This window comes from Neofelis nebulosa, chromosome 2, assembly GCF_028018385.1.
Source record: "Neofelis nebulosa isolate mNeoNeb1 chromosome 2, mNeoNeb1.pri, whole genome shotgun sequence".
In the NCBI taxonomy this organism is placed as follows: domain Eukaryota; kingdom Metazoa; phylum Chordata; class Mammalia; order Carnivora; family Felidae; genus Neofelis; species Neofelis nebulosa.
In genome coordinates, this window is record NC_080783.1 from 71,166,866 (window position 1) to 71,311,044 (window position 144,179).

A 144,179-nucleotide genomic window follows, 5' to 3' on the forward strand; every position below is an offset into this window, starting at 1 on the left:
AAATGTTAGGGGTAAAGAAGAACACAGAAATACCAATAAGAGACAAAAATATTAAGTTGGCCCTTCACAAACACACACAAAAAAAGATAATAAAGTGAATGTCGAGAGATGAAGGGATTATAGAAGTATACAGGGGAAAAAAACACAAAATCTTAAAAAACAATGTGGGAGAGGTTAAATAGAAAGACATATCGTATCTGATGTTTGCCCTGAAAATTATACAATTGCTTTTGGGGAAAGCATAAAAATTCTGACCTGAAATAAACAAACTGATGAATCAGGCATAGATTTTATAAAGATTCAGGTTCAGTGTGGTAGCGTGAGAAAAAAAAAAAAAGAGGAGGTTAAAAAAAAGTTGTTGGCAAGAGAGTCAACAAGGGCAAAATGAGTGTCAGAAAGACAGCAGAGTTGGAGGAGGAAAGAACAAATTTGTTGAGGAGGAAGTCAGTATGTTTCTTTGACTTTCTCCACAGGAACAAAGCAGAATGTGAGCATAAATTAAGAGAGTGAATCCCAAAGGTGAGTGAGCTCTAAGGATTATTTAGAACACAGTCAATTTTTTAAAAAATATATAGCAAATTAAGACAGAGGTAGAAAAAAAAGATTTTATTGGAACAAAATATATAGCATTCAGTGGTAAATAAACCGTGAAAGGAATAAGTCCTCATTATAGCTTCTCAAAAGAAGGTACTGAATAGTAAACATTGCTATTATTTGGTAAAATTATATCCAAAATCATAAACTTTAAATTAAAAAACATATCAATTTATAAAAGTACTAACCACCTTTGAAACATTTTTAATTGGAAATAATGGTTTGGTCTTTAGTAAATTTCCACTTGAGCAAAAGCTATTCAAAATAGAAACCACTATGATAACTGAAAAGTTCTCATAAAATATCATTGTTGATTGCAGATGGCCTACACTGAATCTACATAACATGTATGCATATTTTATTAACTGAAGTTGAAGGATGTTAAAGTTTAAAAACATAAATGTGGTAGTTCAATATTGTAAACACAAAGATGAAACTATTAAGAAAGTTATAATTCCACAAAGTAGTCTATAATTCAACTGTATTACAAAACGGGAGAGATGATTTTGCTAATTCATGTTTTAGATACAATCAAAGAAACTCTTCCAATGCAGAGGAAGGAAAACACCCCCCAGACTAAAGAGAATAACCTTTTGTTGATAGAAGAGAGCAAATGTTTGAATGTTCATGGGTGTGCATATCACTATTCTATTCAAAGAGGAGGTTTCAAACACACACACAATTTAAGCACATGTGTCTGTAATGGTCGTGACTTCTATCGACTTTCAAAGGCAGACTTACTTGTGCCCACAAATGGCAGCCCAGCAGGCAGTGACATCAGACCTAGAAATGATGTGGCCTGTAGAGTATGCAGTGAAGTGCAGTGCTCCACTTGTTTGCAATGGTTTTATTTTTCGACTAGTTTTTATCACACTTGGCATGAACAAGGGAACATGTGCTTTGCTAAATTTGAACTTTTAAGATGAAACTGAATTAACTGAGAACCAAAAAATTGCTTCTGAATTATCCTAAGATTGAAAAATGCCTTCCCTTTCATACTAGGAATGACAAAATAAAAGACAAATACATCTTGAAAGTTGAAATGTGAGCTAGGAAGATACTGTGGTTTGAGAACAACACTGTTGACTTTCTCTTTTTTTAGGAACCTGAAATAAGATTGTAATGAAAAGGCTTTTTCCCATCCAGTACACTTTTGCTAACGTGAAGATAGGAACTAAACTGAAACCTAAATAAATCTAATATAAGCACTAACCCTAATATAAGCAAGATTTGTTTTATTTTTCAACCAGAAAGTTTAATTAATGTGCCATTTCTTAAAACTTAGTATTATCACATACATATGATAAAACATATATATAACCAATATATAAGAAATCAGTATAACCCTTGCCCTAAAACTTAATCTTATATTCTTTTTTTTTCCTGCTAGTATTAGAACAAAGTAACTGTATTGTCTAAAATGACCAGAGACATAACCGTGGAGATGCTCACCCCTCCTAAATTCCCTCTTCCTCCTCATAAAAGATATGCCAAGACACCCAAGTATAAATGCTTTGTATATAAAATGAGTGCCATCATGCAGATATTTTTAAAGAGTTGAAATCCAAAATAATGTTAATATAAAATTCAAGTTATAAATCACAAGATATGTTTTAAGGAATCTAGTGATAAGTAATAGGTCAAACAACCTGAAAGAATCAGCTTGTGGTACAAGCTTCATTGCATTAATAATGTCACAGTTAGTATGTTTATTAAATTAAATATTACCAGCAAGGGTCTTCTAAATGCCATGTGCCTAACACTAGATTACATATTTATTTCAGAGTTAGCATAGTAAGAGGGGGAGCTATCACTAGAAGGTCTATTAAGCCATGGGTTTTTTTTCATTGCTTTAATGGAACTATTCAAATCAAATTTTTCACGCCATGCCTTGAACACTGCTGCAAACCATACTGTGGGTGTAAAATACATGCAAGGCGGATATAATCAGCTCAGATGCGACCAGTGACTTGTACACCATCAAGTTTACTTTATTGTGAAAGCAGTGGGGTTTTCTTTCAAGTGAATATATTTTTAAATATGTTGCAACCTGACTTAACAACCTGAAGACGGGAACCAGAAAGGCCCACAAATCTCAAGGCAACTGAATTAAACCAAGTACAATGCAATGCCTGAAATCTTGTCTAGTTTGTCTCGGTCTTCCCTGTGAGACTCTTATCTTGTTCTGGCAAAAGAAAATCTGATTGTCCAAACGTAAATCTTGCACTCATATTGTAACTTAAATAAATCATGTAGACTCATCTTGCTTAAAAAGCCTCAGCTGACCTTTTAAAAGCCTGATTTTAGTGATTCACACTAAAATTTTATTCTTTCAAATATTAAAATTAGCCAAGTAATTGCCCACATAGCAGAGCAAAGTAAATATTTTTTACATTGAATTCTTATCACTGGTCGTTAAAGATGCTGACTTTTGTGGCACCTGGCTGACTCAGTCCATGGAGCATTAGACTCTTGATCTCAGGGTTGTGAGTTTGAGCCCCAGGTTGGGTGCAGAGATTCCTTGAAAATAAAATCTTAAAAAAATAAAAAAAGATGCTGACTTCCTCATAAGTAACTTTGTCTAAAAATAATAATAGTTGCTTTTCCTTTGGAGGACCTATTTTGGTTTGTTTTCACACAGGTTCTACTTTTTTCCTATCCCCATGGCCAAAATGCCTACATGATAAAGTAACTAATATACACACACAAAAAAAGTGCTGCACCCGAGCACAGGCCGAACGTTTTATAAAATCAGTTACGAACACAAACACGCTGCCCAAATATTGCTATAGAGCGTTTTAAGTTCTCCAGGAATATAAATGGCCTCTATGCAACAAGGCTTTTGTTCCTAGCCTGCACCCACAACAGAAGGTAGAACATCCTTGAACGCCTCAGTGCTAAAAAGATAAATACTTCGCCAAAACGGTGGGTCAGAGAGTTTTAGCGGTAGGATTTGTAAGAAAATGTAACTGCAGGAGGTAAGAGGGTTCAGAAAGTTCTCTATAGCCCCTAAATTACTACATTTTAAGAGCTCGGGTGACGTCAGTCCTAAAGACACAGAAACAACCTGGCTTTGGAAACAAACTATCAGTCAGCTTCTGCTAGGCCTAAAAAGGCTGTCCGCCCTAGATCCCAGTCGTTCGCCTGGCGTGGCCGTCGAGGAGCTACAAGCTGGAAAGGGCACCCTCCGACGCAGCCAAGGTTTCGGCCTGGCTCGAACGGACTCCCGAGAGCACAGAGCGAGCCTCCTGGGCTCCGGGCCTGCAGCTGGGCCCGGGTTGCCAGCCTGGACCTCCGCCCCGAATCCCTGTCTGGACTGGGACAGGACAGCCAGGGTGCAGCCTCCGGCCCGCAGACGAAGCAGGGAAGCCTCGGCCCAGGCTCAGCGTCGGGGAGCAGGCCTCCCGCACGGCCTCACTCGGCCGAGCTCCTGCAGACGCCCGCCCGCACCGGCCTGGGCTCGAGGGCGCCCGCCCGGACGGCGCTAGGCCCGGGCCAAGCGCAGCCTCGCCCGCCGAAGCAGCACGCACCGGCCGCCCGCGGCCGCAGCGCGTTCTGGCCACGCCTCTCGTCTACTCTGACCCGCGGCGTCCGCCACGAGAGGTACCAACCGAGGGCACAGCTCCCTTGGCTAGAGCGGCGCCCGCAGGCGACCGCACTCGGCCCCGAGCGGGAGGTTGCAAGTGAGTTAAGATGGCGCGGAATGTGAGTGGCGGGAAGGCGTGAGCCAGAATGCAGTGCTCGCCGCACGCTCGCCTTTTTTCTTCCTGCCTCTTTTAGAAAAGACACCGTTGAAAACACACTTTTAAAAACTGAGGATATCTGCAGGTTGCGGGGAGGATTCCGTCCTCGCCTGACCCCTACCCTCACGGAGAAAAGGCAACTCGAAATCTAACCCGGGACGCGAACTTTGGTTGCTACAGGCCCTCCCAAATCCAAACTCTGATTTCCTTGGAACAGCAGCAGCTTCTCAGACACAGCGACGGTGTCCCTTCACTAGACACCCAAGACACTGAAAGCCAGTAAAACTGATCATGCTTGAAAGGGACCCGAAAGCACACTGCCTCGGAGAGGAGCGCGGAACTGCAAATTTACCTCACGCTGACTCAGTCCACACAGCAGATGGTGGAGATGGTGGCAGAGCTGCAAGGGAAACGACCTCCCCAGTTTTTTGAAGCACTTCCTAATAGCAGCTAAAGTGCGTCTTTCGGTACAAGGCACTACGTTCCTGTGAAATCTATCCTCGGCTGCTGAGAGCTTCGTTTCCACACATGACAGCAGCTCCTTTGCTCGCCGTGACTGTGGCCCGAGGGCGGCGGGGCCGAGCGCGGCCCCCGCACCCCGCGCCCTCGGGACCTTGACCGCTTGTGCGCCTCCTCCCCGGCGGCATTGGGCGGCCGGGTCACAGGAGCGCAGACCCAGTGGGGTGTTACAAGAGTACACTGCTCAACTTCTCTGGCTACACAGGCACCGTGTTTTGTACTTTTGGTCCTCTCGTTCAGGTCTTAGGTGTGGGAAGGGTGAAAGAAACACAAAGGAAAATCAGCCATCTCCTCTCGGTGTGGCAGACAAAACTCCGCGGAACGCCGTCTAGTGGCGAAATTGCCCAGGGACAACAAATCGGGTTTGCTCCCCCCTCTCAATTTTCATTTTAATTGGAACTTTGAAGCCCCTTTGCATCTCTCAAATTGCAAAGGGGTTACGGGACAATCTCTAGGTGGTGGTACGTTTAGTCCCATAACCTGAGACTGACCCAGACTAAGCAAGAATGTTGAACCATTTTCAACCTCTTTCCTGGATCTCCTTTCTCTGGAGACAAAAGTACAAAAATCGCTCCTGCACGAAATAAAGTCAGCGCTCTGCGGACTCCTTGATTAAGACGCAGCGGACCTCCCGCCCCTCCCCGCCCCCCACACGCTGGGATATCCACATTTCTGCATTCGTTCTCAAGGGATAGGGATCTGGCTTGGGTAGGGCTGGCCCAGGAATTCCACTGTAGAAGAGATGGAGTGGTAACCGTCCAGATACCTCCCAAAGCAAGTTTTAAAGTCAGTGCCTGAATACCGACCGTTCCGAGTTTGTTCAATGAGTCCTTACCCCGCTCCAGCCCCGCCCAATCCCCCCGAAACAATCCACTCAAGAAATGTAGGCCATTCTGTGTTTGCATTTACAGATTCGCCACCCATCTCCAAGGCCTCGTATTTAAAGATCGGGATTTTCGACATCTGCCTAAAGCTGTGGTCAACAGCCTATTTTGACATGCATTTCAATCACACCCTACTCTTGCCCAAAGCCTCCCGCCTGTGAAATTGAAAGAAATTTTCTTAACTCCTTATTTAAGACCCTCCTTTTCCTGCTCGCATTATTTCCTACTTCAGAGAAAATCAGATAGCTATGATGAGGAACTGCCTACGTTTTCCTGGGGAAAAAAAAAAAAGTGCAACAAAGTGAAACTTGACTCATAGGGAACTAAGTACTTTGTAAGTAAGAAGGAAAAAGTAATTACTGGTACTGCTATAAAACAAATTTAAGTGGGAAATGGGAGGTGATTCCCATTAAACAGACTGCCCCATCCTGGAGTGGGAACAGGCTATTCTTCCTTAACCCTTAAAAGTAATCACCTATAATAAATTATTTTCAAACTGTAAACTGCTTTCAAACACCATAGCGTTTTACCAGATTTATTTACTTGTTATACACAGACGATACAAACGAGCAAAAAACAAAACGTTTCTCAATGGAGTGTGTACTTGTATAAATTATTCAGTTCACAGACAAAACGAAACAAATATAAAAATCACAACATTAGATTTACAGAAGAGCCAAAATATACACACGTTTAGACCCTGAATTCCTATTAGGAAAAATCCCCCCATGGACTGGAATCTAGATTGAATATTGTGTATGATGCATATTTCACATTAATTTTAAAATACAAAAAAAAGTATAGGTTTGCTACACAACATTAGAAATCCTACTAATCTATTTCCAGGGGGATTAATGCTCCTTATCAAATATAACAAGACTTAAGAGGGGAAAAAACCAGTCTTACTTGCATTAATGCTAGTGTTTTCCCAAGGAAGTCAAATTTCAGCTGTTTCTAGGTGGCAGGGAAATCATTTTCAAAACTAAAATGCAGTAAAATATACAACTCACACAATTTATCTTCACTAGACTACACTATAGTTACCAACAATTCAGTCATCTATATCATTAGTAGATATTCATTACAAAGATTTACAGCATATAAAGGTGGAGGGGGGGACTGAAAAGATATTCAGAAACAGTTTGTCAGCATATTTGGCACCTGCACAGACCAGTAATGGATTTGGCACTTTGGGGAAAAACAAATAAGGCAAAATAATATTGCTGATGTCGAGCTATTCTATTTAGGAGGGGGGGTGGGGTGGGGAGTGGGGAGGGACATACAACTCCAGTTAACTTTGCTTTGCAGGCATCATGCCACTTAATCGACTTGCCTATGAACAAGACACCTATCCTTTACAGGTGTTTGGTCGGATTCTCCTTAGCTATGTGTGTGCATTAGAGCACAGAGCAATTATTTCATGCAACGGATTGAGGAAAAGTGAGAAGCCCATCATTATCTATCAAGTATTTCACGTTTCCAGAGCCTCTTAGAATATTGTTAATTATCTCACAAGAAAAAATTTTAAAGTGGAGGGGGGGTGGAGAAAATGGCAAAGAAAGGAAAAGAAACGAATGAAAAGGTTAAGCGTGAACTGGTTTTGTGCCTTGACGATGAAAATAAAAACTAGCCATTCGTTACAGTAAATTAACACTATATACAGTCATTTTCACAGGCTTTGTTCCACTAAAATTATTAACATCCCTACCATCCATCCATCCATCCACTCGGGGATAAGAAAGGACGCGCTGGGTGGGTCCGGGTTCTAGAGTCAACATCCTACGGTTAATGGGGAGGCCGAGACTTGGAGGGTCGGAATCGCTGCTGCCTGACAGGACTGCCCAGGTCTCCTAAAGGTGAAGAGTTTCATTACAAGAAAGAGAAGGAGAGGGTGAGAAAAAGACGAGAGGGAGGAGGCTTGTTAGGAGTGTAACTTCACAGAAGAAGAGTTAGGAGGAAAACCAAAAGGTTTACAGCAAAGTTGAAGGTCGGTGTGCTAACTGCAGAAACTGCTGTGCAAAAAAAGGTTAAAATCGCACTCGGAGACCTGTACTTATTCGTCGCAGACGGTATTCGAGGGCCAAGTGAAATGAGGGGGTGCGCGAGGTGGGGCGTGGGGAGGAGGAGCTGGGGAGAGCTGCGAGGGGCTGGCTGGGGGTGGGAGGCGGGAGGGGGCCGGGCCGCGGCGGGGCGCGGGGCCGGGAGGGCAGGGCCGGCCTAGCTGTGCGAGTAGAAGCCGTAGTAGCCGCCTATGTCCTTGGCGCAGTTCTTCTCGCAGTCCCGCTGGGCCAGCACCTCGCTCTTGAGCGGCGACGAGCTCTCGGACACCGGCGTGTCGGCGGGTGAGATCCGCCTCCGCTTGGCCTGCTCGTAAATCCCCGAGTCGCTCGAGTCGATGGACTTGATGGAGGAGGGCGTCTCGATCCAGCTGGAGTCGGACAGGTCCTTGGGCTTGGCGTCCTCGGCGGCGCCGGGTGGCAGCGGCGAGCGCTCGGCGGCCAGGCCCTCGGCCTCCTCGCCCAAATAGGGGTTGGCGCCCGCCATGCGGGCGGCGGCCGCGGCGCTGTTGGGCCAGCAGGGCAGCACCGAGCCCGACTTGGCGCCGCAGTACTGCGGGGGGCTGCGCGCGCCCCAGCCGGACGGGTCGGCGTAGTAGCCGAGAGGACGGCCGGTGCAGCCCGCCGCCTGCAGCGGCAGCGCTTTCACGCCCGCGGCCGCGTACGAGAGCAGCGTAGCCGCGTTGCCCGCGAAGTCCGTGGCTGTGTCGTAGGCCGAAGCGGCGAAGTCCAGCCGGTTGTTGGCCGGTGTCACAAACCAGCGCTGCGGCGACGGCGCGCCCGGGTCCTCGGCCTGCTGCGGCGACAGCAGCCCGTTGGTGTGCGGCACACTGCGGTCCGTGCCCGGCCCGGGGCCCGCGCCCGCACCGGGGTGGAAGCGGGCCTTGGCGTAGTTGCTCACGAACTGGTCCTGCAGGAAAGAACCGGCCATAGCGTAGCGGGCCCCGGGCACAATCTGCGAGCGCGGGGAGTCGTTGGGCGAGGGGGTCAGGCGGTCCATGTCGCAGCCAGTGTAGATCCTGCGAGGGAAGGAGAGAGAGAGAGAACCGAGGGGTGGCCGAGAGGTCCCCTCGGGAGGCAGAAGGGAAGGTCGCCTCCACTTGTGGCCCACCCCCACACTGTCCGTCTGTAACTTGCCGTCCAGGATGGAGAGAGACGAAAGGTCACAGACCTGCGTCCTCCCCAAAACAAAATAAATCGTGAAATTGTAGAGGGATCAATGTACTTATACAGGAACCTAAGCAAAATGCAGACCAAGAGGAAGTCTTCCCTCTCCCTCGCTCTCTCTCACCGACTGCACGGGGGATCAGAGAGCAGAGCACAGCAGGGGATACTCATCCCACTTCTCCAATGTATTTATAAACATGAGGGCAGATTCGCCCAGGGACTACGGTGTTACTTGCCCTGTGGGCCTTTCCTGTGTAGCGAGAGTTACTGCGCAAAATTTCTAAACAAGATATCCATTTCTTCACTCTTTTAAGAACACTTTCTTCCATTTGACACACACTCGGGCTGTCCAGGTAGTAATCATGGAAGCCTGGCCTTCACCAGTCTTCTGAGACTTGAAGACTTGCTGCTGGAAGCCTCTACTGTACTTGCTGTCCATTGTTTCCCCCAGGTGATCCTTTACCCCCCACCTCTACCAACACTAACAAGAATTACTACTTAGAGACAAAGTCATCAATCAATACAATTCTTTTACAGAGAAAAGGTGCACTTTTTTTTTTTTAAGTAAGCTCTACACCCAAGGTAGGTCTTGAACTCAGGACCCTGAGATCAAGAGTCACATGCTCTACTGACTGAGCCAGCCAGGAGCTCCAAGAAAACGTGTTTTTTACTCTGATCTCTCCCTAGCTTTTGACCTTTATTGGTAACAAACAAACAAACAAACAACAACAACAACAAAACCACAACAACAAAAAACACCAAAAAACACCTAAGGGGCAAACTCTTAACAGTGGTTACCGACCTCCTCTAAACAATCTCCCACTAATAATAGCTAACCGTTACACAACTTGACTATGTGCCAGGCACCATTATCTAGGACTGTACAGATAGTAATTTAGTTGACCATCACAACAATCCTCCCAGTTAGGTAGCATTATTATCCCACTTTACAGATGAGAAAACTGAGGCAAAGGGAAGTTAAATAATTGCCCACAGACAGAAAGTGTGTTCCTGGGTATCACCTTAGGTAAAATAATGAAAGATTCACTGTAGGCCCTGGGCCTAGAAAATCCCATTAGAATTGAGGGAGAACCAGAGATTGGATCAAGACTGGTAGAAGTGTTTTCTCCTACACATAGACACATGTCTCCCTTTCTATTTAGCTCACACATAAATGTTTTAATCTTTGATCAACACGCTGTTTTGAGAGAGAGCCTCAGTTTTGTCAGACCTTAATCCCTTGGGGAGGAGATTCCCTGGTGAGTGGCCAAGCAATCCTCTAGTCCCCCCTGAACCCTCATTGCTCTCCCTGTTTCTCCAAAAGTGAGCCATGTCCAAAAATTAAACATAAAAGGGGAAAGGGTGGGTGTCATAAGCCATTCTGCTCTCCCCTACCCCCCAAAAACCTGTCCGTTTGTATAGATGAAGACATTTTTATGAAAAATACACAGTTTAAGAATCAAAAGGAAGTGACTTTTCCAACAGAAGTCAGCCAGAGGAGGGCAGATGAGGGTAATGTTGCTGCTGCTCAAGTCCATTCTGCTCGCTCTACAAAATTTCCCTCCTGAAATTTAATCCCAGTTTCAAATAAGAGAAGCAGAGGGAGGCAGGAAGGGAACGTAACCAGCAAGGTGCAAATATCTTCTGTTTACCACCACAATATTTTAAGAAGAAAAAAGCAGCCTGCAAAAGATACAGTTTAGATGCCCATCCAGGTCCCAACCCACATGGGATTACCGAACTGATTTGTGCAAAATAAAATGCTTTGGAACAGATGTTCACAACAGAATTAAAAGCTCAAAATCTACAAGACCCCCTAGTACAGAGACCAATATCTCTGGTCTCCTGGGCCACACACTTTCCACAGTGCCGGGTCCACATTTTTAGGTTGTGAGGACTAGAGTAGCTGAGTTTTTATTCTAGGGAATCATCTTGACAAGGCTTGCTTCCTCAGAACTACTTTTGGGGGAGGCACATGACAGATATAGACAGAAATATCAATGACTCTCCTTTCAATTTGTTATAAAAATACCAGGAGGGAAGTTTGCAATCTACCTGGAGATGGAATAGAAGCAGCCACTTGTCTAATTCTCCACAAATTTCATCTATTGCTGGTCAAAGAGAACTTCAAGTTTGTAGCTCTATCCCAGGCACTTAATGCAAGCCATGAAATTCAAAATTTATGTACCCCTCTCTTTTGTGGCCAGAAAAAAGTGGGGGATTCCTATAATCCAGATTTAGATTTTGATATATATATATATTTTTTTCTATATAACAGTATTTGAACTCTTGGGCACTGTATCTGAACTCTGAGCAAGAATGCAAGAACAAACCCAGAAAGCACTAAGTTTACATCTACGGTTGCCCCCAGAGAACAGCATTTTGATAGAAAAGAAATGGAGATAGGTAAGGGAAGCCTGGAGAAAAGGGTACCAACACATTTAATTAAAACACGCCTAGATGCAAAGGATAAAAGGAAATATTTTTCTTTTGAAGCTTATAAATAACATACAGCAACAGCACCTGGGTCCTTCCCAAAGCCTTAAATAACTGCAACAGTGGCTCTGCTCATGACCTTGCCTATGGTGGGTGCACATTTTTATTCAGTCCATAGTAAACTTGCACAGGAAAAGCTATTACACAAAACTTGAAAACGGGTAAATAAAAGCCACATATGCCAAGGAGACTGTAACAACTGCCAGAGCCACATGCACTTTCCGGCAGAATCGGGCGGTTTCAGACACAGACAATCTGAGCTGAGCACCTGCAGCGCCACATACAGCTCGTGCACCCGGGAACCAGGGCAGCTCCCCCAGCCAGCCAGCCCCAGAGGCCCGCCACCAACTTTGTAACCCATAAGAAAGACAGAAATAAGTGGAGGAAATCTTTGACCAAAACTACAGAAGTACCAAGCCAGAAGGTCAGCAGAGAGAAGGGGAGCCCATGAAAAGGAAAGGGAAAACCTTAAAGACACCTTGTCTTCACACACTCCAGCTTCCAAAAGCCTTGTACACGACCATCCACCTTCGACCTAAAGCCCAATTCCACAACTACTTGAGAAGGAAGGTGCAAGATTACTTACGTGTCATAATTATCCCGAAATCCTTTTGCAAAGGGGTTGTGATCTATTTTCAATTGTGTAATCTGGATAAGACAAAAAAAAAAAAAAGATGAATAAGATCTCACCTTCTATACAGGTGGATTAGGTGTTTGCAAATAAATCACCACTTTTTTTTACAGGGGCTTAAGGCCTGCAATTTCATTAAGTAGCCAGGTTTCCCTAACCAAAGATTTCGAGGGAATGAATGGAAAGGAGAAAAGAGAGAGCATCATGAAAGTTATGAGGAACATGTTTAAGTTAATGATGCCTAACACTAAAGCTTTGCTTTCAACTAGCTCTCCTATGTGTTCTAAGTCACTTCAAATGCACATTTTAAAAATGCTCGTTATAAAAAGACAAAAATCTTTAAGGGGCACTTGAATTCATCACCAAACGTTGCCTATTTTAAACATTTCACCACATTTTTAAAAGTTGGTCATTTCTAATTCATAACCCCAAGAACTCCCTGCTGCATCTTAAAACCAGCTTTAAATTAAAATAAATGCATATTTTCATTTCTGATACTTTCATTTAAGTTTAAAAAAAAAAAAACCCACCATCACTCCTAGCAGTGAAATCAACAGAAGTAAAATAACTTTTCCTGAACTTACAAATTCTGAAGTTCAAGTGCTAAAAAAAAACTCATTCCAAGGCTTCCGGGAATTTGATTTATTGTACTTTCCAGATATGTGAATGTGTCTGTTCTTTTGCTCCCCCCAAAAGTGATGTTTTTATTTCGGATACTTTAATTTTTTGTTTAAGATAATGCCAAAGCTTGCCAAGAATAAAATGCAGGGGAAAGTCTGCTTGTTTCCTAAAGGCAAGAAGGACTCGAAAGGAAAAGCGAGAAGGGGAGGAAGGAAGGAAGGAAGGAAGGAAGGAAGGAAGGAAGGAAGGAAGGAAGGAAGGAAGGAAGGAGATTTAAACCTGTTCTAGTTTGAGAACTGACTTAAAATTCCCAAGAGAAGAGGCCCTAGAAATCCTGGGCCCCTCAAAGGTGGCCCGTGTGGCCCGCGACGGAGACGAACAAGAAGCGTTTTCCCACGGGCAAGGGATTCAGGGAAGGCGCCCGGCAGGCCCCTAGCCCTCCGCCCTAAAGGCGCCGCGGAGCCAGCTGTTGCTGCTGTTAGCGCGAGCGGGGCACCGCCGGGGACGCGGGCCGCTGCCGGGGGAAGCGGGAGCCGCCCGCCGTGCGCCCAGCCCCCAGGCCTGCTTACATCGGTGTTCTGGTAGGCGGTGACAGCGATGAACTGAGTCTCGGGAAAAGTGAACGTCTGCACGCGGCCGGGCTGGCTGGTGTCCTCCGTGCCGTCCTCGTTCACTTCCACCACATGCAGGCGGGGCTGGTACTTATGCAAGGACTGTAAAACCACCATCTGTCCGGCGGAGAGAAAAGGGAGCGCGGGGCGGCGCGTTAGCGCGGTCAACGTGCGCGGGGCTGGGGCCGCGGGCCGCGCGGGGTCTGGCTGGAGCCCGCCGCCCCGGCTACCTGACCGCCGGACTCCCCTGGCTGGTGACTGGCTGGCTGGGGCAAGACCAGCCCTCGTTCCTCCCGGAGCCTAGAGCACCGGAGCACGGGAGGAAAACCGAACCCGACTGCCTGATCCTCGGGTCCTCCCGATCCGCCTAGCCCTCCTTTTAGGAGGAACAAAGATTTTTGCAACAAGCAGGTCCTGTGGGGGTTCCTTCTCAAAATCAATCAAGTATTTGGACAGTACTAGGGAAGGCCGGGAACTCGGGAATTGGGCAGAGGGCAAGAGCAACTTTATAGGAGGATAGAAATAGAATTTTTAAAAAGGCTTTTTAATGAAGCAAAGAAACATATGCCCAGTTTCTCATGCTGATTTAAACTAATGGACTGAATGTTAGTGAGGGACATGTGTGGGAGAGAAGGAAAGAGAAAGAGAGAGAGAGAGAGAGAGAGAGAGGAGTGTTTGAGCCACTGACCTGCCCATTGTTGTTTGAAGCTCCTTTGTTGTTTGTAAGTTTTAATTTTCCAAAAGAGATTTCTTGGCGCATCCAATGAGCCCCCGTGTTGGGGGAATCCGGATGCATATATACCCGATTTCCTAGAGAAAGAAATACGTTGTTTACATATGCCCGGGGCACTGCCCAGTCCCAACTCCTCACCACGTAGGACGTGCACACACACACACACACACACACACACACACACACACACCTTATACCACAGTGAGGCCCATTAGCTGGGGTTTTTTTTTAGGCCTCGCTTTCTCCTTATTAACTGGAGATGATTAAAATAGTTTTTGCATAATCCTCCCCCTTCTCGCTGCTCAGTCTGTCCCCCTATCCCCCTCGTTTCCTTTTAGAAGTCATTGGCCGATCGTTTTAAAAGTCTCTCGAGCCAGTCCACAAAGGCTTTAATTAATCATTCTCACCTAAATAAGTGTCAGGAAAATGTGTTAATTGGAAGGACTTGCCTTGCACATTGGTGTCCGCTTTGCCGCAAGGAACCCATTTGCCTCCTTGAAACCTCCAGTGATTGGGATCCGCCAAAATCACATCCACAAAAATATTGTAATGAGCCGTGGGATCGAGACCAGAAATGTTAAAACTTAAAAAAGGAAACATGCGCCTATTTAAATTAAGGGGGGGGGGGGGAGAAAACAAGAGAAAAAAAAAACATAAATGTTAAAGATTAAATGCAAGAAGCGCGGCGCCAGATAGCAAAGCAAAACTTGTTCTCCCAGCGTCGATGAGCGAATGTTTGCTGGGTTAGAGAAGGGGCGGTGGGGGAGGAAAACAAGTGGGGCTGAAGTCGGGGAGACCCGCGGGCGAGCTGGCGTGGGGAGTCGGCAGGTGTCACTGCCCAGGTGGAGAGTGAGGTTGGCGACCCGCAACTCTCTACCTGTCCTCGGTTCCGGCCGTTATTGCGTCCCTCCGATTTCCCAGCCGCAGGCCGGGACTCTCCCTCTCTTTCTCCTTTCTCCCGCCCCTGACTGGCTCTCAGACCACCTCTCTAGCGCGGGAATCCCCTTACCAACCTCACCGCGGCGGTTATACCTTTCACCTTCCCTTTTTCCAAAACCAGCCAACTCCAGGGCGCACCAGAGCGCCTTCCACTCCGCTCCCGACCCCAAATCATCGCTACCGGTGCGGTCACAACCCGGCGCACTTGCCCCCCGGGCCGTGCCCGGAACAGCGACTGCCAAGAATGTAGCATTACCTTCCTTGTTTGGTGATGATCATCTCCGTTTGGTGGCGGTGAAATTTCAGCCAGAGGGGCCTGTTGCACAGGTACACCTGAGCTTTGCCGGGTACCAGTCCGGGCTGTGTGGAAGAGAACTGGTAGAAAGGGGCTCCTTGGTAGGAGTGGCTGTACTGCTGTGGGTAGGGGTAGCCGGCCGCGGGGTAGCCCTGCGGTGAGGAGTTGGACAGGAGGCTGTTGTAGGCTCCGTTGGTGATGACCGGGTGGTGGGCCATGTAGCGGCTGGGGCTGCCGATGGAGAAGGCGGGGTGCGCCGGTCCGTGCTGGCCGGGGTACGGGAACATGGCACTGGGAGCAGTGGCCGCAGACTGTGGCTGGCTGGACTGAGAGAGGAGGTAGCGATCTGCAGCAGAGCCATCGAAACTGTGACGAAGCTCAGAGACCCCGTCCAAGACAGGAGAGAGTTTACTTCTCTGGACGTCCCCTGGTGAGTCCTTGGAGTCAGGAAAATTGTCTGTATCTGACTGATTCGTCATCCCCCTGGTAATTTTTTTCAAAGGTGAACTTCTCTCCAGGTTGTCAGTGGTCGAGATAATGGGATGATCGTGCAAGACAAGCTCAGATCCGCCTGAATGTGGGTAGCTGCTGCTCACATTGAGAAATTTCTTGGAGAGCATGATAGAAGGAGAAAGGCAGTGCTCCAGCTGCATAGCTCTAGAACCTGAACACTCGCCCTCCTGTCCCTGGTTTTTAAAGTCCTATTTATCATAAACTAGAAATCCACAGACCCCCTCACTAGACAGAAAGCACTTCAACCAGCAAATGCTTCTCAAAGGTTTGATTTACTTTTTTTTTTTCCCTGGGAGAAGAGATTGGCCAATTGACACTATGCAGCAATCAGAAAAGGCTCACTTTTGATCTTGCTGCTTGTGCAGCCGATGAAACGGCTCCTGCCATTGGTTAACTGCTGACAGTAATTTAATTAGATAGACATTAATTAGGATAATCACCTGGCTCCTGGTCGCGACGATCATGGCAAATTGAAGGGGATGATTTTATTGTTGGCTTGGGGGGTGGGGAATGTGTGTTGGCTTTACGTGAGCACTGTTGTGTCACCTTTAAGCTTTGTGACCACTGCTTTAGGAAGATTCAAAGATGTGCAATTTACTAAACATTTTCCTACCTTCCCCCCCCCCCCTCCCTCCTTTCAGCTGAGGGGCGGAGGAGGGAATTCGATGATGCTAGGAGACTTTTCGGATCTGAATGAGCCAAATATTCAGTTGAATGTAACGATTTCAAGTGCAAAGTATACAAAGCGCGAGCCGGTGGCCTCTTCTCGCCCTGTAAAAGTTCCAGAGTCTGTCTTTTCCAGTTAATACAGAAGCACATAACACCTGAGCCAGTCCTTTGTGAGAAGGTCCTGCGTGTCCTCGACGAACCGCCCCCCCTCCCGCACACCTTTTTAACTACATACATAAATAAATAAATCACTGCCGCTGAGAGCCACAGCGATGAAAGTGAGGGGGAGGGGGAGAAGTGGGGGCGAAAAGCAGCCACTCACCCACCCATCCACCCACCTCGGGAAGGTTCGGTTTCTTGCTCGAGCACAGAAACAGTGACAATCTATGATCACCTTTTTAAGTTTTGAAATAATCATAAGCTGTCGGGCTGAAGTGCCTTAATGTATTTGCAGTGATGTTTACGAGGTCTTTACTAAATATTTTATCAGCGAGCTTGGTTGCAGATTATCTGAAGAGCATCTAACTGGGGGCAGGCGCCATGCACGCGCGTCCCACTGCACTTCCTTCTCTCTGAGGTACTGGCTTGGCGACAAGGTTCAAAAGCCTCGCCAGGAACAGAGAGGGCCGAGTCCTCGCGCAAATGGGTTCGCTGGAAGCGCTGATCTGGGGAGACAGAGTGGAAGTGGTGTCAACGCAGTGATCGATGCTGAAAACTGGTCGTGTGTGTGTGTGTGTGTGTGTGCGTGTGCGTGTGCGTGTGTGTGTGTGTGTGTGTGCAATGTTTATATAATCTGAAGGGGAGAGGGAAAAAAGAAACATGCCAGTAAGTTTAAAATGAGGAAGAACTTACGGAGGAATAGAGAAAATAACCAATTTAAAAGGATGTTGGCACGAATGAATAGCACGAGGCCCAAAGCGACCCTGGGATGTCGGAAGAAATCTCCCAGCACTGGCTCTCCAGAGGAACCCAGCCCTGCGCCCGGACCAGAGGGCCAAGAGCAGCAGCGGCTTTACCCGGCCCAAGTTGCTTCCCGTGGCCCGACACCCGCCAGCCTGCCCTCCTGAGGCTTTCCACGGGGCGCGGAGCCGCGCCGGAAGAAGGAGGAGGCGCGCGGCGGGAGCTGAGCTCGGCCCCGCGGGCTGGCGGACGGGCGGGCGGGCCCCGCGCCGAGCACCTCTAGGGCTGGCAGCCTGAGCGGCCATCCCCGAGCCCGGCGGCCCACCCGGCTCTGGTGCATTGTCTAACGTCCCCGAGCGGCCTGAGCGTAGGCTGCCCAGCTCCCCGGCGGCCCCGAGGGGGAGCCGCCGCCCGGGAGACGCAGGGGAGCGTGGGGAGAGCCGCGCGTGGCGCGGACGCCGGGGGCGCACACTCTTCCAGTGCCGGAGGCACGGCCCCGGCACCTCCGACCCGTGCAGCCGAAGTCTTCGAGAAGCGCGTCAGCCCTCCTCGGGCCTCGGCACTTCCCTGATGGAGAGCGGCGCTGAGGACACTGGGTGGGTCCCGGGCTTGGGCAGAGAGGGGTTAACCAGACCCGACTTCCGCCTAGGCGGGCGCGATTTTAGAGCGCTGCCTCGGTGGGCCAAGCGGTCAGCGCGGAGCCCAGCCCGAGCCCCCGAGGCGGGCTGGGCGCCTTGGCTGCAGAGGGCACCAGCTGTGGCCTCCAGCAGGGCGCCGCGAGCAAGGCCCAGGGCGGACGGCCCTGGGCTGGACAAGTTGATGACCAGATGTCCCAGACTCAAGCCGAGACAGCTTTCTGATAGAAAAATACAGCCAGACCCGTTTTTTTTGTTTTTTTTGTTTTCCTTTCGGAAGCAAATCTCAGCTCCTGGCCATGAAGCTTCATAAACAAGCAGGGCCTTGGTGTTGAGGCATCGGGTTGCGGGGGAGGAGACAGTGGCTATGACACTTTTTGACACTTGGTTTTTCTGCCCTTCCCTTTACCTTCCACCACCATTTCTCCCCGAGGTTTTTGCCCAATTTTGGTTACTCTGGTTTTTCTCATTTCTTCGATCATTAACTTCTTTGTTCCCGAGCGCCTCTCTGTCCACTGCTTCCAAGATTACCTCCCTCCTTTTTCAGTGGGGTACAAAGCCTTAAGTATGTAGCAAAAAGACGAGACTGCACCTGGGCTCCTTTCGAGACTCATTCCTTTTGGGCTCATTCCCGGCACCCTGACTTGGCTTTTTCTTTTTTAAAGAATGGAGAATGATGAAATGTTAAAGTATAGAAGAGGGATAGAAAAGGGATAAATTCCTCAGTTTTTTTAAGGAACTGGAATAGGAGATTAATGTGCATTCTGACTTTATCAGTACTAAATTCAGTGATTCCTCACTACAGGCTATGCCTTGAACTTACATATGTTCAAAAAGGAAAACTCTAGACTTTCTTCAAAATCAGCACACCTGCTCTTGAGCCATACTTGTGTGCACCAAGTATGTGCAGACTTGAAAGTGCATACGAACCATGCCAGGATTCTTGATTCAGGTCTGTATATATAATGTATATTCTGTATATATAATGAGCTCCCAGAAGACCCAGGGGCTCCTGGTCCAGGAAAATCACTGAATTGTTGAGGCTGGAGCTTCCAATGTCCCCATGTCAGTCTGAGAGGAAAACAGGGACAGCTCAATGCTAGAGGCAAGCAGTTTGGGTTCTTGTGCTGCTTTAACACTGCATAATAGATGGGTAAAGATGCTCACATAAGCACACACACACACACCTTGAGGCTGTGATTAAATAAGTCGTTTCAATGCCTAACTGGACCTGAGCCACCAGGCTGCTGCTGAAATAGCTGCACATTCCAGGACAAAAGTGTTCATTGAGACTCAGGGCATCCTCATTTCAATCCATTTCAAATCTCCAAAGAAAATGCAGGGTTTTGCTAGGAGGGATCTGATAAGGTTTTGAATTTGGGAATGTCTCTAACATGAACCAAGTAGGAGAAAGTGGTACTGGCCGTGGGAAGTCCAAGGTGAGGTGATCAAATGAGAGCAAAAGGCAGGCACTGTGTAAACCTTCTCAGGAGACATTTTCAGGAGAGTAAAATGAAAAACAAACAAAAAACTATTTTCAAATGGAATGTTGAGAATAGCCCTTGAATTATTGAGGCCTTCTTCTAGGGGCATACATACTGTATGAAAAAAAAAAATCCTGACTAGCTCTAATGAACAGTCTCTGCGAAACAAATCATAGATAGAACCCTATTTATGTAAAGGGAAAAACCATGTATCCAAAAAGTCTGCACACAAGATTAAATTAGGCAAAAGGAAAACTTCTGCTAACTTCCACTTATATTTTAATTATAAATGGTTAGCTGTTGTAATTTCAACAATTAAATTATTAATACATGTTACATGTCCTACATAAAACATACTATATGTAAAAGAAAAAGCCACAGGACAAGCAAATGCTCAGAATACCTCTTATTCCACCAAAAAAGTCTATGAAACACAGTGGGAATTTAAGCCATTTCTACTTTTAGTTTCTGGTAACTGTTCATTAGGCAACCAATAAGAGCCTAGAATTGTTCAAGTAGGACAGTAATGTGGTCTACCACGTCATTCCTACCACTTCTAGTAGAGGTTAAGTCTAAATTCCAAGCCCCCAAGTAAAACCCTCTTTTTAATGAAGCCTCAGAAACAAACATTTTTACCATATTTTCATAAAGGGTACAGACAAGAATGAAATCTGTCTCCATATGTTTTCCCATACTCTTTGGTGTACCCAGTATGGTGCTGTGCCATGAGGATTAATGGGGCAGTTATTTATGTAAATTAGGTTAGAAACAGGTTGAGGGGTAAGGTCATCTATAAAACCTGCCATTAGTCAAATTTTTGTCTTTATCAGAAAACTGAGTATTTTTAATTTGGAAAAGATGAGAGAAAGCAGAATTATTTATGTGTTCATATTAAACTCACGTTATGGTGACTTTTCTCATTTTGCTTTCAAGATTATATACCTTCTATTGCTGTCTTAGCTAAAAGTCTAATGGGAGTCGCAGCCGGCCACTCCCAGATAATCTCAACACTGTTGGTAGAATGTGCTCTTTAAGAAAATGAAAAAGTCTAAATTAACACTGTCACCTTTTTCTTCTTAAATGTACTCCTCTGGAACCCTGAAAAGTATAATACATTAAGAAACTGAATATACAATATTAATTTGTGACAGATACTTCAAATAAAATATGTCAACATTTTTTTCTGGGTTACTCACTAATGGGGCAGCAACTCCTTAATGGCAATCATTTTACATTTGTCAAGTTTTGTTATCACATTGATGTTTTATGTATTATAAGATCTTAAATTGCAAAGAGAAACATATCTTTGTGTGAGATTTCTAGAGCACTGTCAAATGTTACTCTGTCAATTCCACCCAGTGCCAAAAAACCTCAGGAGACATAGATTGTAAATGTATTTTATTTTGTAAGCAACAATCAAAATATATTTGTGTTACTGTTTTCTTCAAATATTAAATGGGATCTTAACAAAATTTGTCCACTTTGATGTATTCTTATACAACTTTGGAATCTGCAAAGACCCTGACTAAAGAAACAGAAGTAATTGCACAACTGAGACTGAAGGTGTTACAGTGCTGCAAATGATGCCAGATGTCTTACATTGAACCAAACACACCTTCAGAGGTCCCTTGATTTTGAGCATTAGGAACAATAGAGGAATATACGCTGAAAAGTATCACTAATAGCCTTTTGCATTGTTTTATTTAAATACGACAGTATCCAACATAGCTGCTAAACACTGGACGATATTTGAAGTCATAAGTACATCCACATGTTCCTCCAAATGACGTTTGGGGTCCTAAATAAAAAAAAAAATGGGGAAAGAAAAAGAAAAAAGAACGATGTTACTGATAGAACAGTTACTTAAAGTAGCTGATGAAACTGGTAAAGAAAGCCAAACCTAAATTTATATATATATGTACAATTTAACTTTCCTAATATATCACTACATTCTTAGGATTTCTAAATTAATTAAAAAATTAAGTACCTGATAAAATAATAAAATTTACCACGAAAGACTGATTTACACAATCAATGCTATGACTCTGTACCAGAAATTACAAAGAGTAACAAGGAATTCTATAAAGCTGCAGCATCTGATTTTTTAAAAAACAAAGTTTAAGCATTTATATGTGTGCATAAGCCCAAGTATGTGTGCGTATTTTGTGTCTTTCATATTTATTGACTGAGTGGGCTCTTTACTCAAAGCAGACATACCAATAGGTAAGAGTTGAATGTGAATTCTCATTACTTCCTCTGTAATTTTAATTTAAATTTAATTCATGTATAATTTTTAGTATTTCAGGAAAGGTGCTTTAAATGATTCAGGAAATATTCTTGGATCAAAAGTCAATGTTAGTTTAAACATTTAAATACAATTTGGATCAATTCTACATTGTTAAGAATATATATTTTATACACTTATTTTGAAAAAAAAACTATCATAGTAAAGTATATAGGTATAGTCTTTTAACTGAAACCTAATTAAATCCATATATAAAATGTCTTCGTTAAAAATGAGGCTTAAAATAACATTATAATAAATGAAGTCAAATTAAAATGCTTAATTTATATTCATGTCTAAGGCTGAGCTGAATGAAATCTATCAGCTAAATATGAAAGCTTTAAAATAATATATATGTGTGTGTGTATATACATATATATATATATTGCACACATTAAAAAAACTCAATTAAAGCATTATTTTCGTTTGGGTATTGCTAAAATACCCAAGACTCCTAACTTTAAACAAATGTTCATCACTGGAATTATTTCTTGGCTGTTCTTTCCTAAATTACAATTTCAATATATGCTTGATTTCCTTGAACAACCCAGGGATGCAACATGATACAAATAATTTTAAGTAACTAGACCACATATTAAATTTTCTTTATTTCAGAAATACACCTTAGGACATTTTAGTGAAAGTGACTTTTTGAAAGCCCGGGAGGAGAAAAAGATAGTGATCTGATTCCATTCTAGACAGGTTTGCTTTTGCCATGCGATAGGTTAAACCAGTGAAATACTGTATTTTGAAAAATGATTCTGATCATTATTCAACTTTGCCCATTACATATTTTTCAGCTTTGCCTTTAATTTAGACCTTTTACTTGTTGCTGTTACCACAATCTACATCGTAGCTTCAGATTCATTTAGTCAAAAAATCCTAAATTCTCTAAAGTGTAAGGCTCCAAGCTGGTGATCTAATAATAAATATGAGACTACAATAAATAGTGGGAAAAGACAACGAGAGTAACTGTATCACACAGGATGAGAGATTAAGATGAACTATACTTCATTTTGTTTTGGGAGAGTTCTTGTTTTTAAATTATAATATTCAGACTGCAGTTGAGATTTAATTTCCCTGATTATGATATTTAAGTCAGACCTTTGCCCCTCCTGCTTTGTTGGAGTAACTGGTTTTGTAGTGAATTGGTAACACACTTCCCTCAGTTATCTACATTACTTCTTGTGGCAGCTGGGTGATTCTTAGAGATTTCCCATCCAAGAATGGTCCTGGCCCAAACCTACATAGCTTGTGAGATGTGATGGGATCAGAGCATATGGTAGGATGGCTGAAAGCAAAGACAGCTTAGTGTCTTGCATCTGAAATATCAAGATTCTGCCAACATCAGCAATATGATAACCATGTTCCATGAAATGAAAAAAAATGTAATCAACATTCTTTAAAAAACAGTTTAATTAATCTGTAGATTCTTTTAATTGGTTGGTGTGTTCCCCCAACCCTCAGAAACTAGGAACTAAAATATAGATTTCATCTTGGAAAAGTGAAAGAGCAAATACTTAAAACCCTTCTTCACTCACTATACTCCATTGGGGCTCTAAGCCTTCTCAGGAACATTACCTACATATTGAAGCCTAGAAATTGACAAACTGTATCACTTAAAAAACGGTTACATATGAAATAAATCTACCATTCTATTATTCACTGATGATGTTATTTCCAGTAAAAATAATACTTGAAAAATTAATATAACTCAGGACCTAAGTTTCCTAATTTATTTCTAGTAAATTATTTTCACTAAAGATAGTATCTCACAGGTATATTTGTGACTTCACTATATATGGCAAAGAGAATTTGACATCAAGTAATTCAGTGACCTTTAAAATTAGCATCGTATTTACATGACAGAAGAAAAATGTAGAGTGAACAGACAGGAAAAAAAATCATGCAGGCCCTAAAACAGTTTTAACTCTACAAGAGCATGTTATTATGCGACTGCATAACCTATTACGGTATACCTCACCTGCTTGCCAACATTCTTTATTGCCAGCTGTTCAGGTGTCATCTTATCTTCTTCTTCTACAGCCTGTGAACGAAACACAAAGGACAGAGTTTCAAATTCTAAATTTACTTTTCCCACTGTAGAATATTCAAAGACAATGGTGACCATAATTTTCATTCACAGAATCTTTGATTCAAGTGACTTATTAAACAAAAACGTGATTTTGCTACTCTTTAGAATAACCTTCAATTGTAGTAAAAACGACTACCACCATCATTTTGAAAACAGACTTAAGAAATATGTAAAAGACACTGAATATGTTAAACTGGACCACCAAATGATAGTATTAACTCTCTGAAAGCTGTTACAGAATTCTTTAAGGGATGGCTAAACCAGAGGACAGAAGCCCCCGAGGCAGCTGTTTATGGCACCATGATGGCTAACTAGTCCTATTCTGTCTTCTTTCCCTTTTCCTACTCCCGTCACACCTCTGCCCCAACTTCCCATTTCTTTGCCTCCTTTTTCTTGTCAACTGAATCTTTATATACCCAGTATCTATTTAACTACCAGTATCTCTTCAGATCAAAGGAGCTGCTGGCTTTTTTTAAGTGTTTATTTATTTATTTATTTTTGAGAGAGAGACAGAGAGAGAGTGAGTCAGAGAGAGAGGAGACACAGAACGTGAGAGAGAGAGGGGCAGAGAGGAAGACACAGAATCCGAAGCAGGCTCCAGGCTCTGAGCTGTCAGCACAGAGCCCGATGTGGGGCTTGAACTCATGAACGGTGAGATCATGACCTGAACTGAAGTCGGATGCTCAACTGACTGAGTCATCCAGACGCCCCAAGGAGCTGCTCACTTTTGATCCACTTAACAAATCATATAGTTTTCTCCCTTCACAACTCTACACATTTAAAATCTCTAAAAGTAGTACATGTATTCAGAAAAAAAATCTCACTTCTCCATGACTGATCTTTAGTAATCATGAAGAAACAGAGTAATGTGAAGTTTTCAGCATGAAAAACGTACTTGAATTAAAATCCAAATCAAGTAAAAATGAAATCAACCAAAATATACATAAACCATTTTCTAGTATTATCAGTTAGCTACAGACACTTAGGTGCATGACCACAAATTTTCTAGCAAGTAATTATGAAAAATTACAGAATTCAGATTAGCTACCATCACTGTCACCCTCTCTCAACAATAGCACCACCATAAAACCTCTTTATTGAGAAGGAACCTCCTTAAGAGTTTGGGTATGTTTCTGTCTGAAGCCAGGACTCTATATCAGGTGAACTCCTTGTCTTTAGTGCCTGATAAACGGAAAACAAAGAAAACTGAAGGGTCGCCAACCTTAAGAAATAACACCACAGCACTTACCACAAAGATGGTTACAAAAGAGGGTGAGATGGTGGGGGTAGAAAGCAGGAAACCAAAATCCCAGTGAGGGTTAGATTTGGATACTCTAAACTTAATAATCTTGCAGCTGCCAAATTTCTTCATGTGTGAACAATGAACATGTAGGAAATGCAATCATCAGACATTTCCCATAAACTGGGAAGTTTGGCTGCATTTCACACCTTCTTAATAGTTTTGTAAACAGAGAACTTGAAAATGAGCAAAGATGGCAAGTGTCTAATTTTATAAATGGACAAACTATCTAGAGAATTTTCCCCAGTAGAACCTGCCTAAAGAGAAAAGATGGTGAATAAGTACTGTATCTAGTGATTATTAGAGGATACTTATTTACAACACATTATCAAGAAAATACATTTATGACTCATAAAACTGAAAGAAGGAAAAATAAAAGTTAATAACACTCCAAATCTAGAATTCCCTAGATAGAGAGTATGTTCATTTTCAGAGTCAGATGTCACTCCTATTATTCTCAGCTAGTTAAAAAAGTATTACCTAAGTGGGAAATTGCTTCCCCGCTATCCCAATGATTTACATATATAGAAACAAAGACAACACTTAAAAAAGGTTCTTTTCCTCAATTACTTTGACAAATCCTGACACTATACCTTACCTACTTGAAAACATTATTGATGAATGGAACAATTCACTTAAGTTGTATTCTGCATTCATTCAGTGTTAGCTGCTCCATGCACATGTCGAAAACAGTACATACAGTATTGGAAGGAGGTAAGAGTTTTGGAATTTGGCTCAAAATACCAGTCAATGTACAAAATAGTTATTACAAAGTATTATGGAGTATCACAAATATCAAAGATGGCGGGTACGCAAAGATGAAAGTCAAAAAGCATTTTTTCACTTTTTCTCTTCACTGGTCCTTTTCTAAAAAGGTTAAACAGAACATAAAAAGTTCTAACTTAATTTTTAAAATCTTTTACATCATTTAACCACTTTACCAATTAGTTTTTCCATTTCCAATAATTAAAAGAGAGAGTTCACAAACTCTTTGAGAAGTGCAGATGGTAAAAAGTACTCCCAGCCATAGATGCCATCTGGAAAATGAGGAGCAGCTGTAGATTTAGGCATATACTAAGGTTGCAAACCCCCATGACAAAGAATAAGCACATCTCTTTCATTCTAAGATACACCAGATCAGACCAGATCATCACATCAAAACCTTGAATGTTTTCTCCACTTACCTAAGTTACCTAGATCTCTTCTGCCATCTGGGCATGACCAGTTTGTCTTCATTCATAGTTCTAATCTGGCTAGTCACCAGGAAAAATTAAGAAATGGTAGCAGCAGAAACAAATGAAATTCAGGCACAGGCAGTGTCCTCACTAGGGGAACTTCTGTGTTTATGGCAACTTCTGTGATTTGGCATCAAATTTTGCTTTTGCATTCATGCTCTTCGGTTTACTCAACCAACAAAAAAGCACTGAAAATGTTTGTGGCTATTCACACTAGAAACGTTTTTAACAGTTTATCAACAAAGACCCCCAGATGGCTATCCCATCATGCACGGTCTGCACAGTTCTAAGAAATTCCTAGAATTTGGTCTGTTATGTTATCATAATCCCCTCAGACGTACCCCCATGTTAAACAGGCTTTTACTAAACCCATTAACTTCATTCTCCTTTTTCTGGTAATGGTCAAATTTCTTAAATGGAAAACAGGTATCTCAGATTCTACCATTTTATTTACCCTTTAAAAAATATGGACTGGATCTTTTGCACTTCATTTACACTCTTAAGGATCTCCATCAGGTAAAATCCAATGAACTCAGTTTTCTTGAACTTTCTGAACGCCTTAAAGAGCTTCTTCAATCGCTATTTTCTCTTCTAACCCTTTAACCTCTGTGTTTTTATAACACCATGTCTCCTATTCCACTCCATACTTCTCTGGTCCTTGGGCTTCTTTTCTTCCCTTTGAAATACTAACTTTCTTTACTCTTTAACATGCCCTGATCCCATTTAATAAGCACGTGCTTTCTAAAATCACATAGATGGTAATTTTTTTCACCATCAATCTCTGCATAACTGCTAGTGAATTTCAAGGTATTGTCTTTTCCTTCTTTCTTGATTTTATATCAAGTTAATGTATTGACTATATAACTGAAAATCACATTACTGGGTTAAGGGTAAAGAACAAGTTTAAAGAAATGGCTTTTATAAAGCATACTTGAGAAAGCAAAATTAGCACACATGAAACAATTAGAAATTTGAGACAGGAGAAGAGGTGTGAGTTTGGAGAACATAAAATTGGTTTTCCTACAACTATCAGTAATTACATATTACCAGACACTTGCTTTTACAAATACTGATTTACTGACTCTTTAAAACATCCCAGTGAAGTAAGTTAATATACATTTTATATGTAAAGGAATTAGGCACTATCTCCTTGGGAGAACCATATGTTAATTCCAGCAATACTCCTATTATATAAAAAAAAAAAAATGTATTTCTAACTCTCCTTTTGAAATAGCTTGTAACACTTTAGGTACATTCTATGCATGTCCTCGACAGCAGAATTTTCATTTACATATTCAATAATCACTACTAAGTACTCCCTCTGAATAAGATAGTTCTCTCTTCAAGGAGCTCACATTTGGGCTTTACTTGCCTGGAAATCTCAAACTGCAATGCAGTATGAAATATACAAAAATGGAATGTGCACAAAGAACAATGGGGCCACATATAGAATATAGCCAATAAGCAATGCAACTGTGACTTCAACAGTACTATCTATCTCCAAAGACCTTGAAGCAATATTCATGACAATTCAGGAAATAATTACTTTATAATGACATATCCTGGATAGTAATAAAGCCACACCCATGATTTAATAAGCAGCCTGAACAGCATAAATTCTAAAAATCTTACAGGGAATACAATTTAAAAGTGTAACTACATGAAATAGGGATATACAATAAACATCATAGGTGTATGCGTATACACCCGTAACAGAAATAATATAGTTCAGCTTGTTGAAAAATTTCTATGACAGAATCTACTAGATGCCTACCCAACATGTATCCTCCCTTTCTTCTTTTGTAATACCACCCTAATTTCCTTAAAGACAGTGCTGCTCCCAGGTAAAAGACCACACTATATAGATAGCCTTTCTCAAAGTAAGATGTGTCCACTTGAGTTCTACCAACGAGACTATAATCAGAAGTGCTGTTGGGTAGGGTTTACGAAAAGAACTGTGAAACGGAGCAGATTTAGCTGGGGTGCATCCCTCCCTTTTGCCCCTCCTTTTTAACCAGTTACTGGGAACTCAGATGGGATGGCTAAAGCTCTAGCAATCACCCTGAATCATGAGGATATCTAAAGGATGGAAGCCAATATGAGGAAAGTGGAGCAAAATATAGAAGGAATCTGGGTTCATGAAGACTTCAAAGTGTCATACTGGCCTTGACTTGCAAGACACCTACTTTTCTTTCTTTTTCTTTTTTATTAAGAGACCTACATTTCTATCTTGTTGAAACCATTGCTACTTTGAGCTAACACAATCTTAGGTATAAGCAACATCTGGTTAATGCAAAAACTGAAAATAATTCAGGATTTACAGGAAGTATATCACTCCTCTACTTTCCACCTTTGAGGTGACACTGTTCATAACATATGTTGAGATAAATGTGAAATAGGTATCTTTGAAAAAGAAAAGGAAGGTAACATAGTAGGAACTTTTCAAATTGTTACACAATTCAATTTCTACACATAATAGCAGGTTGTAAATTCTTCTATAAGTCGGTACTTGTAGAATTTATTCTTCAAAATAAACCTTAAAAGAGAACATGTTACTTTTAAGAGATATACGCATTTATAATTGAAACATAGCCCCTTTGCAAAGTTCTGTAACTCTTTACTTACCCACTAGTGATGCATTTTCCCAAATCATTTCTTAAATTTGAAAATAAAATTTTTCTTTGACTACTTAATAAGGTTGAACTTGTCTTTTCATGTTTATATGCCATTTGTCTTCAGTGAGTTTTCCAGCTGTTTTGTCCAAAATTATTGTTTTTTAAAACTACGTTATAGGGATTCTTGTGGATACTATACATTTTTTGGATGCTAGTCTTTTCTGTGTTACCAGTATAAATATTTTCTCCCAGTCTGACTCCTAACAAGCAGTCAATAAATGTTAATTTATTATTTTTGTTGCAGATAAACCATACTGTCAAGTTATCAAAACTGTAAATTACCTCATTGATATTCTTACTAGCATTAAAATAATCTTCCCTATAATAGTATATATTCCCTATATAGTAATTTTTCCTATAATCTAGAATCAATGATGATTTCTAGCTGGAACACTACATATAAATCAGGGCACGTTCTTCAAAGCCAGATCTAATTCGGCTGGAATTTAGTTTGTACGGGACCATCAACTTTTTCAAAGCTAAATTCTCTCCAAAGACTTCTTGCTACATGTGGCAAGCTTTACAATATTGACAACAATATTTACAATACTGAATCTTCCTATGTGAAAACAGAGGAATCTATTTTATAAATGTTTTTAGTATTATTGAAATAAGCCATATACATTTAAACATGTATTTCTTATGGTAATTCTTTCTAAGTATTTTATAAGTTTGGATACTATGAACTGACTTGCCTATTACAGTTTTCACCTGGTTTCAGCTTATGTAATTGCATGGTTACCACATACATAATTCTCTATTTTAACAGTTCTGATGGTCTTCTAGTTTAGTCTCTTAGATTACTGTTTGATTGTAAACATATCCTATCATACTTAAATAATGATAATCTGTCTTGGTCTTCCCAATATTTATTTATTATTTTGTTTTTCTTATCTTATTGCACTAGCATAAACCAACATTTTCCCAGTTAAAATAGCTACTGTAGTAAACCAAATGTAATCATATAATTACATGTTTTATATCTAATCACATAAAAAATATACCTGAATTTTCTTTCAGGTTATAGAGTAGGTACTATTTCTACCTGAAAGGTAAAGTGTCAGATCTCAGAATTCACAGGGCTACATGTTTGAAAACAAGGTAAATTTTTATGTCTCTGTTATTTTTTTCTAAGTTTTATTTATTTAAGTGATCTCTACATCCAACGCGGGGCTCGAACTCATGACCCTGAGATCAAGAGTTTGATGCTCTACCATCTGAGCCAGCCAGGTTCCCCTCTTTATGCTACTTTTTTTTTTTTTTTTTTTTTGAGAAAGAGGGAGGGAAAGAGAGAGAGAGATTGTGTGGGTTTGTACAGGGGCGAGTGTCAGAGGGAGAGAGAGAGTGAATCTTAAGCAAGCTCTAGGCTCAGCAAGGAGCCCACTATAGGGCTCAATCCCACGCCCCTGAAATCATGACCTGAGCCAAAATCAAGAGTTAGATGCTCATCCGACTAAGCCACCCAAGCACCCCCTATTTTATTCTTAAAATGCTCCTTTTATAATTCACTTTTCACTTGCACATTCATTTACAAATATCCAATCAAATATTATCAATATTTTAAAACCTGATAAATCTTAGCATGAATAAATTAGAGGAGATTTAGAATAACAGAGTGTGGTGGTTGTAGTTCAGTAATTAGAGAAATCAATGACTAGTAATCAAGCAGAATCTTTGTGTGGAATTCAGACTTGAAACAGAAAAGTTGGGACAAAGGAATTTAATTATTTTCTAATCTTCTTTCACTTTAGGAGCTAACTGGCACCTAACAGTAATTACCTTAGTTTAAAACACCAACCAATTAAAAAGAATACTATGAAGAATTGGTAGCATGGGCATTTCTTTTTATATTTTAAGTGTTACTAAAAACTCCACCACATTCTCTTTCAATCACAGAGGGAATTACATTCTCAAATTTGGACTCCTTCATATCACAGCTTACACATTGTTTTCATTTTATAACCAAACCTTACAAGTTTTTGAGTACTACAGAGATTTTTTAAAACTGTAAAATAGGAAAAACTTCTGTGGATGGGCAGCAGTAACCATAAATAGGTTATTTCCTGGCAGTGGTACCAATATGAATTTACTTAAAACTTGCAATGTTACAGAGAAATGAAAACCATTCCTACAGTCTGCTGAATAATATTACTTAAGTCACTAATGTATAAAAGGTTAACTGTTTTAAGTATGATAAACTATTTCTTTCTCTTTAATCTTCACAGCATGAAAAACATATACTAGAAAGATAAAAAAAATTTTCCCTATAATCTAGAATCAATGATGATTTCCAGCTGGAACACTACATATAAATCAGGGCATGCTCTTCAAAGCCAGACCCAATTCTGCTGGAATTTAGTTTGTATAGGCCCATCAACTTTTTTCAAAGTTAAATTCTCTCCAAAGACTTCTTGCTACATGCAGCAAATTTTATACACTCTCCCTTGGCTAGTATTTATTTGGTAGGTTAAAGTAAAAAGAAAAATATTACTTTCTTTTTAAACTTTGAGAGAGAGCCTGTGAGCACATGAGCGAGAGAGGGGCAGAGAGAGGGAGAGAGAATACCAACCAGGCTCCATGATGTCAGCACAGAGCCCAACGTGTGGCTCCATCTCAGAAACCGTGAGATCATGACCTAAGCTGAAATCAAGAGTCGGATGCTTAACCGACTGAGCCACCCAAGAGCCCTGAGAAATACTACTTTTTGGTGTGACAACCAAAAAAAAATTTTAGCTGTCTCCAAAATCTTAAGCTCTAGCTCCTATCATTAAATTTTAGTCCTGTATTTCTACCTGCTTGTTTAAAATACAACTCGGGGGCACCTGGGTGGCTCAGTCGGTTGAGCGTCCGACTTCAGCTCAGGTCACGATCTCGCAGTCCGTGAGTTCGAGCCCCGCGTCGGGCTCTGGGCTGATGGCTCAGAGCCTGGAGCCTGCTTCCGATTCTGTGTCTCCCTCTCTCTCTGCCCCTCCCCCATTCATGCTCTGTCTCTCTCTGTCTCAAAAATAAATAAAAACGTCAAAAAAAAATTTTTTTTTAAATACAACTCAATCTCCTTTCTCAATCCTTCTACTTCAAAATTGGAAAATTTTAATGGTACTAACATACTTTTAGTCACCTAGGTAGGAAACCCTGAATTCATCTCTGATTCCTCCTTCTTCTTTCACTCCATCTATTCAGGTGCCATGTTTTCTTTATTTGTCTGCTGATGCCTCTGTTCCCAATGCTACTCTGGTAAACCAAAATACCTAGTACTTTTGTTTGGGTAACAGCAAGCTCCTCCTGAACAGAACCTCCATGTCAAATCTCCTCTTCTGGCACAGCCCTTCTTCTACACTGTCGTCAAATTACATTTCTAAAATTAGGTTCTGGGATATCATACTCCTACTCAAAAATAACTCTATCCTGGGGCACCTGGGTGGCTCAGCTGGTTAAACGTCAGACTTCAGCTCAGGTCATAATCTCATGGTTCACGAGTTCAAGCCCCGTGTTGGGCTCTGTGATGACAGCTCAGAACCTGGAGCCTGCTTTGGATTCTGTCTCTCTCTTTCTCTCTGTCCCTCCCCCACTTGCCCTCTGTCTCTTTCTCTCTCTCAAATATAAACAAACATTAAAAAAATTAAAAACAAAAAAAACCCAACAACTCTATCCTGGTATTCTAAATCCTGTTACTTGAATTCAATAACTTCAAAAAAGTCTTCCCCACTCACCCTCATATAGTATATACTCTAGCCAAACACAGTTTCCTAAAGGTGTCTTTGCCTTTCTGTCTCCTGGTCTTCGCCTGTGATGTTTATTTTGCCTAGGGTAACATTTCTCTGTATGTCCAAATCTTATTCATGCTTTAAGGTCTAGTTCAAATGCTGTATTCTCTAAGATAGCATCCTGGGTCTCCCACAACTGAAAGCAAGAGCCTCTGAATCTCTATAGGACTTCACTATATTCTCTATGGTAGTGTTCTCTAACTTCCAACTTGAATGAGTACACAAATCTCCTGGAAATCTTGATAAACTGTAGATTTTCATTCGGTAGGTCTGAGAGTCTATATTTCTAACATGATCCCAGGTGACACTGATACAGCTGGTTTGTGGACTATTTGAATACTGATGTGTTATGGAACACACCAATTTTAGTCTACAACTCTGATTATTTGTGAACTTTTTTTACTGCCTCTGTTTTCCTAAAAGTTAAGGAAGGATCCCTGTTTTCCACTGCAACTTGTACAGGAGATATGCAACTGATATTTGTAAACAAAACCCTGCAAAACTTGTATGTTTTACAAATTACAGGTTTTCAATCCATTAATAGGTTGCAAGCTATATGTACGTGTATATAGTATGTATGTATATAACTGAAACAATAAAATTAAGTCAAATGAGAAAAAATGTATCACATGTAATAAGGGTAAATATTGTTTTATAAAACTTTTGTTGCAACTACATATACACACATATACATTTGCATGTACTTGGTTAAAAATGTAAAATCTGTTTTCTAATTTTTTTAATGTTCATATATTTTTGAGAGAGAGAGAGAAAAAGACAGAACATGAGCAGGGGAGGGGCAGAGACACAGGGAGACACAGAATCCAAAGCAGGCTCCAGGCTCTGAGCTGTCAGCACAGAGCCCGATGCAGGGGCTCAAACCCACGAACCATGAGATCATGACTTGAGCCAAAGTCGGACGCTTAACTAACTGAGCCACCCAGGTGCCCCCAAAATCTGTTTTTCATGTGAGTTTTAGTCAAGAAAGCTGTAAAATACATGTTATGGGTGGAATTATGTCCCCAAAAAAGATATGTTGAACCCTTAACCATGGTTAGAGATTAAAGTTGCCACAACCTAAGAAAACCTGGGACTGAAGAATGTGGAAAAGGAAAGGAAAGATATTCCCCTGGAGGCTTCAGAGGGAGCATGGCCCTGCCAATACCTTGATTTGGGACTTTTAGCCTCCATAATCATGAGGGAATGTATTTGTTTTAAGACACCCAGTTTATGGCAGCTTGTTATGGCAGTCCTTGGAAACTAATAGAACACAGAAGAAACATTTTATTTTATTTTTTAGTTTGTTTGTGTATGTGTGTGTATGCATGTTTGTATATACTGACTGACTAAATAATTGACAGAGAGGTAGGGGCAGAGAGAGAAGGAAAGAGAGAATCCCAAGCAGGTTCCACACTGTCAATGTGGGCCCAATGCGGGGCTCAAACTCACAAACTGTGAGATCATGACTTGAGCCAAAATCTAGAGTGGACGCTGAACTGACTGAGCCACCCAGGCACCCCCAGATATAGTTTAGTCACAGCTCAAGTATTTGCTTAATTTCAGAATTATAAAAAAATATAAATCTATGAACAAGAATATTATGGTCACATATATTTTAGTATACAATAAACATTTTCAGGAGATTCTACAAAATATAACTTTTAAACATACTCATATAAGTAATCTCCCCTATTCTTTTTTTTTAAGTTTACTTATACATTTTGAGAGAGAGAGAACACAGGGAAGGGGCTGAAAGGGAGAGACAGAATCCCAACCAGGCTCCACACAGTCAGTGCAGAGCATGACGCAGAGCTTGATCTCACGAACTGTGAGATCATGACCAGAGTCAAAATAAAAAGTTGGATGCTTAAATGACAGAGCCACCCTGCTAGTTATTTTTCCTTACATCATCATCACCTATTTTCTTATAGCACTAATCCTAATACATTATATTGTGTTTCTTTGTGTTTTTCCTACCAGAAAATAAGTTCTGTGTGGACAATTATTGCTTCTTACCATACCCCCCGTGCCTGGTGCATAGCAGGTTTTCAATAGACACTTATTAAATGGAAAAAAGAAAAGCTCATAAACTAAACTGTACGTAGAAGTATTAAATGCTGGTGTTATTATCCTACATCTACTTGTTTCCCATTCCCTCCCAAGAAAAAGCCCTTTGGATAATCAAAAAATTTCAAATGTAAAATCTAGCCAGCTGCCTGTTTTATTAAAGTTGTACTGAAACACGGCCTCACTCACTCCTTTACATACTGTCTGTGGCTACTTTTCTACTATGACAGCAGAGTTGAGTACCTACAACAGACTGGATGGCTTGCAAAGTCCAAAATATTTACTATTTGATCTATAAAATAGGCCACTCTATTTTTTAACTATGTATATATTTATACAATACTTGCCATCTAATCATATGTATTCTAAAGATTATAAGAAATAAATGTGGGAAGTAACCTTCACCTTATTGTAATTCTTGGCTAATTCCAACATCTCTTTTACCACTGATTCATTGTGTTTACAGTGTTCACTGTAGTCCTGAAGTGTCAAACCTTCCATCCAACTCTTCTTATGCAAATTTAGCAACATCTGAAAAATATAAAGAGTGATTATTTTCCTGTATTGAGGATACCTCTTCACTTGTCCTGAGAAACAACTTCTCAAAATTTGGAATTAATGAATTTAAAATTTAATTTTATTAACTTAAATTCTAGTAAGAATTCTCCTAAATTTATATTAATATAACCTAAGGAGTATTCCAACCTCATGGCCTTTGTACTTGCTGTCCTTCTGTCACAAAGACTATTTTCCTTATCTTTGCATGGCTTACCTTTCTCATTTCCTTAAAAATAGATGGCTTTCCTCATCACATTATATAAAAAAGCCACCTCACACTATCTCAAACATCTTTCTTCCCTTATCATTATTTTTAGAACATTATCAACACTTGAAAATTTTATTATTGCATTTCTCGCTCACTAAAATATCAAAAGAGTAGAAACTTTCCCAGTTGATTTCAAGATCACCAGGATGTAGATTCTAGAACAATATCTAATCATAACAAACATTCAATAAACATCTGTTGAATGCATGGATGGATGGATGGATGGATGGATGGATGGATGGATGGATGAAACTGCTATGTTACACACAAGGTCTCTAATAGTTCATACAGTCCAGCTTTCAAATACCAAAGTAAGGAGGTAAATGCCCCATTTACTGACTGACTTCATGTAAATCTTACTGCGCCTCAGTTTACATATTTATGAATTGGGGGCTTATATTAGATAATAAATTTCTTTTCAATTCTAATATTCCATCCATAATTTTTAAAATGAAAACTTCCTTACTGTCTAAATGAAAAGTCATAAAACTGGGCAGGAAATCACAGATTTATCCAGTGTGCAACCAAATCAGCAAACTAGGATCAGACTCTATTAGTGATCATGGAACTAAACACCTTAGTTCACGGTTTCTCAAACTGGACTCCTAGTTCTGAGTATGTAATTCCTGGAAGTTCCTAAATTTTCAAGTTTAGAGTATTTAAGACAGTTTTTCTTAGTCTTATTCTACAATGTTCTTTAGTTGAACTTACAATTGAGTTACTTTTTAAAATGACTGCTAAAATCACTGTGAAAAAAATCTGGTTGCCATTAGAGCCAGTCTATTTTGTGAGATCCATGAGCTGTAATCTGAAGACGTAGCTAGAATAGTTTAGAAAAACAATTCTACTTGCTCAGAGACTTGCAGTTACATGTGGTACAAAGGTTTTCTTATGCTAGAGAAAAAGGTGCATGTCAAAAATCACCTATGAGACTTTGCCAGGCACAAAGCTCCAAATTCCTCCATTCCCATTCAAGGGCCCAGGGAGAGACAAGAGTTACCCGAAAAAAATCCTACACAACTAACTCCAATTTTTTTGACTGATTCCCATCTTCTCCACTGATAAGTGTTCTAGATAATATATCTTCAGGAAATTTTGGTGCAGCTGCAACTATATGTATTATAAAGCTACCTATAATTAATGTGGAGGACTGGATTTTTCTACCACTTCCAAAGCAAAGTTTCCACAGAGCGTGAGGATATCTCTACCATGCCTGAACAAGGATTCCACTGGGACCCCTGAGGAAGTTTAAAGTTAGTTATACAGGTTGGTGGGTAAGAGTAAAGGTAGGGCTTTTGTTACCATAAAAGCTCCTGAACTGAGCTATTAGGAGCATAAGCATTAACATTAATTAACTTATGTAGGTATTTGCACATGTGTCCTTAATGCCAACGATAGTGGCTAAATTTTGGGGGGTACCAAAAAAGGGGGAAAGCTGATGTAATTAGCTGGATATTTCTAACCAGTTGGGTGTTAGGTATCAGACTAAAAAAATATTCACATATACGAAATTTTCAGTTTGTATCTGACAGGTGCTCTTTTTCATGGCCAGTATCTATTCTGCAAAAATTAAAAATAGGTGTTGAAAATATACCCCAGGGTATCAACTAAATGTATCATGGCAGATGTAAACTTTGGGACACAGGCAAGCAGCTGCAAAAGAGCTCAATGGCTCTATGTCTCCCCTCAGCACAGCAAAGAACTGGCCCCTGCAGCCCCTCACTCATCACCATGCTCAAAGCACACAGGACCTTTGGGTGAGTTTACTGGTAGCTTTGACCTTTTATTTATTTTTTATTATTTATTTATTTATTTATTATTATTTATTATTTATTTTTTTACGTCAGACGGGTAATGTGCCAACGTCATAACAAGGTTTAAGGGTGGCACATGTCACACAACGGTGTGAACACCCAATCACGCTTAAGAACTACAAAAGGATATAGCTTTGACCTTTTAAAATATGTATTATAAAAATTAAAACAAAAGTCTCCTTTTAATGAAAGCCTTATACAGCACATCCTCCCCACAATATATGAATGAGATTAAAACTAGGGGTCATCTGGTTGAAAAGAGGCAGCATTGACAGATGAATGGATAAGGAAGGTGTGGGGTGTGTGTGTGTGTGTGTGTGTGTGTGTGAATACACACACACACACACATACATATACATACACAATGGAATATTACTTGGCAATTAAAAACAATGAAACCTTGCCATTTGCAACTATGTGGATGGAACCAGAGTATATTATGCTAAGCGAAATTAGTTAGGGAAAGACAAGTATCATATGACTTCACTCATGTGGAATTTAAGATACAAAAGAGATGAACATAAGGGAAGGGAAGCAAAAATAATATACAAACAAGGAGGGGGACAAAACATAAGAGACTCGAATACAGAGAACAAACAGGGCTGCTGGAGGGGCTGTGGGTGGGAGGATAGGTAAGGGGTAAGGGGGGATGGGTAAATAGGTAGGGCATTAAGGAAGACACTTATTGGGATGAGCACTGGGTGTTATATGGGATTCCATACTGGAATCTACTCCTGAAATCATTATTGCATTATATGCTAACTAACTAGGATGTAAATTAAAAAAGTCAAACAAATAAATAAAAGTAAAAAATAATTTTAAAAAAATGAAAGAGGGGGCACTATGAACAGCCCAATTTATCCCACTTCTCATCCACCTCATGTGCTACAGGTGAATACCCTTCTAAGGTACCTTTGTGGGAAACAGTTTCAACCAGTTAAGAAACGTCTTGTTTACTACTGATTACTTGTCACATTTGGACCAGAGAGTCACATGGGAATCAAAATGTATTGGCTATCAATAGTACTTACTGCTCTTAAAAATTATGTTAAGTCTCTCTCAGAGAGAAATACAAGAAACTAATTTGGAAGATGACTAATTGTAATAGTAAAGAAAGAAAAAAACAGTTCTGATTATAATTTCAAAAAGCAATAGGCAGACTTAAATATTTGGCATTAGGTGAAATAATCCTAAAATAGTAGAAACAAAAGAATGTTACAACCAAGATGTGAGGTAATTGTTAGGGTAATCAAAATTTAAAATTGCCTGGGGCGCCTGGGTGGCGCAGTCGGTTAAGCGTCCGACTTCAGCCAGGTCACGATCTCACGGTTCGTGAGTTCGAGCCCCGCGTCGTCGGGCTCTGGGCTGATGGCTCAGAGCCTGGAGCCTGCTTCCAATTCTGTGTCTCCCTCTCTCTCTCTGCCCCTCCCCCGTTCATGCTCTGTCTCTGTCTCAAAAAAATAAAATAAACGTTAAAAAAAAATTTTTTTTTTAAATTTAAAATTGCCTAGTATAGGGGCGCCTGGGTGGCTCAGTCGGTTAAGTGGCCGACTTCGGCTCAGGTCATGATCTCACGGTCCGTGAGTTCAAGCCCCGCGTCGGGCTCTGTGCTGACCGCTCAGAGCCTGGAGGCTGTTTCAGATTCTGTGTCTCCCTCTCTCTCTGACCCTCCCCCGTTCATGCTTTGTCTCTCTCTGTCTCAAAAATAAATAAACGTTAAAAAAAAAAATTTTTTTTTTAAATTGCCTAGTATAAAAAGGGTAAGAATGTAGCTGTAAATATCTGAAAACACTACTGCATTTCCCTCTTTAATTTTTTTTCTAAGTTTATTTATTTTGAGAGACAGAGAGCAAGCAGAGGAGGGGCCGAGAGAGAGAGAGAGAGAGAGAGAGAGGGAGAGAGGGAGAGAGGGAGAGAGGGAGAGAGAGGGGGAGAGAAGGGGAGAGAGGGGGAAGGAGGAAGGGAGGGAGGGAGGGAGAGAGGGAGGGAGGGAGGGAGAGAGAGAGAGAGAGAGAGAGAGAGAGAGAGAGAGAGAATGAATCCCAAGCAAGCTCCACACTGCTTGAAGTGTGTGAAGCGTGAAGCCTGATGCGGGGCCTGAAAGCGTGAGCTGTGAAATCATGACCTGAGTCAAAACCAAGAGTTGGACGCTCAATCGACTGAGCCACCCAGGCACACCTCGAATAACCAGGCGCCCTGGTTATTTTATTAGAAAAGATACATTAATCAGAAACATCACAGAATGAGGAGAAAGATTTTTATAGTAACTCATAAAACCAAACATAAATGTTTATTTCCTACTTATTCTCTATTTTAGCACCTACCAATAAGGTAAATGTCTTTACTGTCCAATAAAATATTCCTTTATGTTCCTGATATTCATTAGGAATGAAAAAATATTCGAACACATCAAATTCAAACATACTAGGTAATAGTTTAAATGGCTTTCTAAGATAAAAATTTTAACTTACCTTCTGTTCCAGTTCATTTTTTCGGTAGTTAATAGTAATGGAGTAGTAGTGTCTGTTTAGTCCGTGAATTAACGCCTATATATATAAATTATTAGAAAAGGACAAATTAATATTTTGCATGTAAAAGACAGTTCAAAACTGCTGACATATCCTGTAAGTAGTATCTTTACCATCTTCTAAAAAAAGTCTTTTAACCTAAATAAATGAAAATGTATTTTTTTTTCCAGCTATAAGTTTAGAAGGTTTAGAAGTACAGGTCACACATTCTTCAAAATATCATACACAGCAGCACAAATTCAACAGTTTCAGTAGCCTTGCTCAGAGTCAGAGACAGGGTCTGACCTCAATGTAATTTAAGTTACAAACAAATTATTCATAATCTATAAATAATACTTAATTTGTTAAGTCTGATTTTATGATATCTAGGGGCTCTTTGTTATTTCAAAAGAAAAGCCTAACATTTAGTCATAATAATACACTTATCTTTTCACACACAACATTAATCTGGGGTTTCCCTGTTTCTTGATTCAGTTCTACAGAGTCATATATAGAGTCAAATAATTGTGTCTACACATGTCTCCAAATTAACAAAGTCCATTGATCTTAACAAAGTCCTCATGATCTTAACCAGTGAGAACAATCTCACTAACCAGAAATTTTTCCACTGCACTTGTCTTCTAAGACAAACAGGAAGGTCATAATAAAAATTTAAGCTAATGACATGGCTTTATTAAGAAACAATGAAATCTGTCTGTGATGAAATCCACGTGCAACTGCTCAAATAATGGAACGTTAGCAACAGACGTTCAAATGGGGTTCAGAATGGTACTCTGGGAGACCCTCTATCTGCCTAGTAAGACATTAAAGTACAGAAATACACCTTGGATTTATGTTCAACAAGTATAAAAACAAAAAGCATTTGGGGCGTAACTCAAATATAAAGCTAAAGCTGACCAAAACCACCACCACACTCTCTAATTGTTGGAATTTTACAGTTAAGGTCTTAAGGTATTGAGGTAGAGGAGGAAGGGGTAGAAAGGAAACATTTAATGAATACTCAGCCTCTGTCTTGCACATTAAGTCTTCTAATCTTCACAACAACCCAGTAAGGTAGACTGGTTCTATATGTATTTTGACAGATGAAGAAAATATAACACAATTCTTAATCTGTACCAGTTTTATATCAAGGCAAAGATGGGATTTGAACCTGAGTATTTCTGGCTCCAAAGCCCATGTTTTTTCTACCATACTATGCCACAACGTATCTTAGGAAATTCTTGGATTCATAAGTCTTTACACTTTAAAGGACCAGGATAAAAACAAAGCATAGCCAGTCTTATTTTAAAACTTTGCTACTAGCAAAAATTATTCCACCAAGTACTAAAACATTTTAATATGTACTATAACAATCCATTCTTATCCTAACATCTGCTATAATAAAATGGTTGATGTACAAAATTAAAGTACTAAATGTATCCATTAAATCCTTATTCATCTCAATAATCATCAGGAGTAGTGAGTCAAATTTCAGTGCTCACACATGCTGTGCTATGCAGATCAAAAAGTGGAATTAGGGGCGCCTGGGTGGCTCAGTCGGTTAAGCCTCCGACTTCAGCTCAGGTCATGATCTCGCAGTCCGTGAGTTCGAGCCCCACATCGGGCTCTGTGCTGACTGCTCAGAGCCTGGAACCTGTTTCGGATTCTGTGTCTCCCTCTCTCTCTGACCCTCCCCCATTCATGCTCTGTCTCTCTCTGTCTCAAAAATAAATAAACGTTAAAAAAAAATTAAAAAAAAAAAGTGGAATTAATCAGGGCCTCCCTTAATATGTACTAGTATTTATGTAAATTAGGAAGTGTATCCTCTGGGTAGAAGAATCAGAAAAAGGTACTAGTCCTTCCCGTGGATAAAGCCCAAGTGGAGAGTGGAACACTAGATTTCAGTTGCCAATTGTCCCCTCATTGAAGTGCCTTTGTACAATGCCCTAACTACCTACTTCTACATAGCAGCCATAAAGCTAGTAATGCCTATAGCCAATAAATGCAAAAATCAGCCAGTGTGCCCACAGTCTACATTTTGGAGGGTAATTATACTGCTAAAATATACAGTTTGGGATTTGAAGGCACTACCTACTTTTCACTTAACATTATTTAGATAAAAGAGGTAAAACTAACACAGCATGAAAGATTAGTAGGTATCATAATAAAAAATATTTAAGCTTAAATAAAATGATATCCCCAAGCAGTCTTCCAGTTTCACTTACTCACTGTGTAAGTGAGCACTGTGTAACACCAGCACATTCCAAATCACAATAATTCGGCCAGGTACAGTCCTCCTTTCACATAAGCCCCCCAAACTCAGCCTCAGTGAATATTAAATTCTCTCAAATTAACCAATTTAGGGGCGCCTGGGTGGGTCAGTCGGTTAAGCGTCCGACTTCAGCTCAGGTCACGATCTCGCGGTCCATGAGTTCAAGCCCTGCGTCGGGCTCTGGGCTGACGGCTCAGAGCCTGGAGCCTGCTTCCGATTCTGTGTCTCCCTCTCTCTCTGCCCCTCCCCCGTTCATGCTCTGTCTCTCTCCGTCTCAAAAATAAATAAACTTTAAAAAAAAAAAATTAACCAATTTAGCTGACAAGTTGAGGCAGCATATACCAAACATAAGATTAGTTTTATCAACAGGGAGAACTAACCATTTGGAAGGGTCAAATTACAAATTAAACAGAATATACAAAAAAGGCCACAGTATGTCAGAGAGATAAAGAAGAAAGTTATACAGCTAGGAAAGTTCCTAAAACATCACTACATAACTTTTTGATTTACACTTAACAAACATATGATGGACTTAGGAAAATCTTCATTAAAACAGGGTTCATTCCCAAAGCTCATTCATTAATTGGCTACTTAAAATCCGCAACAGTTTCGGGGCACCTGGGTGGCTCAGTCGGTTGAACATCCGACTTCAGCTCAGGTCATGATCTCGTGGTTTGTGAGTATGAGCCCCACATCGGGCTCTGTGCTGGCAGCTCAGAGCCTGGAGTCTGCTTCTGATTCTGTGTCTCCCTCTCTCGCTGTCCCTCTCCCCCTCATGCTCTCTTTCTCTCAAAAATAAATAAACATTAAAAAATTTTTTTCTTTTAAATCCGTAACAGTTTCTCAGAGAAGCACTGTTATAAAAGTCTGATTCTATTCTATAATATTGTATACTATGGGCTAAATAAGCTTTCAGTGGCTGGCATGGGAAACGAGCCACCTTTTACAACACTGTTTCTATGATAGTATATTTTGGATTTACTAACAGCATTCAGCTTATTTATGTGCTTCCTGTATATCCTGATCCTGGTTTTCTATGCTCAAATCCTGTAACCTTTCAAGAAGAAAATTCTGCCTAGGTTGGTACTCATTATCAGAGTAAGGTGCTATCTGTTCTAGATTAAGAATGTCCCCATAGACAAAGGGGAGTTTTGAGATCTGTTGATTAACTTCCAGGTTACTTCTATGCTGTTTTAGTTCATCTTTAGAGTAGAGCTTCATAATTTTATTGGCATGACAAATTCAAAACAAGTATACAAGTAATCATTACAGTGAAATAAACTTCAAAATCAATCACCATTTGAATTATTCAAATATTTATTCAAATTCTGCTAACTAGCTTTTTGTACCTTTTAAATTTTGAACTGTATAAATATATTATCTGTGCTAAAATTCATTATTTAATTAAATTCCAAGTGCAGTATAAAGAACCAGGAGCACAGGTTATAAATATCAGTTCCTACGTTAATTAACTATGAAACCTGGGCAAATTTTGAACTTTCTGGGCCTCAATGGTTCCTTCCAGGGCAACAGTTTTATAACTCTTCAAAAAAAAAAAAAAAGTTTTTCAAACAGCTTAACTCTGTTAGACAATGCAATTGTATTCAGGGCTACACTTAGAGGCTCATGGTCCCTGCACAATGCATGTGTGCATCAAAAGTTACCAAATTTCCATGCAGTTCACAACCCAAGCTTCACTTATACTATGGTTCTCAAAGATTTGAAATGCTCTGAACAGTGTCAGTGGAATATAGTTTAAAATTTTTAGTTGCTAAAATAAAATGCTTGTTAACTCTCAATCCTATTACCTTTGACAATAATGGTCAAATATTCCAAGGACAAAATAATACAAAGTCTCATATATTAAAACAAAAGTCCATAGGGTGGGCACTATACTTCTGCCTATCAGGATTAAAATGGCTTCCCTTATTTAAAACATGGAAGTTAACATAAACTTTGTCTATTAGCTTTGTTTTATGGTACCTATTTCAACCCTGTTTTCATGTTTTAAAAATAATGTTTTCTTTAAGTAATAAACGTTTCACAGTAATAAGTTTAGGAAACACGGAAAAGGAAAAACAGGAAAAAAATTCCATAATCCCACCACCAAAAGTAATCAATACTAATATCTTGGTACAGATACATAGGCACAGTTTATAAAATATGTATTTGCTAAGAGAACCTTTATATCCTATTTTATAACCTTTTTCTTAACATATTTTGAATTTTCCTCAAATTATTAAACAGTAATCTATAAAATAATCATAATTTTCCCCACTACTGTAAGTATAACAGAAAAAAAATCAATGTTAGAGAAGCATTAGTAACCACCAGCATAAGTGGTTTCTATCCCCAGTTACAAAGAAGTTGGTTTAGGAGGAAGGCCCCTCTTAACACGAACTAATTTTCCTTCAAAATAAAAGCCTTTTGGAAAGGCTCCTGATCCCCAAGTCAAAGATTCTGCTAACATATATTAAAAGTCCATTATAAATATTACCATTCATTTCAGATTCTTCTGAGTTGCTTTCTTTCTAGCTTGTCTTAGAAAACTAAGAAATAGTTCTGTCTATGGCCATACCACCCTGAACGCGCCCGATCTCGTCTGATCTCGGAAGCTAAGCAGGGTTGGGCCTGGTTAGTACTTGGATGGGAGAAGTAGTTTTAAGGTGTGGCTTTGTTCTGTCACTTGTTGGCTTAATCCCATTTGAGTGTTTAGTACTGAAATTGTCTTAAAACTATAAAGCACTCAGATGACATTCTGATGGGCGCTATTTAAACTGTGAAATAAATATATTTACAGATTTTAATTACAAGGCAAAACAAACTAAAATGAAAGGAAAAACAATGATGTTGTAGCTATTATATACACAGGTCTTTCTAACTTGGGTTTGGAACTTGCTTTATTTATAAGGTCTACCTTAAATGACAGACTGTAAGGTAGCACCGAAAAATAAAAACTGGACTGCTGTAGAAAAAAACAGATTTTAATATTGATTTTACTCAATTTATAAAGTTAAAAAGCAGTGTTTACATTTAAGACATGAAATTGGCAACAGGTGGCTGTTGACTTGCAATTAGTAAAAACTTCTGGCAGAAATATACCATGTAGTAATCACAATGATCTTGGATTGTGAGATGCTACTTAACCTTTTGCAAAAAAATAATGAAGCAGTATGATACTATGGGGGTTTATAAGAAAGGTCATTATCACAGGCTAAACAGGTCCAATAATATATTCTCCTGGAACATACAAGCATGGGCTTGTCTGTACCCAATCAAAAACACTGGTAGCTTATTTCATACTCATTAAACTCTGCAGTTTTCCCTGACTTGTAAAAAAATTTTATGCAAAAGCAACACACCTCAATTCTTTGAAACAAAACATTTCACTTCTGAAAATTTCAGATGAGCAACTGCTACAAAAGTAAGCATCTAAAGGTATAAAGTTATCAGAGTGTAACCCAGGCTTAACCATGGTTAACTATCAAAGCCACAACTCCCCAAAGACAATCATATGACAGAGCAAGGTTTCAGAAGGCAAGAAGTAATAGCTACTATAATGTCTTTGTCCTATGTGTTCTATTAAACCAAACTGGTATTTCTGTCCATTTAATTAATCTTCAGAGAAGCAATTAACTATATAGACACAGTTTGTGGTGCATTTAAAAACACATTTAAAATAATCTTTGCAAACAATAAAGATTTGTGTAAAAACAATGAGACACGTGAATGATACACAGAAAACATTAATCACACAGGAGGATATTAAATGCCCACATAACTGTGAGAACGACGGTTGACATTATTAGAGCAAGACATAAATGAATCAAAAGTAATACACAGATATGTTTTGTAGAATTTGTTTTAAATGTGGAGAGTAAACAAAGAAAAGGTAGAAAACTTTGAGTACCATTTAGGAATTCTGTCTCAAGGTGTATCAATTTTCCCATTTTTAATGCTATGAGAAATGTCTACTAACCAATCAATAGTGATACCTAACGCACTCTACCTGAAACTTGTGTTGGTCCTTGACTACAATGTTAACCATGCAAAGCCATAAGGTACTCTCAAGATAAAGGCTCCCCTATGCTCCCAAAAAGGGTATCCTCAAACTATGTTAGGAAAGTTTAAAGACTCCACAAAAAATGGACTCATAAATGAGCAAATCTAACTTTTGCAACAGAATTTCCATAATCATCTTCTCAAGCACAAGAAAAACTAATTGCAAACAAAATGCTAAGTATCAGATTTTAATATGACCATTTATAATAGGCTTTTAAAATGTAAAACAGAGTTTTAACACATTATCAAATACAGGCATTACCTGGATAGATGGCTTGTTTAAATGACCCAGATTTGAGGTTGTTTGTCTTGGTTCATGTCCTAAGACCATCATATTAGCATTGATCAATCTGAAGGCATCGATAACAACCTGTAAAAATAAGGTGTCCGGTCAATTCTTTTTTAAAAAGCAAGTGATGATGCCAAGCAACAGTGGACAAGGCATGATCAACTTGCATCTGTTTCTGGCCTATTTCCAGAAAATCATTTAATTATAATATTAATAAAAAAGAACCTCCTGCTGACTGTGCCATCAGCACACCACCCTCTATCTTGTAATGTAAGGTGACACCAATTATTGCAATTTTCATGAAGCAGTAAAGAAAAACATTAACTTTGCATCTTTAGTATTGAAATACATCATTACTAAACTTACACAACCAAACAGCCTTCATTGGTGTGCATGTTTGTCACCTAAATTTTACCTAATCAAAATGAATGACAAAGAGAAACTAAAACTGAAAGTGAGCACAAGCTAAGGGACCACATGTAAAGCCCAGCCCTGTCACATCAATTATACTACCACAGTACTTGAAATGACAACAAAATTACAGCCAGCAAGGCACTTGCTCCACGTATTCTCTTCTAGTCAGATACCTTTTACTTCTTGTGACTATAAAAGACTTTATACCTTGTCTGATGGCCTTAAATATCCAAGCCACTGTCAAGGAATAGGAGGCAAATACGAAAAAACCAAGGTCATCTGTGCTTTAAGCCAGGAACATGGTATAGAATGATATGGCCCTAAGTTCATAGTACAGAAATAACAGTAGGTATCATCTTTTTCTAAGTGTATTCAATATTTCCATAAAAAAAGAGTACATAGTCTTACATGATACAGTATTATCTGTTCTTTTATATTAAGAAATTTAACAACCATCACATAGTATCCTAACATTTTTTTTTTCTGTTCATTGTCATGGATTTGATAGAACTCGTTTAAGTTTTATGTAAAGCACTGGGACTTAAGACAGATACTTCTTTCTGGGAATTTAAATCAATTACCTAGATAATAAACTCAATACTGCCGTCACATAAAAAAAAATTTAAGCAAGATAATGTATTTTTCTATATTTGCCTTTAAGGTGCTTTAACTGAGATTTATTAATGTTATAAAAGCAGCCATCAACTAGACTGTTTCCCATCTGTATTAGTTTGAGTATAGTTGAGTAAGTTTAGTTGAGTAAGAGGTAGAAAATAAAATTTATTTTTAAGTTAAGCCACATGAAATCTAATCACATCTGAAAAATCTGTTCAGAGTTATATATGCATGTTGTACACTAAAGAACAAAATCTAAAGAAAGAAAAAGAAAATCACCCTTTCTAAAAGGCTACCATGAAGGGTCAACAAACAGTATCAAAGAATACAAACTTAGACCGAAGCATTACAAGAAGTATCCACTCCAGCAGGCCAAAAAAAAAAAAAAAAAAAAAATCAACTTTGAATTTTGCTTTTATTTCTAACAGTCTGAATTTCCCCAAAGAGTCCTCCTGCCTCAAAATAAAACCAAGTATCCCCAGAACATACATGATTTAATAGTTTTGGAAACTTTTTTCTTTCCTCTACAATAACTGAAATTCAGACTCAACTTTCACATTTATATACAAATGAATATGGCCTAGGTTTATACCTCCTGCTTATACTTAAAATTTTTTAATCATTTATTTTCATATAGCAATAATAAAAATAGGTACTAATATCAGGCATGCTTTAGTAAAAAATTTCAATCACTTGTTTAAAAAACAAAGAAGTAAAATTTTCTACTAAAAAACACATAAGATAAAATTAAAATGTAAGCAAAAGGAGAAAAATGACTATTTTAATAGACAGATGTACTTAAATAAATGCAGGATTAAGAACTTCCACCATTTAAGTGTTGCAGTAAACTTAAGAGCAAAGCATCATCTTGGCCCAACTGTTCTTAGAAACCTTTGATTCCATTTAAAAATTTTAGTAAAATCATTTGTAGGAAAAAACAATCCTACAGAACTATGAAAATTCCATCATATATCACAATAAAATGTCTATGTATTTTTTTTATACTGAACACTTTTAAACAAACAGCAGGCAGCTATTTTACATGCAAAAATCTCTGTAATATTTCTCTGGAATATTATAAGCAGGTGTGAAACTTCATAAAAAGGAAATGAAAATACCAGCTAAGTAGGTATTATGATCAGTTAGAAACAAATCTAAAATAGAAAAAAATTAAATTATATTAAATAAAACATTTTAAAGGTGATACACTGCTCAACTAATAAATGATGGCCTGTGTGAAATTACATGCTTAGATTGACAATTCCTGAACAGCAATATGATAGCCAATAGAAAATAATACTTTAACTACACCAAGATTAAAGGAATTTGCTGCCATCGCTATAGCAACTGTCTTAAGGAAACTAACATGTTCAACAACCTGCAGACCAAAATTAGATTTAGTACGCAATAAAAATATAAATATGGCAATATAGTCTACATTTTAATTTCTGTACAATTTTATAATTGCCTTCTGCGCTGTGAGGATAAGTGGGTTTCTCCTTTAGAGCAACCTATCAAAATAGACTCATTAATGTCCAGTGCACTAATGAGCAATGGGTGAAGAAGGTGTTAATTATGCCACAGTAAGATTCAAGAAAAAGCCCTGGTGAGCACTTGGAGGTGTGTATAAGCTGAAGGCATTTCTCCATGTTTATGTATTTACAGCATGATGCAACACAATGACAGCAAAGTGGTCACTCCATGGATAAGAACGGTATCTTAGATACAATATACTGCACAAAGAACCCCCAAAGATTAATTAAGGTTTGGGGGAGGGGACAAGGGAAAGAATCCATTTTTGGAGCTGTATGAATTTTCTAAACAGTTTGTTTTAAAATATACACACATTAAACCAGTTCAGTTTATATCTTATAAATCCAAATAGTAATTTAGCCAAAACTCTTTGCATAAAAACTACCTCATTAATATGTACTAACAAAAACTTCCAAACTAAACTATAAAGAATATTTTCAAGAATATGATGCTAGACTTTTATAATTCCTTCCCATGCTGAAATCCTATATACCACATTGAATCTATCCACCAGCCTGACCATTTAATTTTTTCTGGTACAAGTGCCTTGAGACTTTTCAGAGGTCACTGCAACAGTAGACAGCTTATAACAAAACCATTAGCAGTTTGGCTAGCTTAGGGAAACCTCTTACTTTCCTTTTTTGTTTATTATCACTGCATGAATCTGCAGCATATGATAGTTTATAATTTCTCAGGCTTGTTAAATTCATGTTAAAGGTCTGTTTTCTTGTTGAATAAATTTTGTTCATATAATGCTGCCTATTTCATACACTCAGTCTTTAATAGCACCTTTGGTCTATGCACAACTCACAGATCAAAACAGAGGACTAAAATAGGGGTTGATGATGCTATTTACATGTGTGATTCCTGCTGTCTTCTTGTTAGTAGCTTTAATATAATAGAAGACCTTGTCTGTTTTGTAATTAACACATCTTTACTGGAGAGATATTTGGAAGTGATTGCTGTGAATATACTGGTTAGTAAAATAAACACAATCACACACCACTTTCTGTTATCAGACAAATTTGTGAATTGTACACATTATACTCCAGATCAACAAACTGTGATATAACAGCCAAGTAGAAGACACATATTTATATAACCCTTTATTTTTCTGAAAATATGTATTCACTCTGACCTTGCAAATATAATTAGCTTGTGGGATGTGCAGATTTCAGTACCATGGTTGCTTTACTAATTGCAACTCTTGGAAATAGATACTAAATATTTGGAAGCTGCCAATACAAAATAAAAACTGCATCTTTTTTGTACATCTGTCTTAGCTTATAAAAGCAAAATAGTTTTAACAACAATACTGTGTTCCATATTTATTCCAAGCACACCCAAGGGTCAAGGACCTATCATTTCATTTTAATAACGAATCTGGTTTAGGACTCAAAACTGTAATTATTTCCAAATTCAAGCTTAATCCATAATTTTTTGGCTTCTTTCATAAGTATAGTACAGTTTATCCAATATGCTATTTATTTGCAAATTCATATTTTCATATCAACTGCTAGGTCACTGAGAGACTAAATTTCTAAAGCATCAACCTATGTAAACCCCATGTTTACTTTCAAAGGAGGCTCTCTTCTTAAGCAAAGCTCTTAAAATTAGTTTAATACAAAGGTTTCTGAAAGAAAAATGCATAAGCACTTTTGGCAGTAGTTACTAGAATTATAATCTCTACGTCTCCGTGTCTCTCTTATAACAGTAGCTGCCTTAGGCATTTCCAATTGCATTTATATTGAAGTCAATGACTATGGAAAGTGTTTACATAAAAATAAACAGAAGTATATTTTTTTAAAGCTTGAAAGAAAACTTTTAAGACCTCAAAATCAATGTCAAATGTCAAAAAAAAAGAAAAAAGGTTGTAATTCAGTTACCAATTACATTACATACTTAAAAGTACATACACCTACTACCGTATCTAATGACTATAAAAATGCTAGTGTAGCAGCACTCCATATATCAAATACTCTTTATCACCTAGAAATGACCTGTTATCAACTGCTTAGGTTGTCTCTAGATTCTTTAAAAATTAAGGGTGCATGTGACTTGGGAGTACTGCTGGGGTTTGTGACCCTTTCGTTACTTCTGCTGCCATGCACTGCCAGACATCTATAAGAGAAAAACATCTTCTGTCTCTTGTAAGCCCACAGCATAAAAAATTCAAAGAAATCTTACTTTTTATGCCATTTCCAATGAAAAGCACTAAGAACTAAAACTGACTCATGCCAAATGCATATCACTGAATTGCTGTGATTTCTTAGTCTCAAGTTTGCAACACGGAAATTATTTATAAAATGTCAATTTTAGCTCTGGAAAAGAAATTCCTATGTGTATGTACATTTTCTTTCTTCATCCTTGGAGAACTGCTTACTGTAGCTAGAGATCTGTAGTACAACTTCAATATACTGGGAGAAAAGGGGGATGGGGTGGAACTAGCATAATGTATTTTTTTTGACAAGTGAAGACATGCATCAAAAAATGCAAACAGTAAGTTCAGCAGGATTTTTTCTGGTATGCACGTAGTCGGTCTGGTATAGGTACCTAGACGCTTGAGACACAGGAGTCAGAATCCTGCCTAAGTTACAATTGTAGTTCTTCAATGGCTAGCTCAGCGATCCAGGGTAAGTTATTTACGCTCTCAATGTCTCCATTTGCTCATGAACGACACCTCACAGAGTTGGTGATAAGATTAAATAAAATATATGTGTACTTGCCACTGTAGTTCTTAGTGTTATTAACTGTGGCAGTCACAGAGTAGCCAGCTCAGACCTCCTTTCAGACAGAACCTGCTTCAGAGAGCATCGCTGACTCACCACCTCCACATGCTACACCTTTGGATCTTCTGGGAGTTCACCCTAAGTCATGTTTTCCTTGGGCTACTCCCAGCCAATGAATGAGTACCGTGGGGGTACTAGAACCTAGGATTACTCTAAAGGCAACTTTGTCTCAAGGACTCCCCATCAGTCTGGCTGAAACTTTCTCAGAAACATGTTGTAGTCTGGTATTTTTCCTACCCAATTCTACCTTTCCTTTTTCCTTCTACAGGGTCAGACCTGTACTGCTGTCTGAAGGGTCTCCCTTTTATCCATCACAGGTGCTTACCATAATAAATCTCTTGCACAACTAATCCCATTTTGGTACCTGCTTCTTGGAACACCCAAACTGACCTGGTAAACAAGGTAGAATACTGCTACTACAACAGTGTTAACGTTAGAAAAAAGCTATTCCAAAACCAAATCAGAATTGTAAATTTGGCATCTGCAGGCACTTGACATATGAAAACATCAACAGAAAATGAGGGAGAAATATTGAAAAAAAATTGAATGTTTATTATTTATTTTTGAGAGAGAGAGAGGGAGGGAGGGAAGGAGAGAAAATCTGAAGCAGACTCCAGGCTCTGAGCTGTCAGCACAGAGCCCGATGCAGGGTTCGACCTCATGAACCACAAGATTCATAATCTGAGCCGCAGTCGGATGCTTCACCAACTAAGCCACCCAGGCACCCCAAGGGAGAAACATTTAAAGACCTCTATTTCCTTAGGAAAATTCCTAATTAAAGTTTTTCAAAAAGTATACAGTTATGCTAAATATTATTATCTCTTTTTAAAAATGACAATATGCCTGGAATCTTGACACTCCGGTATAACAGATATTTCTAGATTGTGACAAATAAACACTAAACTTAAAGACTGAACTTCTCAGAGGACTATTAATGATACAAGAGACGATCATCTCTGGGTCACTGGTGTGATATCAACTCAGAGTACCAATTCTATCTGGTGGCTATTCACCCACAGTCTATATTAAATGAACAAGTGACTTCAGATTCCTTTCTGGTATACACAAACTAAAGCAATATAGTTGATATGCTTCTTGACAGTTCCACAAAAAGGAGAGAAAGAAAAGACTTTAGAGACTAAAGGCTGAAGCTCAACCATGTTAACAAGATGGTAGGGCAGGTGGATACGAGGAATAAAGGACTTACATACACTTCTTGTGCTGTAATATCACCTTCAAAGAAAAATGCAAACATATCCTTCAAACTGCCATCTCTCAATAGGAAAGGTCATTTTTGTAAGAAAAATATGTAATGGTTAATGCTTTGTTGTGTATCATTTTCGTATTTTTATTGAGCTTATTAATTAAATACTGTATAGAAATTATCTTGTTTAAATCTCTCAACAACCAAGAGGTAAGTATTAATATTCTCAATTTATGGATGAGAAAATTGAGGCTCAGAGAACTTGGATAAATTAAATGAGGTGACACAACCAGCAAGTGATACCACTATGATCTGTACATACACAACATGCCAAAGTCAGTACTCTTCACCACGAAGCTATTTGATATAACACTTTCTCCTATCACAAAACAAGAAAAGACTACTCTGAGATCAGTTATGACAGCAGCTTTGTGTGCTACTCACCATCAAATAAATATCCATTCCCCAGAAGAGTACCTGGCATACATAATATGGTATAGAATAAACACCTATTAAAACCAACAGCTCCAAGGAAAGCATTTTATATAAAGTTTTATCATTCATGTTCATTCTTCCTCAAAAAAGGGTCATTATCTATAAACATCTAATCACTATCTTTACAAAATATATACTTCCCACCTCCTATCACTGATCAGTTTTGAAATTCATAAAGTACTCTTCCATGACATACTGAACCAAAAAACCCAAACATCACCAAGTACTGACCTACGTATAGAATAAAAACTGCATACAGTAAAGCAATTTGGAATGTAAGAAGTGGCACTGGGTATCTATTAATTAGCTTCCTAGCCATGTAAGAATAATCATTCAGGAATCAACTATGACCTACAAAAGTATCTACCCCCAATGATAAGAACATATTAAATCTATTAAAATTAAGTCCCGGGTACAGAAACATCCTCACAATTAACAAGGGCTAATGTCAAATCATTTCAGTATGATCTTAAACAATTACTATATATATGGGTTATGGAAAAGCTTCCCCTACAAAGTTATGATTTCCATTTGCTGGCACAATACTGGAATTAATAACAGGGGATAGATCTTGTTCTTCTCTACGTCTCCAGTGTATGCCTGGGACACGGTAGTGATCAGGAAGTACCTGTTAAATCAATGACCAAGGATCTTTAGATTGGGGGAAGAAAAGTATTCAAGAATCAAAAGTCAATAAATAATATTCTTACAGATAATGCAAAGAGTTTTAAAGGTTCTCCTATACCTTTACTGAAACAGCTTAATTTGAAGTGGATTTAGATCACCCAAAATGCATAATAAGTACTAAACAATAATAAAGTAGGTCAGAGACTACATTATTAATACAGGAACTATAAATTAAAAGAACTATACTAAGAACTGTTAGTTCTATATAAGATTTATGTTTCTTAGGATTTTAAATATAAAATTGCTTTAACATTCGTAGCTGACAATTTCTGATTATATCAGCTAAATAAGTATTGTAAACTATTAAGCTTGTCTATTGGGAATACTGTAGGCACATTAGCACCTATAATTTCTTAGGTAGCCTCACAAATTAAATCTGAGAATTTTATAAAACTTCAAATTGATAATAAGAGTGTAAAACAGGAAGCAAACAAAAGATAATATAGTAACTAAACTTGTTCCAAGAGTTGGATGGGTATGCTCACAGAGCTATATTAGGAGTAGAAATAGAATTTTTATGTGTCCTATTTTCTATTTTTCTCTCGCAATCTGGAAAACTAGATGAAGGTGTGTGTGTGTGTGTGTGTGTGTGTGTGTGTGTGTGTGTGTGTATACAATCTGAGATTAGGACTATCCAGCCCAAACTGGCCCTTATGGGATACCGATAAAAAACAAACAAACAAACAAACAAACAAACAAACAACTTATGAATAACAGGTATTCTGAGTATCTTTCACTATCTTTAGAAGGCAAATAGCATGTTACACATGAACTCTAGCTCTGATTACATTACACAAAGTTCATACTCATCAAGGCTAATATCTATGAACTGGCTCACTGACCTCATCAATCTCACATTTCACTTATTTAATAAATGACTCTGTAACCAATAACATAAAAATTACTAAACCTCATAAAATTAACCAGTTTTTTATATGCTAAAAGCCAAAACTGGTAATGGCTGGCTGACCACTGACACATTCATTCTTTGATTTTATTTTATGAACATTTATGAAGAAAATGATTTTTTTTTCTGAGACACTACATAAATTCCCAGATATGAAAACATTTCCCCATTGAAAGAGGCCCCAATCTTGTAGGGAAGATAATACGTAGGCAGATGAACAAAACAATTTTGGGTGCAATACATTAATCACTTGAAAGTTTGACTGCATTTCAAAGGCCAGAATTTTAATGTAATTATTTTTCTCTTCATTAGAATGTCCTAGAGAAATATGTCAGAAAAATAGTAACTGCTCAATAAAAGAATCAGCTGATTAAGTATTCTTAAATTAAGAAACACAAAATACAGGGGAAGTTTCCATTTCTTTTGTAGTCATTGCCTTCATCTTCTTAAAATGAGCAAGTCAGTTAATGTATAGACTTGTTCTTAAAAGATTGTCAGAAATATTCACATTCCATATTTTTAAATATGCTAGTTGTAAATCTCTTTAAAAAGTACCAATTATTTTAACCTTCAGAATACAATGTCACTTACTGCACATCTCCTGAATGGCATGCACACCCTACTCATTACATAGATCATTTCATAATACTATGAGACAGGTACTAAAACCCCTGTTTTATAGATGAGAAAACTGAAGTTCTAGATTCGGCAACTTGCTCAAAGTCATACTACAGAGAGGAGATAAAGAGATAAAAATGGGATTCGAATGCAGGCCTGATCCCAAAGCCCATGCTCTTCATTACTCTATGCCCTGCCTTTATGACAATAAGAAGAAAACGCTAAAACAAAACTATTTTTGAGTAGTTTAAAATTTCCACCATCTTAAAACTTCTAATACAAAATTTCTGGATAAGTAAAATATTTGCCCTCCTTACCCTGAAAAAGACAAAACCTTCTAAATCTCTTGAAAATAAAAGGTAAGCTCTTATGTTCATTCCTTAATTCTTTCCTCCAATATTTGCATTTATTCTTCAAAGTCCTATCTTTTTTATAAAATGCTGACTAAAAACAACATCATCAAAAACTGTTCATTTTACATTCTAACGTATCTGTGAAAAAGCATGAACAAAGAGGCTAGGTATACAATCTGGAATAGAACTGTTTCTACATTCTCCTCCAGAAGGTACAAACTTATCTTTTCTGAGTAATGTGCTATCAAGACTCAGTCCAAGCTTCATTTACTTTGTGCAGCCATACCAATTTCTTTCTAATTTAATTTCCATTTACTATGTTTGCTATGCAAGTACTACTTTATTGCATATTGGCACATACAAGGTTCCAAATAAGTATCTGCTGGATTATTTCTCTCTAGCAACCACCTTAATACTTAGTTACAGAAACAAAGCAGTATCAGTATAATTTGTATTCTACCAGTATGCAACATAGGGTTATCAAGCATATAATTGGCAGAATGTTATCTGGCTCACTAGTGACACTAAATGTATATGACTTATCTTCACAAAAAGACATTTTTTAGATTCATTAGCACACGGGCACATCAGATGTACTTAAGAAATCCCTGCTGATAAACAGGATTTCTGATCAGAGTAAACAGAAATTTCTCAAGAAAACCCAGCCAGTGTGAAGATTTATATGGACTAAAGGGTTATGAGGGTTTTTTTTTTCTCTTTTACTGTTTTCAAAATAGGAAACAAAACATGGAGATTGTTAACAGCAGGTAACATCTGAACATTTTACTGATAGGAATTGTGATAAGGAAATAGGTTCTCAAAAGAAGTAATAGTTGCATGGTTGTTTTATGATTTTGTACAGTCATCATTCTTTTTGCCCTAAGGATGCAGTATAACCATGTTACAACTTCGAAATTTGCTGCTGGATCAAGTCCAGTTGTGGGCTATATATTCAAGACAACAAAACTGTAAGCAAGAGGCTGTCACTTTATTACTTGAGAACTGAAGTTTAGAATATTTGAATATGCGTATTTTACAAATAAACTAAAATAGATTTTTAACTATTTCACTGAGAAGTTTAGAGTGAGACTCACCAGTAATTTCTATAGCTTACTCTCCATTTAAATTATGCATGTTATTAACATTTTCTACCTGTATCATTTTTAAACATTTACAGGATTACATAATATACAGAATACTGTGGATTCTTTATCATATAGTGTATTTTATTATTTACGTAGGTCTCAATGTTTGGCCCTAGGGATGTCACAAAAGCTGACAGGAACAGGTCTGTCTAAATTGTTTTTTTTTTTTTTTAATTAACAGAATACTGTATAAGAAAAATCAATTAATAAATAATAACTACTATAAATAGTATAGGGAACTACTGAGAACTTAGACAAAATGTGTAGCCCCTTACCCTGACTTACACTGAGGGAAGTGATACCTATCCAAATAAGTTAAGAAAGGGTGTGGTAATGACCTCTGGTACTCATTTTCCAATTCTGTGTTACTCTAATTATATAGTTCGTAACTGTCTAATATTAAAGAGCCATTAAAACAGTTTGAGCTCTGAAATTTTATAGACCTGATTTGTATCCTTGTTCTGCTGCTTAATAATGCTATGATTTTGGGGGCGCCTGGGTGGCTCAGTTGGTTAAGTATCTGACTTCAGCTCAGGTCATGAACTCACAATTCGTGAGTTCGAGCCCTGCGTTAGGCTCTGTGCTAACAGCTCAGAGCTGTGCTGACAGCTATTTTGGATTCTGTATCTCCCTCCCTCTCTCTCTCTCTCTCTCTCTCTCTCTGCCTCTCTCTGCCCCCACCCCCCACTTACACTCTGTCTCTCTCTCTCTCTCTCTCTCTCAAAAATAAACATTATAAAATAAAAATAAAAAAATAATGCTATGATTTTGGGTAAAGTAATCTCTTTGACCCTAATCTTTTTTTTTACCTTTTCATTGATAAAATGGAGTAATAATACTGCCTGTATCCCCAGAATTACTAAAGAATACATGAGACAAGTTGAAAATTTATCACCACAATACCTGGCACACAGCAATAATTCCATAAATATACAGTCAAGTCACTATAAAAGGAAATCAAACATTATGAATTAATGAGACTACAAAGAATTAGTAATTACCTCATCACTCAAAAACAGATAATATTGGGATTAATGAAAATGAAAATATAAAATATACAGGAAAGAGGTATTAAGTGAACAGAGACTCAATGTGAATAATTTATATATAGATTGTCATTTTAACTCTTGATCTAATCATTGTTTTGCTAAATATTTTGACAGCTTTGATAAATCACATCCAGGGAAAGGGAGAGGGAGAATCCTGTGTTACTCTTCTTTTTTTTTTAAGTTTATACACGTAAGTTTGGCTTACAGTTTTGAGAAGTCTTGACACTAAAAGAACCATAAATTATAACCAAACTCAGACATCCTACAGATGAAGTTACACTATTGAGAAAGAACTGGATCCTTATTTCAGGTAATATTAACTATACGAATCTATGTTGGGTGCAAGAAGTGATGTGAATCATCGATGACAGATACTTATACTCTATTTTTCAAAAATATTTTTTATGACATGTAAAACTAGACAATGATACATATGATTTTATAAAGTAATTTTAGATATATTATTTTGAAAAAATAACTACATTTACCATACAACAACAGTCCTGTCATGCAAGTGTTTTAATGAAAGTCATTCTTTTAACATGAATTATGATTAATCAGAAATAAACAATGCAAATACCAATGTTATATAATACCTAAACCAGGTTTAGAAACTAAAACTGACATCAACATACTATAAACAAGACTGAACTCTAATTATACTTAAAATTAAGCTTCAATTATCTTTTGTAAATATTATGGTGGGGGTACTTAACTGGATCACTGTTATATTTCTAAAATAATAATTATTACTTATATGAGTTAATTGTGAGTTATTAAAAAGGTACAGTATCAGAGAATTAAACTTAGGAAGTATCATACTGTATTTTAATTCATAAAACTAACAAAATTCAAGGATTTAACTCCTTTTATCTGTATTAGTTAAGTAACAATATAGTTTTAAAAAGAATAAACTGAAATACAGGTATACAGAAAGCATCAGAAGTGATCCTCTTTGAATTATCTACTACATTGGTTTCTATTATTATTGTTTTTGTGGCTAGTTTCCACCTCTGAAAAACTAAATCACATCTAATAGGATCATGATTTAGGGAAGACCTCAATTTTTATTCGTCATAATGATAGGATGTCAGAAAGTGTTCAACTTCAAATTCAAAACAGATAAAAACTCCACGTTTAATAGCCATATTTAGTTTGTTTGAGCTGGTGAGCAGATATAAATGTAATCTGCAATACTAGCAAATCTCAGGTCTGATAGATAGCAAGCTAATATTTATTTTTAAGTGCTCTAAAAATTATTTGTAAAAGCTGCATAAAAAGGATTCCATAAATGTATTGTGATTTTAACAATTATTCTACACTACAATGGAAGTACATGCTCAAACAAGACACCTCAGCAGTATTTTAAAGCAGTAACCACCTAGCCAATTTCTGTATGTTCTGTAGTTTTTCTAATCCACTCTCCCTGTGGTTGAGCAAAATCGAATTGCCTCTCACATTTGCAGACAGCTCTGTGAAGGTGATAATAGAGCTGCTCCCTGCTGTCATGAGGCAGGAAATAGGAAAATGGCATATGGGGCTAGAAAGAAAGAAATAAAAAAAAGAAAGAGAGAGAGAGAGAACGAAGGGGGGGAAAAAAAGAACTAAACAAGAACAAAAGATTTCAACAAAGAACAACTATAACCCAATATGCTTTGCAAGTTAATCTCTTTTCTGAATCATTTAGCATATTTAATCATTCATCTGCGTCCTCACTCCAAAAATGCGAATGGCTGATACCAAGTCTTTGGGTCAAGTTTTCATTGTCTAAAACATTTGGAACATCCAACTCCAGAATATGTTCTATACAATGTCTGCAAAACAGAGAGTCTTTAACTAGAGACATAAAATGCTGTGCCAATCCCAAATTCACCATTTTAAAATAAAGGAAGATAAAACAATGTTTACTAAAATAATAATAAAATGTGCATAGCAGGCTTTTATGTGGTTTAGTGTTCCTAAATCTATGAAATAAAATTAAATTTAAAAATAAACATTTATGATTAGACAATTTTAGCTGATTAAAGTAGAAACAAATCTCCAAATAGTTATATTGCTAATTATACCAAGACACATTTTTCGACTTGTACAGTTTTTTGTTTGTGTTTTTAAATACACAGTTAGGGTTTTTGTTTTTTTTTTTTCTGTGTGTGTACAAATCCTGCTCTAAACAAAAGAAATTTTAATCTAATGTATCTGTAAACAGAATGTGGCAGTAGGTGCTAATAAAGATAGAATCTACTCTACCTTTCCTTTTACACTCTGAATGGGATCCACAACCACTGCCACAGCTCTCTCCGACAAGGCTTCAAAGCTCTGCTGAGTGTTGATATCCACACCAGAAAGCCAACAACCAAAGCCAGGGTGACTGTGATACCAACCAACAACCATCTCAGGCCTGAAACAAAGAGGGCATTCAGCAGTTCAGAACAGAACAAGTAATACACATGTATGCTATGAAAAGAAACAACACACTAACAGGGTATAAATGAAGAAGAGATGAAAAACACACAGGTGTGAAAAAGCACCATTAGAAACATTGAAATCATACACCATATTATCCAGAAAACATGGAAATGAATAAGCATGACAAAGGAGTGCTATCATTAAGAGATGCACATTAGCAGTGGTAGATACGGCTTTCAGTTTTTCACCTTGTTACCACACTTTCTCTGAGCCAGTTTTTACCCTTTCAGCATTCAAGTAAATATCTACTCTTTAACTCCTTAGCTCTGGGAATAGGATTTTCCAGGCAGAGTACATTGTTAACAATGGACACCAGGATCCACTGTTGTGAAAGGATTAAATATCAATTAAACCAGCAGTAGAACTAGGAACTCAGTCAAAAACCAATTTGCACTGTTCTGCTCAGCTGCTGAGCCTTTTGCTAACATTAATTTTGAAGTTTCTTCCACAGTAGAAGAATTTGAGCAAGAGAATGACAACTATTGAGAGATTTAATCTGGGGAAAAACTTGAAAAATACCTAAATTCTACTTTCTCTGTCTTTAAAAATCATATGCCTAATATAATTAAATAGCCAGAATCTTATTTAGTCCCAACTCTCCAATATATGGAACATACAAGCTCTTTCAATTATAAATGACCAGACAGTAACTCCATATGCTGAACAGGGAAGCTGCAGCCCAAGCTTACTATGTGATGGTTGAGAATTTTAACATGAGGCAGTTTTCTCATTGGCAGATCTCTCTGATTCTAGAAGAAAGAGATACTAGATAGGTAGTACACAGGACTGACAGTGATAATTTACATTAAGTACATGGCTTTTTTTTTCCAGGTATGATATTCATAAACATCCAGATTTTTGAAACACATTTCTAAAACTACTTCCCATTATTCCTTTATAAAATTAGTTAGAATACTTACCTTCCTGTCTGCTTCAACATATCTAACATTTTGGCTTGGAACACTGGATCAACTGCCTCCACACTGACACCCTGGGTTAGACAAAAAGAAAAATAACTAGCTTTTAGAACTGTGAATAAATACCCAGAAACTTTTTTTTTTTAAACAATCTAAATGAACAAAAAGCTACCAAAAAAACCCCCAAAAAAACAGAAACCCAAAAACCCCAAAATAATTTTATAGGCTTGGATACTCATAACTGATTCCCATTTACGTCATTCAGTTATCAGCCATACTTTAATAAAGCTTCTCAAATTGCCATTTACCAAACTGCTGTTAGCTAATGAGTTAAGTTTTGGGGATCCTTTAAGAGTTTATGGCCATGGCTATGCACACACACACACACACACACACACACACGCACACACACAAATACCAGAAATACCAAATGACTGAACCAACTATTTTTGGCTAGACCTATCTTGGCAAGCATAGTTCCAGGTGCCATCTCTGATACCTGATTAGCATTATATCCCTTCCATCCCATCCAAAGTTCTACAACTATTCAGCTATTATAATAATCAATAACCTAAAGACTTTTTGTTCCTCAGCCATATAAATACTCTGAAGAAGGATAACAGTTTATGAATTTCCCAGAGCTGTTTTTGTTTGTTTTGCGGGGTGGGCTGGGAGAGGAGGAAGCTGAATGAGTGCTTCAGTAAGAACTACGTGGTAGATCAAGTGTGTGGAGGCAAATAAATACTTTTGAATATCATCTCAAATATAAAAGCAATCACAAATAATTCTTCATTAGAGATCTAAAACCAAGTCTTTTAAATGCTGCATTGTCTTGCTAGTTCAAAAGGCAATCATGGAAGAATTAAAGGCAATCATGTCATCTCTCCAGTGATAGATCACTGCCATTATAACTCCTACAAGGTTTTCTTCTAACATCAGGAATTTAAACTATCTCAATAAAGCAGTTAATATTTAAGCACTTCCTTCCCACCAAAACAAATGATATTTTGAATCTTAATAGAGAAAGCATCCTCAAGAACAGGGGTATGCCTATAGGCATAGGTTGCCTATAGGTGTTTTTTGTTGTTGTTGTAGTTGTTTTGTTTTGAACATTTTTAAAGGGGGGTTAAAAATTAAAAAAAAAAAAATCATAAGAGTAGGAGACAGAAACATGTTTTTACAGAAAGTTTGTTAACTCTTGGGCCAGAAGAAAACCTTTGTAATCTACTACATAGAATGAACACAAAGATCAAAATCTTCTATTTCAAACTGTCAAACAAACATTTAGAAGGAAATGATATTAAAACTTAAGAACTCTTTATCATAATTGATAAAGACCACATATAACAGAAATACTAGTTAATTTTGTTATGCTTTTCAAATTCTGACATGAAAAGATAAATACAAGTAACAACAGCCTAAGACGTAAATCTAAATTTTTAGTTAACATGCAGCATATCTCTCTATATCCAATTGGACAAAATAAAGACAAGGGATAGCCAGGTGGACAAAATCAGCAGATCTAAATTAATTTACCTCAACAAACTTGTCTATTTGGAGAAGAATTTGTGTATTTTTCTATATTTTGCATCATTTACAAACACACTACAATCTGTAATAACTACTCTAAACCGTCTATAAAATGTATATATTACACTATTTAAAAATAGAACTTGTTTTTCTCTATTATCTACTTTGTTGAAGAATACTTACAGTTATGAGTCTCAAACAGAGCAAACAGATGTATGACAACAATCTCTTTAATCCAGATATTTTACAAAGCTCCATAAGAGAAATGTTGAATATTAGGGGAAAAAATCCATCAGAAAAATATACATGTTATATTTTTCTAGGCAAACAGATGAGAAGGATATGTGTACAGTTTTTTGTACGAAAGGTAGAAGAGTTACTGTTTTTTGGCCACAGAAATCCAATGCATTACATAAAATACCAAAACAAAATAAAAAGCTTCCAGAGAGAATAATATAATTTATTCTAAAAAGATAAAGTAGATGACTTCCAAAGTTTGTATGTAGTATGTGCTTCCTCTATAAAGAAATTACCATACCTGGGCAAAAGAACTAAAGTTTGCCATAGTTTTTTGGTTTCATTAAATTTAACATTTTGAATAGGAAAAGCTTAAGAGTTCATTTATCACCATCTATAAAAAAAGGGACCATATTTCAAAACAATAGGAACAAAACATGAGTACTAGATAATGTATCTGAATTAAGTCTAACACAGTCTCTAAAATCTGCTGAAGTGTTCAATTAATACCCTACTATTTTAGCAATTAACATAAATCTAGGATGCTATGCTAGTTAAAGCTGAAAGTATGAGTAAAGGAATTTAATGCTAGCATCCTTCAGTTTGTGGACCTAGAGGGAATTCATGATGCATTCAAAAGATGAATGATTTAATTCAATACAATCTAGATATTTCTATCATTAATCTTATGATGGATTTTTCCTATCAGGAAGAGAAAATATAATATGATGAAAGTGATTTTGCATAGGAAAAGGAAAGAGAAAAGAAACACATTTACTTACAGCAGGCAACCATAAAAAGTACTCACTGTTCCTGACTGTGGCATAGCAAACACATCAATCACTCTGACGGTGTAATCATCAACAAATTCTCCAAGCATAAGACCCATAACTTCCATTGGAACTCCAGCACGACCATGCTTTAACATCTGTAAAGAGAACATAGGTAGATACGAAGCTTTAAAATCTTTGGTCCTTTTTATTTTTTTAATAATCTAATTTTGCTTCAGTAGAAATAAAAACACTCTTATTATAGATGTACCTAGAACAACAGCTTCCGTTTGAGGATTAACATTAACAAATATTCCCAACTAAAAGACAGAGAGTGAAAGCAATGAAGCTCTCTAAAGCAAGTAACTTTCAATACTTACTTTTAACAGTGCAAGGGAAGAAATATATACTTGCTCTGCTGTGTCCACGGCAGGAGCATCTGTGGGTGGCCCCTAGAAATAAGCACATCAATTATTATAAACACACAGTTTATGAGTTTAAAATTAGTTACATGTTATATAAACTTGATTGTTTTTAAGAGTTTTGGGAAAATATGTCAAGTATCCTTTTAGTCGGGTACAACACAAATAATCAAAACAACTTTGCAAATATCAAACCTGCTGGCAAAATAAAACAAACTTAGTACTCAGGCAAGTGTCCAATGGACATAAAGCTTAAATCTTCCAGCAATGCTTATCTACCTCTGCTACAAAATGACTACCATGCACCAATTAGCCATGTCTCTTACCACAATCTGAGACTGATTTTCAGCTACGGACAGCATGTACATTTAGGGCTATGGGATTTCTGCAGATACGTAGATGTAGTTGGGGATAGGGGACAGAAGATTTCTAATCCCTAGGTGAAAGAGCTGTGAACAACATACTATGCACTCCACCTGATGAAGTTATTCCCCTCCCCAATACAACAAATTTAACACAAGTGCACCAGGTGTGAACAAACTGGTTGAGACTGCTGTAGCTAATATGAAAATACTTTTAAATCGGGACTACTATCTTTAAAACAAATGTTACCATTAATCTTTCCACAGGTTAAGGGACACATTATGCTCTCCCTAAGGATTGTGTCTTCTTCATCAAAAGCAACAAGCCTCTTTTGACTCTAACATTCAGAGACATAAGGTAATTTATATAGGGTCATTACCCTCAAGATGACTACAATCTTATACATGTATTTCTGCACACAGAAACCTTTATTGTTTTTTAAAACTGGCACTTGGAGAAATTAAAATGAGATGTGTCCTATAATTGTCAGGTTCTGTGTTGCTTAAAGTTTCCTTTCCTTGACAATAACTCTATTACAAATTATAAAACAAACATGTTAGCTATCCAATTATAAATCAATATTCTATCTTGCTTTCATGGGTTTACTTACTAAAATTAAACAATTACTTCACTTGTTACATTTCAGACTTGTAGGTCTATGTGTATTTTGTGCTTCTTGTCTATTTGCTAAATGCTGTGATTTTTCAATTTTTATTTTTTGGTTTTGTTTAAAAGCTCATAATATTTGCCGGAAGCATAAAGTTCTATGTATATTTTCTCTAAGTATAAAAAACCACATACAAAAATTATTTGTTTCTTTATGTAGAAAGGGGTGAGAAAAATCAAATGCCTCTAATTTTATTTAAAGTATTTATTTGAAAGAGAGACCTCATGTGCATGTGTGTGCATGCGAGCGGGGGAGGGGCGGGGGGGGGGGAGGGAGGGAGGGAGAGAATCCCAAACAGGTACCATGCAGTCAGTGAGGAGCCCAGTCAGTGAGGAGCCACTCGGGGCTCAACTCACAAACAATGAGATCATGATCTGAGCTGAAATCAAGAGTCAGACACTTAACTGTTTTAATAATAAAATTATTAAAAATCTTATTTTTGGGGCACCTGGGTGGCTCAGTCGGTTGGTTAGGTGTCTGACTTCGGCTCAGGTCATGACCTCGCAGTTCATGAGTTCAAGCCCCACGTCAGGCTCTGTGCTAACAGCTCAGAGCCTGGAGCCTGTTTCGGATTCTGTGTCTCCCTCTCTCTCTCTGACCCCTCCCCCCCCGTTCATGCTCTGTCTCTCTCTGTCTCAAAAATAAATAAACGTTAAAAAAAATTTTTTTTAAATCTTATTTTTAATAATAAATGCCAGAAAATAAACTTAAAACCCAAGACGAATTCATCTATTATCACCTAATGCAGGTTTACTGCTAGCCTTTCAAATAGATAGGAGTCTCTTTCAGAATGAAAACTCTTAAGCTGAAGTGCTGTCATGCCAAAACATTTGTTGAGATCATCATACAAAACATGATAATTTTGTTGATATGATTTATTCATCTAAGAAAGTAAAGAAAGTTTAAGAAAAAAAAGTGAGAACAGTAGTAAGTTAGCCATGATGAGAGGTCTTAGGGAAGTATTCATCGAAATTGTATTCATAGAAATTATTTCCTGAATCCAGAGCAACTTAAAATTTCATATGGAGAAAAGAATTTAAACTGGTATCTAGGCTACAGTTTTTCTGTTTAATGTTTGTTTGTTTGTTTATTCATTTATTTATCTGATGTGGGAGACACAGGGTGTGAGCAGGGGAAAGGCAGAGAGGAGGGAGAGAGAATCCCAAGCAGGCTCCACGCTGTCAGCTGTCAGCCCAGAGGTGGATATGGGGCTAAATCCCACAAATAGTGAGATCACGACCTGAGCCAAAAATCAAGAGTCAGGCACTTAACGGACTGAGCCACCCAGGCACCACTTTTTTTTTCCCCCCTCTTAATACAGTCCTTCTTAACTTGCCAGAAATGATTAAGAAAAAAAGGAACAGGGAAATAAAACATCACACCATCACCAAAATATATTATTGACAAAATCCAGAAACTACCCCTGCTATCAATTAAAAAACAAACTTTAATTTGTTTAACATTTATATAACCAGTACACAGCAGAGGGCCTAGCACATCATAAGAACTTAGTAAGTACTGGTGAATGAATGAATGAATAAATGAATGAATAAATAAACTGAAGTACTGCAAGCCAATGCGACAGAAATGAAAAATACCCGCTAATTACTCTCTGAAAGAGCACAGCCATAAGCAAGTAGATATAAAGACCATTACCTCCTCTTTCACTATTTTCTTCTGGTTCAGAAACATACTAACAGAAAACCATGCAGCTTTTTATCTACTGGATGGGAGCTATTTTTTGAGACAGTAGTCAGTGATTATTTCCTGTTACTCTTCTTACTCTGCTACTATTCTGTTTCTTGATCTAGTCAGTGACTAAATTCCTTAGGGAAAAAAAAAAAAAAAACTTGGCAAGAAGTAGAAAAGAGTTTGTAGTGGTGAACTGCCTTTTTTTTTTTTTTTAAGTAATCTCTACACCCAACATAGAGCTTGAACTCACCATCCTCAGATCAAGAGTCAAGATCAAGAGTTATGTGCTCTTCCCACTGAGCAAGCCAGGCACCCCTGAACTGCATTCTTAAAAAAAAAAAAAGAGTAACCCATGGAATATACTGTCTATGGGACAGCTGTTAAGGATCTCTGGCAGCTGTGAATATCTGAGGCTATCATTTTCCCACATGCTCACCTGTCCAGAAGAATGTACAATCAGGCAAAGAAGAAAACCCAATTCAAGACCCTGGAAACTGAGCTAAGAGATTTGTATAAGGACCTGTACAACGGTAGATCAAAGATGACCCAAGTTAAAAAAAATGTGGGGCTATGGACAATATACCTACATTGTCTTTTAGCAAACACTCCCAAGGAATAGCATCCTCGCTATTCAAAGAGAGGAAAGACATCTAAAAATAGGACTCCTAAACAAAATTTTAGAAAATTATTTGGCATCAGTAGAATACAAGAAGCTTTCCTAACTTTGAAATAGAAAGTTCAAGGACATCCAAGATGAAAAGGTGAAAAATAATTAAGAACTAAAATTGCACTGGAGGAAACAAGGGTAAAAATAAACATGACAAGTTTAACTCACTGATACAGAACACAAAAAAGATAGCTCAAAATGTAAAATAAAAAATAAGAGATGAAAACTACAAGAAATATAATGATACGAGAGGACAAAGGAGCTGTAAGCTAAGAAATACGGTTGTTCCTGAGGATAAAACAAGAAATAGAAAAGATCAATAAGTAACAGTAAGGCTGAAAAATTTTCCTGAATGAAAAAAAAAATTTCAACTTTTAGATCACTAAATGTCAGGCAATAATCAGCGAAGAAACTATTATACCTTGAAAAGTCTTAGGTAAATCTTAACTACAAGGATAAAAGCAAAATATCTAAAAACATGAAGGTAGAAAAACTAACCTTATGAAAAAATGCAACTCAGGTTGACTTTGGATATTTCTCTGCAACATTAAGTAGCAGAAAACAATGAAAGGAAGTTCCCAAGTTTTAATAGAAAAACAATGTGAGTCAGAAATTTTATATTTTAAAAATGTCTTTAGACCCACAAATATGTTACTAAATACACAAAGACTCGGAAAATATAATTCCATGTATCCTTCTTCAAAGAATTTCTTGAATAAATCATCCACTTGAGGCACCGCAAATTAAAATTAAAACCTTAAAAATGGAAAAGCCATTACATTAAAAAAAATCTGTTAAGATTACTGAGAGTAGTTAAAAATACATATAGACGTAAAAACAAAAACAAAAACAAAAACAAAAAACAGGTTCCAAACCACAGATACTGTCCAAGTAACTATACAGGGCAGTGGAAAGAAATGAAATGTACAAAATTCTCTTTCACATATATGAGGGGAAAAAGAAAAAGGAATCTGTTTAAGTGATTTTGACTACTAAAGAAATATGGATTAAAAAGTCTTCTGAACAACCTTAAAATAACCACAATAAACATTAAAACTGAATGTACACCTTATAAAATCACTGGAGGAAGAAAAGCAGATACAATACTGACAATAAAATAAAACAAAACAGTAGGGAACCAAGAAGGGAACAAAATAAAAACAGTAAATATAAGATCAAATATACTGGCTATGAAAAAATATAAATGAATTAAAGTCCCTTGTCAAAAGCCTCTCATAACGTTTAAATTGGAAATTCATGGATATACTACTTATAAATAAAAATTAAAACGAAACAAAGGACTGGAAAGATTTGTTAGTCAGTGACATATCTGTATTTCTTTTTGTAAACACAGCCATAATGGCCACTATGTTTTACTCGGCTTGCCTTTGTCCAGCAATGCACTACAGTAATAGATTTCCCAGTATTTTTTTTTAAAATTTTTTTTTTTTCAACGTTTTTTATTTTTATTTTTGGGACAGAGAGAGAGACAGAGCATGAATGGGGGAGGGGCAGAGAGAGAGGGAGACACAGAATCGGAAACAGGCTCCAGGCTCCGAGCCATCAGCCCAGAGCCTGATGCGGGGCTCGAACTCACGGACCGCGAGATCGTGACCTGGCTGAAGTCGGACGCTTAACCGACTGCGCCACCCAGGCGCCCCCTAGATTTCCCAGTATTAAATCACCTTTCTACTCCTGGGATAAACGGTTGATGTGATTTACATTTTTTTTTTTTTTAGTTTTTGTTTCCCTGTTTATAAGTGAGACTAGAGACCAGTTGGGCATTTTCCTTATATTTTTTTAAAGTTTATTTCTTTATTTTGAGAGAGAAAGAGTGAGCAGGGGAGGGGCAGGGAGAGGGAGATCCCAACCAGGCTCTACTGACAGCATGGAGCCAGAGATGGGGCTCGACACCACAAACCGTGAGACTATGACCTGAGCTGAAATCAAGAGTTGGATGCTTAACCAAGCCACCCATGTGACCTGGGAATTTTCTTTTTTCTGTTAAATTTGTCAGCTTTTGATATCATTATGTTAGATTTATAAAACACTTGTGAAATTTTACACTTTCCCACTTTCTGTGTTCTGGTAATATTAATACAGTTGACCCTTGAACATAGGGGGTTAAGGGTACCGATTTCCCATGCACTCAAAAATCCACATATAATTTTTTTACTCCCCCCCCCAAACTTAATATCCCACTGTTGACCAGAAGCCTTATTGATAATATAAACAATTAATTAACCCATATCTTGTATGTTATATGGACTATATACTTTACTCTTATAATAGAGAAAAGGTTATTGAGAAAATGTATTTACACTACTGTACTGTATTTATTGGAAAAACTCTGTGTATGTAAGTGGACCCGTGTTAAGTTCAAACCCATGTTGTTCAAGGATCAATTGTATATCCTAAATTGTCTATGTCTTAAAAATTTGGAAGAGTTCACTATTAAATATTTGGCTCTAAAGCTGATTTTGAAGCTGATTGTCGTAACTTTTTCAGTGGTGTTAATAAATTTACGTTATCTGTGTCTGGTATTATATTGCTCCAGTTAGATTACAAAATTATCGCCACAGAATTGAACATATTGTATTTTACTTTTTAATTATTTAATATTGAAAACATTTTTTTTAAAGTTTATTTTGAGAGCGAGCAGGGGTGGGGCGGGCGGGGAGAGAGAGAGGAAGACAGGGAGGGAGAGAGAGAGACAGAGAGAGAGAGAGAGAGAGAGAGCGAGAATCCCAAGCAGGCTCTGTACCAGCATCACAAAGCCTGATGCAGGGCTTGAACCCATGATCCATGAGATCATAACCTGAGCCAAACCAAGACTCAGACAATTAACCGACTGAGCATCCCACTACTGAAAACACTTAGAACTAAATTTATTTCTCCATATCACATTACATCACCACCCAGACAGATTATTTACATTAAAAAAAATCAAATTATAAAATCTGGATAAAAATATTGGTGAAGGGATCTTCCTAATTCATTCTGTGAGGTCAGCATTACCTGCTACCAAAGCCAAAGACACTACAAGAAAACTACAGGGGCTTCTGGATGGGTCAGTCAATTGAGCATCAGGCTCTCTATTTTAGCTCAGATCGTGATCTCACGGTTCATGGGATGGAGCTGCACATCAGGCTCTGCACTGACAGCCCAGAGTCTGCTTGGAATTCTCTCTCTCCCCGCCTCTCTCTGCCTCTTTCCTACTCCCTCATTTGTGCTCTCTCTCGAAATAAACTATAAAAAAACAAAACCAAAACCCTACAGACCAATATTTCTTACAAACACTGGTAAAAACTCCTCTACAAAATACTAGCAAACAAAACTTAGCTGTATATGTAAAGGATTATTCTACACATGACCAAGTGGGGTTTATTCCTGCAATGCTAGGATTGTTCAACAAATGAAAACTGACCAATGTAATACACCACATGAACAGAATGAAGGGGAAAAAAGCCCACACAATCATTTCAATTGATGAAGAAAAAGCATCTAACAAAATTCAACACCGTTTCATAATAAAAACACTGAACAAACAAGGAATAGAAGGAAACTAGCTCAACATGATAAAAGCTGTATCTGAAAGCCCACAGTGAACATAGTACTCCAAGGCAAAAGACAAAAAGTGTTTCCTTTAAAATCAGGAACAAGACAAGAATGCATATTTTCACCACTTATTCAACACAGCACTGGAAGTTCTAGCCAAAGAAATTAGGCAAGAAATAACAGGCATCTAAACTAGAAAGGAAGAAGTAAAATTGTCCCTGTTTGGAGATAAGATGCTCTTACATGTAGAAAATGCTAAAAGTTACACACACACATGAAAAACTATTAGAACTAATAAATGAATTCACAAAATAGCAGGCTACAGTCAACACACAAAAATCAGTTGCATTCATTTTTATCATGAACAATGAACAATCTGAAAAAGAAATTCTAAAAGCAGGACGCCTGGCTGGCTCAGTCAATAGAGCGTGGGATTCTTGATCTTGGGGTTGAGTTAAAGCCCCACATTGGGTGTGGAGCCTACTTAAAAAACAAAACAAAACAAAACAAGAAATTCTAAAAACAATTCCATTTACAGTAACATCAAAAAGAATAAAATACTTAGCAATCAACCAAGGACGTCAAAGAGTTTACAAAGAAACCTATAAAACACTGTTGCAAGAAATTAAAGAACATAAATAAATAATGTGAAATGGGAAACACAGCCCATGATCTAAAGACTTAATATTAAAATGTCAAGACTATCCAAAGCAATCTACAGATTCAATGTAATCTCTATCAAAATTCCAATGGTGACTATTGCAGAAATAGAAAACCCAATCTAAAATTCATATGGAATCTCAAGGGATGGTAATTAGCCAAGTCAATCTTGAAAAAGAACAAAACCTTCTGAAGGACTCAAACTTCGTGATTGCAAAACTTATTACAGTAATCAAAAGTGTGGTACTGGCACAAAAAATAGACATACAGACCAATGAAGAGCTGAGAGAGCCCAGAAATAAACCCTTACATATATGGTCAAATAATTTTTAACAAGGGTGCTAAGACAATTCAATGGGAAAGGACAGTGTTTTCAACAAATGGTGCTAGGAAAACTGAATATCCACATTCAAATGAATGAAACTGGAACTTTACCTAACACCTTAAAAATTTTAATTCAAAATGGATCAAGGACCTACTATAAGATCTAACAGGGGCACCTGGGTGGCTCAGTCGGTTAAGCGTCTGACTTCGGCTCAGGTCACGATCTCACGGTCCGTGAGTTCGAGCCCCACGTCGGGCTCTGGGCTGATGGCTCAGAGCCTGGAGCCTGCTTCCGATTCTGTGTCTCCCTCTCTCTCTGCCCCTCCCCACTTCATGCTCTATCCCTCTCTGTCCCAAAAATAAATAAACGTTTAAAAAAAAAAAAAAAGATCTAACAATGAGAGAAGAAAACAAAGGACAAAAGCTTCACAATGTTGATTTGGCAATGATTTCTTGGATATGACACCAAAGGCACAGGTAAAAGAAAAAACAGATAAATGGACTTCATGCAAAATTTAAAAATTTGTGCATCAAAAGATACTATCAATAGTGTAAAAAGACAACATACAGAATGGGAGAAAATACTGCAGTTCAATATCTAGATTATATGAGAACTCCTAAAACTCATCAACAAAAAACCCTGATTCAAAAGTGGGCAAACAACTTGAACAGACATTCATCCAAAGAAGATATATGAATGGCCAATAAGCACATGAAAAGATGCTCGACATCACTAATCATAAGGGAAATGCAAATCAAAACTATAATGAGATACCATCTTATACCCATTAGTATGGCTATTATCAAAAGAAAGAAAGAAAGGGAGAGAAGAAAAGAAAAAACCCAGAAACAACAATTCGAACCTTTGTGCACTGCTGACAGGAATGTAAAATAGTAAAGTCACTATGGAAAACAGTTATGACAGTTCCTCAAATAATTAAAAATAGAATCCTATAACATCTAGCAATTCCTTTTCTGGATATACACCCAAAAACATTGAAAGCAGGTTCTCAAAGAAATATTTGTATACCAATGTTCACAGCAACATTATTTACAATAGCTAAAATGTGGAAACAACCCAAATATCCATCAAGAGATTAAAAGATAAGCAAAATGGGGGCACCGCTGCTTAAGCATCCGATTTGCATTTCGGCTCAGGTCATGATCTCACGGTCGTGGGATCAAGCCCCATGTTGGGCTCCACTCTGAGTGTGGATCCTGCTTGGGATTCTCCCCCCCAACCCCTCTCGCTGCCCCTCCCCTGCTCACACTCTCTTTCAAAATAAATAAATAAATAAACATTAAAAATAATAAAAGATAAGCAAAATGTAGTATATACATACAATAGAATATTATTCAGCCTTAAAAAGGCAGGAAATTGTGCAATATACTAAAATATGAATGAAGTGAACATCATGCAAAGGGAAATATGCCAATCACAAAAAAAACAAAGTATAATTCCACTTATATGATGAGGTACTTCAAAAAGACAGAAAGTGTAATGGTGATTGCCAGAGGCTGGCAGAAGAGGAGTGTGAAGAGTTTTATATACATATATATATGGGTATTTGTGTGTGTGTGTGTGTGTGTGTGTGTGTGTGTGTGTGTGTGTGTTTATACATGAATATCTGATCTGGGTGAGGAAACACATTCTAATTTGCACATATAAAATATAAAACTGACAACATAATCTGAAATTTTTTCTAAAAAGAAAAAATCTGAAAAAATAGTTGCCCCATTTATGACAAAAAGTCAATATATAAATTAACAAACAAAATACTAAAACTGTAATGGAAACATGGGCAAAGAATATAAAGCAAGTAATTACATAAATACATGATGAAATAAATATGAAAATGTTCAACCTCACTAGCTGACCTTAATTAAGAAATACCAATTAACACATTAAAATGTTGTTGTTTTCTATCACATGAGCTTTATAATGCCCAATTGTGGAAATGGTATTATAAAAGAAATACTCTGAGCACTGTTGGTGAGAATGTAAACTGGTATAATCCATCAGAAAATCTGTGTATCAAGAGCTTTACAACTGCACAAACTTTTTGACCCTACTTTTGCACTCCTAGAAATTATTTAAGTAAATAAGCTGAGATGTTTGCATGAACCAGAATGTTCACGACGCTTCTTTTAATAACAAATAAATCTAGAAAAAAAAATAACCAATAATTAAAGAATATTGTTGAATATCCCTTTCTCTGAAAGACAAATACCATACAATTTCACTCATGTGGAATTTAGGAAACAAAACTGGACAAAGAAAAACAGACAAAAAAGACTTTTTACTTTTTTTTAATTTTTTTCAACGTTTATTTATTTTTGAGACAGAGAGAGACAGAGCATGAATGGGGGAGGGGCAGAGAGAGAGGGAGACACAGAATCGGAAGCAGGCTCCAGGCTCTGAGCCATCAGCCCAGAGCCTGACGCGGGGCTCGTACTCACGAACCGTGAGATCGTGACCTGAGCTGAAGTCGGCCGCTCAACCGACTGAGCCACCCAGGCGCCCCAGACTTTTTACTTTTTAAACTTTTTTTTTTTAGCAAAGTTTATTTATTTTGAGAGAAAGAGAATCCCAAGCAGGCTCCGCGCTGCCAGTGCAAAGCCCAACATGGGCCTCAATCCCATGAACCATAAGATCATGACCTGAGCTGAAATCAAAAGTCGGATGCTTGACCAACTAAGCCACCCAGGGCTCTCCCCTTTTTTCATAAAGCTTATTTATTTTGATAGAGAGAGAGAGAGAGAGAGGAGACTCTTAAATATAGAGAACAAACTGGTGGTTGCCAGAGGGGAGATGGATTGGGGGATGGGTGAAATAGATAATGGGGATGAAGAATACACTTACTTTTTTTTTTTTTTTTAGTTTATTTTTATTTATTTTGAGAGAGAGATGGAGAGTGAGCAAGGGAGGGGCAGAAAGAAAGGGAGACAGAATCCCAAGCAGGCTCCACATTGTCAGCACAGAGCCCGATGCAGGGCTCACACTCACAAACTGTGAGATCATGACCTGAGCCAAAACCAGGAGTCAGACACTTAACTGACTGAGTCACCAGTTGTCCCCAAGACTACGCTTATTTTGATGACTACTGAGAAATGTAAAGAATTGTTGAATCATTATATTGTACACCTAAAACTAATAACACAGTATGTTAATTAACTTGAATAAAAATTTTTTAAAAAGTTCCCTATGATGAGATCTCAAAATACTTCAGGTGCTAGATGGCTATACCCTAGGCAAAGATATCAAGGTATAGCTGTATTTCAAATAACTTAAGAAAAACAAAATGTATGAGTCAGAGACTTCAAGAAGGGGAAATGTATAGAGCAGGAGTGATCAGGGTAACGAGGTAGTAATGAGAATCCTAGGACTGTGAGGCACTATCCAGCAAACACAGACATAATGGTTTTTTCCCTTATCCACTGACGTTTCCAAGTCCCTTTAACTAGCCCTGCCCTCACATCTCACATATGCAATCCTGTGACTTTAATGAGAAACAAAGGATTTCACAAGTAGAAACTGATACAAATTGTTTTAAGTTAGGCTTAAGTTAACTATTTTTAGCCTCTGTTTACATTCAACTAAAATGGACATGTGGTGATCACAACAAATCATCCATGTCCCACTTGTAGGATGAAAAAAATCTGAATAAATGCACAGAATTGGAATTACTTCAATCATCTTTCACTTTTTGAGAACTTACTATATTTAAGAAACTAAGCTAAATGCTGGGTAAACCAAAATGAAAAATTATACAATGATTAAAGCAAATGAAAAGCTGAACCCAAATATTTTTTGAATTTTTAAACATGGCTATTACTACTATAAAAAATAAGTAATAGAGAAAATGTTTTCTTTCTGGTGCTTAATCAAACAGCATAGCTCTAACATAATCAGCTTATATAGTGTGTGAACTATTCAAGTTCTCTGCTGACCTTATAATGATTCTACTACCACAATAAACAAGTACAGAAGGTCATTTTTTTGGAGATTGAACATGATGTAACTTAAATTTCAAGGTTCTTTAAAAGCAACAGAATAACTGAAGGCACTGGCATTACTAACGTGGTATTAAGCAAAAGAAAAACTAAAATAAAAAACTAGAGAAAACTGGTCTGTATGTCACACAATGCCACTACAAAATAGAAACACATGTATCATTGATAACAGGTAAGTAAAATAAGAAACATCTATGGGGCCCCTGGCTGGCTCAGTCTGTGGTAGAGCATGTGACTCCTGATCTCAGGGTCTTGAGTTCAAGCCCCATATTGGGGGTAGAGTTTACTTTAAAAAAAGAAAAAAACCTAAATGTTCTGCAGCTATTATAGTCTATTGTTAAAAATTTAAATTAATGTTACAATTTAAAAAGTGAAATATGATTCAGTTATATATTGCTGTATAAGACACATAACGAAAATATACCCCTAGGATAAACAAGAAATTGAAATGCAATAGTTAAATTTGCTACACAACTCCTCAATATTCAATTCCTACAGGCAACTTTAAAATCACTTACATAAGTCTGACTCTTCAAAACTAAGTTTATTTTAAAAGGAGAGAAAATCTATACCTTTAATCTAAGAGTATAAAATCAGAGAAAATAGGTGAGCCATATGCACAAACAGCGCCTTTATACATACCATGAAAATCTACCCAACCAGTGTTATAAGACCTATGATGAACTCCACAAAGGCATTAAACTAACCTCTGTACAGTAAGTTTTCATCTGCCACGTTCAGTAAAACAAAAATTAACTTCTAGATCCACAAATTTTAAATGTGGTTCATTTAAATGAGACATGGTTCCCCACACCCCACCCCCATTTAGAAGGTTAAAATCTGATCCAGCATAAAAAGCTGTGACTTTTACTTGGGCAGCCCTTGTTGACTAAGTGTTAAAAAAAAAGGCATTTGCCATTATAACAGGATAAAACTAACGCCTCAAAGTGTTACCTACTCAGGCCTTTTAACAAATTTGTTAACACTATTAGTTATATTACTCCACCTTTCTCTTAGTGTGAACTGGTATCAATTATTTAGCCAATTTTATTATGTTATTAAAATACCTGCTGATTAAACATGAACCAAAGTGTCACTTAAAAGAAATGTAAAATAAATAGTATCACTGAACTGCAACGTTCTAAAACTATCTAAAAATATAAAGTTATTTTGGGAAATGACATAAAACATTTCAAAATTTGTTAAAAAGTTGTTCTAGGGTTAAAATATCACACAGGCTTTATTTTTACAATTGTTGTTTAAAGGTGTATATTTGGTCCTGCATCACAGAATTATTTTTAAAAGTGTGTTAAAATACGTATTTTTCAAGAAAGAGAAAACAAATTTTATTAATACAGGTGACTACATTTGAAAAACAAAATAAAACCTAAACATATACTGAATAGTTGACAGAAAATATTTTTAAATTTATAGTATCCAATATAACTGAAATTTAACAAATTCTGTCAAATATTTAAAAATTTGATGAACGACCTTCAGTTTCTGCAATTAAAACATCCTTAAAAAAACCAACTGACCACAAGAGGCAAATTCAAACACCTACAAATAACCACGATGGTATTGTTTATCTCCTATCTAGCAAGGTAAGAAACAACCTTTTAATACTTTAATTTTGTGAGTATTAAACAACTAGTGTGAAAAACAAGCTGCATGTAAACTATTTCTACTGCCTGAGCTTCAATGACTAGCTGAGGCAACCTGTTATAGGAGGTGTTAATTGGCAATAGGAGTACAAGTCAGAAGCATGTTCCCCATCGTCCTAACCCAGCAAGGCTAGGTCATTAAAGTGGAAATGAATTCTTTCATGTCGACTTAACCCCTTCAATGCAGGATTTCAGCTGTTTTCTCTCAATTAATTTAAAAAACTTGTTACTTTTTAGAGTTAAAAAAAAAAGTGTTCCCCCCAAAAAGGTCCTTTGGCTAACAGTTCCAATGACTATATTATTCAGAAGAGAAGAATAGAGCAAGTTAATTGCAATGTAAAATAGCAACTCTCCCTTCTAAAAAACATATAAACTAGTTATATTTGCTTATTTTAACACTGTAAAGAAGATATAGGACATAGTGTTTAGAAATAGCTTGGAACCACTTAATCATATAAGGTTTTGATTTACATTTCCATTTAAGGATCCAACTGTCCTATGGTGATGACTTAATCACCTTACCGTTAGGATAGGGTAATATTAATTTTTTCACTCCCATAATGTCCATACACGAATCCTCAATTTAAAAATATTTTGAAATATATATGAGTTAAACACCTTTCTAATTATGTTTTATTATTCTGATAAGGTGCACAGTCACAGCATATCCTAATGACTGGTTGCCAAAAGCCTAAATTCCTTTTATGGCATGATCTCAGAGGTTTCCAGATGGCACATTAATTCTTAAGAAAAAAAAAAATACAAAAAGAAGGAAAGAAAAATAAGAATGAAAATATCAAAATAATGATGCATTGCTTTTGAAATGCTGTATTCATAAATACTAATATTCTTATATATTCTTCAGCATTACAGGCATTTTAAATAAAATTCAACTATATAAATAACATTTTAAATATTACAATTAAATTAACATATTTATGTCTTTCATCTCTGAGCCACCCTGAAAATACTTCCTTTAATAAAAAGAGTAAGAGTAAGAACTAAACATCAGAAAACTTATAATACCTAAAATTATGTACCTTGTGATCAATAAAAAATTACCATGACAATACAGACATAATTTCATCAACTGTTGTAATATAGCTGGACTCTTGAGTAACTACAACTAAAAATATGCTTATTAAAAACTTGGTTAGCAAGGGCTAAGATAACAATGGGCAATATAATGGTTCAAGGATATAAAAAATAGAAATTATACTACACCCAATTTTATATTCCTTTCCCTACCTCACCCTACTCTTCTTCCAAGTCTTCCAATTTGACAAACTCAGTTCCTCTATGCAAACAGATTTTCTTTCCTTAGGTCTACTGACCTCCTCCAATACAGCAAACCTAAATAGCTACCACGGAGCCAGTACTTTGAGAATATAAAAATTTCAGTGGGGAAAAAGGCAGTAGGGTGGGGCTACAGAATAGTAAGGGAGAGGGTAAGATGACAACATTACCTGGTTATAAAGACAACTAATCTAAGTAACAAAGGATCTGGAGGCCTAATGCACACTGCCCAACATTACATTTCTTTCTCTTTTAAGACACTCACTTTGAAATAATTTTTACGTACTTAAAAATATGTGTGTGAAATATACTGTAAGCATCAATCACTTTAGACATCTAAGAAATGTGTCCCTCCGGAATAGGGATCTACTATCTCCCACTCTGGGTTACGTTCACTCTGCCCCACAGCAATGAGGAAGGAGCAAGCACAATGCTTGACTACCTTTGTTATATAGAAGCATCATTCACAGAAGATCAGTTAGTCAAACTTCAGAAACCGTAAGATAACTACAAATGTTTGAGTAGCTAAAACATGCTGTCTTTTATAACTGGAAATTAATTCCCAGAATCAAGCAGAACCTTCCATGTCCTACAACAGAACATGAAGTTATCCAAACTGTTCCACAAGAGACCCTCTACTACTAACTAGCTCAGACTTTAAAATTCTTGTAGTCATGGGTGCCCCTTTTTTCTTTTACAATGTTCAATGTTACTATTTATCTCTGAATTTAAATCACAAAACATGTAAAATATTAGTCAGCCACAAACTGGTTATTTTGGGAAGCACTCATAATCTATTGGCCCACCTTCTGTATTAGTACACAATACATGTATGGTATGTTACTCACACATACACAGAATGTATGTTTTTATTTATTCACTGAACAACCACAAACTAGAGCCTACTTGCTGGCTGTACAAAGGCAGACATGCCCCCCCCCCAAAAGGTTTATGAACTAGGAGGTAGGCAAGAAAGAGACAAAACTGTAAATGCAACACAGTAGATTAAGTGCAAAAATAGAGGCGTATATAAGGGACACAAAAGTCAGAGCAATCTACTTGATAAAATCTTTCCATAGGCTAAGATTTAAAGAATATGCAGAACTTTTCCAAACAAAAATGGGAGAGGAATGTTGGGAAAAGGTATTCCAAGAAAAAAAAAAAGACACACTGAAAGACACAGAGATATGAAACAGTTATCATCCTGCACATTACTGTTCAAAGCTTTTTAAACAATAAAATGGGCTGCTAAAGCATGAGTTCTTAAGTTAAATATAAGTTAATAGTGCTTCAATTTCAATGGGTTTTTTTCTGAAGATATGACTTTTTTTTAAAGGCCATTTTTAGGGGCGCCTGGGTGGCTCAGTCAGTTAAGCGTCCGACTTCAGCTCAGGTCATGATCTCGCGGCCCGTGAGTTCGAGCCCCGCATCGGGCTCTGGGCTGATGGCTCAGAGCCTGGAGCCTGCTTCCGATTCTGTGTCTCCCTCTCTCTCTGCCCTTCCCCCATTCATGCTCTCTCTCTGTCTCAAAAATAAATAAATGTTAAAAAAAAATTAAAAAAAAAAAAAGGCTATCTTTAAAAGAAATGCTTTTTCTTTCTATCCTTTTCCCTTTACAAAAAATATTTAGCACTTTAGAATATAAATCAAACAGTCTGGAATTCTCTGACATGTTTTAAAATAATATACAGTTATAAAACAGTAAAAAAGATGTGTTTTTCTATACAAAATGTTATAATAATATGTAATATTTCTTTAATTTATAGAATTTGTACAAATATTAAATCTAAGGCTAAGAACAATTTCCCTTTCACATATAGTTCTCAGAACTGAATATTGTTGTAACCAACAGTATTCTAAAAAGCTGATTACCTGACATTCAAGCAATGGGTACTACTGGAAAAGAAGACACAGAGTTCAAGGCTGGGATTAGCTGAATCACTAATCAAAGGAGCTGAAGAGTAAGTGGATGCTACTGTGATCAGCTGTTAGAGCCACTAAATGTTCAGCCATAAAAGCAGGCCCTAGAGTTGTTAACACAGAATACTAACAACCTGGCCTGTGTGGGTGTATCTTATCTTGTTTTGTATTTTTCAAATATGCTATTTATATCACCTCATGGAAAAAAATAAAGACGAAGAACAATATAGGAAAGCACCATACACAGGGGAGGAAATCCAAAAACATGGGTGAATATAGGCATGGTTAGGAGGAAAAGAAAAAAGACAGGAAAGCTCTGTGCATGACACGCCATGTATGACATGTACCGGGTATATGATGAATAAATTAGGTGTGGTGCTAGTCCTTAAAATGTATGTTGGAGACAGACAATACACAAGTAAAAATAAAAATGAGCATATAATTGTAACTTGAGTTATCAAAGGATAACTCAAAACAATAGGAAAGAGAATAAGCTTTGGAGATGTAATAAAAACAAGGCCTATTTTCAAAGAGCCTTCCCCTTTATTTCAAAGAAATAAACATGTAAGCCAGTGGTTCCTAACCTTGTTTTATTCCTCAGAATCCCCTGGAGGACTTAAAAAATCCTGCTGTCTAGGCCCACCCTCAGAGACTCTGATGTAAATTACTCTGGAGTGAGGCTCAGGAATCTTTTTTATTTTTTAGCATTCCAAGTGATTCTAAAATACAGCCAAGGTTGAGAACCACTGATACAAACTTGTAAACCAAAGGATTTCATTATTTTGAGGTTAATGAAAGGACTGGAGTAAGTCTGTCTGGCTAATGGACGAGGAATTTCAGAGATCTACAGCCAATCCCCAAACAAATCACATACACAAATCACATTACAATAGGATTTTATTATAATCTCAACTCAGTGAAATGCAATGGTTTTACAAAGTGCTACAGTAGGAAGTAAGAGATTAATCAGGTTTGAAGACATCATAAGTGATAATTACTGTTATCCACCAAATTATTTCTGGTCCTTCTCTCCAGCACATAATAGGACTACACCTCCTTGACCTCTTGAATTTAGGTGGGAACATGTGACTTGCTTTAGCCAATGAAATATAAATAGAGGTGACCTGCCATTTCCAGTCAAAGCTTTTTAAGAGCCAGAGCTCAACGATAGCATTCTGTCAGCTTGAGTCCCAGAGTAAGGATGACACCGCCAAATGGCACCTAACTGATCCATGACAGACATACAGCGTAAGTGAAAAGGAAAACTTTGTAGTTTTAAATCATTGTAACCAACGGTATTCTAAAAAGCTGATTACCCGACATTCAAGCAATGGGTACCGCTGGAAAAGAAGACACAGAGTTCAAGGCTAGGATTAGCTGAATCACTAATCAAAGGAGCTGAGATTTACGGGTTGTTCTTGAAGTTTTTAGAACTCACTGAGTTCTAAAAATTTAAGTCACTGAGATTTACGGGTTGTTCTTGAAGCACAACCCAGCTTTCCTGACTGACACACCGTAGAAGATGTCCAGAGGAAGATTATTTAAGCAGTCCAGAAGGAAAGTTAAGAAGTATAATTCAGGAGTGTCTAGCTGGCTCAGTTGGAAGAGCATGAAACATTTGATCCTGGAGTCGTGAATTAAGCACCACACGAGGTGTAAAGATTACTTAAAAAAAAAAAAAAAAAAAAAAGTACAATTCATTAGACAAACAATGGCGGCAAAGGGCATTTGTTTCAAGAGAATGACTCATGAATGAATAGAAGCAGAATGACCTGGGACTCCTGAGGAATTACCGAATAGTATAATAGGGCTAGTTTAGGATATGAGAAGGTTTGAACAAGAGAAAGCTGGAAAAAGACAACTTACAAAGAACTAAATATCTAGACAAGAGATCAACTCAAAAAAGGATCAAAGCAGCCATTCCACAAAGCGGTTCACATACTAGTCTTCAGTCTTCAATCTTCTCTCTGCCCTGTTACACCTAAGTGAGAAGATACGTTTTCACCAGTAACAATGACATACTATTTTACATATCATTTTAGAAAGTTTCCAGTTGATTCTGATCCACTTTTAGGAGAGATGGCACTCCCCTTTCCCTAAACCCTCAAGAATCACTAGAGTTTGGCTTGAGGACTGTAATTTTTACGCTACAGTGAAGATGACTAAAGCCTTACAAAGAATGTTTAAGCAAATGAATAAAATAATAAGCTCTACATCTTAAAAAGGACTTGCACTGCTGGTAGTAGCAAGATTTACTACAGGATACTGTGACAAGAAGGGTACAGATAAAAATTATGTAAAGGTCTGAATTAAGCAGATGCAATGACAGAAGAAATACATTCAAGAGACTTTTAGAAAACAGACCACATACTACAAATCTTGAGGACTAACTATGTAGAGGAAATGGATTAGCACACTGTGATTGCATGTTTTTCCTGGGGAAGCGGGGCAAATATCAATACCATTAATCAAGATAGGAAATACCTTCAAGCCATATCGAAAATCTCCAGAATCTAACTATTTCTTACCAACAGAATCTTACTGCTTACCACCATAGCATTCTGATAATTATAAATATTACAGGGACATGAAATCCATCCATATCTCATTATAACTGTTTTTGTTTTTACTCTTATTAGAAATGATCTGAGTTCTCTGTTCCTTTCTATCACACTGATTAATCAAGACCTGGCATTACAAAGTTCAAATTTAATTCAATGCAGGGGCACCTGGGTGGCTCCATCAGTTAAGCATCCAACTCTTGATTTAGGCCCAGGTCCTGATCTCACAGTTCATGAGCTTGAGCCCCATGTGGGGCTCTGTGCTGACAGCACAGAGCCTGCTTGGGATTCTCTCTCTTCCTCTCTCTCTCTGTCCCTTCCCTGCTCATGCATACTCTCTCTTAAAATAAACTTTAAAAAAATTTAATCCAATGCAACTTTAATAGCATTATATACAGTATACAAACAATGGTTTAGGCCTGCCTAAAGAGGAACAATTTAAGACTATCAAAAATCATAACAATCAGCTATTCACTCAAAATTAAACACACTAACATCTATTCTTAATAACACTAGTTTTCTTCCCTCTTGATGTAAACCACTAAAGTTCTTCATCCCCAAGCAGAGTTGATAGATAAAAAAACTCATAATACTCAGTTAAATTTGAATTTCGATAAATGAATATTTTAAATATGTATATTCCATGAAATATTTGGGACATACCTATTTTAAAAATACTCATTGTTCAAATAGAATTCAAATTTAACTGGGCATCCCATATTTTTATTTGCTAAATATGGTAACTCTATTATACCCAAGTAACTATTAAGTACAGTACTTTCTAATTTAAGTCCATATTGGAAGTCTCTTTCCCATTTTATTTGTTATGCCTAGCTTAAGCTAGTCAGAGGCAACTTTATACTACTACATATACCAGTAACTTTTTCAAAACTAATGCTACTTCTTTATCTTTCTTTTTTAAGTTTATTTTGAGAGAGACAGCACAAGTGGGCAGAGAGAGAGGGAGAGAAAATCCCAAGCAGGCTCTGCACTGTCAGCACGGAGCCTGAAGCAGGGATGGATCCCACAAACTGTGAAATCATGACCTGAGCCAAAGTCAGATGCTTATTAACTAAGCCACCCAAGTACCCCCTGCCTTTTTTTTTTTTACTTCTTTATCTTCAAATAAGTAATACTTTTAAGACTAAAGCACCTGACTAAAAGGTCCCGCAGTTCCCTCTAATAAAAAAAATACAAATGAAATTTACATTTTATGATATACACATGATATTTTTGTTCTTGTCGTAAAACAGCATCTACTTTGAAATGTCTTCTCTTACCAAATGCTAAAATAATCTTTCATTAACCAAGAAATATGTCTTTTACTTTAGGCAAGAAAACATTCACTATTCATATTATACTGTCTCTAGTGTAGGTTAACAGTGGACTCTTCACGCAGGCCCTAAGCGGTGCGCCTTAGCACCACTAGATTTTCTTTACTACAAACTCTTCTTATGTCATTAAGTCTCCATTAAGTAAAACACTCTGTAAGGGCTTTGCATTCACTTGTTTGTAACTCCACACAGCATCTGGGTGCATGCTCTGCATAATAACTATTGCTCCCTGTTGGAATATCTTTTTTTTTTAATGTTTATTTATTTTTGCAGAGTGAGAGAGACAGAGAGAGACAGAGAGCGAGCATGAGTGGGGGAGGGGCAGAGAAGGAGACACAGAATCCAAAGCAGGCTCCAGGCTCCGAACTGTCAGCACAGGGCCCGAGGCGGGGCTTGAACTCACGAACTGTAAGATCATGACCTGAGCCGAAGTCGGACGCTCAGCTCAACCGACTAAGCCACCCACACACCCCTCCCTGTTGGAGTATCTTTATAGAAAAATCAAAACGTTAAGAGAAGGTTATGGACGTAATTGAAAGAATTCCACACTAGATAAAGATTACCCAACACCCACAAAAAAGATGCTCAATAAATAACTCTTCAATCTCTTTATAAATAAATGCAGTTTTAGCTTTTATTTTTGATCACTATCTCACCCACAAACATGCCAGCAGGCATTCTGATGCCTCTGTGAGCCAAGCATACATGAAAATACCAAAGGCAATCCTTTGCTTGTGTGGTCTCCATTAAGAACTTTAGATCCCTTCTCCCAGAAGGATAAATATATCCAAAAGGCAGAATAAATGAGAGGCTACAGAAAAGGAAATTAAGGTGCTTGAAGCATACTAGAAACAGAACAAGAGACTGAGACAGTAAACCAAGTTGGCAGCAGACTACACACAGGGGTTATTCATACTGAGAGCTGATCTTAGGACTAAGAGTAGAAAGTTGCTTTCTTGGGTGTAAGAGAGGCAAATGATACTCCTAAGTCAGCAACGAGAGGAAGAGAGAGTCAAGTGACAAACATCCAAAGTGTGAACAACTAATGTTTTTTCTAACTAATCATTGTTATTTTGTTATTTTTAAACTTTGTTTCTTTTAAAACTTATATAAAATATTTAAGAGGTCCAAAAAGATGTAATAAATAATGTAATACACTCATTACCCAGCTTATGAAATAAAACATCACTAAATAGTTGGGCTGAAGCTCTCGTGTGATCCTTTTTAACTGCATCCTCTCCATACCCTTGGTATAGCCACTACTCTAATTTTGGTGATTATCATGCATTTCTTTATACTTTCACTATACAAATGTAAACATACATAGATAAAATATAGATTAGCATTTTCATGTTTTAAATTGTATACAAAAACTTCATATAGAATGTAATACTCCTCCACTTGCTTTTTCCATTATATAAGTATGGATTAATCATGTTGGTATGTGAAGATCACCTACTTTACAAAATTCCACTGTTAAGCAAAATTATGTACACATTCTCCTACTGATGGACAATAGGCTGTTTTCAATTTCTTGATATTATGAAATAAAGATCAGCAAACTACAGCCTGTGGGTGAGCCAGCTGACTGTTTTTGAAAATGAAGTTTTACTGGAACAGAGCCAGGCCCATTCATTTTTTTTTTTTTTTTTTTTTTTAATTACATATGGCTGCTTTAACACTACAGTGGCAGGGTGGAATTGAATAACTGCAACAAAGACCATTTGGTCCACAAGCCTAAAATATTTACTATCTGGCCCTTTAAGAAAAGGGTACCAACCCCTGATATAAATAATGTTGTTATGAATGTTCCTGTCTCCATGTGGGAGACTTTCACCAGGGAACATAATTAGGGAAAGATCTGCTAGGTTGTAGAGCAGGCAAATCTTTATCATTACTAGATTTTAGCAAGGTGATTATACACTTTTACAGTTTTTTTATATTTCATATTCATGTTTCTTCTAATGTTTGTATCTTTTGTCCACCTAAAAATGGGTATCTTTCTGGTTTCTTAAATATATATATTGATAACTAGTGCTTTCTCCACTATATGTTAGATACCTCTTTCCAATCTGTGGCTCACCATTTTGCTGTAACCTTCTTCATGTCTCAGCTACATCTGAAAAATGAGGATTACAACATAACGCAACTTCCTACAGTTGTTGTAAAGAGTATATGAGTTAATGTATATAAAGTACTTAGAACAGTGTCTGGTACAAGTGCTCCACAAATACTGTTTATTCTATAATGGTGTTTTTGGAAGAAAATGAATTTTAAATTCCAATGTAAATTAATTTATCAATCTATCCTGTTAGTATTCATGCTATCTTGTTTAAGACATCCAGCCCTATACATTCAATTTTATGTGTCCATAAAGTAATATTGGTCTCAACCTATCTTGTTTATTACTCCCTCTGAATGCTAAGAATGGTACTTTCAGTTAACATGATTTCAATTAATTATTCAATTTCAGCATTTTTTCTTCAGTATAATTTTAATATTGATCTCTATAAAGTTCAAGTAGAAAATAGAACCGCATCTAGAATATCTAGTCACAGATAAATTTTACCCTTTAAAAAGTAAATAAAAAAGAGATCTGCTTATGTCCAAGATATAGTAACAGAGACTAAATTTACATTCCCACTTAAAACAAATAAAAAGATAAAATTATATATAACAATAGTTTATAAGACATGGTTGATCAGGTAACAAAGGACTATGATTTCTGAGAACAGGGAAACACAGAGATGAACCTTACTACCACCCAAGCTGACTGCCTTAAGATAGTTTCCAGGCTACAGTGCAGGGGAAAGGAAAACAGGCAGAATCTAGTGGACCCTCTGAGTTGAGGTGATGGAGCTGAGATTACTGCGAGACCAAAGCAGCCAGAGCTATCAGGGCAGAGTACTGATAATAGCTGAGAAAATAGCTGCTAAGAGAGAAAACCCTAGAGACCTTGAGGTTCCTTCTTGGGTATTCAGCTGAGTACTGATAAGCACAGGTATGAAGAAACTACCAGGAGCTGAGGAAAGAACCACCCAAAAGGATTAGAGAGAAGAATACTTACCTCTCATATAGCACTGGAAATAGTGCCTGTTCCCACCAACAAAACTGAAAAATTTCCAAATGCAAAGGCATTAATTAGACAGAAGGGTCTTGCCTCAATAGTGGAAAATAATGAGCCCCAAACTAGGCACTGCTCCAAATTCACCTAATAATTTTTAAAAGCAAAACTAGAAAGAATCAAACAGATTGAAGTAACTTACTGCATTCCATAATAAATATCAAGAATATTTATGAGAATAAAAAACAGCCAGCATACAAGGCAAAATTCACAATGTTAGGCACTAGTGAAAAATGACCAGGCATGCAAAGATCAATCAATCGAAACCAATTCAGAACTGACAAAGATAATAAAATTAGCAGACAAGGATACTAAAATGTTGTTATAATTGTTAAAAAGTGGAGACATGGAAGACATAAAACAACCCAAATAAAAGTTCCTGAGATGAAAACTGTAATTTTATCAGTGGTAATAGGATGAAGTAGGGGTGAATTTTGAGAGGCAGGGTAGCGCTTTAACCCTAGGGTGCCCATGGGTGACCAAAAGGTGAAAAAATATTAAGATAAAAAATACACTAGATGGGATAAATGGAAGATTAAATCATACACACACACACAAAAATGAGTTAACTTGAAGACACAGCAATAGAAAATGAAACACAGAGACCAAAAAGATAGGAAAAAAAATTAACAGAAGCCATAAATGAACTATAGGTCAACTACAATGAGAAAAAATATACATGTCTTTGGGATCCTTGAATGGTGGATAGGTGGTAGGAGAACAGAAAAATATTTAAAGAAATAATTCAAAATTTGTTGAAACTTGATGAAAATAATAAGCCTACAGATACAGGAATCTCAAAGAATCACAAGCACAAGAAACATGAACAACATCAACGTAGAGCACACCATAACTAAAAACCAGTGATAAAGAGAAAAATCTTAAAAGTATTACAGTACAGTAAGGACAAATACAGAGATCAATAAAACAGAATTAAAATTTCAGAAATAAATCCTAACATCAGAAGTGAATAGGTCTCCGACAAAGGGACCAACACAATTCAATGGGAAGAGTTTTTTCAATGGTGCTAAGAATATTTACATGCAAAAGCATGATCCCCACCTCACAACATGCACAAAGTGGATCACAAAAATAAATTTAAGAGCTAAAGTCATAAAACTCTTAGAAGAAAACTGAGGAGTAATTTTTCCCGAACTTTGGTTAGACAGTGATTTCTTGGTACAACATCAAAGGCACAAGTTATAAAAGAGAAAACTGATACACTGGACTTCGAATAAGTATGAAAAATTTTAGTGTTTCAAAAGTCACCATCAAGAAAGTGAAAAGATAACCCATGGATTCGAAGCAAATATGTGCAAACTATATAAAGGAACATATATACATAATATATAAAGATATTTAGATCTTTAATATAAAATATATAAAATATAATATTTACAACACAATATTAAAAAGAAAAATAACTCAATTGTTTAAATGGGCAATAGACCAGCATGTAAAAAATGTTATGTTCTGGGGTGCCTGGGTGGCTCAGTCAGTTTAGCATTGATTTCAGCTCAGGTCATGATCTCAAGTTCGTGAAGCCTGCTTGGGATTCTCTCACCATTCTCTTTGCCCCTCTCCTGCTGCATGCCAAGGACTTGGGAGAGAGGGGAATGAGGAATTATTGTTTAATAAGTACAGAGTTTCTGTCTGGGAAGATAAAGAAGTTCTGGAGATGGATGGTGGTGATTGTACAACAATGAAAATATGCCTAATGCCACTGAACTGTATACTTAAGAATGGTTAAAGTGGTAAATTTTATGTTATGTATATTTGAGAAAAATAGGTAAATTGTAATATGAGAAAAATAGGTAAACAGTAATATCATGGATTTAAATGTAACCATATCAATAATTACATTAAATATAAATGACCTAAATATCTCAATTAAAAAGCCAAGATTGGGGCACCTGGGTGGCTCAGACAGTTAAGCATTCAACTTGATTTCAGCTCAGACATGATCTCAGTTCATGAATTTGAGCCCTGCATCAGGCTCTGTGCTGACAGTGCAGAGTCTACATGGGACTCTCCCTCTCTCTCTGTCCCTCCCCCACTCATTCTCTCTCTCTCTCAAAATAAATAAACTTAGGAAGGAAGGAAGGAAGGAAGGAAGGAAGGAAGGAAGGAAGGAACAAAGAAACAAATAAAAGAAAAAATAAAAGAAATAAAACATAAAGCCAAGATTAGCAAACTAGATTGAAGACAAACAAGACCCACCTATATGCTGCTTACAAGAAAGGTACTGAAAGTAGGTTAAATAAAGACCCAAATAAATTCACTGGAAAAGATGTACCACATTACCACTAAATAAAAAGAAAACTGGAATCTGTGTTAATAACAAACAATTTAAAGAAGCTCATTATATAATGATAAAGGGTCAATGTGATCATCTCAACAAAAGCAAAAGAATCTAACAAAATCCAATATCCATTCTAGATGAAAACTAAAGTAAAACTAATAAGCAACTTCTGTAACCTGATAAAAACCACCTATTTAAAAACACATAGCTAATACACTTGATGGTAAAAGAATGAATGCTTTCTCTGAGATCAGGAACAAGACAGGAAAGCCCACTTTTACATCTATTCACCATTTAACTGCAGGTTCCAGTCAGTTCAGCAAAAAAAAGAAATAAAACGCATCCAGATTAGAAAGAAAGAAGTAAAACGTTTTACAGACAACATAATCAATGAAATAAAATTACTTATTATAATCGCATAATATGAAATATATAAAATATATTTCATATATGAAATATGAAATATATGAAATATATGAAAATGAAATATAACAAATATGAGACATTTATGAAATATAAGTGTTATGAAATATAACATGAAATATATGAAATATAATATAATATGAATATGAAATATAACAAAATGAAATATGAAATATAACATAAATATGACATAACATGAAAATTCTGACATTTAACAACTACAAAAAATTGCTGAGAAAAATTTAAAACCTTAATAAAGAGATATATACTGTGCTCAAAAAAGTTTACTTCTTCAACATAACTCTAAAGGTTTTATTTCAAATAAGCAACAGCACTGAAAATACTAAAGAAAAAAAATTATAACAAAACTCATAATATGCTTCCATAATCCATATAATTTTAGGATCTACAGCTGCTTCTAAATAGTATTACCGCCTTTTTATATCCCTGTTATTCACCAATATTCCAATATACCATAAAATATTCAAATACAGTATTATATTAACAGAATGACCTGCTTTAATTCAATACATTATAAGTCCTAGCCACAGCAATCAGAAGAAAAAGAAATAAAAGGCATCCAAATCAGAAAAGTTGTCACTATTTGTAGGTAACAAGATACTACATACAGAAAACTTAAAGACTCCACCAAAAACTATTAGAATAAATTCAATAAAGCTGCAAGATACAAAATTAAAATGTTCTCTTTCTATGAACTATTAATGAACTGTCAGAAAGAGAAATTAAGAAAACAATCCCAGGGGCGCCTGGGTGGCTTAGTCGGTTAAGCGGCCGACTTCAGCTCAGGTCACGATCTCGCGGTCCGTGAGTTCGAGCCCCGCGTCGGGCTCTGGACTGATGGCTCAGAGCCTGGAGCCTGCTTCCGATTCTGTGTCTCCCTCTCTCTCTGCCCCTCCCCTGTTCATGCTCTGTCTCTCTCTGTCTCAAAAATAAATAAAACGTTAAAAAAAATTAAAAAAAAGAAAAAAAAAAAAGAAAACAATCCCATTTACAATTGCACCATAAGAATAAAATATCTAGAAGTAGATTTAACCAAGGTGGTGAAAAACCTGTACTATGAAAACTATAAAACATTGATGAAAGAAATTAAAGATGACACAAATAAATCGAAAGATATACCATGCTCATGGATTAGAAGAATTAATATTGTTAAAATGTCCATACTATCCAAAGCAATCTACAGATTCAATTCAATCCCTACCAAAATACCAATGACATTTTTCACAGGACTAGAACAAATACATAATCCTAAAATTTGTAAGGAACCATAAAAACCCTGAATAGCCAAAGCAATCTTGAGAAAGAACAAAAAAGCTGGAGGTATATAATGTTCCAAATGTAAACAATACTACAAAGCTACAGTAGTCAAAGCTATATGGTACTGACACAAAAATGGACGCACATATCAATGGAACAGAATAAAGAGCCCTGAAATAAACCCATGATTATACGATCAATTAATCTACAACAAAGAAGGCAAGAAACAATGGAGAAAGAACAGTCTCTTCAATACAAAATATTGGGAAAATTGGACAACTACATGCAAAACAATGAAACAAGACAACTTTCTTACACCATATACAAAAATAAACTCAGAATATATGAAAGACTTAAATGTAAGGCCGCAAACCATAAAACTAGAAGAAAACATAGGCAATAAGCTTTTGGACATCAGTCTGAGCAATATTTTTTTTGGATGTCTCTTCAGGCAAGGGCAACAAAAGCAAAAATAAACACATGGTACTACATCAAAATAAAAAAGCTTGTGCACAGCAACAAAAACAACAAAAAATCAAAAAACAAAAAGGCAACATACTGAATGGAAGATATTTACAAATGATATAAATGATAAGGGGATATATATCCAAAATATATAAAGAACGCACACAACTCAATATCAAAAACAATCTAATTTAAAAATGGGCAGAGCACATGAATAGATATTTTTCCAAAGAAAACATACAGATGGCCAAGAGACACATGAAACATCACTAATCATCAGGGAAATGTAAATCAAAATCACAATGAGATATCATCTCACACCTGTCAGAATGGCTATTATGAAAAAGACAAGAAATAACAAATGTTGGCAAAGATGTGGAGGAAAAGGAACCCTTGTGCATTGTTGGTGGGAATGTAAATTAGTGCAGCTACTATGAAAAACAGTATGGAGGTTCCCTCCGAAATTAAAAATACAACTGCCATATGATCCAGCAATTCCATATCCCTTGATATGTATCTGAAGAAAACAAAAACACTAATTCAAAAAGATATATGCACCCCTATGTTCACTGCAGCATTATTTACAATAGCCAAGATATGGAATCAACCTAAGCATTCATCCACAGATGAATGGATAAAGCTGTAGTATATATACAATGGAAAATTACTCAACCACAAAAAAGAATCAAATCTTGTCATTTGCAACAACATGGATGGACCTAGAGGGTATTATACTAAGTGAAATAAGTCAGAGAAATACATATAATCTCACTTACATGTGGAATCTAAAAACAAAACAAATGAATAAAACAAGATAGAACAGACTCTTAGATACAGAGAACAGTCTGGTGGTTGCCAAGAAAGAGGGGTGGAGGGCGAAATAGGAAAGGAGATTAAAAGGTACAAACTTCTAGTTATAAGATAAATAATATGTGAGGAAGCAATGTATAGCACAGGGAACAGAGTTAATAACATTATGAAAACTTCATATGGTGACAGATGGCAGCTACATGACTTTGTAATGCAAAGAAATGCTAAATCACTATGTTGTACATCTGAAATTAATATAATGTTGAATGTCAACTACCAAAAAAAAAAAAAAAAATCAGTGACCCTGCTTAAATTTAACCATTGTCTGACAAAGAAGGCACTATGTAAGAGCTTGAAATGTACAATTTGCCAGCTGATATAAAAAAGTTCTAGATTAGCAAATGAAAAGTAATCTACAGATGGCTATATACAATTCAGAGAAGTCGGCTGAATAAAAGGTGGAAACTATCTGCACTTACAAACCTAAATTAGGCTAACTGAAGCCTTTTGAATGTTCTGCCATAATTCAACATTAAATACAGTCCTGAGTTGTTATGGTTTCATTATTAAAATAAGTAAACAGTAAGGCTATCATTATCTACCACTCCTAATATGGGTTTCTAGCACCATTCTGGAGGTCCATTACCTAACATTACTTCTAATAATCACATAATCCTGCAAAATAAGTACTATAGTGCCTGTAGTATAAATGAGGAAGCTGGGACTCAAAGAAGTTAACCAATGTGTGCAAAGTGATCAAGGTAAGTGGTGACACCTAAATTCAAAGCTGCCAATGTTGTAGTAAATACCTTTTCATAAACATTAATACGAGAAACAAAGTAGGAGTGCCTAGGTGGCTCAGTCGATTAAGCATCCGACTTCGGCTCAGGTCATGATCTCACCAGTTCGTGGGTTTGAGACCCACGTCAGGCTCTGTGCTGACAGCTTAGAGCCTGGAGCTTGCTTCAGATTCTGTGTCTCCTCTCTCTGTCTTTCCCCTGCTCATGCTCTGTCTCTCTCGCTCTCGCAAAAATAAATAAATAGTAAAAAAAAAAAAAAAAAGAAAAAAGAAACAACCTAAGTGTGTATCAACAGAAGACTGGTTAAATAAGTCATGGTTCATCCATAAAAGGGGATAACAATCACTTAAAGAAAAATGAGGTAGCTTTATAGGTACTGAATATGGGAGGAGACAATATCCAGGATATACTATTAAGTATGTATATTCCCACTGTCCAATACAGTACCCACTGGCTAAATTGTAGTTATTCAAACTTAAATTATTGAGGGGCCCCTGGGTGGCTCAGTCAGTTAAGCGTCCAACTTTGGCTCAGGTCATGATCTTATGGTTTATGAGTTCTAGTCCCACATTTAGCTCTCTGCTTTCACCACAGAGCCTGCTTCAGATCCTCTGTCTTCCTCTCTCTCTGCCCCTCCCCTGCTGGTTCATTTTCTCTCTCTCTAATAAACTTTTAAACTTAAATTATTTAAAATTAAATTTAAAAATTTAGTTCTTCAGTCATACCACCCATATTTCAAGGGCTCAACAGCCACATGTGGCTAGTGGATACCATATTGCACAGCTGCGTATACCATGTTTCTTTGTTCACGGAAGGTGCTACTTGGACAGCACTAATACAGAGTATCTCTAGAAGGACAGAAACTGCTAACAGTGGTTGTTTCTAGAGAAGATGACAGAAATGGCAAGGCACTTATTCAACTTATACACAGTTCTAACTTCTGAACTCTGTAAGAAGTCATACTACCTATTTAAAAGTAACTACCTATTTAAAACTACTTTGTTCAGTTCTCAAAAAAACTCCTTGATTTATGCTGGTTAGAAGCATAAAAATCTCAGACGTTCTGAGGCATAACAGATAAGAGATTAAGAGATAGGAAACATCTCTCCAAGATTTCCTAGAAATACTACTGACCTCTGCCTTAACGTCATTAAACATTCATCTATGCCCAATACAATTTGGAATACCAACCAAAAGATTACAGAGTTGTTATTTCAGAGGAATTACAGGAACGGGGACAGGAAAAAAAATAAAAAGTCAACCAAAACTAATTACAGAGCATTAAAGCTGTGGTCAAAATGCCCAGGGGAAAATTCTATTCTTTTGGGAAGGAAGGCAAAGATCACAGTGCCACATCCATTTATACTGTTGTTTAAGGCTCTACATAGGAACACCTAAAAGCAAGTCATTCAGTTCCACTCTGAAATCATTATTTTTTCCTTCAAATGTCATAGTTACTTAATTGCCATATGCCTCAATTTCTTCTGTAAAATGGAAACCTGTTGCTTAATTAATGCTATTTATGAACTCCTGGACATTTTTGCCTAGGAGAGGGAAGAAAAGCCAAACCTAAGAATAAAAAGGGCACAGTGGTTAGATAATCCAAAATAACAAACAACAAAACATTTGAATTGATACTTTTTTCTCACTGGGACAAAGTCCACTCAGAGAGGTTGAAGGGACTGAGGATGATATTAACATATGAAAACAAACCCTGGAAGAAAAATGAATAGGAACAAGACCCCAGACATCTGTTTTCCTGCATATGGATACTGTATTGTCATTTTCTCTAGTCTCTCTAGGCCATTCAGATCTAGTCTAGTTCCAGAATGTGGGCTTTCATCCTTGCCTACTGCCTTTCTCAGGGAGTTTAGATCAGAGATCTGTGCCAAGGCAGAGAGAAAGCCAGGCTGGTGTCTACAAAATGACAAAGGCATGAATATGTCCGTACACAAATTGAGGACCAGAGAGGGACTCCACAATCTAGCCATATCCACAAGCATTCGAAGAAGTCAACCTACTAAGGAAAACATCCTATAAAATATAAGACCAAGCAGGCACCTGGGTGGCTCAATCGGTTAAGTGTCTGACATCGGCTCATGTCATGATCTCATAGTTTGTGGGTTCAAGCCCTGCATCGGGCTCTGGGCTGGCAGTTCAGAGCCTGGAACCTGCTTTGGATTGTGTCTCCCTCTCTATCTGTTCCTCCCCTGCTCGCACTCTGTCTCTCTCTCAAAAACAAAGATTAAAAAAAAATTTTTTTAATTATAAGACCAAGCAAGGAAGATATGGCACAGTGAGAAAAAAACATATGACAATTATTCCAGAAATCTATATTTCCAAATTACTAAACAAATCTTAAAATGTAATAATTACCAGTAAGTAATTTAAATCCTAAAAAATATATAAGACAGATGTTCCATTCATTCCATACAACTGCTACATGTAGAAATCTCAACACTTAAGTAGCCTCAGACTACTCTACATTTATTTAAGGGAGGGAGACATTTGAAAATGAATGTATGTTACCAGGAAAGTACAAAGAAACTTGCCAGTGTGTGCCAGCTTCATGGCCCATGGGCAATGAGCATCGCCTGCTTGTGCCAGTCAGATCTCCAACCAACGTTACTGTGCAGGCCATTAAAGAAGCTGTTAATACTCTGGTTTAAAAACCAATCTCGGGGCGCCTGGGTGGCGCAGTCGGTTAAGCGTCCGACTTCAGCCAGGTCACGATCTCGCGGTCCGTGAGTTCGAGCCCCGCGTCAGGCTCTGGGCTGATGGCTCGGAGCCTGGAGCCTGTTTCCGATTCTGTGTCTCCCTCTCTCTCTGCCCCTCCCCCGTTCATGCTCTGTCTCTCTCTGTCCCAAAAATAAATAAAAAATGTTGACAAAAAAAAAAAAATTAAAAAAAAAAAATAAAAACCAATCTCAGCACAGGGCAGAGCAGCAGATTAAGCAGAACTTTACATCAGTGGCAGGTCTCCCAAGTTCTCTTGATGCCACAGAATTCATAAGTGGGATCAGTATGTTCTAAAAAAACATGGTACTGCAAAAGGAAAAAAGGTTCCACAGCATCAAGCAGTGTAATACTTGAAACCTCATCATCAAAGTGACAGTTTTCAAGTGCCATTTATGATGCCCTAGTCTGGAAACATCCCAGCTAACCCATCTGATCAAAAATTTCACAGATGGAAGCACTTGATGGCTAATTGGCAAGTCTATTATTCAAATAAAACAGCTCTCTGTACCTCTTCTTTCATTATTACGAGTCAAGGTACAACAAGACTGGTCATTCAAATTCGCTTAGTAAAGAGCGTCTTTCCAAAAGTAATTTTTTTAATATAACAACTTTATTTTGGCAGTCAATTTAGAGCACTAATCAATTTCTGAATAGTAAGGAAAATGTTTTATAAACTAAAAGGAGAAAGGAACATAAACCTTCTTTAAAAACTTGTCCTATTTGTATACTCTGCTTTTGCCAATATGTCAAGGTATACATTATACATTATCATAAGGAATAAAATGAAATAAGTAGTCAATACCTAAATATTCTTAAAACATGAAATTGATATTACATGTCACAATAAAGAAAAATCCTCTCAAATATTTTAGGTTTCCTAAAAATTTAAAAAGCAAGCATCTTACTCTTCACCTACATTTTGCAATAAAAATTTCCAGATTAATTAAGATTTTTTAATTTATGAAGAAAGTAGCCAATGACAACACTATAAGATTATCTACCTGATATAGATGTTGTTGATATAGAATAGACTTTGGCATCAGACTTGAGTTCCAAGTCTAACTTCACTTCTTAGTTCTGTGACTCAACCCTATAATACAGGAATAATTATCCCTATTCATATAGGATTGTTATGAGGATTAAATGAGGAGATTAAGTACATAGAACACCTCACATCAAAACATGGGAAGCCTTCGGCATCTGTCCATATTCAGTATAAGACCACTTCTATAAATTCTAGGGGAATTCTGATAACTGTAAAAATATGTGGGTTCTCTTTATGGAGCCATACACTTGCCCTAGACCCCACTGACAATTACATTCCCTCTTCGGAGTATTCGGCTATCTCCCTATATTGCTACAATTTTCACAGCCCTCAAGGAAACCCCTAAGGAAGAGCCTTGTTGAAAGACTGAACTATAAAATGTTCAAAGATCTCATTTAATCTATAACACAGAAATTAGGGGAGTGCCTAGGTGGCTCAGTAGGTTGAGCATCCATCCAACTGTTGATTTTGGCTCAGGTCACGATCCCAGGGTTGTAGGATCAAGCCCTGCTCAGTGTGGAGCCTGCTTAATATTCTCTCTCTCTCTCTCTCTCTCTCTCTCTCTCTCTCTCTCTCTCCCCCCCCCCCCGCCCCCTTCCCCATTTCACATTCTCTCTCACTCTCTCTAAAATAAAAAATAAAAAATTAAAAATTAAAATAATTTAAATAGAAATCAGAGGGTAAAATGGGAAGGAAATAATAGCCTGAAACTGTGGAACCAGGGGCAAACTAAAGTAAAATCAAAATGGTCTCCCTACACTGATATGGCTATTTAAAGATAACAAAAATATATTCTACGAGGCAATGAAATAAGCAGTTTCCATGAAGTAAAAGAACACCTTTTCTACAAAACATTAAAGGGTGCCTTACCAAAACTAGATTTTGTTAGTTTATCTACTTTTGATTGGCATTTTGCTTTCAATTAATTACTTAGGCTCTGGTGTTTAGAACGCTAGAGAACAAAGAACTAATTAACAGAGAGCTACCATAGGCAGGTAAGAACGTATTTGGGTGAAAAGAGGGAAAATGTACACAGGAGTAAGAGAAAAGTGTAACTATCAAAATCATTAATTTATTCTTCATTGTCCCTAAGCCTTCCCATTGTGCTCAACATAGGCATTCAGTGTCCCGGCAGGAAGAGCCTGTGAAACCACCAGCAGTGTGAAGAGCAGTGCTGGGAAGCTGCCTGAGGGAGACTATTGCCCTGCTCTGGTGGCATATGCTTCCCCGGCACTCAACCCAGATAACATCCCACAAAGAACCACCTTGAATGTGTTGTGGGAGAGAACACTAACCATATCTGTCCAGATTTTAAATGAGTATTAGTATTTTATCTAGAGAACTGTCCAAATGGTAATATGATCTGAAAAGTTACAAGTTACATCACAAAAGTTTAAAACTGGAAACCCAAAGATCAGTGCTCCAAATGAGCAAGACGGCCAATAAATCAAATATGCAAAACAATGTTGAGGGTAGGGAAGAAAACGACATACACCAGATTTTCAAGATCGTAACATCCCACACATTTGGCATGTTGAGATTACATTGCAATATCTTAGTTTCCTATATTAAACAGGGGTATCTTCTCCTATTTCTCATCCCATATACTTTTTCTACCAAAAATGGTATCAAATGTCTTAGTCCGTCATATATTTGACTTCAAATTTAAAATTTTAATGTTTCATTTTTCCTCATAATTTTGATGCTCTATTTCATCAGAATGTAAGTTTGGAAGATAATCTCACTGTAATTGAAAATAACTGCTCCCCAGACCACCTGGGTGGCTCAGTCGGTTTGAGCATCCAACTCTTGATTTCGGCTAAGGTCATCATCTCACGGTTGTGGGGTTCAAGCCCCACATCGGGCTCTGTGCTGACAGTGTGAAGCCTGCCTGGGATTCTCTCTCTCTGCCCCTCCCCGCTCGCACTGTCTCCTATCTCTCTCAAAATAAATAAGTAAACTTAAAAAAATGGAAAAAAAATTTTAATTAAAAAAAAAAGAAAAAAGAAAGAAGAAAATAACTGCTCCCCTTAAAGAACTCAAACAAAACCATTTATGGTAATTTCACATCAAATTAGAAGTTTAACATTCACAAGTGTCAAAGATCCTTCCCCTTGAAAGACCACTCACTAGAAAGTTCAAACAAGATGACAGAGAGTAACCACGATGCACCCACCAGGAATTTGTTTTCCTTTTACTTGAGAATCTCAAGAGTAGATTTGAGACCTCTCAAGTGCACCACATTTTTCATGGGGCTTAATATCTATTCAGCAGAATTACATTACAATGACAACTAGAAAGAGTATGCTCTAATTAGCTTGCTATTGACCTGACCTTTCCTAATTTTCTACAGTAGAAACACCAGCTCAAGTACATGAATAATTAGGAACTATACTTTAAAAATAATAGATCACCTGGCAAGCACAGCAAATGAAAAAAAATAAAGGCATATTATATTTTTGCTTTGTTTCTAAAGCAAAATCACTATTTATTTGTAGTTAAGCAAAGAAAACAAATACAATTTCTTGACCCTTCCCTACTTCTTAATAGGCAGAAAAATGGCCAAATTAATCTACCAACATTTAGAAGGGCCCTTTGTAAATGTTCAGAGGATCACCTAAGGATAGAATACTCAAAGAATCAAAGAAAAAAAAAAAAAAGGTAACCAGAAGCATCCATCAGTATATAAAAGTTGTCAAAACAAGCTAAAGAGCTCAAGGATCATATAAAAAAAAGCCTTTTATGAACATCTGTAATTTATCTTAAAATAGTGCTATAGTAGCCTTTTTGTCTCTGCTTCCATTCTTGCCATCTTACCTCTCCTCTCCAGAGTACCCAGGTTTTTAAAAAATGTTTCAAGCATTAACTCCTTTGCTGAAAAATCTCTAATGATTTCCCAACTCAGTTGGAAAAGCATCTTCTACAAGGCCCTACATAGTCTAGCCTCTGGCAACCTCTCTAGATTTATATGGAATGCCTAAGCAAGGCATGAAAAAGAAGTACTGAAAAATAAATTAAGATGCATTTCTGGTTTTGTTTTACTTGGTGACTTTTTTAAAAAGTACTAAAGGAGGGGTGCCTGGGTGGCTCAGTCAGTTAAGCGTCCGACTTTGGCTCAGGTCATGATCTCACAGTTTGTGGGTCCGAGCCTTGAGTCAGGCTCTGTGCTGACAGCTCGGAGCCTGGTGCCTGCTTTGGATTCTGTGTCTCCCTCTCTCTCTCAAAAATAAATCAGCATTTAAAAAAGTACAAGAAAATGTTATTTAACGTCATTTAATGGTACTCACTGACTTGTTCTTTTGCTTATTTTTTGTTTGTTCATTTGTCTATTAAGAAGAGAGAACAGAGGCACCTGGGTGGCTCAGTCGGTTAAGTTTCTGACTTTTGGTTTCTGCTCAGGTCATGACTGATCTCACAGTTTGTGAGATTGAGCCCCACATTGGGCTCTTCTGCACTGTCAGAGCTTGGGATTCTCTCCCTCTCTCTGGCTCTCCCCCACTTTCACTTGTGCTCTCCCTCTCAAAACAAACAAATAACTTTAAAAATTAAAAAAAATAAAAGTAAAAATAAAAAACAGTATATATGAAATAAAAGTTCCTTTTACCTCCCTCCCTTCTCATGAATTTGTGTTGGTTTATCTAGGCCTAAGGTGGTTGCTAGCTACATGTAACAATAAATTTAATTAAAATTAAAAATTCAGATCACACTGGGCATACTTCATGGACTGAACAGCTACACGAGGCTACTAAATTTAAATTAATTGAAATTAAAATTAAGTAAAATTTAAAATTCAGTTCTTCAGTTGTTCTACTCACATTTCAAGTGCTTAACAGCCAAATACAGCTAGTGGCTATTGTACTAGAGTCCATATAGAATATTTCCATCATTGCAGAAAGCTCTACTCGATAGTGTTGCTGTAGAATTTGTTATACTTTTACTTAAGTTACGTACCCTTTAAAAAAGTATTGTGTTTTAAATTAACATTAATGCTTTCATATTGTATATGTCTCTACAACCTGACTTTTTCCCTTAATATGTTTGTAAGTCTAAGAATCTAGTCCATTTTAACTGGAGTATAATAATTCCATTCCATTATATTCCAGTAACACATTTTCCCACAGACAGAAATTTAGGTGTTTTGCAATTTTTCAATAATCTAAACAATGTCATAATAAATATCCTTAAACATGTGTCCTGACACGTGTGTGAGAAATTCTCTAAAGTGAATAAATGGAATTGCTGAGTCACAGAAGTCAGGGCATTTTCAATTTTACTACATACCCGTCAAATTAATTTCCAAAGTGACTTCAAGCATTTACACTCCATACACAGTGTGTTCATTCAACGTATATTTATGGTTCTCTATTTGCCACGTAATGTTCTAAAACACTGATATACAATCCTTAACCAATTCTCACACCCATACTGCACACCCACACCTAACCAAAGGGAAAAAATGTACGTGAAAATCTTTGCTTTCCAAAATCACTTAACAGACTTTTGTGTTTTTTTTGTTTTGTTTTAAATTTTTTTAACGTTTATTTATTTTTGAGACAGAGAGAGACAGAGCATGAACTGGGAGGAGCAGAGAGAGAGGGAGACACAGAATCGGAAGCAGGCTCCAGGCTCTGAGCTGTCAGCACAGAGCCCGACGCGGGGCTTGAACTCACAGACCGTGAGATCATGACCTGAGCCGAAATCGGACGCCCAACTGACCAAGCCACCCAGGCGCCCCCAGACTTTTGTTTTTAAAAAACTCTAATACTTGTTCTAATTTTCGTTTCTGTGATGTACAGTGAAGCTGAGTATCTTTTCCTACTTGCTGGCAGTTCTTGTTCTACAAATTGCCATTACATGTTCTTTCTTCTGAGGTTGTCTTTTATTGTCTTACTGATTTATGGTTCTGCTAAATGTGTTGCAGACAAATGTGTTACAAACATCTCCTCTATCCCTTGTCTTTTAAGTTTGTTTCTACAGTCTTTGTTGGGGCAAGAGATAGTAATGTACTGAAGCAGTCAAATTAGCAACCTTATGAGTTTTGCTTTCCTATTCTGAGGTCATAAAGGCAAAATTTTCTTCTAAAAAATTTTATGGGGTCTGTCTACTGTGTGACTGACACGTTAGTTTATTTAATCCTTTTAAGAAACATCTACGGTAGGTATTAACCTCATTATAAAAATACAGTAATTGAAAATTTTATTGTGGTAAAAAACACACAACACAAAATTTATCATTTAAACATTTTTAAGTATACAGTTCTATGGCTTTAAGTACATTCACATTATTGTGCCACCAACACCACTATCCATTTCCAGAATTTTTTCATCTTCCCAAATTGAAACCCTGTACCCATTAAACACTAACAACCACATCACTAGGTCTCCCAACCCCTTACAACAACCACTCTACCTTCTGTCTCAATGAATTTGACTAGTACTTCATATAAGCAGAATCACTCAAAATTTGTCCTTTTGTGACTGGCTTATTTCACCTAGCGTCATGTCTTCAAGGTTTATCCATGTTGAATTTGGTATGTCAGATTTTTCCTTCCTTTTTAAGGCTGAATAATATTCCATAGCATGTACATATCACATTTTGTTTATCTACTCATCTATCAGTAAGATACAAGTTGTTTCCACCTTTTGGCCACTGTGAATAATCCCATGACCATAGGTGTACAAAAATCTTTGAGTCCCAGCTTTCAATTCTTTGGGATATATACACAGAAATAGAATTACTGTGTCATATGGTAATGCTACATTTAATTTTTTGAGGAACCACCATACTGTTTTCCACAGAGGTAACATAATTTTATATTCCTACCAGTAATGCACAGGGTTCCAAATTATCTACATCCCAATCAACAATTGTGATTTTCTAGTTGTGTTTTTTGTTGTTGTTGCTGTGTTTTTTTTTGTTTTGGGATAACAGCCATCCTAATTGGTGTGTCTTCCAAACTTATAAAGTTTGATTTTCATAGTCATGTCTTCAATCCATGTGCTATACATTTTTGTGTATAGAATAAAGTAGGAATCTACTACTAGTTTTCCCCCAATACAGAAAGCCACTTGTTCCAGCATCATTTAATGAACAGGCCTCTCCTTCCTAATTTTTAGTACAATTTCTATCACAAATCAAGTTCCGATATATGCATAATTCTACTTCTGGACTTCTTAATTGATTGCACTGATCTATCTACATACCAATATTATACTACTTGAGGCATATAATATTAAAATATATTTTCATTTTTGGTAGAGCAAGTTTCCTTTTCCTTTCTAACAATTTCTTTGCTATTTTTGGATTATTTTTTTCCTATATGAATTTCATACTTTTTAAAATGTTTATTTTTGAGAGAGATAAAGAGCACCCTTGGGGGGTGGGGAGGGGGAAACAGAGGGGGAGACAGAGGATCCAAAGCAGGCTCTGTGCTGACAGCAGAGGGCCCAATGCAGAGCTCGAACCCATGAACCACGAGATCATGACCTGAACAGAAGCCGGACGCTTAACCAGCTGAACCACCCAGGTACCCCACCTATATGAATTTTAGAATCAGTTTTCTAATTCCATGAAAATGCTGGTTGATATTTTTACTGGAACTGCACTGGATTTATGATTAAATTGGAAAACTGGCATCTGATATTAAAACTCCTTATCTATGAAAATGGTGTCATTTCTTCATTTATTCCAAGTATTTTTTCCCATTACTATGTTAATCCTTTCTATAAAACATTAGACCAAAATTCAAAAGACAAACAACTGAACAAACATTTCTACTCAAAGACCCATGGAAACAGAAAACTCGTTATTAGTTATGTATACAAAAGCCATACACTGCATGGATTTGAGAGTTATAACAAATACACTAGAACACATCCAATTCAGGAACTTATTTTGTTTAAATCACGCTACCTGAAATACTCCTTCAAAATTCAGCTTACATCTCACCACTTTCAGAAAGCCTCCTCTGATCATTCATCTAGAGTACTGTCCATTATTTTTGCATCCGGAAATCACTAAGGGCCTGTATCAGAAAAGATACCGACTGATAACTTACTTATAGGCAACACAGGTCTGCATACGTGCTTAGTTTGGCCTACATCATGTTTCTTAAAACAAAAACCAGAGACCAAAATAATTAGGACATTTCACACAAAAGTCCAGGATTTCTGACTTGCAGGTTTTTCATTCCCTCTCAGGGACCCAGCTAACAAAGATATCCATGCTTCCTTGATTACCAGGACAGGCAAATCATACTTAAAGCTTCCACATAAAAGTGACCTATTAATTTCCAACTCACATTCCATTGGTCGAAGCAAAATCATGTTCAGGCTAACTTAAAAAATGATGGAAAAGTAAAATCCTACTATGTGCCTGAAAGGTTAAAAGTCAGAAGTATTTCATATAATTGAGGACTCTGACTTCAATCTCTTCCTTTCTATCTATTCTGCAAACTACCACTAGAATTACTTTTCAAGAATACTGATTGAATTACCTCGTAACTCTGCTACAAAAAAAAAAAAAAAGTTTATAAACTATAATGCCTATGGGGAGAAAAAGTAAGAATCAACAGGAATGGCATTCAACCCTTTCACAATCTACTCCAAATTCATTTACCAGATTCTTTCCTCATTGTTTTCCCTTACATCACTTATTCTCCAACATTTTGAATATGTGTTGCCATATACTCATTCCAAAGTTTAGCTCAAACATCATCTTCTCAATTCAGTCTTATTTACCTTTACTGTGTAAAAAGTTAGAAACCCCACATCCACTCTACTTACAAATCATACTGTTTTTAATGAGCACCAGTATCCACTCAAAGTAGTTAATATGTGCTAAGCACTTAAACATAATTGCTATGCGTCTACTAAAATGTAAGATACCTAGGTTAAGTAACAATGTTCTTAGAAAATCAATATACTGGCCTAACAATTCAAATACAAGTCAAGCCAACAGATGCTACCGACATTTTACTTAAGAATTCATTTACTTTTGGGGTGACTGGGTGGCTCAGCTGGTTAAGCATCCCACTCTTCATTTTGGCTCAGGTCATGATCTCATGGTTTGAGTGTTCAAGCCCCACATCAGGCTCTGCACTGATGGTGCGGAGCCTGCTTGGGATTCATTTTCTCTCTCTCTCTCTCTCTCTCTCTCTCTCTCTCCCCCCCCCCCCCAAAATAAATAAATAATAAAAGAAAAAAAAGAATTCATTTACTTTTAAGCTTGAGAAGATTAAAATCTGAAAAGACTGCCCTGTTTCTAAAGCTAAAATAGACCCAAAGACTTAAACTAAAACTTTAAGAGACTGGAGATTATGCTTTAGCTGTACCTATCTCTTGAGTTTTGTCCTCACAGCTTGCAGAAAGGTTAGTAGTCAAGACCTAAGTTGGGATAGTTATAAAGACAATCAAGTAGCCAAATGCCAAATTTACAACAGTACATGCATTTAATAAATCATCTCACGTCTTACAGTAATTTCATGTTTGTAAGCACGTTAGCAAATAAAAAAATACATTTGAAATTTAAAGCCACTAGTTTACAAATTTTAATAGTTCTAATAAAACATCTGCTTGTTTCTACTTCAAATTACTGATAGGTTTATATAGGAGACTGTGGATAGATTTAATGATGTTAGCCTATCACTGTTCAAGTATTAACATTTAAAAATGTAATATTTAGGGGCGCCTGGGTGGCTCAGTCGGTTAAGCGTCTGACTTCGGCTCAGGTCATGATCTCACAGTTCGTGGGTTCGAGCCCCGCATTGGGCTCTGTGCTGACAGCTCAGAGCCTGGAGCCTGTTACAGATTCTGTGTTTCCCTCTCTCTCTGCCCCTCCCCTGTTCACGCTCTGTCTCTGTCTCAAGAATAAACATTTAAAAAAAAAGTTTTTTTAAATTAATATTAAAAAAAAAATAAAGCTTCTAGTTGTTTTGTAGGTATGGACACAATAATGAAGAACTAGGAAAAAGTACCAAGGTAAAGTTTTAATAAAGACATTGTGAACAGTTTTAAAATAATGAAGCCCAGTGAAAAGGGAACTAAAGTAGGCCAATAGATTTGGCAATTTGAGCAATTCTAAAATAGTAATGGAAGAGGCCAGTATATAACCTCACAAGAGTCGATAAAGGTAAGGAAGTAGAATCTTTGAGTATAAGCTGTTGCTTTAGAAATTTTAGAAATAAATGTAAGAAAAGGCTTAATGGCAGAATGCAGTGAAGTTTTGTTGTTTCTGGATACAGAAGACAAACATTTTTGTAGGCAGAGAAAGGGGTCAATTGAAAAGAGCAAAGTTTCAAGAGAGGATGGGATCAGAGAATAAGTGGAAAGATTCGCCATGGAGAAAAGAAAATCACTTAATTTCAGAGACAGTTAAGAGTTGTTAAGATGAAGAACTCTGTTCTGTTCGTAGTCTCATGTTTTAAAAGGGCCATCTGCAAACTTACCAGCAAGTATTCTGCCCCTATTTATAACAACATTATGACTTTCTGTTAAATGGTAAGAAAGTAACATTCCCCATTTATTTTTGGAGGGATAAAGCAGCTTATGTCTCCTTTTTTACTTTTATTGGCTACTATCCATTACTGAATGGAAAGAGTAGTTATTACCAATCCAAATATCTTTGTCTTTATTAAAAATAAACAATACACAACGTTTTATTCCTGTTTATTGAAAAGTAACACGTATTTGTTATGATAACATTATTTGTTATTATAATACTTGTTGCAAAAGTAACACTTAAGTATTTGTCAAATAAGTGTAGAACAAGAGTAAAATAAAATGTTAGGAAAAAAATCATTGCACACTAGTATTAGATAAAGGAGATATCACAGAAATTAACACTCCACAAATTCTCCCTTAAGAGTTTGTCATCTAACTGGGAAGATGAAACACATACATGAAATGACAGATTCTCAAACAACATATTTTTAAGTTCAAAAAAGAATACAGAGGACACATGAGGCAATTAAGTATCAGAAACCAAGGAGAAGTTATTGAACCAAACTTAAGCTTTTCACTTACTGCAAAGGTTTGCAGTGGTCACTGAGATACAATATAGCTCAATCTGTGGTCAATAAAACCTTATTTCACGTCCAGAAATTTCCCCAGCATGGATTTGGATTTCCAGCATGGATATATAATTTATTGCATCTAATGCTTAAGAAAAATTACTTTGGTATTTAAATTTGCTGCAACTTCTAATAAGGCAAAAAAAGAAAAAGAATTCTACTAAGGCAATTACCATTGCCTACATTTTGCAGGTAAAACTGCAGTACCTACATACTACCTCAGCTCACTTCTGACACTTTCATATACCTTAATGTTGTTATTGCTCATTTCAGAATACATTAGGGAATTCTAGAAGTTATCTACAATGCTTATAAAAGTATGGACACAGCTTTGGAAGGGTCAAATTCAGAGAGGCTCAGGCCTCTTAGGATGGATTACACAGCTCTTACAAAAATGAAGAATCATAAAGAAACATGCTGACAGTAAATGAACCTGAGAAATATTCAACACTAATAAAAGTAAAAACAGCTGATGTCTACACAAGGATGCAATACCGAATCACAAAATGATTCCGGTTTTCTAACAGGAGAAAGTTTAGTAGAAGCCATAATAGATCTACTCAAGGAATTTGGGTAAAAGTGCCTCCACACTGAAAACACCATGAAATCCCAAACAAAACTTTCTTTCACCAAATACAGACTACTTTAAATGAAGGAAGACAAACTCACTGCCAGTGATACGGAAATGAGGGAAAGCTGGTAATTAAAAAAAAGGGTTATAAAGATAGGTTATAAAAATATTCTCAGGTCTACAAACCAGCCCCAACAGAAGGCAAAAGTAATAATAATAATAATAATAATAATAATAATAAATAAAAATAATTAAAAAAATATATTCCCAGGGGTGCCTGGCTGGCTCAGTCAGAAGAGCATGCAAGTCTTGATCTCAGGGTTGTGGGTTCAAGCCCCACACTGGGTGTAGAGATTACTAAGAAAATAAATAAACTTTAGGGAAAAAAAATTCCCAAAATTTGGTCATTAAACAACATATTACATAAAAGTCTCAGGAAAAGAACAACACATAGTTATCACTTTTGTGAATGGAGGACTGGAAAGATAATCAGTGCAGAACTCAAAAAATGGCAAAAGTTTCTTCTTCAGCTAAAAGAATAAACACTTTGAGACAAAAAAAAAAAAAAAATCTATCTACAGACTGTTTGCCCAACAGCATGAAGGTAAATATAGTATTAAAAGTGAAAACAAATTTAGTTTTAATAGGAATGTAAGAAACCGTATATACCAAATTTAAAAAACAAAAGAGATATTACATATTAATTCACCCATGTATCATAACTACTATAAGGAATCCATCAGTTTTAAAATTGTACATACATTCTATGGGTCAGTTTTCTCAATGTTGCCAAGAGGATGCCATGTTTACTTTTTCATGTGTTACTTCTAAAATCTACATTGTAAACCCAGAAATAAGATATTTTGAGTCCTTTTTTTTTTTTTTACTAAAAGGCAAGATTGATAACCTCACATACACTCAAATTTTAAATTAAAAAGTAGAAAATTCTTATTCCTAGGAGAAAATAATTAAGATAATAGAAAATGTTCTCCACATGTTATTTACTGTTGCAATACAACAACCAGCAATAAGGTAAGCTTCTTACCATAAGGTTATCTGTGAGACAATTTCTTGGGAGTGATTTCTTTCTCTTTGGGTAACTAGAGAAAGACATGTAGTTTACACACACAAAAAATACTAAAGGTCTATATATACTAACCTGGCCCAGTCCAGGCATACCTCCTCCAAGTCTAAGAAGTCTGTCCATATTTCTAGGAAACAGAAACAAAGGAAAACGTTCCTAAGCACAAAAGTGTTTACTCAATTGCTATCTATATAATTCACCTTCAGTCACTCAGTATGTCAAAAATATTGGTGGTAATTACAACACAACATCAGACTTCCTGTTAATTAACACCACATATTAATTCAAGAAGCTGTCTTCCATGCTAATTAACAGACCTTACTTTACTGCTTTGGTTTTGGGTTATCCCCGATTTTAAAGACAAGCAATCTTAGCATACTTTCAAAACTTTGCTATCATTAAGTTAATTATATTTTCTCATTGTTATCTAATAAAGTACCCGAATGAGGAAAAAGTGCCTGAAATGCTTATCATATGTATGATTGAATTTCCTTCAATTTGTCCAGAGTATACAAATAAAAATCCTCACTTTTAAATTAAATTTTAACATCCTCATTAGTAAGTTCTGTGCTAATTAACTTACAGCTTGTCAGTTATCATCAAAACTACATGTGAAAGACATTGTGAGCAGATTATGGATCTCTGAATTAGCATCAAAGCCTTTTTTAAAATGAACTCATTATACTAAAAGAAATATTATAAAGTAAACATTAAATGCATGAAGATAGTGTTCTAGAACCTACGCAGACATTTTGCATTATTTCAGATGTTGTGTAGACATATACCTTTTTCACTGAGGAAATTAACTGCTGTCTCAATTATAATTTTAGAGTTAATCACTACAAAGATTAATTTTATCAATCTAGAATAACTATAGAAGACATTCTTATAAGCTTGAAAAACTCAGAAGAAATCAAAGAAATAGAAAGAGTACCAATATGGCCTCAAATGAAAAAAAAGAGTAACCAAATTATAAAAAATTAATACCAGTACAGCTAAATGTTGTTAAATGTTAAACATGGCAATGAAGCACTTCTTCTACTTGAAAATCGCTAGTGCCTTAAAATTTCCTTTTCTTTCTAAATATATGCTTTAGTGGGGCCTGGGTGGCTCAGTCGGTTAAGCGTCTGACTTCAACTCAGGTCACGATCTCGCGGTCCAGGAGTTCAAGCCCCGCATTGGGCTCTGGGCTGATGGCTTGGAGCCTGGAGCCTGCTTCAAATTCTGTCTCCCTCTCTCTCTGCCCCTCCCCTGTTCACGCTCTGTCTCTCTCTGTCTCAAAAATAAATAAACGTTAAAAAAAAAATTTTTTTTTAAATTAAAAAAAATAAATGTATGCTTTAGAAAATGGTATTACAATTTATATTCTATATTAAATGCTAACAAATTAGTCATCTGTTCATGTTATTTTACTAGTTAGAACTGCTATACAAACTAAAACTTAATAATATACTCAAGATCATTACAGCCTAATCATTTTTGCTGAATCTTGCTAACAATTTACTTCTATATTTAACAATGTTAATACTCTAAACTTTACTCAAGTCCACATATAGGAAACTTGCACAAATGATATAGGCATGGAATCTTCACAAAGTGAATACTCTCCCATAATCACCACCTAGATAAAGAAACAACATTATCAGCACCTAAAAACACCTGTCATGCCCCTTTTTCCAGTCCCTACCACCACGCAAAGATAGAATTCCAACTTCTAATGGCATAAACTAGTTGTTTTTGAATTTTATATAAACAATTTATAAACAACTTTATATCAACAAATCTGTGAGATTCACAATGGATAAATTCACTTTAAAAAAAGAAAGGCACACAAGAAAACTTGATAGTCCAGATAAAATTTCTGCTTTACAACGTTAACACATCCTCCTAATAGCAACATTTACAAACAAAATCTCCATCAAATTCTCATTAAAATTCCTCAACTCAAATATAGCATTCAATACATGGCACTTTTTAAAGTCTATAAACGGGGGATGGGGGGAACCTGAATATTTTAAAATATTAAAGACATTTCTCTAGAATATATTACCAAAGGAAAAAATTCTTTTGTACCATTTCTAGCTTATAAACTTAAAGAAGAAATGGTAAGAAAACTAATAACATACAGTATACTTTAGACATTATATACATTCCAGGCCAAAGTCGATTCCCAGCTGTGTTCAGTTTATCTATTTCCCCTGTGTTGTTTCTGATGACTTTACACAGACTCCAGATGCTGTGAATATACATGAGCGATGTGGGGAGCAGAGGGAAAGAAAATCTGGCAGGTCAAATTTGTGTTTTTAGCAAAATTAGATGTCTCAGCAAACAGGAAAAAATATTTAACAAACTAAAACAGTTTAGATAACATAATGAGGTTTAATAAAAATATTAACATTTGGAAATGAAATACACTGATAAAGGTTCTAAATCACACTACTTTTTAAAAAAATTTTAATGTTTATATACTTATCTTTTGAGATAGAGAGTGAGAGAAAGCAAGCCAGGGAGGGGCAGAGGGAAATCCCAAGCAGGCTCTGCGTGGTCAGCATAGAGCCTGACGTGGGGCTCAAACTCATGAACTGTGAGATCATGACCCCAGATGAAACCTAGAGTCAGAGTCACCCAGGCACCCTAAATCACACTACTTTTTAAAAGTTTATAGAAAGTTGGGGCGCCTGGGTGGCGCAGTCGGTTAAGCGTCCGACTTCAGCCAGGTCACGATCTCGCGGTCCGTGAGTTCGAGCCCCGCGTCAGGCTCTGGGCTGATGGCTCGGAGCCTGGAGCCTGTTTCTGATTCTGTGTCTCCCTCTCTCTCTGCCCCTCCCCCGTTCATGCTCTGTCTCTCTCTGTCCCAAAAATAAAAAAAATTTAAAAAAAAAAAAAAAAAAAATTAATAAAGGTTAAAAAAAAAAAAAAGAAAGAAATGTTTATTTAAAAAAAAAAAAATAAAAATAAAAAAAAAAATAAAAAAAAAATAAAAGTTTATAGAAAGCAAATAAGAACAAAAATGCTAGTTATCTAAATGACCCTCATGAGCTTTAAATCTGGTCATCTATCACTTATTTATAATTTGATGTATGTTAAAAAAAAGGATACATTTTCTGTTTTTTTTAAAAGATACATTTTCATATATCATATCCTAAAAACAGTAGGCAAAAATTATATACATTCTTAATTCTCACCTGGTCAGTAACTACAACTCTTGTGGTGTTAAGCTTCAATTCGTTGTTTGACAAATTTCTTCTTAAGCTCCTTCTAATACTGACAGATATAACTTTTCCCAAGTACTTTTTTTCTCTCTCCCTCCTAGAAAAGTAAATAAGATAAGATATGATTACTTTGAGAACAATGGAGGAAAATATGCCAAGAACTTTAAACGAAGCAAAATTCCTAAAATTGAAATAGAACTCAAAATTGATTTTTAATCACCAACTTCAGAAGAATATGGAAGAAATAGCATCCCAGAGAGCTACAGAGCAAAGGATTGACCCCACATCCAAATTTTGTTCCTAAGTTTCTTTTTTGAGCAGTTTTAGTTATATGTAAGGATTGACATTTTATGACTTAGTCTTTCTAGAGGTGTTTCAAAGACCAGAGAAGGGGCGCCTGGGTGGCGCAGTCGGTTAAGCGTCCGACTTCAGCCAGGTCACGATCTCGCGGCCCGTGAGTTCGAGCCCCGCGTCGGGCTCTGGGCCGATGGCTCGGAGCCTGGAGCCTGTTTCCGATTCTGTGTCTCCCTCTCTCTCTGCCCCTCCCCCGTTCATGCTCTGTCTCTCTCTGTCCCAAAAATAAAAATAAAAAAAAAAAAAAAGTTGGAAAAAAAAAAAAAAAAAAAAAAAAAAAAAAAAGACCAGAGAAAACTTACTCATATTTTTAAATAGAACATTCTATTGTGCAATTACTATATAGGTCCACTGCACATTACATACAAACCTATGATGTACTATGGAATCTTAGTAATGTTATTTTTCCTATATTTCAAAGTTTGCTATTTCATTATCATAGGAATTTGTCATTTCTTAGTCAATTATTCCCAACTACACCAAAAAGACTTAAAAAAACACCAAGAAAATGGAAGAATAAGAATTATCCAAAATGATGCAATAGTGAAATACATTATTGCTATTGCTTAATCCTTCACTTCTTATTGTGCTGTCCAAAGCATTTACCACTTTTCAAAAACACATAAAGGACAAGAGACATCACCTTTGTAGTCTTTTAGCTTTCATTTGAGCACAGCTAAGAATTCAGAACTTTGTATATTATACTCTTAATGTCCAAGAGAAAACTGACAGAGAAAAAAAGTTTCGCAATTATTAGAGAATCACAAGGTGAATGTAAAAAACAGGTAACACTCTAGTCTCTAACAATAACAATAAAATTGGTGTTATAAGCCAGGGTTTCTTCAGCACTGACATTTAGAACCAAATTTCTTGTTACAGGGGGCTGTCTTGTGCATTACAGGATGTTTTGCAGCATCCCTGGCCTCTACCCATTAGGTACCGTTAATACGTACCAAGTCGTGATAATCAAAAATGTCCCCGGACATTGCCAAATGTCTGCTGGAAGGGCAAAAATCACTCCCAGTTCAGAACCACTGATATAAACAAAATCTCAGGCTATACATCTTCAAATGACAATACCCTAGATCTTCTCGATCTTAAGAACTTCTTAAGATCTTAAGATCTTCTCGAACTTAAGAACCAATCATCGCTGGAAACAGTTTGGGAACTCTTCAAAAAGTTCAACAAAGAATGATCATATGACCCAGCAATTCCACTCCTAGGTATATATCCAAAAGAACTGAAAATAGGTATTCAAAACAAACTCTTGTACATGCAGATTTATAGCATCACTATTCACAACAGCCCAACGATGGAATCAACCCAAATGTCCATCAAAAGATGGAAGGATAAACAAATTCCCATGATGGAATATATGGAATATTATTAAGCTATAAAAAGGAATGTAGTACCATCACATTATATTATGAATGAACCTCAAAACATTATGCTATATAAAAGAAGCCATGCACAAAGATCACAAACTGTATGATTTCATTTATATTAAATATCCCAAATATATGAATCCATTGAAAAGGAATGCAGATTAGTGATTGCTAGAGGTTGCAGGAAAGGTGTAAAATGGAGAAACTGCTTAAGGGGTAAGAGATTTTACTTCAGAATGATGGAATCGTTTTGGAACTAGATAGTGATGGGGTAGTTACACAACACTGTGAATGATTTTGGCTCAGGTCATGATCTCACGGTTGCTAAGTTCCAGCCCCGCATCAGGCTCTGTGCTGATAGTGCTGAGCCAGCTTGGGATTCTCTCTTGCCCTCTGTCTCTGCCCCTCCCCTGTTCACTCTCTCTCTCAAAAATAAACAAACATTAAAAAAAAATTTTTTTAAGTGGATCAATGAGTGAACAATATTTCTAAGACTAAAAAAGAAAAACTTTCTCATCTGGTTGGGAATTCAACAAGAAGGACTTCATTACACACTATTTTACAACAAGAACCTGTTTTGCTAAGAGATGTATAATGATGTTGATGAAGCTCATATGTGGACAAATGCTGAAGTGTCCACAAAGATGAACAAAAGTAAACAGATAATGTAGAATGAAAAAAATCATTGGACTAACTCTATTGGTGTTTATAAATCTAAAAGCAAAAAACATTTTGTGAGCAGAGATGATAGCCATCCTCTCTTCAATAAAATTATGAGCTATCAATGTTTTCAAAAGTATTGCAATTGGGAAATGGAAAAGTTCCAGAAATGGATGGTGGTGACAGCTGTACAACGTAAATGTACTTAAAGCCACTATACATCTAAAAATGATTAAAATGATAAATTTTATGTTATGCATACTTTATATATATGAGGGTTAAGAGCTATGACTCTGTGTTACAAGTGCCAGGACTCAAATCTTGTCTCTAATACTTACTAGCTCTGTGTCCTGGGGTCAGTTACCTCCCTGAAACTGTTTCCTTATCTGCAAAATGGGAATAAGGACAACATCCACCTTATACAGTTGTTTGGATTAAAGAACACAATGGACATAAACAACACTTAACATAATGCTTGACATATAGTGAGTAAACAAGGAGTGCTAGCAGCTCTCCTCAGCACCACTTTCCTTAGTATGGCTACAGTTCATACACCAAAGATTTTTCTTCCCACATGCTTTGCCACTTACTGAATTTCAAAACAATAGGTACATTTCACAGTACTAAATGAATTACACTGGAGAAGAGGGACTTGAATTTTGCAGATTTTAGCAAAAGGGTTTATAAAATTAAAGTGTTAAACTATAACATAAAAGACAATACTTCCAATTCTTCAAAATAAAAGCCATACAGGGGCGCCTGGATGGCTTAGTTAAGCGTCGGACTTCTGTGCTGATAGCTCAGAGCCTGGAGCCTGCTTCAGATTGTGTCTCCCTCTCTCTGCCCATCCCTCTCTCTCTCTCAAAAATAAGGAAGGAAAGAAGGAAGGAAGGAAGGAAGGAAGGAAGAAAGGAAGGAAGGGAAGGCAGGCCGGCCATAGAAAACTTCTATGGATCTAAACCAAGTTTTTACACCTACCAAAAAGCAGAGGACCCAAGAACTCATTCACGATATGATTAACTTTACTTAAAACATTATCAGATAATATGAACAAAGCGTTTAGCTGTAACTAATACGTCATATATAATGTTTACAATCCAAATTGGTAACAATACAAAATAAGTATCAGTACTTTCAAAAGGTTGTACATCAAAAGTGGATGATTTTCGGGGCACCTAGGTGGCTCAGTCGGTTGGGCATACGACTTTGGCTCAGGTCATGATCTCAGTTAGTGGGTTCAAGCCCCACATCGGGCTCTGAGCTGACAGCTCAGAGCCTGGCGAATGCTTCAGATTCTGTATCTCCCTCTCTCTCTGCCCCTGCCCCCTGCTCATGTTCTGTCTCTCTCACTCTCAAAAATAAATAAACATTTTAAAAAATTTTTAATTTTTTTTTAAAAGTTGATGATTTTCTACTTCTTCATCTCCCTAAGTTAGTATCTGGTTAGAACCTGATACAGTTAGATTGTGTTCCTGATGGAATTAAAATAAATCAATTCTCAAATACTTATAGGAAATGTATGGAACTATGAATAACTCTAAAAACAGATCCTTCAAAACTATCTTAATCTGGATTTGGAATGTGGCAATTTTTAAACTCTTCAATCTTTTCACAAGGGACAAGGGACACCGTTTTCCTAGTAATTCATAAAATTCAACAAATCATGAAGGCCTTAGTTGTTCGAGTTTATCATTGTTTCTTAGTTCAATTTTCATTTTTTACTCCCCAATCCATGCTACAGTTACATTACTTTTCAGACTGATGCTAAATCTTTTCCTCCATATTTGTGATCTCACTGTATTTCTAATTCCTCTACTCTGATTTGTGGAAATTAATTGGAAACGTTTTTGACTTTCTTAAAGGCTTTCTTCAGTGGAAGAAACAGAGCCGATATTAAACTTTTAATTATATAAATAGGATTTTGAAAGCAAGATTTTTCCATTTTAGAACAGTAAAGATGGAACTGTTACAAATATCTTTTCTTGTGCTGTCTCCTAATTACAACTTTCAATTAAACATTCATTAAATACAAGTTTCCCCCTCTTATCCAAAAGCAGAATGTTCCTATGAAAACCTTCCTAAGTGGAAATGGTATAAATCGAAGAAAACAGTTACCATTTAGTAAAAGCGAAAATCCTCTTCAGATTTCTATCTGTTAGCAATAATGGGTATAATGCAGGTCTTCTGTAAAAGTGAAGTGGGGTAAAGCTAACTTTCAGATAGCAGGGAAAACCTGTACTACTTTGTGCATAAGGTGATACAGAAATAGAGCCACTAAGAAACTCAGTAACTTTCACTCAAAGAATTTATACTCTATCTGGGAGGAATGATATAAACCCATAAAAAAATACATATAGTGAAAGGCAGCAGGGTAGAGCCAGAAAGGCTCTGAAGGCTATCATACCTCAATTTGAATCTGGGCTTTATGACCTACTCTCGGTACGATCTGTAAAAAGTTACCTTCTTCTCGTCTCTAGACTTCATCCATAAAATGGGATAATAATCTACCTCTTGCAAATCAGTGTAAAAAAAAATACAAAGCACCTCTTATAGTGCCTGGAACATTTATAAAGTACTCAATAATTACTCCTATTGTTATGATCATCTTAGAGCCAGAAGCGATTATTTAATCCAATTCTCATTTTACAGATGGGGACACCAAAATATCACAAAGCAGGATATGAATGTCAAAGGAGTGCAACAAACTGGGTATATGACAAGATCATTAGTAATAAATCATGTGAATTTTCAGGTCAGACTTTCAGAAGTGGACACTGAATTATGAAATGAACACTGCTGTATAATGGAAAACAAAAGCACAATCTCTTGTTACTGATAATCAAACATAGGTTGTAAACCTACATACTAAAAACAAGGTTTACATCACAAGCATAAAAATAAACGCAAAAGTAAGCTTTACATTAAAACAGCAAAATATTATTTACCAAGCAACCCTGAGGAGAAAAAACAATCTCCCAAAGTCAACAGGTGAGGCTTCATTGAAAGATGACTTCAAAACTGTTTTCTGACAATATCCAGGGTTTTCACTAAATATCACTTCACTGAACACAACTTAACTGTAGTTAGTGTCCCACTTCTGTTAAATTTGTTTAAAACATATAAACTTTAAATGAGCCAGTTGCTAGCCTTACTGGACAAAACAAGAAAGCCACCATTGTGTTAATTATCTCCACTAACATTGTATTCAGTTCTTTTTTGTTATTTCAACATTATAGTGACTGACTTATTCCTTTACTCATAAACATTAACTTAGTAATAAAAAACATATTTTTGTAGCAATAAAAAAAAAAACTTACACCTTAGAACTGCATTTCTATGCTAATTTTTAAGGCTTCTTCCCTGCCTTTCCCATGAATCTTTATCAACTTTTAAGTTACCATTTTTTATTTCAAGACTTTTTCATTCGGTCACCAAATTTACATTCCAACTCTTCCGAAAAGTTTACATTTTTTTCTTCTCTTGACAGACACAAAAGTACGTCCCAAGGAAAAGTTCCAAGAGGTAACACAGAGCAGATTTCTACTTTACTGAAAACAGGAAATGCTACCTATTCACCAAGAACTACTCAATTAGGACAAATTGAAAGTAAGCTAAAAAGCATAGCCGAAGAACCACACTTTGCTTTGGAAAGTTTCAAGGCTAAACACCAGTGCATCTCTGGGGTTTTTGTCCGGTTTTTGAAGGGAGCTGAAATCTTAACACTAAGAAAAAAAGGGGTCAAGGCCCATGGGTAGCACAAGTGATAAAGCAAGCATGCCTTCACTGAAAAAGTTAATTTAATTCTCTCTCCCTTGTTTCCTCTACCTTCTTTGAAGTTTTTCAACACCGGAGTAACTATCAATAGAGCACACACACACACACACACACACACACACACACACACACACACAGGCCATACACAAGGATTCTCCTGGTGTCGGGAGAAGAGGGTCCCCCAAATGTGATGAATTCAGCGAAGCAAAAACTCCTGGAAGAAGGAGACTACATCCAGAGAGGCCCGAATAACCGGCGAGGAGTACGAAGGAGCCTGGACTCCTCCGTCAGGGCCCAGGCCTCCAGCGGCAACCCGGCTGGGCAACGTGACTCAGGAAGGCGCGGGGCCGGCGGCGGCCTAGCTCGGCTGCCTCCGCGGACCTCCGGGGCCCTGCCTTCCCCGTCTTACCTAAAAGCGGGCGGGGACGGGAGGCCGCGGTCTGGATTCTCGTCTCCCACCTGCGGTGACGCGGAGGCGGCGAAGACGGCAGCAGCTGCAGCGGCGACTCAGACTCCGCCGGGCTCTGGCTCCGCGAACCGGCGATGAATCAGCCCGATTCCATTCAAAAGAGTCGCCCGGGCCTCCGCGGCGAAGCACTTCCGGGTTCACTCCTCTGCTTCGGCTTCCGTTCCCCCGACGGCCAATTGGAGAGGGCTCGGGAGTTCGGCGGGCGTCCCGGAGGCCTGCGCCACCCGGACGGCGCGGGCAACCCCGCTTCTCCAGGCGAGGCTGGGAGGGCGGGACGGAAGTTAGCGCCCGCGCTGCTCCCGCCCCTCAGACATTCACCCTTTTCTCCCCCCCCCACCTTTTTCTCCCCTCCTCTTCGCGTCCAGGCCGCGGTCGAGCTCTGGGACGCCCGCCTACCGGGCCCAGGAGGTGACGGGCTAGGAAATGTAACTACAGGGTTGCAGAAACCAGAACCCCTTTCGTTTGGGTGTTCACCACGGTCCTACTCAAGAACTGAAAGGTTCGTTTGAACTCGGTCATCTGAGAAGCAGAAAAGGGAGGGGTGTAAAGAGAGGGGAAATCGGTCAGGGGTTCTTTTCCACACTGCAGTCTACCCGCCTCCTTGTTTTCACCGCTTTCCAGGGATTGGATTTCAAGGAAAACCAACATTTCCCAAATGTTAAATCCACCTATTTTAAGCCCAATTTACAGGGCTCAAAAAAAAAAAAAAAAAAACACTTACGTTTCTCCATAGAATTAGCATCAATAAGGTTTCACCCATTATCTGCTCTGTGCTAGGTTTTCAAATAGCAAAACCACCCAGAAATGACTGATTACTGACGAATTTATATCATACTTCGCAACAGGCTCTGTTTAGGGCAACATGTTCACCCAGTCCCTCTCACTTTATCAAATATATTCCAAATAATGAGCATCTTTAAAGCATTTCTAAATCAAAAATGATGAATCCCCTGGATAGAGGGAAAGGAGGGATTACAGCATCTGAATCCAAAGCTACTTGAGTAGGCATAATTATACTGAATTTCCCTCTTGAAGATAGTCCATTTCTATCTAAAAAAAAAAACAAAAACAAAAAAAAACATGGGTTATTTTAACCATAGGTAATACTATATTTGGATCAAAATCTTTATGTTTACCCCCAAACCTGTTCCTCTTCTATTTGCTTTTTTTTTGGTGAATGAGCCTATCCTTCAACTGGTTTCCCTAATCAGACCTACGAGTTGACATTTCCCTCTTATTCACCTATTCCCACGGGCCTCCCAACTAATAACCCTAGAAATCATGAAGGATTTAAATCTATAAAAGACCTTTTCTGATCCACCACTCACCTTTTACCATTCCCTCTGCTTCAACCTTAACTCAAACCTTCATTACTTTTTTCCTAGAATGCAGCAATAATTTTAATCTCCCTGCCTTCAGTTTGTCCCCCTTCAATGCATTCTCCATTTAATTAACAAAGATTTTTTTTCAGCTACATAAGTACAGTCATGCCCCTTTGCTTAAAATTTCACCAGTGACTCCCCCAACAATCAATACAAAGGTCAAAAATCTCTCAACTTTGTTTAGAACACTCTTGCTTCCAGCCATACTAAAGTATTTAGCTAAGGAATGAGATGTCCATAGGGTCTATGAAAAACTCTGAGTCATTCCTGGGAATCTAGAAGGTAATATGCATGCTTAGGGGCATGTGCCTACCTAGGGCCCTGTGAATGCTGGGAAAGACCTGAGAAGGCCCCGAGCTCTCACTTCTGTCTGACCTTGAGGCTCTACGAAAGCTACAAGTGAAAACTAAAACAGAGGAGTAAACTCCCTGGCTCAGTGTTGAAGGCCTGCCCCAACACATTTACTAAGCCCCTCAACAAAGACTAGGAGAATTATTGGTTGAAGACATTTAAGGAAATCTCTGTCCAGTCATCAGATGATCACTAAGCTAACTGCAAAGACTTCACTGGTTACACACAACAAAGAATATAGACTTTAAGGAATGCATTCAAAAAAGTCACTAAATCAACAACTACTCTAACAGACAAAAGCCCTGGGGAGAGAGAGTCTGATTTCAAAAGTTCTCACATTATATTATTTGAAATGTCCAGTTTTCAAAATAAAAAAAAATTTTTCAATACAATACATGCAAATAAGTAATAATGTATGGCCCATACACAGTGAAAAAAGCAATTAATAGAAACTATCCCTGAGAAAGCCTATGTGTTGAACTTCCTACATAAAGACTCTATATAAGATATTTTAGGGGCTCCTGGGTGGCTCAGTCAATTGAGTGTCTGACTCTTGATTTCGGCTCAGGTCATGATCCCAGGGTCATGGTATCAAGCCCTGTGTTGTGCTCCACGTTGAATGTGGAGCCTGTTTAAGATTCTCTCTGTCTCAGCCTGCAGCCTGTTTCAGATTCTGGCTCTGGCTCTCCCTGCCCCTCCCCACTTGTGCTCTGTCCCTCTGTCTCTGAAATAATTAAACATTAAAAAAAAAAAAAAAGATTCTCTCTGCCTCTTCCTTGCATAGCCTCTCTCTCTCAAAAAAAAAAAAAAAATTACATACATTCACAAAGCTAAAAGAAACCATGTCTAAAGAACTAGAGGAAAGTATGAGGAGAATATTTCACCAAATAGATAAAATAAATAAACAGGAATTATTTTTTTAAAAATTGTCAAGTAGAAAAGTATAATAACTGAAGTAAAAATTTTATTACAGGAGCTCAATAGCAGATTTGAGCAGATGGAAAAAAGAATCAGCAAATTCGAATATAGATTTAGTTAAGATGATCAAGTTTGGGGAACAAATAGAAAAGAAAATGAAGAAACATGAATAGAGTCATGGAAGTCTGTAGAATATAATCAGGCATACCAATGTATGTATAATGGGAGTCTTAGCAAAAAAAGAGAAAAAGGCAGAAATATTTGAAGAAATAATGGTCTAAAACTTCCTAAATTTGATGAAAAACATTAATCTATACATCCAAGAAGATTAATAAATTCCAAATGGGATAAACTCAAAGAAATCCACACCTGGACACATTATAATCAACCTACTGAGAGCTAAAGCCAAGGAGAAAATCTTGAGAGTGTCAAGAGAAAAGCCACTCATCACATAATCCTCAATAAATTTTACAACCAAGGCTGTGGAAGCAGAAAGCAGTGGGATGACGTTCAAAATGCTGAAAGAAAAAAAATATCAACCAAGAATTCTACATCCAGGAAAACTATTCTTTAGAAATGAAGGAGAAATTAATATATTCCCAAAATATACGTATAAACAAAGATAGAGATAATTAATTACTAGGAAATGTGCCCTGCAAGAAATATTTAAGGGAGTCCTTCAGGTTGAAATGAAAGGACACTAGACAATAACGCAAAGCCACATGAAGAAATAGAGGACACTTGAAAAGACAGCTACATAAGTAAATGTACAAGACAGTTTAAACATATTTTTTGTTGTAATTAAGTTTTTACTATATGACTTAAAAAATAACTGCATAAAGCAATAATAATAATTCTGTGTTGGCATATTATGTATAAAGATGTAATTTGTATCACAATAACACAAAGGAGCGGGGAGGGAAGGAAGCTATATAGTAATAAAGTTTTTGTATACTATTAAAATTAAGTTGGTATTGGGGTACCGGGGTGGCTCAGTTGGCTAGGCATCCTATTCTTGGTCTTGGCTCAGGTAATGATCTCAAGGTTTCCTGAGTTTGAGCCCCTGACTCAGGCTCTGCACTGACAGCACGGAGCCTGCTTGGGATCCTCTCTCTCCCTCACTCTCTGCCCAACCCCCACTTGCTCTGTGTCTGTCTCTCTCAAAATAAATAAACTTTAAAATAAATAAATAGGGGCGCCTGGGTGGCGCAGTCGGTTAAGCGTCCGACTTCAGCCAGGTCACGATCTCGAGGTCCGTGAGTTCGAGCCCCGCGTCAGGCTCTGGGCTGATGGCTCGGAGCCTGGAGCCTGTTTCCGATTCTGTGTCTCCCTCTCTCTGCCCCTCCCCCGTTCATGCTCTGTCTCTCTCTGTCCCAAAAATAAATTAAAAACGTTGAAAAAAAATAAAAATAAATAAATAAATAAAAATAAAAGTAGCTATTAATCTGAACTATATGGTTATAACTTAGTAAGTAATTGTAATCCCCAAAGCAACTACTAAGAAAATAGTTAAATGATATATAATAAAAGAAATGACAAGGGAATCAAAATGGTACACTAGATTTTATGTATTTAACAGAAAAGGCAGCAGTAATGAAGGAATAGAACAACAGCAAAAAAAAAAAAACAGATGACATGAAGAAAATATATAGCAAAATGTCAGGTGTAAATACTACATTAACAGTAATTACATTAAATATAAACGGATTAAACATTCTGATTAAAAGGCAGAAATCTGCAGAATGTATTTTTATTATGTTTTACTTTTTCTTAAATGTTTGTTGATTTTTGAGAGAGACAGAGCATAAGCAGAGGAGGGACAGAGAGGAAGAGGGAGACACAGAATCTGAAGCAGGCTCCAGGCTCTGGTCCGTCAGCACAGAGCCCAACATGGGTTCGAGTCCACGAACCATGAGATCATGACCTGGGCCTAAGTCTGATACTCAACTGACAGAGCCACTCAGGCGCCCCCGCAGAATGTATTTTTAAAAAGATACAACTATCTGCAGTACAAGAGACACATTCTAGATTCAAAGACACAAAAAATATTGAAACTAAAAAGATGAAAAACATATATACTATGCAAACAGAAACTAAAATGGTACAACCACTTTGGACATTGTCCTGCTATTTTTTTTTTATATAAAGTTAAAAATACAACTACCATTTGCCCTAGCAACTCCACTGTATGTATTTACCAAAAAAATAAATAAAAACATAAATCCACACCAAGACTTCCATGTGACAGCTTATAGCAGTTTTATTAATAATAGTCCTAAACTGGAAATAATCCAAATGTTTCCCAAATGGTAAATGGATAAAGTGTAATATGTCCTTATAATGCAATAATACTCAGCAATAAAAAGGAAACTAATGATAGGTGCAGCAACAAAGATGACTTTCAAAAACATCATGCCGAGGAAAAGAAGTGAGACCAAAAGAGTACATACTGTATAACATCATTTTAATCAAACTCTAAACAAATGAAATCAAATATATAGTAACGGAAAGCAGATCAGTGGTTATCTTGGGGCTTTGAAGTGGAGTTAGATGGCAGAATTGATTGCATGGAGTGTAAAAGAACTTTTGGGGTTCTTGGAAAAAAAAAAATATATATATATGCATGTATCTTTTTTGTGGTGTTGGTTTGTCAAAACTCATCAAACAGTACACTTAAAATGGGTACATTTGATTGCATATTATTTATACTACCAAAAGTTTATTTATTTATTTTTATTTTTTTTCAATATATGAAGTTTATTGTCAAATTGGTTTCCATACAACACCCAGTGCTCATCCCAAAAGGTGCCCTCCTCAATACCCATCACCCACCCTCCCCTCCCTCCCACCCCCCATCAACCCTCAGTTTGTTCTCAGTTTTTAAGAGTCTCTTATGCCCAAAAGTTTATTTGAAAGAAGAAAAAAATCCTTGGTGGATCTGGGTGGCTCAGTTGGCTAAGCATCCAACTCTTGATTTTGATTCAAATCATGATCTCACAGTTTGTGAGAATGGAGCCCCATGTCAGGCTCTGTGCTGACAGCACAAAGCCTGCTTGGGATTCTCTCTCTCCCTCTCTCTCTATACCTCCTCCCCCTCTCAAAATAAATAAATAAACATTAAAAATAAATAAAAGAAGAAAAAATCCTCAAATTTGTTATTTTATCCCTTTCCTTGGTTATACTGAAGTATTTGTAGTTAAATCATGTTGTTTTATGCCTCAAGAATATTCAAACCTATTGTTTCTCCTACCTGAAATGTCCTTTCTCCTATCTGCTATCCCCACACTCCACCCCATCGTTTTGGAGAGATACTCATGTATCTTACCCTATAACCTACTCTATAATCTCTTTTTGTACTTGTCTGCCTTCCCGTCTAAACTTTAAATTTCTTCAGAGTAGAGAACATGGCCTCATCAAAAATAGGTATTCAAAATTGTTATTACATATTGAAGTATTACTTATCAAAGTACTTTGCTTCCTAACTATACTCAAAAGGATTGGAAACATTTTAAATCCAGATACAGCTCCTCTTGAAATAATCAATTCTTTAAAAATAAACAATTAAATTTATGGAATTTAAATGGCCACATATCTGATATAAAATGTTACAGGCTAATGCTTAAAGCATTCATTGTTTGGATTAATCCCAACGTGGCTTTAGAGAACACACTACAGTGAACAGAACTGTGAAATGTTTAACATGTTTCCTAAAATGATAAATTGCCAAAGTTCACTTTATTAAATATGTAATGTACACTGTGTCAGAGACAAAGTTTCCTGCTCATTTGGTATCTTCTGAACCTGAGAGTTTTGTTAAATGAATGGATAACTCTGGCTAGTAGCATTATTACATAGCTGTTCAAAATGTCTCATCCTTATTATAAAAATGTCTTCCTATTTGTAAAGGGCACTATGTACATATACATATAACTCCTTTCATATGCAAAGTCTGACCATGTGCCTAATAAGAAATTATAACAGTAAATTTTCAGATAGCCAAGCTTTACAATTATGAATATCAGAAAAGAGCTGTTGCCATTTGAATTTTAAAGAAATGTTTGGAAGGAATTTAAGAAACACATTGTTTTCTGCTCAAAATTTAAAATCAATTTGATTGTTATACCTAATTATAGTTTTTAAGTTATGCAGCTTTTGAGTATTATAAATAAATATAGATCTAGCACAAGAAAAAGGAAAAATAGGAAAATATTTACTCTTTAAAGTACAGTGAATTAATTTAATGTATAAGGCCAATAAAATAATTGTTACTTCTGCCAGATGGTATTTTACATTTTGATAAAAAGATATATTCTTAATCATATATGTCAAGGAAAAGCGACCATATGTTGTTAAACACTTCCAATTTGTCATTTAATTTAAAAGGCACTACTGATGTTGCCATAATTTTTTTGGTGATGTGGCCTAAGTATCCTTGGTGTCAATAAAATGTAATCTTCTCAAGTAATTTCCATATTTCTCTTTGACTGTTTGAGTGAATAATTCAACAAAGAATTTTCTTAACATCTACAAAGAAAGGATATCATAAAGGGGATAAATCAGAATCCAGAGTCTATATTCAAGTTACTACTGGGTAAAAAGCATAACCTGTGTCTTCAAGAAACCTCTAAAATTTAATTTACTATATTCTAGCAAAACAAATAAAATAAAAAGAATAAAATGATTCCAAATTGATGTGTCTTAAGTTTAGAAACCCAATATGTTCTTTTTTTTTTTTTTTAAGTTTATTTACTTATTTTGAGATAGAGAGAGCACAAGCAGATAAGTGGCAGAGAGGAAAGAAAGAAGAATTCCAAGCAGGTTCCCCACCATCAGCACTGAGCCAGATGCGGGGCCCAAACCCAGGAACTGTGAGATCATGACCTGAGCCAAGATCAAGGGTCAGACGCCTAACTGACTGAGCCACCCAGGGGCCCCAAACCCAATACATTCTGAAAGGAAAAAAAGATGGTGACTAATTATAAAATAATTTTGCACATTACAAAAGGACTTCTGATGAAAGACACCTTACAAAAGACACAGAAAATAGCATTTTATCTATAATGGGAAAAGGAAATTGATACTAGATGATTATTAAAACAAAGGTTTAGGGGCGCCTGGGTGGCTCAGTCGGTTGAGTGTCCGACTTCGGCTCAGGTCTTGAGGTCTGTGAGTTCGAGCCCCGCGTGGGGCTCTGTGCTGACAGCTCAGAGCCTGGAGCCTGCCTTGGATTCTGTGTCTCTCTCTCTCTGCCCCTCCCCTGCTCATGTTCTGTCTCTCTCTCTGTCAAAAATAAATAAACATTTAAAAAAATTTAAAAAAAAACACAAAGGTTTAATTTTTAATGTATATTTATTATTTTTAAAATTTGTTTTTACATTTATTTATTTTTTGAGAGACATAGAGAGACGGAGCACAAATTGGGGAGGGGCAGAGAGAGGAGACACAGAATCCAAAGCCGGCTCCAGGCTCTGAGCTGTCACCACAGAGCCTGACACAGGACTCGAACTCACAGACCGTGAGATCATGACCCGAGCCGAAGTCGGACGCTTAACTGACTGAGTCACCCAGGCGCCCCTAATGTATATTTATTTTTGAGAGAGAGAGAGAGAGAGAGAGAGAGAGAGAGAGGGAGAGAGAGAGAATGAACAGGGAGGGGCAGAGAGAGAGGGAGACACAGATTCTGAAGCAGGCTCCAGGCTCTGAGCTGTCATCACAGAGTCTGACGCGGGGCTTGAACTCATGATCCATGAGATCATGACCTGAGCTGAAGTCGGACCCTTAACCAACTGAGCCACCCAGGCACCCCTAAAACAAAGGTTTATATGTCTTTGTTTCCTCTGCCTTTTTCAAAAGGGAATTTTTTGGTCCCTCTTCCTTGTCATTTTCCACCATTTCTCTTTTCACTGTATAGGGCTTTATGTATGATTTTATTCAGGCTTAAAGTTTAAATTACTATGTACATTCTGAAGACTTGCAAATTTCTAATAACTGTGCCTATCTCTTCTCCAGGTTTTTCATTGTTGTATGGCTATATTATTCTTTATCGATTCTCCAGTTGACATTTGGGTTGTTTCCAGTTTTTTTTGTATCACAAACAATGCTACTGTAAATATTCTGTTTTTCTTCTCTATTTGACTGAGAGATTCTCAACAATATATACCTAGAAGTAAAATGGCTGGGTTATAAGTTATGCATGTTGTCAATTTCAAACTGTACTACAATATAATCTTCAAATTTTCTCATTATCTTAATTGTCACCAACATATAATTTTGTTAGACTTCTTATTTTTTGCCAATCTAATGGGAAAAATGATATATTATTTTGCTTTAATTTGCATATTCCTGATTGCTAGTGAGTTGAACATATCTATCATGTTTGTTGGCCATTTATATTTTCTCTTTTCTGAAATGCCAATTCATGATTTTGGCACATTCTTTACTATGGAGTTATGTGTCCTTTTCTGCATACTTTCAAACTCTTCATTTTGCACTTCAGTAAAATGAAACCCAAAGAGGATATATCACATGGGAAAGGTCGTGTTGTTAGTAGCAGAGTCAAAATTCACAGTAACCAATGACATATATATATATGTGTGTGTGTATAATATATATACATTATTTAGGTGGAAGATATATATATATATATATGTTTTCCATATATATGTGTGTATATATATATATACATACATATGGAAAAGCAACTCATGTGCAACTACTGTCATTTCCTTCTGTTATAATTTTATTTTTCTAAAATGTAAAGAAATATAATATTAAATTTCCATGACACTTGAGATTGCATTCTATATTATAGATTGCATTTGACCACCTCCTTTCTGAGCTAGGCAGATGTATATGGGCTTAGATTGTACTCAGATTGCAATGCTGCTCCAGGGAGGCTACACTCAATAGTGAACACTGAGAAGTCATAGGTTTGTCCATTACATTTGCAAATAACAGAGGAAATTTATTAACAACTATTCTGGAAACTCAAATTTTGAGGACAGGGTGAGGGACGTATGTAGTGTAATAAAGACCCACAAATGAGTCTGATCTTTCTATTCATCTGTGTACTCATTATCTAAAGTGATTGGGAGGCAAAATCAAAGCGAGGTGTATTTCTTTTTGTTTATTATGAGTTCCACAACTAGTACACAAGATAATCTTTTAATTTTTTTATTATTTTTTTAATGTTTATTTATTTTCAGAGAGAGAGAGGGAGTAGGGGAGGGGCAGAGAGAGAGGGAGAGAGAGAGAGAATACCAAGCAGGCTCCACATGGTCGGAGCCCAATGTGGAGCTCAAACCCGCAAACATGAGATCATAAAACTTGAGCTGAAACCAAAAGTTGAGTCGTATGCTTAACTTTGAGCCACCCAGGCGCCCCTCCCCATTATTTTTTACTTCAAAATAGGCATTTCCTGTTTCATATTATTAAGTTTACGTAAATATTCTCAAATTCTGACTTTTTCCCAATGATGTTGAAACTGGTAATATCATTCTCCTGGAATACTCAGGAGTAAAATGCCAGTGGTGATCCACAGTTAAAGCTGACTTGCTATGAATAAGAGTTGATAAACAATACACTTAATCTTTAAAGAAAGTCTAATTTCCATTTTTATGGATTAATCATCCATCATATTTTCTCTCATTCCAAAGAGTTGCTCTTTTCCATATAATGTTCTACTTCTGGTCATTTTCATGGTTAGATTTGGTGTTCAGGATGCATTTCCCTCCATTACACCTACCTATCATTGTGAAGCTCACCAAAATCTCCATCTTTTTTATTTGTATACTTCCATTCTCATTTTAATAAGCACATGCAAGAAAGTAATCTCTTCCTATTTTTGGCATTGACAAGGCCCCTTTTGGAATCCTACGTCTAAGTTTTATCAACACATTTTAAGAAAAAGAAAAAGCAACAGTAATAATTGTTTTAATAATAGAAAATATGAATAAAGATGAGAATAATTTGAGTTTTTTAACCTAGAAAAAAACTAAGGGATGAATTCAAATGAATGCTAAGCTATTTAAAGAAAAATGCTGAATGTCCTCTATTCCATAAAGTTGAAGAGCTTTATAACAATAAATAAAGAAGACTTTATCAACTGGAAGGATAGCATAAAGCATTTTCATTCTTAATAGCTTTGAAATAAGGTGTACAGGGAGGTAATCAAATTTTTGAGCAAAGCAAATGTCCTATCTTCCATTTACTACTTGAGGAGTTTGTAGATGAAAGAAGCTAAAGTAACTCCCTAAAACTGTTAGGGTCCAGAGTAGCCAAAAATGTAGAAGAGTGAAGGCCTAGTGGCTCAGTATTTCAACACTATAATTTTTTTCCCTTTTTTAAAAACTTTAATTCCAGTATAGTTAACACACAGTGTTATATTAGTTTCAGGCGTACAATATGGTGATTCCACACTATGGTTTTTTCTATGTTTATTTATTTATTTTGAGAGAGACAGAGAAAGTGTGAGCAGGAGAGGGGCAGAGAGAGAGAGGGAGAGATGGTGAATCTTAAGTGGCTCAGAGTCCGATGCAGGACTCAAACCCATGAAATTGTGAGATCATCACCTGAGTCGAAATCAAGAGTCAAATACTTAACCAACTGAGCCACCCAGGTGCCCCTACCATGATTTTTTTTTTTAATTGGCTTAAATGATCATTTGGAGATGTTATGTGTATTCTTGCTTAAGGAAATTGCCTATATCAGATCACTATGGAAGACTCTTAACTGGATTTCAAAAAAGTATATTACTGTCATTTATTATTTGTTTCAATATGCAGAATACTGTTTGCATAAAGTTGTACTGTCTCCATAAGAATTAGAGTAAAATACTTTTCTTAATTTCATAAAATCCTCAAACTGACACTAAGCTTCTTTTTTAAGAGTAAAAATATTAGTGACTCATTGGTTAGGACTTAGATAAAGCTCTGAACCTATTATAAAATGGACCTGATCCTCTTACAAATATGAAAATTAAATCAAAATGTGTGAAATATCAGAAAATGTTGATCCAGTTAAACTTCAAAAGCTTTCTTAGCCTCTAATGAGGTAGCTTAAACAAGATCATCTTTGTTGGGTGTTATTAATTGGGTCTATAAAGAGTCCTATTATTAGAGTATAACTACTTTTGTAATAAACTTATTTGATTTGTAGATTAGTTCACTATAAACCCATTTAATCTTTGTATTAGTTTTCCTGGCATTTCATGATTTCTTTCTATAATTACTATGTTTAGTAAATTAAGTAATAACCTTAATGCTGTAAAATGTTAGCATGATAGATAAATTTTGTAACAATTTGGGTGAAAATGAACTCATTCATGGAGAGGATTTAATATTCATTCACAAAATGACAAGAGTTCTTTACAGAAAGATGGTAACATTTTAAATAAATCTCAGCCATTGAGTGAAAAGTTCAAAAGTGTTAACTCTGAGACTACAGATACCTTGATTAAGGATTAAATAAAGGGCAGATTATTTTTCCTTACTGTGAGATAATTTTTTGTTTTATTTGTCAAAACATAATTGGGCTATTAATGCTTAACAAGAGCAACTGAACTATTAATCATTCTGACAAAAAAAAAAACATTTAAAAATAATACTCACATACCAAACATCAAATCATATGCCTGAATATATGGAGATATACAGATTTTTTTTTCATAAGTAACTTTATGAGACTAGCGTGCAAAAAGGCTTTCTGGAGTTGTAATAATAACCATGAGAGCTGTGCTACAGAATTGCCTCAAAGGTGACATCTCCTTATGATGAGATATTTTTGATATAGTTATAAAAATGTTTCTAATAAATTTTTAAATGTTCGGAGTAATTTTTAAATAACGTAAACACAGGGGTGCCTGGGTAGCTCAGTTGGTTAAGTGTCTGACTTTTGCGCTGGTCATGATCTCGTGGATGGTGAGTTCAAGCCCCAAGTCAGGCTCTGTGCTGACAGCTCAGAGCCTGGAGCCTGCTTCAGATTCTGTGTCTCCCTCTCTCTTTGCCCCTCCCCTGCTCATGCTCTGTCTCTCTCAAAAATAAACATTTAAAAAAATTTAAAATGACCTAAACACACACACATGCACGTGCAAACACACACACTGTACCTTTCTTTGAAAAGTCTATTCCATTTTTTCTAACCTGCACATTTTTAGACTCTGTAGTGCTATAAATAATTAATAATAATGGGACACATGAGAAAGGTTTAAAACCATCAAAACTACTGAGAACTAAAGAGACAGAAAAAGTCAATAGGCTATCTATTCAATTACTGCAAAAGTGGATTTATTTCAAGGGCTTTGTAGTGTTTCATTTAATCTTAACAAAGGGATAGTGAAAACAAAAACAAAAACAAAAACAGAATAGCATAAGTTTGGACCAGATTATGCTGCTAACTTTGTGACCATATCGATGAACTGCCCTGTGCTTCAGTGTACATGAGGAGAGAGTGCTTTTCAACTTCCTCCTCTTTCTCTTCTTCTTATTCTAGCAATAGAACATTTTGTTAAATGGAATCTTGCATGGAGCACCAATATATAAAACAGATACATGCAGAACTGCTCGTTGAGGTGGTGGGTGGGAAAACTGGAGCCCTCTGCAGATTTGTTTATGCTATTTTTCGCTGTATAAAAGTTTCAGAAAAAAAGTTGGATGACTTTGCTTTTGCTTCTGTGTTGTACACAATCAGAAGAAGATTTCACAGCATAAAAATGTGTAAACAATCCTATCTTCCTTTTTCAAAGACTTTACACTTAAATCCTTGATCTATCTGGATTTTATTTTTGTGTAAGGAGTAAGTTAGGTCTCCAAAATCATATTTCTCAAGGTTACTATCTAATTGTTCCTCCATTTATTAAGTAATTTGTCTTTATCCTACTGATTTGCAATGTCATCCTTCTCCTATAATAAATTCTCACATATCATCGAAGCCATTTCTAGTTTCTGGTACTTTAGTTCTAGGGATGCTTCTGTCTCTCCCTATCCCTTACCGATTGCCAAGAAGAAATATTATTTTATTACAGTTCTGTTATTTTTTTTTAGCTATGAGGATTCCGTTTTGTATATTAATTGTTAGCGTTTTGTGTATCTTTTCATGTCACATTTACCATTCTTTATTGCCAACTGTGTAATAATTATTGACATCCACTGCAACTATAATCAAACAAGAGATATAGAAAACATTAGCATAGTGGTTAAGAGTATGAATTCTGGAGCCAGAATGGGGACAATTATGCTACTTAGTCAATAAAATTGTTGTAAGGATTAAATGACTTACTATTTGTAAAGCACTTAGCAAATGTTATGTGTTAGTTATTATAATTATTGCCTATGAGCTTGACACCAATTGATTTAGTTTGTATATTATACGTTTCATCTTTTAAAAAATTGCTACCCTTACATTTACATGAATATTCTAAATACTATCAGCATCTAAGTTTAGTCAATCTCTCTCTCATTCCTCCCAAACCAAAGATCTTAAGATGCTTGAATGCCAATAAATTCCTCTTCTGTCTACCGTGTTATCATTGTTCGGTTCCATCTTGCTTTCAAGATTAAACATTATACTTATTTTTTCCCAATTCAATATTAGGTTTACTCACATGGTTATACATTTTTTTATTTACTATTGCTTTTGCATGTGGGGTTATTGCTTTCTTATGGGAATACATCTTTCACTATTTCTTTCAGTGAAAATCTGAGTGGTAAACACTCTGACTTTGAAAATATATTCTGGTTTCACTCTGGAATGATAATTTAACTAGCTATTACATTCTCTATCATCAGTTATTTTTCCACAGAATATTAAAAAGTTATTCTATTACCTAGTTATTTATTTTTGCTGTCTACTGTGGGTTCTGTGTGTTTTGGTTGTTATCATTTGGTTAGGTTGGTTTGGTTTTGCTTTTACATTTAAAAAAATTTTTAAACGTTTATTTTGTTTTTGAGAGAGAGAGAGAGCATGAGCAGGGAGGGGCAGAAAGAGAGAATCCAAAGCAGGCTTCAGGCTCTGAGCTGTCAGCACGGAGCCTGATGCAGAGGGTGAGCCCAATGCGGGGCTCGAGCCCATGAACTGTGAGATCATGACCTGAGCTGAAGTCAGATGCTTAACTGACTGAGCCACCAGGTGCCCCTGCTTTTACTTTTAAGATTCTCTCCTTGAGCTTAGTCTTTGCAGTTACATTTTGGTATCTCTACTAATGGACTCATTTTTACCTAACTCTTCAGTTCTCAGTGCCCTTGTTCAATATGAAGACTCAAGTTATGATTTCACTAGTTCCAAAAAAAGTTCTCAGCCGTTTTCTTTTCCTGGCCTCTCCCCACTTCTCTCCAATACTTTCATCTTGGAACTTTTGTTGATTATATGCTGTATTTCTCATTTATTCTCAAATCTCTTAATCTTGTGTTTTCCATGTTTTTATCCCTCTGTGCTAGACTCTAGCTCATTTTCTCATACCTATCTTTCAGGTCACCAATTGCTTCTTCAGAATCTAATCTTTCGGATCTATTAGTTTTCTTTTTTCATGGGATCTGGCACTCTGCCAGGCATGTAAATTCAACTCTATCACTGTGCATGGTTTATGAGTGGGCAGCAATTCTGGTTCCCTGCTGCAAGTCATGAGATCATGACCTGAGCCAAAGTCAGTCACTTAACTGACTGAGCCATCCAGGTGCCACTAAAATTATCATTTGTTAATTACAGGGATTTGAAACACCTCAGGGTGATGAAAAATAAATCAAATATATATGAACACAGGTTTTTAAATGCCAGAATAGTCTACTTCTTAAATCGAGGGACATGGTAGTCAGGGACTGCTTCCTTTCCCTGCCTTTTTTTTTTTTTTTTTTCAATGTTTTTTATTTATTTTTGGGACAGAGAGAGACAGAGCATGAACGGGGGAGGGGCAGAGAGAGAGGGAGACACAGAATCGGAAACAGGCTCCAGGCTCCGAGCCATCAGCCCAGAGCCTGACGCGGGGCTCGAACTCACGGACCGCGAGATCGTGACCTGGCTGAAGTCGGACGCTTAACCGACTGCGCCACCCAGGCGCCCCATTCCTTTCCCTGCCTTTAGGTTCAGTGCTACTTGCTTATCAGTGGCAGAGGATACGCGACTTTAGGTCAATAATGTCCACTTTTATTTCTTTGTGACTATTCCAATTCTTTTGGTTTACTCACCCTACTTCCCATCACTGTGAACAATATTTTCAGAGGGCCCTGACTTTTGAATTTCTTCATGTGCAGCTACCTTGCTGAAAAAAGGGAATCCTAAAATGTCAGAGGATTTAGGGACAGAACCACATCATCTGTTCTTGGCAGGGTGAGAAATAGCGAGACTTGCATGAGATTACCTAGAACTCTTAATCGTAAAGTTTCATCAGTCATATTACTCAGAACAAACCGTTCTTTGTGGTTCAAGGGTTCTTCCCCCTGACACCAAATACATGGTGTCTTTTCCAACACCACTCTCTAACTCTGTGATTCTCTCATACCATCTGAGTGTCCTACAATTTAATCCTATCGTGACACTAAGAGTTGGACTCCACGGCCTCAGTCTCATAAGGCTGCCCCCAATGCAAGTATCAGTTCCTAGTAACAGGTCCCCAGGTACCTAAACTTCTGTCCACTTGACCACAAGTTCCAGGGTTTCTACAACTTCTTCTCCCCACTCCAAGGTTTAGTAATTTGCTAGAATGACTTACAGAACTCAAAAAGATACTATGTTTACCATTACAATTTATTATGAAGGATTCGAATGAATGGCCAGATGAAGAAGTACATAGGATAGGGAGGGCACAGAGCTTCCACACCTTCCCAGGTGTGTGCCCGCCCATCATCTTGATGTGTTCATCAATCTGGAAGCTCCCTGAGTCTCACTGTTTTTAGCAGAGCTCCATCTTCAGCCCCCCTCCCCTCCCTGGAATTCAGTAAGTGGGGCCAAGAGTTCCCACCCTCTAACCACTTGGTATTTCTGGTGACCAGCCCCATCCTGAGGCCATCTAGGGTCCCTAGTTAGTTATCTCATTAGCAAAACCCAGACGTGATCAAAGGGGGCTTACTAAAAATAACAAAAGTCACACTTAGCACTCAAAAAATTACCAAGGGTTTTAGGGTCCTTGTGCTAGGAACAAGGGACAAAGGCCAAATATATTTTTTTGTTATGCCACAATAATATTCTATGTCCATTTTCCTTACTCGGCTCACAGAAGACCACACTTCCTAGCCCTCAGGAGTTGGCCAGGGCCATATATTTCCAGTCAATAGATTGTGAGAGAAAGTGATATATGGGCTGAGGTAGTAAGAAGCCACCATGCAAACTTCCAGTTTCTTTTTCCCCCTCCAGCAGCAAATGGAGATGTCTTGTGATAAGAAGTTGGAGCCAGAAGATCAAAGTAGATCTGATGGCCAAGTGACACATGAATGACTGCTGCCCTGGAGAACTGCATCGACTATAGTGATCTTTGATTGACAAAGAAGTAAACTTTTATGTTTTAAACCACTAAGATTTTAGTGCTTGTTATCACAACATAAAGCTAGCTAGCCTCTTCTGCCTGTCTCTCCTGCTTGGTCTATATATTTTTTCTATAATCTTCTTGCTGAAACTCTGATGAGAAGCCATCTATCAGTCAGAATCCCAGCAAGAAAGAGAAACACATTCAAAAGATGTCATCAAAAGACAGATAAATGAGGACCTCGTTTAAGACATGTGAGCAAGTTTAATGGAACTCAACCAAAGCACCTGCCAACAGGAAGCCATTACTATTCCTAGACTTTTACTATTCCTAGACTTGAAGGGGAAAGGGGAAGGAGTAGTTACCAGAATCTGAAAGGGGAGTTGTAGCTGTGGGGGATGGGCTAAGAACTATGGCCTTAATGGAATTCAGACATTCTCAAAATGAGACTGGCTTCCAAATGAGTCAGTCCTTAGGGGCTAGTCTCGCAGAGCACAGAGCAGGGTGAAGAGCAAAAACTATCCAGCAAAGCCTCATGTCCTTGAATATCCTGCTCTAGAACAATGACTCAATAAATGGTATCTAAGGAGAAATTTCATGGCCAAACCACATCTTGACAATCACCTTGAAAGTTATAAGAATCAGGAGAAATGCACTGGTGTCAGAGGACCACCTGGGGATATTCATCCAAAAGAGCCATGAGCACCTTCCCTGTGATTAATGCATGTGAATCTGAAAAATTAAAACTTGAGAAATAAAAACATGGGGCACCTGGGTGGCTCAGTCAGTTAAGTGTCCGACTCTTGACTTTGGCTCAGGTCATTATCTCATGATTCCTGGGTTCGAGCCCTTCGTCAGGCTCTGTGCTGCTTGGGATTCTCTCTCTCCCTTTCTCTCTGCCCCCACCCACCCCCTGCATGTCTCTCTCTCTCTTTTTCTCAAAAATAAATAAACTTAAAAAAAGGAAATAAAAACATGAAATGAATATATTTACATATAACTGAACAAAATTAAAAAAACAATCAATGTATTTCCTCTTAAAAATCATCTTCCTATTAATACCATAACCTGTAATTTTGGATACCAAGCAAACTATTCACCCTAGTTATTTTGAGCTCCTTCAGTACAGGTACCTAATCTTATCAGTCTTTATAACTCAAATATCTAGCACATTTTTCATAGTAGAATGAATGAATGAGTAACTGTTAAGTACAAAACAACTATGAAGGATGGATAGTGACAGGAATTTATTTCATACACTGCTTGGATAGTTTATATCTGTGCTATAACAATGCCAGCTCTATCCTGAAGGATGTAGATTCATGGGAATTGGAACAGAAATGTACTCTTTCTTTTGCTTTAAAGAATAATCTACGGGGTGTCTGGGTGGCTCAGTTGGTTAAGCGTCCAACTCTTGGTTTTGGCTCAGGTCATGATCTTACAGTTTGTGGGTTCGAGCTCTGCCAGGCTCTGCACTGGCAGCATGGAGCCTACTTGGGATTCTCTCTCTCCTCTCTTTCTTCCCCTCCCCTGCTCACACACACACTCTCCCTCTCCCTCCCTCCCTCTCTCTCTCTCTCTCTCTCTCTCAAAATAAATAAATGAACTTAAAAAAAAGAAAGAAAAATCTGTGAATTCATCCCATATCCTCGAGGTGGGGGGTGAGGTGGGAAGCCCTGGGCACCTGAGGGGTGAAAGAAAATTTAAAAGAATTATCTATGAATTCAAATGAGTGAGAGGTATGTCATTATACAGAGAAATATGGATGCGCTATAGCCTTATAAAAAATTATTTGCCAACTTTGCTGCTTTATTTTTTATTAATGACATATGTTACTTTTGGCAGATCTCACAGTTCATTGTGGCACTCAAACCAACGGACCTCAACATGGAGGTTAAGAAGCACACTCTGCATGGGGGTGCCTGGCTGGCCTAGTTGGTGGAGCATGTGACTCTTGATCTCAGGGTTGTGAGTTTAAGCCCCATGTTGGGTGGAGGGATTACTTAAAACAAAAGAAAGAAAGAGAAAGAGAGAAAGAGAGAAAGAAAGAAAGAAGAAAAGAACAAAGAAAAGAGAAAAGAGAAGAGAAGAAAAAGAAGCAGTATGCTTTAGGGTATAAATAATTTAGCTAATTATGTATTTCATTTAAAAACTGGATTGTGAAGTTTGCAAACATGAGAACCCATGGACCTAGTTTACAAGAGGTAGGGAAAGATTATGTATGATCAATTATGTCTATGTTCTGCTGAGGACAAACTATAATCTAATACTTCTTGACAGGAGCTACTGTGGTTTTTAAGAATTAAAGATTAATTTATAAAACATTATAAAAATAGCTTTTTATCTTTTTTTTAATGTTTATTTATTTTGAGAAAGAGAGAGAGAGAGAATATGAGCGGGGGAGGGGAAGTGAGAAAGGGAGACAAAGAATCCCAAGCAGGCTCTAAGCTGTCAGTGCAGAGCCTGATGTGGGGCTTGAACTCACAACGAACTGTGAGATCATGACCTGAGCTGAAATCAAGAGTTGGATACTTAACCAACTGAGCCACCCAGGTGCCCCCAAAATAGATTTTTTCTTCTATTTAAGTTATTTTTCTAAGGCAAGTCCCATTCAAGTAGAGTGGCTTAAAGAATTTTAAGATGATATGTATATTTGATATAGAAATTTTTAACAGCAGAGTTTATAAAGATATAGATGGATTCATGGTTTTGATAGTTTAGGAAGATTAGTGTATTAAATACTTTGTTTCCAGATATCAGAAGTAAAGCTGAAGAAGTTCTTTAATTTTTTCCCTAAGAATTTTAACATAGCTGTTCATCAAAACTAAAATGTAATTATCTTGGATTTTTTTTTAAACTATCAAGATAAAAAGAAAGGAAGAAAGAAAAGAAAGAAGGGAGGGAGGGAGAAAGAAAGAAGGGAAAAAAATGTAAAAGAAAGAGATGGAAAATGCCATGATTGTATGTTGAGTACTATGGGTGCCAAGGGAAAAACAAAAAACCTGTTTTAGGAAATTTCTTTCTTAATTTTTTTTTTAACGTTTATTTATTATTGAGAGACAGAGGGAGACAAAGCATGAGTATGGGAGGGGCAGAGAGAGGGGAAGGCACAGAATCAGAAGCAGGCTCTAGGCTCCGAGCTGTCAGCACAGAGCCCGACTCAGGGCTGGAACTCACAAACCATGAGATCATGACCTGAGCCAAAGTCGGACGCTTAACCGACTGAGCCACCCAGAGGCCCCTGTTTTAGGAAATTTTTCACAAAGATTTTCCTTCGAGGTTTCTGACCACATACAGACATGGAAGTAACTGATTCTCTAACTTTTTTTCCTTCCTTAGAAAGACTCACAAATAAATCGCTGTGCATTTAGATCGAGTCAATATAATAGCAAAATAAAGTGGTAAATCTGCTCCTTAAATGATGTATTTCACTGTTTTGCAAGAAAATATTATGGTTCCCTACTGCTTCACATAAATCTTTAAAAGATAATTCCCTGCATGACTCTAGTCTTTCTTTTTACTTTTCACATTGATCTCTATATCAATATAGCATGTTAATTTCCATTTTTATACTCCTAGTTTATATGCCTTTTTGTTCCCTCTTTGTCATTTTATACCTATCACTCTGTTCAAGATCTTCTCAAAATATCTTAAATCCTCCCTTGTCTAATCATGCCCCATTTAAAATATTTCCCTTCAGTACTTGTTCAGTTTTTACTATCAACGAGACTTCCTTATCTATATTAATGAAAGGGTCAAAGGGTTAGTAACTAAATACCTTCCATAGCCAGGCAATGTCACATATGGTTTCACATAATTGACATTATTAATTCTTTATAGATGATCATGATGTAGCTCTGAGAGTTTGAATACTTTGCAAACAGTCTCAAAATTAAAAACGAACAGAACTGGGATTTGACCCCAGAGCCATGTATCTCCAAACCCTATCTACTCTCCATCCAAAGACTGCCTCCTATTGTCTCCTAATCCAAAATGGTGGCTGATTCAAAAAGAATTCTTATTTAGCTTTGGAAAAAGTTGATTTTGTACTTATATTTGAATGTGGCAGTGTCAGAAATTATAGAAATATATGTCAAACCAAATTATGAAGCACACACAATATACTTTTAAGAAAGATGTTTTCTCCTAGGCTGGCACAAAGCACCAGCATAAGCAGAATGGTCTTTCTTGAGCTTTGGGCAGCAGTTTTAGGTTTGGAATGACTTTTAAATTATTTTCCCTACCAAATATTTTCTGTTGTAGGTAATCTGTTGTCACATCAGCTGCATTTTGTTAGATTATAAACAGAAACTATGTGTTTTTTCAATCTTATTCGTTTCCTGGAACTTGTTGAGTCATGAAGAGTACTTATTTCATAAATATTTGTTGGTTAACTATAATTAATCAGAAAACCCAGTTTTCTTCACAACTGGCTAATTTTTGAATGTATAATAATGTTGCTTGTAACCACCTTTATCAGAGAAGAGAGAATTCCACCACACATTAATAGTTTTAGACAGGGCTCTGAATGTAAAACAAAAAACAAAACCACAAAAAAAAATTCCCTATGAAATCCATATATATAATTAATAATATATCTATGATCAATGCTTAATAACGTTTTTTCTTAAGCCCTATCTGTATTGATTTTCCCTTTTAAACTTCCCATATCTCCACTATTTGTTGACACGACTTTCATCATTTCCAGCTTCTTCCTCACTTTGTGATGTTCATTAGTCTCAGTTATTTTGAAATTTAATAAATATTTTTCGTTTTAATCTGTACAACTTAAAATTGGCATTTTTAAAACTTTAACAAAACCTCTGGGTATAGCCAGTTCCTCGTTGTCCTAATTCACTGATAAAACAATTACCCTGAAACTATTGCTTTTTGCCAGTAGATGGCGCCTATGTCTAAGTAACACGCTCCCTATTTATTTATTTATTTTTTTTAAGTTAAACTATTTGGAAAAAGCCTGGTCTTCCTTTGAGGTAAATCCTACTAGTGAATTTTCATGATAGGCACAATTTATCTCTTTAAGATTTAAGTAATTGTTAATTCTAAGCAATCTGGATTAAGACTTTTCTAAATGGAGCTATACATTTCCTTCTTAAGCTAGAGCATATAAGCCTGTTTCCTGATGATTGATAATGATCATCATAAACATCAATTACAGTACTACATAAGCATATACAGATTATTCTAGTGTTTGACTGTCCATTAAGGGGCCCCAGATACTATGCTTTTTGAGATTAAGCTTTACAGTATTTTAGTATATAGTCTAGTATTTGGGGGCTTGTTTTTGAATAAACATTTTTTCTCTTTTTTCCAGATATTACTTCTTAAAAGTAACTGCTAACAGCAAATGTTTTCTTTACCCAAACTTTGCTTTGAAATATAACTACCTCTAATGTGCCATAATCAAATAAACCAGATAAATAAAGTTATTAGAACTGGGTCAAATACAAATTCTATTGATGAATTACATAGACTTTAGTATGTTTTATGGCATCTGTTTTGAGTACTGAGACACTCTGATAGTTCTATTTCTTAATAAGTGACCTATTTTAATTTATTGATTAATTTATAATTAATAATTGAATGCTAGACGGGGCGCCTGGGTGGCGCAGTCGGTTAAGCGTCCGACTTCAGCCAGGTCACGATCTCGCGGTCCGTGAGTTCGAGCCCCGCGTCAGGCTCTGGGCTGATGGCTCGGAGCCTGGAGCCTGTTTCCGATTCTGTGTCTCCCTCTCTCTCTGCCCCTCCCCCGTACATGCTCTGTCTCTCTCTGTCCCAAAAATAAATAAAATAAAAAAAAAAAAAAAAAACGTTGAAAATAATTGAATGCTAGAGCATTCAAAACTTTGAGTGCTATTTACCATATCCTTTTGACTTCCTTCTCCTTTTAATTTTAGTATTAATAATATTATTGATCCCATTAAGATGACTCCTGGTCTGAGAACTTATTTATTATAAAAAATTTCAGGTCTATTTTTTACACTATGCAAAAGTATTTTCATATGTCTATTGAAAAATAATTTTGTTTATAAAAGGAAATATTTGAAGAAATATGTGATAAACATAGATATTAATAAAAAAAGCTATTCTGAAACTTTACCGTGTTTCAAAATCAAGTAAAGATTTTTGTTACAACTGCATACAGATTCCAGGGTCTCACTTCCAGAGACTGTATTTCAATTGGTATGAGGTAGAGACCAGGACTCTGTATTTTAAATAAATATCCCTATTGATTGTTTTATCTCTCTGTACTTCTCAGAGTTCTTAACTAACACTATAGTAGGAAATCTCACTTGAATGGATGTAAAGTTGAGTGTTTTATTTTGGATTCAAAATTAAGGTGTGTAAAATCTTAAAGAAAATAATAAAGTAGGGGGCACTGTCTGGCTCAGTCAGTAGAACACATGACTCTTGAACTCGGGATTGTAAGTTTGAGCCCCATGTTGGATATAAACATTACTTCAAAATAGAATCTTTAAAAAAAAAAACACAAAAACACAAAAACAAAAACAAAATTAAAATGTGTTATACAATCATAACTTACATGAAGGAAATTAGTTTTCATATCAAATCTGCTTCCAAAGTAGGGCAACACTGAAAATTCCACTTAATACTTACTTTCTCGATAATGTTTTGGGACATCTCATCATTACCCAAGTCACATTTAAAGATGGTAAACTAAAATCACTTCAGATTATTATTAAGACTTTCTAATATGCAATTATAAGAAATTAATTAAAATTAAGATAACTATCTCAGTTTTTAAAATACTGATCCTGACTTTTTAAAAAAAAATGCTCTTTCTAAAATTCAACTTTTGCCCTCCTTATCTTGTAGTAACGCTTTTCCACGCCTTTTAAGTGACCCTGTTTTGAGCAGTGTTAACACTTCAGAAAAATCTCTAGATATGTGTCATGTATCTTTTGGTCTACTTTAATAACAAAA

At 36.9% G+C, this 144,179-nt stretch overlaps 2 protein-coding genes and 1 non-coding gene across 3 annotated transcripts; all 3 read right to left on the reverse strand.

Annotated features, from left to right (window-relative positions):
- Window positions 1-7,843: 7,843 nt before the first annotated feature.
- Window positions 7,844-16,066, reverse strand: TBR1 (T-box brain transcription factor 1). The gene is made up of 6 exons (XM_058715160.1): window positions 15,252-16,066; window positions 14,506-14,660; window positions 14,012-14,133; window positions 13,282-13,440; window positions 12,047-12,108; window positions 7,844-8,816 (listed from the first exon to the last, which is right to left on the reverse strand). The coding sequence occupies exons 1-6, from the start codon at window positions 15,941-15,943 to the stop codon at window positions 7,958-7,960; spliced, it is 2,049 nt and encodes a 682-aa protein (XP_058571143.1). The 5' UTR covers window positions 15,944-16,066; the 3' UTR covers window positions 7,844-7,957.
- Window positions 16,067-20,872: 4,806 nt separating this feature from the next.
- On the reverse strand, window positions 20,873-120,221 carry PSMD14 (proteasome 26S subunit, non-ATPase 14). The gene is made up of 12 exons (XM_058715159.1): window positions 120,057-120,221; window positions 113,448-113,571; window positions 110,338-110,389; window positions 64,791-64,862; window positions 64,449-64,568; window positions 61,877-61,947; window positions 60,738-60,888; window positions 46,655-46,762; window positions 40,023-40,097; window positions 35,317-35,442; window positions 23,760-23,822; window positions 20,873-21,289 (listed from the first exon to the last, which is right to left on the reverse strand). Exons 3-12 carry the CDS (start codon window positions 110,383-110,385, stop codon window positions 21,191-21,193), a joined length of 933 nt encoding a protein of 310 aa, XP_058571142.1. The 5' UTR covers window positions 110,386-110,389; window positions 113,448-113,571; window positions 120,057-120,221; the 3' UTR covers window positions 20,873-21,190.
- Window positions 37,579-37,679, reverse strand: LOC131505923 (small nucleolar RNA U13). Its single transcript, XR_009258674.1, has one exon. It is a non-coding gene; the product is annotated as a small nucleolar RNA U13 (small nucleolar RNA).
- Window positions 120,222-144,179: the final 23,958 nt, after the last annotated feature.

What these genes read in the sequence shown, in the direction of transcription:
- TBR1 (XM_058715160.1), bottom strand. Translation starts at nt 15,943, where the DNA reads ATGCAGCTGGAGCACTGCCTTTCTCCTTCTATCATGCTCTCCAAGAAA. An exon ending in AGCGGACACCAATGTGCAAG is followed by an intron (nt 14,134 to 14,505) that starts GCAAGTCCTTCC and finishes TTCTTTCTCTAG; the next exon opens with GAAATCGGGTATATATGCAT. An exon ending in CTTCAAACAACAATGGGCAG is followed by an intron (nt 13,441 to 14,011) that starts GTCAGTGGCTCA and finishes TCCGCCGGACAG; the next exon opens with ATGGTGGTTTTACAGTCCTT.
- PSMD14 (XM_058715159.1), bottom strand. Translation starts at nt 110,385, where the DNA reads ATGGACAGACTTCTTAGACTTGGAGGAGGTATGCCTGGACTGGGCCAG. An exon ending in TAAACAAGCCATCTATCCAG is followed by an intron (nt 40,098 to 46,654) that starts GTAATGCCTGTA and finishes TTATATATATAG; the next exon opens with GCGTTAATTCACGGACTAAA. An exon ending in AAAATGAACTGGAACAGAAG is followed by an intron (nt 35,443 to 40,022) that starts GTAAGTTAAAAT and finishes TATATTTTTCAG; the next exon opens with ATGTTGCTAAATTTGCATAA.